The 144,179-nt window shown below is 44.5% G+C and overlaps 1 protein-coding gene across 2 annotated transcripts; it reads left to right on the top strand.

Moving 5' to 3' along the window:
- The first annotated feature begins 67,614 nt into the window (after positions 1-67,614).
- On the top strand, positions 67,615-106,490 carry LOC149340657 (uncharacterized). 2 transcript variants are annotated; one of them, XR_016283638.1, is made up of 3 exons: positions 67,615-68,884; positions 91,772-91,846; positions 106,248-106,490. XR_016283638.1 is itself a non-coding variant. In XM_089549485.1 (2 exons), exon 1 carries the CDS (start codon positions 67,676-67,678, stop codon positions 68,849-68,851), a length of 1,176 nt encoding a protein of 391 aa, XP_089405611.1. In that variant the 5' UTR covers positions 67,615-67,675; the 3' UTR covers positions 68,852-68,884; positions 71,384-72,447. The 2 variants fall into 2 exon arrangements, 1 of the variants encoding a protein (XP_089405611.1); XM_089549485.1 differs by lacking the exons at positions 91,772-91,846; positions 106,248-106,490 and adding an exon at positions 71,384-72,447.
- Positions 106,491-144,179: the final 37,689 nt, after the last annotated feature.

Genomic DNA, 144,179 nt, shown 5'->3' with positions numbered 1-144,179 from the left:
GTCCCACAGAATATCAGCGCTTCCGCGAGTATGTAATGGCACACAACTCGTGAAGATATGAAGACCAATTGGTTTCGTTTTCCGCAAAACACTAAAGATACTGGGGTTGCTGCGTAGGAATGAGAATGACCCGCAAAGTTTTCAGGACAAGAAGGGAACATTGCATCGTCAGCACACATTCCTTTGTTGTTGCATTAGCTGAGAGTTCAGGGAAATGACCAGAAACGCGTTGCAGAGGCAGGTCTTATTCATTGCCTGCCCATTTTTGATTAGTCATTTCAAAGGAGCCAGATTATGGACAATGGTCAAACAGCCACGTGAAGCAGAACAATGAAAGTGCAATACGTTGCGACCATAATTGAATCACAATGCAAGTAAGGCGACTGGAATGGCGACGACGGAAATGGAGTTGAAGAAACATTAAGCTAAAGAGGCGTATGAACCAACGATGGGTGCAGGCTGTAACGCGCTCAGGGGCAAACAAAGCCACCCATGAGCATGCGGAAAGGCTGGCAGCTAAGGTACTACCTACGATCTACTTTCTTTCAGTGTTGTAGGCACCGCGCAATAACCAGTGGGGCTGCCCTCTTGGGGTCCGTAATGCGACAATTCAGAAGCAGAGAGAAACAGAATTATCGTTTTTAAGTTCGCCATCCAATCTTGCGTTTCGTTTAGCAAGAACGCAAAGTATGTAGTTTTCTGTTCTTTTTTTTTTTCATTGGCATGATGACTGCACTTACTACGAAAGCATTTCAGAACCCAAGAAGTAAATGCTAAAACTTCTCGCGTTTAGACGTAAAGATTCGTCAGGATAGCGGCGAATCTCAAGTCTCCTCATACTCATAAAAAAAAAAAAATCGGTCTTTCCGTACCCACGTTCTAACAGGAGTCGCTTTCGAGAAGTCATAACTGGTGATCTACACTGCTGTGTGAAGTGTCTTGTGAGGCCGTGCTGTTTTCATTTCCTTTGCCAACTGTTCACACGATGCGATTTTATGCGTGGTTTATTTTTTTGTTTTCGTGCTTGCAGTAAGCTTCAAACAAAGTTATGGTACCTGCCAGTAAGGTTGCATACATTTTTGTTGATAAAGGTTACTTAGCGGTTGCGGAAAAGTTTGCTCTGCTCCATGTAAGAATTGCGGTTATGTCTCAAGAAGTCACCAAATACCACAAAAGCTGGTTTTGCTAAACTTGAATTGAGAATAGTGTTGGTCAAAAGTTCAGGAAAAGCTCCCAATGTGTAGTACGTCCCTAATAAAGGAGCAATTACTCATTGACATCCACCCAAGCCCAGCCACACGGCTAGAAAGGAAAGCTATATAGCTACGTCAGCAACTTCGTAGGTAAAAAGAATACTGCCGTCCTGTACTGCACTGTTATTATTTTCGCTTGTTTTACATCGGGATTGCGGAAAATAAGCCCGTACAGGGAAACACTCGTCTAGTCAAAATCCTCTTTTTTATTGCAATTTGATCACAACTTAAGTTTGCGCCTATTGCGAACATGAAGTCACTTGGGTGGAATAATCAAGAAAAGAAAATGTGGACAAAAATGGACAGCACGTGCCAAGACGAGTGGCAAATTAAATGTCTACCATCAAACCTTTTTCAGCTACTTTAAGGGCAGGCCGCAACGCTGAAGACTGCAAGTGATCGAAGAGGGATAGAGCGCTAAAAGCTGTCGCTGATAAACGAAACGCGGGCAGCATTACTAGCCATTTTATTCAGCTATTTTTCAGCAAACTGCTCCGTGAAATGGGCGATGAGTGAAACGTGTAACCCGCTTGGTTTGTGGCCAAAACTCTCCAGAAAAAAAAGTCAATTCTGGAAACCGCGTCTCTCACTTTGACGTCGCGCACAGCTCTTAAGTGAACGGTCCGAACGCTTACTATGCATCCAAGTTTATTTCATAAATGATCATGAGCTTTTTCATCCTCTGTAACTTCTCGATCAAAGACAGGCCTACTCCTCAACGTTTGTCTTTTAACAACGCTTCAATCTCCGTCAAGAAATTCCTGATGCCAGCATGTTTAGAAGCATTATAGTTACATTCAATCGGACCTTTTTTACATTCCAAGGTGATATAAACGCTTTTTCTGTGACTTTATGTGTTCCGCAATAAGGGGCGAAGCCTGAAATTTTCACTTATGCAGGAAATCCTTACCTGCTAAAGAGAAAGAAGCAGAAATAGAGCTTTATGCTCATCTACTCCTAACAGGAGCATTTTAAGCTGCCCAGCACATCTCTGTCACCGGTGCGGGAAAGGTAGAAATCTGACTTCACAGCGTACAGCAATCTTCCCAGTAAAAAAACAAAAAAACGATGTATCCTTGAATCCGCTCATCATCCGTGGCCTTTCCAAGATCCCTTAAGGACTAGGCTTCAATCCTGACATCCACGCTGCCGGTCCGGATGCCAACTCGGGCCATTAACGGCGACCGAACCATGTGATTAATTATGCGCAGCAATCCAGCGCAACGTGTGCTTTTCGCGAAGCTGGCATAATGACTTCCGTTTGAGCTGAGCAACTCCTTTGATTTTATTTCTTTGATCGTTGGCTGCAGGTCGACCGGATGCAGAGCGGCTTAGTGAACACGTGTCATCGTTTTCCTCGGATGACTAATTGGCCTGGAGGTACCCCTTTAAAACTGCACATGCCCGGCAAATGGATTAAAAGTCTACTGCGAAAGGCGCTTGTAGAGCAGCTGTGCTCTAATTTTTTTTCCTCGAAAGTGCTCCACTTTCTTTCATCTTCCACCACACTCGCGTCAAGTAATTAAATAACATTAAGTTCTGAGAGAGCATTTCACATCCTTCCTGACGCGAGCCATGGCTCATGCCAAGATTCAGAATAGTTTGGAAGCTGTGCAGCCAATTAGGCGGATTATTTCAATCGCTGAAAAAAAAAATGCTGCTGTCGAACACGGAAAAAAAGAAGCAAGGATGTCACATCATCTCCATTTTCTACCACTGCTACTTTTTCTGTGCGCTAAAGTTTTAAGCGATACGTACGGTATGTTTAGGAAATTTCACAACTTCTTTTAGCTGGCATCTATAAACCAAAACCAAATGGCACTGAAAAGAGGATGCTTGCGCCTTCCAAGAAAAAATTGCCTTTAAAACCATATTAGAGCAATTATGATCTGTATGCATTAACGCAATAACGAATGAGCATTTCTTGTAGAATAAACCGTTCAGGTTGTCTCGCTAATTCAGGGTTCGTCGACAGGGTTCTGACGTCACACGTTAAGCTGTGAAATTAAAATTCTTAAAACGCGAGCTGAACTGTGAACATCAGGTTGTAGCATGACTGAAATGCAAAGATGACACATGAGGATGTGCGTGTATCCTTAAAAGGAATGTGATGACACATAAGGATGTAATTAAATTGAATTCGCTGTAAACAAAATGCGGGTAATTAGCTGGGAATCGAACCCATGACTCCTGGGTTGCGATTCAGGCAGGTCACCCAAGGCCACTGAGCCAAGTTTGTTCGTCTTGGTTCAAGGGAGAACTTACCTGTCTTGTCGTGTATGACGTCTTCAAGTATGCCTGATGGCATATGCTAATTAGAGCGTGTATTGAAAAGGCACTAATTCAGAAAGTAGCAAATAACAATTAACGCTATGGTGCCATAAACTTAAGCCAGAGCTGAAGCGTCTCCCTAATCTTGTTTTACTCTTTTTTATGCGTTTATTTTGTTATATCGCTTTTCTTTCGTACTTACCTCTTTGTGCGCGCTTCTTCTACCAAGTTTTTAGTTTAACCCACTTCCTTCTTTAAACCAGGAGGGTTCAATAAAAATTAACAAAGGCTACACCAGTCTGCAGGCTGGCACCAGTAAAGTGCTGAAGGCCTATTTGTTTATTAATTTCTTACTTATAAGGCATACGGAGCAAAATAGACTATCACCTGCCTCCTAAAAGTTTCCGACTGATTTTTACCGTGTTATACATCTGTTACATTTGACTTTAGAGCCATAAAAATGTTGGGTTGACTGTCATCACTCAGTTTTTTTAGTCGGAGTATAAGCAAAACATTGGCCAATAAAATGGACTAATAGGTGGCCATGTAGATATAGCATATTTGAAAAGGTACCGCCCCTGCCAAAGCACTTAGGCAGCACATAATCCTACTAGGCACGACTCTCGTCACACGATATTTGAACGCGAATAGTTTTCTTTGCGACGTACGTACGGTACCTATATTCTCTCCTCGCACTGCCACACCAGGCCAAACGCTCTCTGTGATCTATACGCTATGGACACTCGCTAAAGCGGCGGCACCTTATAACTAGAATGGCAGCATGTCTCAGTTTGCATTTATGTCCGATAGGATCTTCTAACAAAACTGGTACATATGTGATGTCTGAAGTCTAAAAGCACGGGGGCATATTACCGGTCTCTAAAGCGTAGGCGATGTTGAGGAAACAGTCAAGAACGAGAACCAGATTCTTTGGCGGTTGGATTTGCCGAACATATGCGCAAGGCACATTCACATTTTAGTTACCTAACATTGTCAGGGGCAAGTTGCAAGTGCAGTGCACATTCGGAATCAAGGAAAATGCGAGCTCCGAACAGTCCACAAAATATGAGGTCATTTTTCAGCAGCTATACTTTTCTAGCAAATTCCGGAAATGAAGAGCAGCCTTTGTTCTTATGCATCCTTTCTGGCATTCTATGTTTCCTCTTTCACTTCTTTTGCGCAGAGCTTTAGGCTGTTCATTTTCGAACTCAAACTGAAAAGAACAACGCCGCATTCACTTTCAGACAGGGACAACTTTTTCTGTGAGAGAGATTCTTTTCTGGGTGCCCTATCTCAACTGTCAAAAGGCGAAAAGAAATTTGCTTCAATATATTTAGTAAAAAGATTCGTTTTAGGTTTCCCACCGTGTTCCAAAAGCAAGAACGTCACTGGTTCAGGGCTGCTTCTGTGCGTTCCGTACAAAAGGGCACAAACGATCTCAGAAAGCTGTCGACAAAAAGCGTTGATGGTCTTGGCAGTGCAGAACTCGTAGCTTTAAATTGAACTGTAGCCTTGTGTACGCATTGACACAGGGGCCCATGGTAGTGCTCTTAGGAGACGGGGCAAAATCATCCATGAGGCTATGTTGCGTGAGCGTAATTTTCAGCATAGGTACATAGGTATTATGTTTGAAGCAGACAAATGACTGCAGAAAAGATACTTAAAAAAACTGGAAGCTCAAAATTTGGCATTCAGGGTACGTCAGTTGAAGTCCGCGCGGTGAGAATGAGTGAATTCACCACTAATGTTAATGAGATACGAGCAGCACGATTCGAGATAACACTATTTTTTATATATGGAGGAGTAATTTCGAGAAACAGGTTGGAGATAAGAGGGATAAATTTTTATACACAGTTCCATGTGCAGGACACTAGAGTTTACTTTCATTGTGCACCGCATTGCATGCTCTCCTCCAAGACGTTTTAGCTGAAACTACGGGCACAGCAGCATTCAAAATGTTTCTATTTCATCTTGATGGTAGCTCGAAAGCACGTGCAGCTCTAAAACTATTCGTGCTAGTATTAATATATCTGGCAGAATATGCCTGCTTATAGAAGGCACAGAGCTTCATTTCATTCTTTATTTCAGTTGGTTGCTGATTTTCAAACCATCAACTTTGTACTTGATTGCAGCCACGCGATCACGAACAGCGATTGGTATAGTGAAAAGTAGCAAAAAAGTAGCAAAGTAGCAAAGTGTGATAACCTGCTATTTCGGTGTCTAATCAAAGCGCAGAGCGCAGACATATATGTATGTTGTGATGCCCACTGCAGCATCCCAAAAATAAGTTCTTTTGATGAAACTCGACAGAGAAAGTGTGCATGGTAGTAGAGATGGCTTGCTTTGAAACAACTCGTTTTCGGACATTCATGCATTCAGAGATTCTGTAAAGCGTGCTTCGTTGCAAACACGTGTTTAGTGCGGTAAAGCCAGTAGTAATTAACGCTGGCTCGAATAAGTGGTAATGGCGTAGAGTCCAGAATTCGAGCGCAACAAATACAGCACACAGAAAAGAGAACGACGGGACAGCGCATGTTCCATCTTTCCTATTTCTGTGTACTGTGTTTGCTGCGTAGAGATAGAGATAGCGCGAAAAATAAAATAATGGTGGGTGTCAGAAAGCGTTGAATAGAGTACCGAGTCTTTTGTTAAGATGTCTGTAATAATTCGGCGCGCCTCAAAAAGTCGAAAGGCGGAACACTCGTCGAGAGTAGTTGGAATGTGTGAGTGGTCTCAAAGGAAATAATTTGTTGACTGTCTTTTGCAGCAACATTTAGCAGAGGTGGACCATATTCTCTTGTTTGTAGTGCGCATCGGTGAAATCATTTGGTAACACTTCGAAATATTATCCATTTTGCGATTATGATCTCCTCGGTGTAGTAGGGTCATCCATGATGTAGACTGATCTGTCGCTAATGCATTCTTCGCCCTCTATCATGATGTAGTATGGTTCTAGAAGCTCACGGCCTACTTTTTCTTCCCTCTTGCCCAGAATCTTCACGCTCTCGAGGCTGGCTCACAACCTCTGCATGTAATACAATGAAGCGGCGCGGTGATTCATTTGAGCGGGCTTTCATATATGACGCCCGGGGCACATTTCCTGAAAGTTTGGGCATATTTTATTCTGCACAAAACATGGCTCAAACTTCTTGAATATTATTTTTATGCTCCTCCTTTTCATTCATAAATTGGAGCTCACCATATCTAATAGAAATACTGAGTTTTCGGTATTGACGCCTCACGGCGGCTGTCTCACCTTATGCTGCTAGTATTCAAACCTTGATTGTTAGGAAACTGTACTTACTGTTCCTGTAAAGCACGCACTTTTACAACCAGTGATTGTGCTCTAAAACCAGCAATGCGTAATAGCATGCTGTATATCTTTTTAGAACTTGGACTGCTTCGGAAAAAAACCTCTTGAATAGAAGAGCAAGCGCGGTGGTGGGTGTATAACATTGCTGTGACGTTAAATCTGGTCCCTTTTGCGCATTTTTGCGCAAGACGTGATCCCTTGGAATGCCAACGCTTTTGCCCCTTAGCCACCATAGGCCATGCATATAGAACTCCGGTGTTAGCATTGCCGCAGTCCATAGTAGAGCATTAGGTGGTAATGAAATTCCACCTTTTTAATGTGAGCAGTTTGACAACGGCGATTCTCGCTTCAAGATCACCGCAGTACAGAATGCTTTTTTGTACTCACAGAAATTTTCCTTTCTCCTGTACACACATACGCTCCGTACTCCATTAACAACCACTCGACAATAGTCTTTATTATGCCGAAAAACACTGAACGACGCTACGATAAGTAGAGAACCTGTGACTGGTGCTTAGGTCAGATGCAGTGTTGTACTTCTTGCTTTGTTTCTCGCTGTCGCTGAACCACACACGAGCCGATTCGAAAAGCTTGTTTTAGTTCCTACTTTAGGAAGCGAGTGGGGGTTCCTGAAGAAAGGCCTAGCTGCACAGAAAAGTGTTTTGGCTACCAGGAAAACAGGCAGTGCAGGCAATTAGAGTTAATTATTAAACAGCGGTGATATCCTAAATATCCTTTCGTTTTTTTTCTAATTTTGTCAGTTCTCTATATTTCAGGTTCGTCTCTATAGTACGTGCGAATCACTCATTCAAGATGAACTATCTTCATTAATATTAGTGCGAATATTGGTTTCCATCTAAGAGCGAATTTCACTTATACTACGCAGAGAAATGAGCGAGCTGGTGCGCCTTTAAGAGGTTCGTGTGATCCATTCTGGTAGACAGACTCTGAGTTGTCAAGTATTGCAACACCTTCCGTACTTTAGCACCCTACCCTTTTTTTTTTGATATCCTTCCTGCCGACTTTATTTTCGACTTCAATGCATGCAAACGATTATGTCCCACCCTCAACTACGCAATAATTTTGCCCTGTTTCATGTTGAAAAGAAAGAGAGAAAGGTGGTGGCTAGGTAAGCTTTCTGTTGTCTTTTCAACATAGCCTGTTCCTCGAAATGCAATGGCTCAAAATAAGTTTAGCACTCAAAGCAGGATACGGTTTCTACTGCCTAAGGAACGCAGAGTCTAAGTCGACTGCGTTTTTTTAAACCAGAGATTTAGCAACGTTAATGCACAATAGTTAGGACAAAGGGCTATTTTTCTTCTCACATGGTAAAATTTATGGGGAGATTCTTGCTCATATTTGCTCTTTCAATGGGCTTTGAGGTTACAAAGGATGTCTACCTTTCTCTGGTGCTTACTGAATTATTAAATGCGCAAGCAGTTATATTTCTCAATCAGTGTCCATTTTTCTCACATCCGGAATGGTCTAATTACCCTCCGTATCTTTCCTCTCTTCTCTCACTCTCTCTCTGTCTAATGTATTTCAAAAAAAAAAAGAAAATCACCTTGCTCGTCACCAGTGATCAAAACTGCCGATCGCGACTGTTCTCGCCTAACATATGTCATTTTTTTTTAATTTGTAGACATTCCCGTGAGTAGCCGCCGCGGTGGCTCAGCGGTTATGGTGCTCGGCTGCTGACCCAAAAGACGCGGGTTCGATCCCGGCCGCGGCGGCTAGAATTTCTTTGGAGGAGAAATTCTAGAGGCCCGTGCACTGTGCGATGTCAGTGCACGTTAAAGAACCCCAGGTGGTCGAAATTCCCGGAGCCCTCCACTACGGCGTCTCTCATAGCCTTAGTCGCTTTGGGTCGTTAAACCCCATAAACCAAACCATTCCCGTGAGCCATATCCTGAACGACTGCTAGTTTCAAGTTCAGGCATTTCTTTTGGCTTTCAAATAAAAGCTTTTAAGCTTAAGTTGAAGAAAAATACTTTCGAAGTGGACAAAAAGTTAGCCTCAGATCATGCTATTTGATATAGCTTTCTCCCGTCCATCATACGAACAATGTGAACTTGAGTGAGCCGCAAAATAGAACTCCCTTTGAGGCCTAGTTTTTATATTGCTTCGCTGCCCATTTCGTTGTCTGCTTTTGTTTTGTTTTTCTTTTCAATAAGGTGCCTAACTTAGTGCCGCTGATTAGTCAAAGCTGGCAGGTAAGGCATTTGAACACTGATGTAAGAAGTTTTCCATACTTTTTTGATGCAGATGCACCGGATTAAGTACGAAACTCCTCAGCGAACTTATGTGTTTCTCAACAATTTGCGCCTTTATCTTTGCGGCAGCTTCAAAACAGCTGTAGAAGATAGGAGTTCATTGCAATCAACAGCGTGCATAGTGAACTGAAAAATATTTTACTCTTTCGGGATCGCCGAAGAAGAAAATGAGAACAAAAACAAAACGAGCGGGAGGAGAAGAATGATAACCATGTGGTCTGTCCTGGGGCGAGTATTAGACCAAAAACATCCGTAAGGCGAACACTCCTCGCATTAATGCAAAAGCTAACACTCATGAAAAGTTAAACTCAATTTCCGCGCTTGACTCTACGTGCTGGGGCTTTCTTCGCCTTCTGCTGCGTCGACGTGACAGAGCCTGAACACCACACCCCCACCAAAACAAAAACGCCTCTTAAGCCGACTGTCGCGCAGATTGAAATTCAATACGTGCTCTCACAAAGCGCCTGGAGTCACGCCTAAAAGAGATTGGCCCTCTGGGAATCCTCCTATCTAAGTCCAGTGCGCGCTGCGTCCGTAGAGAGAGCTTTCAGCCCTTTTGTGAGGTTCACCATTGTTTTACTTTATCTTCCCAATGGAGGTTCCACCAAGAGCTGATGTGTTACTTTTCGTTCCTCGTTAGAGATGAGTGCCCACAAGAACCACAACCGAGAGGCTTCTTGGCTATAAATATAGCGTTAGCGTTTCGGAGGGTATTTACAGAGAAACAGCGGCGTTTGAGCAGTCCCATTCTATAGGCTATAGTCGGATACAACTTAAGTCTGCAGTGAAGCTCCGCCCATATTCGGGACGGCCGCACAGAATTCCTCCACGTCCAAAATTAGTCCGTTGTTAAAGCTTTCTTCTTTACCAAACAAGAAGCTAATCACAAGAAAATAAAGTTATGTCTAGAATTTTGATACTTAGCTTCTTTAATAAAATCACGCATTAAAAAACTGATTTCGTGTGCTGTTGAGGTTGGGCAGCGTACTAATGCAGGACGCCGCGGACCATGGCCCAGTGTTAATAACTGCTGTTGTTGTTTTTTTTGTAAGTTGTATCCTACTATAGAAAGACTTTTCTAGGCTAGAACAAGCAGCAATCTGTCGACCTGCATAGTAACAAGCATCAGACCAGTGAATAGAATGATGATTACGAGAAGAGGAATGGTTTAAAGTATTAAACAACCACAAGAGAAAAGTCACCACTGAAAAATATTTTAGAGAAGCTTCCTACTGACTGATGCTTTTCCTATTGTGCCAAACATTTTAAACTTTTATCCTGAAGGCGTTGTCTCCAAAATTGCCCATATCATATGATTAACAGCACCTTAATCCTTTTACTAGTTGAATGCTTTCACTGATGAACCGCTGCGAGGACATAGTGACAAAGGCGTTTCACTGCTGACCCCAAAGTTGCGAGTTCGAATTCAGTCCTCGGCCACCTCATTTCCGATAAAGGCGAGAAGCAAGACCGTCCAAGTGCTATACGATATTAGGCCCGTTAATGAGTCCCCATGCGGTCAGTTCAGTCCCAAGTCCTCAGCTATAGCGTCCCTCGTAGTCCATCGTTTATTTTAATGCGAAAGCATTATATGAGTCGCCGGCAACGAAACCCGATGTCCAGAATAAAGGACTTTCCAAAACCCACGTGACCAGGTACAAAACAAGAAAGTTTCTTGCGAAGATACGTGGATTCGAACCCAGAAGTCTCAGACTGCGAGGTGCGTACGCAATCGATAGGACCCAAAACGGCGTTGCTTCTTCGGGAAGAAATGTTAGGCATTGCCTTACGACTGCAACTAATTAGTAGCTGTGTAATTAGAAAGGAGGAGCAATAAAAAGGATGAAAAGCAAATTTAAAACAATGCTTTAGTATTCAAAACATGTAAGCAATATTTAGGGCCCTTCGTAATTTTTCGCTACGTTAGAACCCCCATACCTCATCACCCACTTAATCTCACTGAACGATGCACGAACAAGCACAGGAAATTAGGCGGGGAAGAAATTTTAACTTGTTTATTATTCGACAAGTGGTTACTGCGTTTGTAAACATGTACTATCGGAGACAAAAGTGCCCTGGATCGGCTGCTGCCAGCTTAAATGCGTCGCTGCGTCACCTGAGACGCCTAGTGGTTCCAGAGTATCGAGTACATTTCGGGTACCAAGGTCTGCTCGTCTAGAGGCGCCGGCTCTGACTACTTTGTGCTTGGCGCGAGAAGCAGTCGCACAGTGAGTCAAGTAGGAGCGATTCCCGGCATATGCCCCTATTAGGATGAAGACGAGCAAATTGCATAATATTTCACATGGCTGATACCTCAACAGTGGGTTACGGTGTACCTGACCTTTGTTTGCAGACCTTCATTGCCAGAAAGACAGGATAATTGCCCTTATTGCAAAAAGAAAGAAAAAACGCTTTTTTTTTTACTCACGAGTAACCTTTCTTCCATATTAGTACGTTCTGCGCATGGTTCTTGTCGTGTCCGGTCGCTGTGTTGAATGCAGCGAAAGACGCACACGGTACTTTAAGACTTCGTTTATTTAAAGCCGATGAGGGTGCGACCAGCGTCGACCGAGGCAGGAGCCGAACTGGCCGCCCGAAGAAAGGAGGGAGCGGAGAAGCGTCCACGGGAGGGAGTGGCTTCCCAAAACAGGAGGAGGATGCGGGGGGCACCATGGGGGGGCATCTGGCGACAGCGTGCGACGAGGGGCAAGTGGTCGTTAGGAGGAGGATGCGAGTGGTCGTTAGGAGGAGGATGCGAGTGGTCGTTAGGAGGAGGATGCGGGGGCGCACACACACAAAAGCAATAAGGGGACACAACACTTCCTTCCCCCTTAGAAAGTTGCCTGGTATCGTGCAGGGGGTCGGCGCTCACGCGTGGAGGCGCGCTGGCTTTGTGCGCTCGGGGGAGAAACACTTGTAGGCTGGCTGTTGTTCGCTGTGTCTCCTAGGTCTGTCCTGGGCGAAGTCTCTTCTTCCGGGAAGAGGTGCCAGGCTATGTGGGAAGATGGTGCACGTGTTCTCTCCGCTGGCGGACAGCTCTCAGACGGCGTCGTAAATCTACGCAGCTGGTTGAGATGTCGGCGTGCTACTGTGCCATGTATGTTGACGAGCCAAGAGCGCAGGCCTACGCGTCTGACAATTGTAGCTTCCTCCCAGCGTGGCTTTTTCAGAAACTGTCGGGCGAGGACGCGCTGCCCCTCATTAAGCGTGCCGCAGCGCGGAATTGCTTTTTCTTCCCGGAACGTCTCTGCCTTTGGCTCGGGGAGGATGGCTGTGAGCTGGGTTCGCATTTCACGCTCGAACATCATTTTCGAGGGGGTCTCGCCTGTTGTGCTCTGAACCGTCGTGTGCTGCTTGAAGAGAAAGCGCGCAAGGCGGCGCTGCAGCGAGCCTGTCTGATCTCTTTCAAGGGCGCGTTTTAGCTCGGCTACGTAGCGCTCGGCTTGTCCGTTTGTCGCTGGGTGGTAGGGGGCCGATGTAACTGATGAGATCCCGTTGTCGCGATAAAACTTGAGGATCTCCGCAGACACAAACGGTGTTCCGTTGTCCGACACTACCTTGCGCGGCAGGCCGAACGTTGCAAATAGTGATCGGAGGTTGTCAATGACTGCTGCCGAAGTCGTCTGTCCCATTTGCCTTATCTCAAGCCACTTTGTGTAGGCATCTACGACCACAAGGAAAGTGCAGCCCTCAATTGGTCCTGCAAAATCAATGTGCAGTGTGTGCCATGGTGTGTCTGGCTTTTCCCATTCTGGGACAGGAGCTTTCGGCGGGGCGCTCCGGCTGCTCTGGCAAGGCTTGCATTCTCGCACCACTGTTTCGATGTCGTTGTCAATGCCAGGCCACCACATGTAGCTTCTGGCACACTTTTTCATTGCAACGATGCCCCGATGTCCGGCGTGGATGAGAGACATAGCTTGTGCGCGTAGTTCTCTCGGCATCACAACTCGGGACCCAAATATGATGCAGCCGCGATGGGTGCTCAACTCTGTAGCTCGCCTGCGGTAAGCGTCGAAGTTGTCCCCTTTGAGTTTATGCACGTTGCCTTGTTGAACAGCTGTGTAAACTAGCCGGAGAGCTGCGCACTTCTGCGTAGATGCTGCAACTGTGCCTGCTGTAAGCGGAGGTTCTGGCAGTGCTTCGAACATCAGAACGTCTCCTGGTGGAAATGGTTCGTCAACAGTTGCGTCTAGTGGCAGACGGCTTAGCGCATCGGCGTTTTGATGTTTACTCCCATTGCGGTAGACCAGAGCGTAGTCGTACGCTGAGAGTTTGATGCACCAACGTGTCATTCGCGGAGACAAAGTTGGTGGCATAGGCCTTTGTGGTCCCAGAATGCCCAATAGCGGTCGGTGATCGGTTATAAAGGTCACCTTCCGGCCGGCAATGTACTGGTGAAAATGTGTCGCCGCGTAGACGATGGCTAGCCCTTCTTTGTCAAGTTGCGCGTAGTTGCGTTCTGCTTGCGACAACGTACGTGAGGCGAAGGCGATGGGAGCTTCCCTTCCTTGCTCGTCAGTTTGCGATAGAACCGCGCCGACTCCGTACGGTGATGCGTCGCAAGCCAAAAGCAGAGGCTTCCTTTCGTCGTAGTGGCGGAGGACTGTACATCTTCGAATCAGGTCTTTCAGGGCATCGAATGACCGCTGATGGCGTGGCGACCATGTCCATGTCACATCTTTCCGAAGGAGTTGGTATAAGTCGTTGGCCACGGTAGCTCTTTGTTCCAAGAACCGGTCGTAGAACGTCAAGAGTCCGAGAAAAGCCTGTAGCTCCTGCTTGTTTGTTGGAGCTCGTGCTTCTGTGATCGCTCGCACTTTGTCCTCGGTAGGGTGAATGCCTTCCGCATTAATTCGGTGTCCCAGAAATTGCACCTCTGGCACCGCAAAACAGCACTTCGATTTGCTTATGCACAAATTAGCGTTTGCTAGCCTTTCGAGAACGAGCTCTAGGCGCACTGCATGCTCTTCAGTGGAAGTGCCACTGATGATGACATCGTCAAGGTAGACACAAACTCCTGGGATGCCCTGAAGCACTGTCTCCATGAATTTTTGAAATATGGCCGGGGCTGCAGCTACGCCAAAAGGCAGTCGCTTGACTTTGTACAAGCCTTTCAGTGTGTTAATTGCCAATAATTCAGCAGTTGACTCGCTCACCTTCAGCTGCTGATACGCCTGGGTGAGGTCCAATGTGCTGAAGACTCTTGCGCCACGCAGTACACTGAATACTTCTTCAGGTGTCGGTAGCGGGTAAGAGGACGCTTTAGTCGCAAGATTGACGGTGCTCCGGTAGTCTCCGCAGAGGCGTATGGTTCCGTTCTTCTTGCGAACTACGACAAGTGGTGTGGCCCATTCTGAATGCTGCGTCGGCCTGGCCTTCGGCCGGCACCGGCCTGGCCTTCAGAAATTTGGGTTGCGCGTTGTCCAACAACTCCAGTGTGACCGGGGGCCCTTCGTTTCCTGGAATCTCTTCCGAGAATACTCTTTCGTATTTCTCTTGCAGTTGCTCAACCATGTTCTGGCTCGGCGTCTGGTGTATGCCGCATATCATCACGCCTAGTGGAGAAAACCAGTTTCTCCCTAGAAGGCTTGATCCTGTGCCCTTCACAACAAGCAGAGGTAGCGTATGGGTCTGGCCGTTGTAGTTAACCTGCACGTTGGCAGAGCCCAATAGTGGCAGATTCTGTCCTGACCACGTTCGCAGGTGCGTGTCGTCTTGTTGCAGGGCGGGTGCGTCAGATGGCCATGAAGTTCGGAACGTGTCCTCACTGATCAGAGTACAGGCTGCGCCGGAGTCCACCTCGAACTTAATCAGCTGGTGATGTACGCTTACTTCTGTAAAAATCTTCGGTCGCGTGCCGAGATTCATGGTGTTCAGGTCGTACAACACAGATGGTGTTGCTGATGTTGTTCCATGGAGATCAGATAGCGGCGTATTCTCTGAGGCGTTGACGCTGTGATTAGGCTGGGAAGGTGACTTTATCTTGGCAAGTCTCCGTTTCGTAATGCATGCTCTTTCGATATGCCCTCGCTTGTGGCAAAAATTACACGTGGCTGACTGGAATCGACATCCCTGGGGGTTGTGTTGGTCGTCACACCGCCAGCAGCGTTGTGCCTTTTTGACCGATTTTACAACAACAGAAGGCTTGCGCACCTGGTTGCTTGTCTGGTGTACCGGCTCGGTGTTCCGGCGAATCCCTCTCTGCTGGTGACCGGCGCTCTCCGCTCGAACGGCGATGTCGTAAGCTTTGCTGAATGTGAGGTCCTTCTCAGCGAACAGGCGCTGCTGCAGTGACTCGTCACTCAGTCCGCACACAAATCTGTCGCGTAACATCACGTCCAAGGGAAGCATGGTGGTGTTAGCAGGAGAAGCTGCGTCTCCCTCCTGCCCGGTAGCTGTTGTCGACAGCGTTCCAAAATTGCAGTCGGCAGCGAGCTTCTTGAGCGCGGCTACGTAGGCGCTCACAGCTTCTCCTCCCAGTTGATCTCGTCGTTGGAAGCGAGCCCGGCTGTAGACCTCGGATGGCCTTGGGTCGTAGTGCTTTTGCAGCGCTTTTACGATGTCGTCGTAAGACACTGCCGCTGGTGTGCTTGGCTGAATAAGGGCGCAGACAGTATCGTAGGTCTGCTCCCCGCACAGCGTCAGCAGGTTGGCCCTCTTCAAGGCTGGGTCTGTGATGTTGTTAGCTTCAAAGTAGAACTGAAGGCGTCCAACCCACGATGACCACGATGAGCCGTTGAACTCTGGTATCTGATTGGGAAACCCTCGCGTAGCCATGGCTTGTCAATAGCGTTGCGTAGCGCGGGTCGAATCCACTTTCTCGTCGCCACTGTCGTGTCCGGTCGCTGTGTTGAATGCAGCGAAAGACGCACACGGTACTTTAAGACTTCGTTTATTTAAAGCCGATGAGGGTGCGACCAGCGTCGACCGAGGCAGGAGCCGAACTGGCCGCCCGAAGAAAGGAGGGAGCGGAGAAGCGTCCACGGGAGGGAGTGGCTTCCCAAAACAGGAGGAGGATGCGGGGGCGCACCATGGGGGGGGCATCTGGCGACAGCGTGCGACGAGGGGCAAGTGGTCGTTAGGAGGAGGATGCGAGTGGTCGTTAGGAGGAGGGTGCGAGTGGTCGTTAGGAGGAGGATGCGGGGGCGCACACACACAAAAGCAATAAGGGGACACAACAGTTCTTCAGTACTGTAGAGACAGAAATTATTAAAATGTTTCGTCCGAGTGACCACGACGTGAGCGAAGTGTCTCGGTGACGTTAAAACATTCTGAACGCGCGCTTTAAGATGTTGGGGCCGTGTTTAGAAGGGGGTAAAACAGGTATGGAATTCAGCAGCCCTTTACTTGCTCAAATCGAAAGCCCTGTTTAATTATGCTGTCAACAGTAGTGCAGTTTATGCGGACGGGCAAGTGAAAAGCGCCGTTGGCAATTCCTTTCAGCATGCGACCCATCTTGTCGTTCTCATTCATGGCGACTTTGTGGCAAAGAGGAAATAAGTCGTGTATATTGCTACCTTGTGTTCTCAGGTGGCGCTGAAGTGTCTTCGAAGACGTTGAAGTGTCTCGCGCTAGCTGGCTGGCTGCTTGCTGTATTCTGCCGGTTAGCGACCTGTCGCCCTATTTTCCGTTACATATTTTGGTGGAGGTGCGGGGTACGACAGAAACACGGCCCTCCAGATAATCAATGATAGGTCGCAGGTCTGGGTCAGCTCGCTGTCGGGTGATTAGGTCTAAGTCGCTGACAACTCCAATAAAACCACTCTCGTCCTCTATGCTATCATCCGCTAACCCGACGGGTGCGCGAGAGAGTGCGTCAGCGTATTCGTGCGTCTGGCCAGATTTGTGCACAATGGTGTAGTCGAATTCTTGGAGGCGGAGGCTCCATCGGGCTAGGCGCCCCTATGGGTCGCGAAGATTGGCAAGCCAGCACAACGAATGGTGGTCGGTAACTGCTTTGAACGGGCGGCCGTAGAGGTACGGACGAAATTTCATGGTTGCCCACACAACCGCAAGGCATTCTTTTTCTGTGGTCGAATAGTTTGTTTCAGCGCGAGAAAGCGTGCGGCTTGTATACGCGATGACCCTTTCCACGCCACCTTGGTGTTGGACGAGTACGGCGCCGAGGCCGACGTTGCTCGCGTCGGTGTGGACTTCGGTTTCAGTCTCTTCATCAAAGTGCGCAAGAACAGGGGTTGTTAGCAGTCGTCTGCGCAGCTCGGCAAAAGCCTCCTGCTGCTCGGCAGCCCACACGAACTGTGTATCATTGCGCGTGAGGTGGTACAGGGGTGCGGCAATCTTTGAAAAGTCGGCGATGAAGCGGCGGTATTATGCGCACAGACCCAAGAAACGTTGCACACTTTTCTTTGTTGCAGGAACAGGAAAGTTGGCGACGGCAGCAGTTTTCTCGGGGTCGGGCTTAACGCCATCGGCACTCACGAGGTGACCGAGAAACTTCCACTCTTTGTACCCAAAGTGGCACTTCTCTGGCTTTAGCGTTAAGTCGGCATCAATCTTCTGGGCCCATTCCCTGTGTCATCGGCCGGTCATAAATGGGTCATAGTCGCGACCGACTATTTAACAAGGTATGCGGAAACTAAGGCGGTGCAGCGCGGTACGTCATCTGAGGTCGCCCAGTTTTTTATGCAACAAATCGTGCTGCGCCATGGCGCACCGTCCCACGTAATCACTGATCGAGGTACGGCGTTTACGGCACAGCTCATGCGCGACGTGTTCGAGCTCAGTCACACGAACCATCGCAAAATCACTGCCTATCACCCACAGACGAACGGGCTCACAGAGAGACTCAACAGAACGATCGCCGGCATGATCGCAATGTACATAGAATCGCAGCACAAAACCTGGGACGAGATTCTCTCGTACGTCACATACGCTTACAAAACGGCCACCCAGGAGACGACCCGATTTACACCATTTCGTCTGGTCTACGGACGTGACGTTCAGACGATGCTGGATGCAATGCTTCCATGCTGCACTGATGACCACCCACTCACGCCAGAGGCCGAGCAGTTCGCTCAGCGCGCCGAGGAAGCACATCAACTTGCCCGTATTCACATTCAGCGACAGCAGAGCACGGATGCGCGCCGCTACAACCTCAGTCATCGGCACGTCGAATACCATCCGGGTGACCAAGTTTGGGTGCGGACCCCGGTACGCCGCCCAGGCTTGTCTGAAAAACTGATGTGCCGTTACTTTGGACCGTACCGAGTTTTGCGCCGCGTCACCGAAGTGACCTACGAAGTTCTTCCTGACGGGACTGTGCAGCTTCAGCGTCGTCCACCCCGCTCTGAGGTACTGCACGTTGTCCGCATGAAACCCTACTTTACGCGGTAATGGATAGTACGCTCAGTGTTCCGCTAGTTTTCGCGTGGGACACCTTCGCCCACCTCCCTTGTACATTTTTATGTGCTTGTGCTGTTTTTTTTTTCTCTTTCCACTGCCAGTACTGCAACCCGGCTTTTATGTTTTTCTTTTTTTGGGAGGGGGAGTAATGCCACCTGGTGTTGTCAGGTGGCGCTGAAGTGTCTTCGAAGACGTTGAAGTGTCTCGCGCTGGCTGGCTGGCTGCTTGCTGTATTCTGCCGGTTAGCGACCTGTCGCCCTATTTTCCGTTACAATATAGTTCACATAACCTTCTGTCAGAGACTAGACGTAAGGTTCAAGCTTTCTTGTTTTGTTGCGAGCTTCCAATCATGACACCTTCCAAACAGTGACCTTAACTTGTTTTGCTGGGTTCCCAGCTTGGCAGTTCATTTCTCAGTTCTTCTTCGCCGGTGTCACGTCAAACTCTTGCCGTGACGTTGAGAGTAAAGATAACAACAGCAAGCAATAATGTAAGATCCTATGTGTTATAGGTGCTGACCAGGCGCTAGAAATCCACACTATAATTTCGTTTGCTTCCCTCCGTTAATACCCGAAATAGTTCTAACTTTTGATCCCCCTTTTAATTATTCTGTATTCAATATTTTTTGGTGATAAGGCTGTAGTAGACATTTGCTTCTAATTCTATTCATAGCAATAACGTGACCTTTCGAAAGAGTTCTACTTTTATAACACTGCAGACTCCACTAGCCCTAAATGCTAAGGAATACTTATAGTTTCTATGGCGATAGAAGGTTTTATCTTGCTTCTGTAAACCTCGAAGTATGCTCTGGAAAAGTGCAATACCACAAGAGAAGGCTGCAGCAGAGAGCCGAGGTCTGGCCATCTTCGCTCGTTGATCCCAATAATGAGAACGGGTGTGCCGAACGTGATCGCGTCGGTTGAGAGGCGGTAGAGTCGGGTAGTTTATTTCGCGCTGTTTTTCTTTCGATCTTTTGGGGCTTTTATTTTTGCTAGGCCACCTACATAACTCTCAAAGATCGCTCTAAAGAAGCTTCTTCGCTAGCTTGCAACCTTTATAGCCGAACCAGTAATACAGAGAAGGTATAGAGCAAAGTGCCTCCTAACTCCAAAAAAAAAAAAAACCGATTGCATGGGTAGCCTGCGTCCGCGATAAGAAGCTTACAAACCGTTTGGTCCTGTTGCACTTTTCTTGACTTCTGTATTTTTATTTACTTTTGTGAGTGGGTCCTTATATTCCTATATGGGTAATTTCTGACGACGTAAAATCAGAAATATGTTTTCGGTGCAAGGACGTCTAAAGAGCCAAGCAGTTCTTTTACCGATACCCAGCTATGTTGTCATCAAAACGTACTGCATGTAGCGGTTCCGGCTGCCGTATATCGCGAATAATGAACGCCAGTCTTCCGCAGATGCTTGACGTTGCGCATGCGCCGTGTGACCACGCTACAAGGAACATAATAGAGTGAAGAACGCAGGGAATAGGGCTATGGTGTTCTATACGGAACTGTCCTGATTTTGTCCGCAATTCAAACAGGTAACTCTGGAAAATTTTATTTGAAGAACATAACTTTTCTTCTGCCGTCTCAGCAGCACAGACGGTGTAACGACAAATGTCAATCACAGATGCTAGAGGCGCATGACTGGTACCAGACGCGGCAACTCGTAACCTTATTAGCGCGCAACAACCGCCCTGGTAGCGGGATGGAGTCAGATCACGTTCTTCATCGTTTAAATCTTATGTAACGCTTTAGAGTATCAAGTTATACAAATTGTAGTTGAGGCAAAAAAATGAATAAGAAAATTTGCCTCTCCCACACCACTAAACATCAACTTCACTTACAGTCCAAACGCTGTTGTCATCTCAAATATTCACCTACTGTATATTTCTTTTGTTTTTAAACACCGCCAGTAACACCTTTAACACTGCCATCAATTTCTGGGCGCCGTGTGCGTTCATGGTTGTCGACGCTAATTAATTTCAGCAAAAAAAAAAAAAACGAAAGCATGCAACGCCAGTGGTAGAATTTCGTTTTTTTGATCTTCTATGTCACCAATTGAAAACAAACAGAGAAAGCCTTTCCTCGAGCATAATTGTCTTGGCGACCTTCAAGCGCCTTCACCTTCTTAAACGCAATCATAGCTTGGGTTTTCTGGAGAACTTACAGTACACTGTCCAGTTATTTACAGTACGCTGTCTGCTCACTTTTGTCATTAATCTGAGAGTTCAGGAATCTGCGGTGCATGAATCGCAATGCCAAACATTTTGCGCTCATAAGCAAAACACTAGGCATGTCAAGGCGCGATGGGTAAAAATTTAGCTCCGCTTACATCGCAGTGTGTGCGGTATTGCGCTCAAAGGCAGAATTTCGAGTTATTTACCACTTCTCCTTTCAGGACATGGAGCTTCGGGGCACTGCAGAGACTATAAAAAAGATATACTAAACACTGGATTCACTTTAGTTCTTCATTCATAGTAGTGGGTGCTGTGTTTTAATGGACGACATACAACGCTGGTGACATCACACTATTGCGAAAACGACATCTTTCACAAGAAAACCATGGACGAACATGATGAAAGCTTTTCTTGACACTCTTTTATGGGCACTGCTGCACCGCCTCTACCGCGGGTAACACCTAAATTCTACGAAAAAAAGCTTTTACGAAGAGTGGGCCGAATATAAGGTTTAAGGCACATGCATTCGTACGTGTGGCTGTGCCGTTTTCTTCTCTACCACAAAATTCCTTCCAGACCCTTCTCTATCCTGCGAAATAGTCCCGAAAAAGAAGGCGCGCAGCCGCTTATCCCCAGCGCTTACGTCCGCAGCCATTCGGCAACGACGACTCTGCCGCTGAGCTTGATGGATGATGCGCACTGGTATGTGTATTTCCTGCTTGACCGAGGTCGACAAGCCACGGCTTCGCTGGAATCCCTTCAGTGCTTCGGGCACCGTTCTGTATCTCAGAGAAAGATGAAAATAGTGGTAGCGAATCCACCGGAGGTGGCTGGGAGCGTGACGGATAGATAGGAGACCCTTAAGGCGTGTCTGGATTGGAAGCGCGAAGCAACGCGAATGGCGGTGTTAAAGAGCACCAAGCGAAAAGCCGACACACGGCAGATAGCAGATCTCCAAAGTGGAGATAGTTGGTGCGGCTGCATGATGCGATAGCTGTACTGGCTCAAAGAAACAGGCTAAGCTGAAAAAAGGCTCCAGAAACGCTAAGGTGTAGCGCAACTTTCAGGTGAGGTTTCATTGCTTGGTGGCTTGCTTTTTTTTACACGTGGACAGAAAAGCTAAGGAAAAAAATAACGCATAAAAAAAAACAGAGAGCTGGAAGCAAGAGAAAACAAAGAAGAATATGTGAGTAAGCATGAATACAATGGCAAAATAGGCGGGGGAATGTTGCAATGTAATACAGGCGTTACGGACATTTGCATGTATTTCAAACGGTACTCGTGAACGTCTCCGTAACCTGCGACGCCCCTTCCAAGCACTCAATTCGGCTGTGACAAATATGCATGCAGTGCACGTACGTTTGTAAAATGGAGTTACACAGTGTACTTTCAACAACAAAAGTTGACATCCAAGAAAGTAAGAACTATGCAGACATACACAGGCAAATTCACAAATCAGCCACGAAATTCACAAATGTTCCATAGCCTTGTTGCACTGTCTTGCACCCATTGAAATTTCTAAGTTGTTTTGTCGGCAGAGTTGTTATTTTAACAGAGTGTTTGGGCTTTCCCAGTGTCTCCTCCATAATTTGCAGCTCATTCTGTGACTATGATTCCTCCAATATATATTGGAAAATGGGCTTTTCAATACTGAAAGATTATGTAAGACGACAGTGTGAAAAAAGTAGGTTGGAGATATATTACTGTTTGCTGAATCCCTTTAAATTTTAAATTGTAACCTACAATTTACAGTTATAAATTGCAATTTTATTGTAAGTTATCACAAGTTTTTACTGGGCAAGTCATTAAATTAACTGATATATTTTGCTTTGACGTTCATTCCTAATCATCCGCCAACACGACCTGCACAATCGAAGGACTATATTAGCAGCAGCGGACAGAATGCAGCCCGAGAAAAAAATGCGAGGACTGAGATAACTAAACAATACCTGAATATAGATTCAGGTTTTCTTACCTGCACTCACAACTGCACGCTACTTCACACAAAAACTGAGTGTGCCTTGGGGGAAACACGTGTGCCTTGCCTGCAGCATGTTGAACATTGATCGAAGCGGGCATACAGGAACGCAAGCTCAGACGCGATAGTGTGGATAGGTAAAAGAAAATGGTTTTCAGAGGGCTCCGACTGCACAGCAGCCAAGAGTAGCTATCTCTTCTTCTGTGTAGCTTCTGCTTTTCCTGTTCTCAAGGCACTCGCATTGGTAGGCTTAGAAGCGGTATAACAACCAGTGCTATTTGTTCGCTAAGCGAAAGGGGGTATGAGGAATATGACAAGTTTACGACAGCATGAAGATCCCACGCCATCCCTTTGAAAAGAGTCGAGCCTTCTGACACAGTATAATCGACGAAGGGGTGGTTGTCGCCCCGAGCGCCAAACGACCCCTTCCATTTCCCTTTGGCTCTGCGGCCGGCACTAAACCTTGTCCTTTCTTTTTGCAAAGAACCATATCCTCATATGCGCATGCCGAAATAAGGCGGCAACTCCAAAGACAGTTATACACAAAAAGTTATGAAAAGTTATACACAGTTAGACACAATTCGCGCTGGAATTGGGCCTGCTAGGCATGTGTTGCTATCAAATACTGCATCGTATTTACATAGGGCTTTGTAGTCATCGGAAATCGTCTTTTTAGATATATAGACTATGTGCCTAACAAGAACTACGTTGTGCTGCTCCTGAAAACGTTCTGTTACAGTGTGGGAACGTCCTGTTCTCGCATTCTCTCTTTCATTCTTTAGTGCCAGAACCAGAAAACCTACGCGACGACACTTGGTTGCTGAGTGGCCCAGAGTCGGCTGCCTGTATGTAAGCCGTAAATGTTAATTTGTTCTAGACATTTTGTTTTTAGTTACAACGAACACCAATGTGCCCTGTCGCGTTGTAGGAACAGGACGAATGGAAAGTCTTCCTCTCCTCCTCGTCTTCTCCTTCTTTAAGTTTCTTCACCTCCCTCCCCATGTACGGGATAGGGAATCAGGTGCTACGCCTGGTCCAGCTTCTAGCCAATAGTTTAATATTTTTATCTCTTGCACCAAAAAAATGCTAAGAAAAAAACTACAAAAAACAAAACCAAGTGATCATAACTGTAAACGCTCACACTGTGTTGAAATGGTAAACGTGGGTGACTATGAAACAAAAAAAAAAAAGAGATGATAAAGAGACTTTTCTCTTAAGATGGGTAGCATGTACTGACTTTTTTTTAGAATATTTTATATTCTCTTAAGCGTTTGTCGCCCTTCCGGTAGTAGGAGATGCAGAGAAGAGCGTAAGTATGCATCTCGAAAAGAAAAATGGACTCATTTGAATACTCTGAGGATGCTTACAAGGCAGTGCCCACGCCGATATCTACTGCTATGCCGATATATTTGCTACTGCGCCTGGCAGCAAACAAGCCAAGCGCAGTAGCAAATAAACACGAAAATCTAGTTGTAGTTAAGGCCACATGTATCCCATGACTACGTACGGCGCATTTATATAAATATTTAGTTGCTTATATGTTGAAATAATAATTGAATTGCCTTCATGAGTAACATTACCCGATGAATCTGTCGTTGTGGAATTAGATTTTTATTTACAGAGGCATTTTGTTTACAAAGGATTCTTATTTACAAAAAATTTTATTTACAAAGTGAATATCTAAAATGTCATGACGTGGCAAAGCGTCTATAATGAACATAGCTGAAATTAGTCGCAGTAACCACAGTTTGAGTGAGCCATGCCACTGCATGTAGATGCGCAATTTCTGCCGCCTTTACGCGCGCAGAAGCTTTAGTAGAAAAGTCCAAAATTTATTAGAGCTCTTCGCCGCTTCTGAAAGCCTACTATAGCGAATGTCAGTCTGTCGTCGCTGCTAGTGGTCAGGATTGCGACTCCTGCATATTTCAATTCACCAATATCTTCTCTTTGGTTCAAATGGAATGGACATGCTCCACGGATGGCTGCAGCATGTGAGTATGGCACATCTATGGCATCACGCCCATTTTTGAGGTCTGCTTACGTGACGAAATAATCGACGAAAAGAAAGTTGCACTTTTTTGCGCAGTTATAAAGTCTTGTACAGCTTTATGGTGATCTAGATCTCAGTCACGAAGAGCTTGTTGAGCCTGCGAGAATGAAAACTATGACCGGTATATGATCTCGCTTGGGCATATAATCATCGTTTTCTTGCGTACATTTTGATATTTAGTCATGACTGGACGAGAAAATATATCAGTTCCAGGAACTCATTAAGACAGACAACTCAAGCCACTTTTTTAAAATAATCGGTCAATTAATTAGTCTATATTTAAACCAAACAAAGTAACATATGCATCTTAACAACTTGTCTTATCTAGTAGCTAAAATACGCAAATGTAAGGGCTTGAGCAGATGAGAATAAGGTAAGAACATTGGATAAAATGATGACACATCAGAAATAAACAAGGTTTCAGACGGCAAATTCCTTGTTGTCGATGTAGATTCTCGATTTTTTGCATCCAACTTTGACAGAAACACAAGTTTTAGGACTTCGTCCGAATTACTTGAAACATCCAGCGTCAAAACGACTTTCGCTTTCAGACAGAGTTAACTACCGTACAGAACGAGCAACAACGTATTACAACGAAGGTCGCGTGTTGGGCTTTCCGAAGAACATATGGTTTGTTTTATTTCAACCAGCAGTTCACAGCCTACAATTTATGCCGGCACACAGTAAAGATGTTAAGTTGAGTTGAAATTCAAACCATTGTACTGTAATATCTATTGAACATGTAACTTAAACGAGGAGCGAACGCGAATTGGGGACGTTTTACCTGATGCCGAAATGGTACAAACGGAAAAGCGAATGCCACGCGTGCACAGGAGTCGCAATTAGTAGTATTTTTGGGAGCATCGGAGAGGGTACCAAGAGAAGAAGAGGTTTACTGGATGCACCTGAAACTCTGGTGCAGTATCAGGCTCTGGACATTAGCTCCGCCACAAAACTGACATATTTTGGGGTCTAAGCTGTTACCTCTTTTTCCAGTGAACTGCACTCGTATGGCGATGATGATGATTATTGCAATAATAGACCTATGAACGAATGATAAAAGCATAGTTCTAAAATCTGATGTGGTTATGATACGCGCCCTACGTGCCAGGGAGCTTGGCTTTGTGAGCCGCAACAATCAAATGACCCGCAAAATCCGTAACATGCTCTATTTTCTCGAACAGTTTTTATCCAGCTGCATCTACGGGTATACTCAATATCAACAATTTCTTGCGCCATTGTGGAAGCTACAGACCTCCTCAACCAATCAGGAGAGCGCACAGATCTTAAAGGTGTTCCTGGGTTCCTTGTTGTCAGCTTCTCGTCTGGTCGCAGTGCTTCTGAAATGCTGCAATTACACGTGTTTCTGAAAGCATTGTGAGTGGATATAGGGACTAAACAACGCTGTCCGCTGTTTACAAACTGCCAAACAACCTTATCCATAGAGTGACTCCGTTTTATTAAGATCATCTATCTGAAGCGCGCAGGGCCTACGCAGCACGGTTTTCGATCTCATATTGATGACGTTCGTGTCGGTAAAAAAGCAACGATCTAGTGTAGAAGTTGGAACGGTATTGTCGCCTTTGTTGCTGAATATTAGTTTTGGTGTCTTGCTATCGCAGAAATAAATGAAATGGATCACTGACGTGTTGAATATACTCTAAGAGACAAGACAAGGGCGAAGCGGGTCATGTAGCTCATGCTGCGCGGTGATTTCTTTTTTTTTTTTGGGGGGGGGGGGGGGAGGGGGGGGGGGGGCGTTGATTAAACACAATAGTAGAAACTTTTTACGATCTACGAATAGATTACCCCAACGCGCGTTAAAAGCGTGTAGCAAACACCACTGAGGTCGTCCGGTGTTTCCTCTTCACTCCCTAGTGGTCTTTTAGAGTTCTTGTCTTTTGCTTTGTTTCAAGGTTTATCGCTCGGAGCCACTGACAGAAAAAAAGAGAGGAAAGAGTATTCAAATTGTAGTTGCGTAGAAACACAAATAGCAAACCAACAGAACGCGGAGGAACAACAGCTGCGTTATGCAAATGTGGCTTTATTCAGCTCTAATCAGTCGAATTCTAACGCACCCCTTGCAAACAAATGCACCCGAAGTTCTGTCTTAGACGCAGAACAAAAAAAAAACATTTATGGAAGCCGCTAACAGAAAACCATTTTGTCTTCGTCGAGAAACTGCTAGAACAGTTCAATAAGTACTTTCTTCTGGGCGAGTTGGTTCATAATTTCCAAATGCCTTCTTCTTCTACTGTTTGCGCAAGGTTTTACCTTTGGAAATTATGCTAGAACAGATAAACAACGGTTTCCAAATGCTGCTCTTTATAAAGACATTAATTTCGCTCACATATTGACACGCCACGCTGTGCTTTCAGGGCAGCCATTACCGCCTCCTGATTCACAACCAAAACTCCAGCTAGTATTTTCTTGAACCAGTCACTCTGTCTTGAACGCCAACGGAATGCCGTTCTTCCCCATGTAAGCGAGACTCGCCGGATGATATCTGCCCATTAATTAACATTTGGTCCGCAGGGATAAAACTTCGCTTCCGATGCGCGTAGTTCGTATCTTACTAATTTGTGGCCGATGGCTAGGAAATGTTGTGGTAGTCGTCAGTTACCATTGCGACACAAAGTAAACATGGATGCTGCTTCCTTGTCACGCTTGTGAAATTTCCGAGACTCTTGGCAGTTATTTGTTCAGCAGATTTTGACATGTCTGCAATATTTAAGCTTATCTTACCGCAGTCCCGGGCCTGCAACAGAAGTGTTTCTCTTGCTTATCAAAATATTCTTGCGTCCTAGGTCCTGCCTCTAAAACTTTATTGCGACGAACCATGTCAACCAAAGTAACAGAAACACGCCTCGTTTCGCAATCGTTCGCCAAAGCGTATGTTCCCTTGTTTCAAGAAGCAAAATAATAACAAACCCCTTAAAGGGCTTCCAACTTCTTACTTGCTTTAGCGGCAAAGAAGTCACTTAAGCCTATTTCTAGACACATGGTACATAGTCTACGATGTTTAACCGACGAGTGCTGCTTCGAATGCAACTCCTTGCTTGAAACATATTTTTTTTCCTTTTTTCTTTTTTGCCGAGTATTCCTCTTTTCAGCTATCATCTCCTAGCTCGGCAAAGTTTTAGTACGTTAGTACACAGCAAGTTTCAGCCTGCTAAGCTCTTCTTTTGAGAGAATTTAAGGGCACTATGCTACGCTAAGCTTGCCTTCTCTTGCAATAGATTCCAAGAGAAGGCAAACGTAGCAGGGAGCGACAGAAAGTCAAGTGGGTGGATGAGGTTATGAAGTTTGCAAGGATAGGGTGGTCGCAGATGCACAGGACGGGATTAATTGGAGAGACATGGAAGAGACCTTGGCCCTGCAGTGGCTGCAGACAGACTGATGATGATCTTGACTTTGAAATTTACTGCGAATGAGCACTCATAGTTTTTGTCGGTACCCGCCGTCTCAGCAACGCAATAGCCGTCCCCTCCCATTACGCGTACAAGCTTGAAAATCTTTCACATTCGCATCTGTGTCACTGTTTTTTTGAAATTTCGTGGGGTGATACTCTCAGTGGAGATACTCTGAGTGGAGTGGTGATACTCTAAGTACTCGTTCAAAGCTAGGGTGCTTTTGCGCGACCACAACAATTTCTATTTTTGTCAGGTAATTATACCCTGAGGACGTATACATCACAGCGAAAAGAGAAAAAATATGAGGGGTTATTATTGTGTTCCTAATTGAGAATGTTAGGACGCGGTCCATTTACCGATATATTGCCTATTAACATACAGTTTCGCAATTACAATCCTTTTTCGCCATCTTCGAAGCAGAAGAATATTTCGCAGTTTTTTTTGTGTGTGTGGCTTCTTTTTTTCTTTAGGACATACAATATCACAATTACAAACCTTTTTCCGCAACCTTCGAAGCAGAAGAAATATATTTAGCATTTTTTGTGGCTTTGTTTTGTCTTCAGGAGGTTGGGACCAAATTTACCGTTCCAATCCAATCGCGCTAAATAAAGCAAAATCTTTGGAGGTACCTCACGCTCGGATTTAAAAACTATATGCGAAAAAGTCGATTCTACTGGATTGCAAAAACTGGGGCTGGTTTTGAAGATAGCGTGGAATGATAAAGGGGTAAATTTGCCGTTGGTGCTGCACTTTAATTCCTACAGAAGTGAGCTGTAGTGCAATACCTTTCTTTATTGTAGCTGTTGTTCATGTTACTGCAGTACGGATGCGCAACATAACAATACTTAGTTTTACAAGCAAGCGTTTTCTCAATGACGCTATTAGGCCGCTAAAATGTAAACCAATATGCTGCTATTTTATTTACGAGCACTATTATATATATATATATATATATATATATATATATATATATATATATATATGTACCTCATGTATTTATGGCGGTAAAATCATGCACAGAGCATAGCAAGTCAAGGAAAAATGGAAGAGTGAAACTAAACAGAGAGAATAAACAAGGGCCTTGACACCTACATTACTACAAATCAGTCTGGCTGCGCTCACGTTAAGTCCCAAAGTACCCAGCGTGTAAAACACGCAAATAAAGCAAGCCAGGAACTAAAAACATACGCTACAGTACCCAACACTGAGCACCACATCTCGGGGAGCTCAAAAAACTTGAAGTTCAATGGGCGAGTAATTCTGCCTCCTTACTGGTCGCTGTTTACATACTTGTGCACTACTTGATACAAGACACAAAAGCATTTAATGTTTTAGTGACTACCAGGATTATGAGAGTGAAGTAACGCAGGGAAGTTTCCTCTTCCCCCGCGGAATGCTGTTTGTTGTGATGCTCCTCAGAAGCGGCAATACTCTTCTGAATTTTATTGGTGCGCAGCTTACAGGAAACGGTTGCGCTGAGTGATGAGATGAAAAGTGGAATGTAGGATTCTAGTAAAAATTTGTTTTATCAAAACTCTTCTGAACACTCAGTGGGCGCTATTAAAGTGTTTTGCCAGTAAGGGGGCTGTTATAGTAAGACAATTGTGACCAGTTGGTGTATTTTAGTGTTTTAAGAAACACTGGCTGCAAACATTCAAAACTTGCCGTGTACACATTTGTGCCAACTCTTCCTGACGCGAGTTAGATACAGACAGCGGTGGTCGCATTTCAATGAAGGCGAAATGCTGGAGGCACGTGTACTGTGCGATGTCAGTGCACGTTAAAGAACCCCAGATGACCGAAATTTCCGGAGCCCTTCACTGCAGCGTCTCTCATAGCCTGAGTCGCTTTGGGGCGTTAAACCCCCGTAAACCACACAATTCTTATGACGTGAGAATTAAAGAAACAAGCTTAAAATATAGGAGCCTAAGAGCAGCAATGGGCAGCGCAAATTTGAGCTCACAGTAGTTTGCATTTCCGAAAACATTTTGCGTCGTGAGGTAACACGCGGAAATGCAGCATAGCAAAAATAGATTTCCTAGGTAAAGAAAATGTTGCGATAAGTTGCACGTTACCTGAGGTAATGCTGGCGGTTTTTCGTATTTCGAGAGGTTGTGCGGTTAGAAGCTAGTTTTTGTCAGGGCGCGTTTGGTACTGACAAGTTTTGGAACTGCTTAAACAGAAGCAGCGTGTCAAGCCAGCGTATGAAGAATTTAAATGATGCAAATACAAGCGAACTAACACTGTAATGTTAACGGCTTGATAGGATCGTAGGCGTGTCCTATATTACTGAAATGTTTTGCAGGAAAAAATAGAACAATAGAAAAACAAAAGAATAATACAGAAAGTTAAATTCTAGAGGCCCGTGTGCTGTGCGATGTCAGTGCTCGTTAAAGAACCCCAGGTGGTCGAAATTTCCGGAGCCCTTCACTACAGCGTCTCTCATAGCCTCAGTAGCTTTGGGACGTTAAACGCCATAAACCAAACTAAACCAATAATACAGAAAATTATGCAGTCGTACCCACTATTCTTTGACCAAGCCCGCTTCTCTAATGGTCCCTGCGTCAGCGGGGGGAACAATACGGTATCCTAAGGCACATAAACTGCCACAGCTAACTGATCGGAATGTGGTGTATTTCGAAGTTTTCTCTCTGAATGCCGGGCTGGTTATTTTTTCAGCGCAGCTAAGGTTATTTTTATTCTATGCGCTCTTTCCTTAGTATATAAATCGTTTAGAGGGCAATATCTGAAATATTGTACTGTTCGGTGAAAAATGAATGCCCAACGATTGATGATAGTGGCGTTTTCTAGAAGTTCTCATTGATGTCTGGTGAAATGTAACACAGCGTACTAATTTTTGCAAAAAAGATTCAAGCTTTCGGGAACCACGCTACAGCAGATGGCGCTGTTCTATAGAGAGATAGAGAGAGAACGCTTTATTCACAACGACATGAACCTTAGCGCAGGGGCTCAGCCAGGTGGCCGAGCCCCTTTGCGGGCCCTCCTACGCCGTGACCGCAGAGAAGGTCTTGGAGTCTCCTCCGCCAGGCGTAGGACGATACTTTGTACATCCGAATGTGGGCTATATGCGAGTCAAGCTGTCTGCTTTAATTACGCAGACGAACGTCTTTGGTGCACGGTGAACAAATTCCTTTTACCGGGCTCTGGACCAATTTTTTTCTACTTCACTTTTTATTCCGAGGGGATAGAGGTGGGCTGACTCTTTTGCACTTTTTTACGTCCTTTCTTTTATTTTAAATAGCACTCCATCGTTTTACCCATCCACTGTTTACAGTCACGGGCTCAAATGCGGGGAAGGAGCAAGTCGTCCATCGTTTACTTCGCATCGTGGCTTCGACACTTCCCTTCGCAACTTAACAGTCATGAAACTTGAAACCTCGCTCTTTGCATGGTGGTTTTATTCGGAGGAGGTTGCGCTGCCCTGCTGACCAGAAATGCAAATGCGAGTCTAGATGGGCCGCTGAGGCAAGGTTAATTTTCGGTCTAAGCACAATTTTAAGAACGGCTGTTTAAAGCTTCTGTGTAATAATATATATTTACTCATTTTTAAGCCAGTCACTTTTCCTTCCTATAGTTATTTTTATTGCTTCCCCTTTTTCTTACTTTTTCACATTGTCTTCGTTTTTTTCTCGTGTGTAATTTGAGCAGAAAATGACGTTAGTTTTTTTGCATTCTTAGAGTAATATAAGCATGTTATTAAAAAAATTTAAAAAAACACCTAATCTGAACCCACTTGAGGCACTTGGGTACTGCTTTTAAACTCATCTGTGCTGTATATAGCAAAAGCGCGAGTTGAGCTTCAAATTCCACCCGTACCCAGCCTGAAGAGATCGGAGCTGTCGAACCCAAAAGTTCCACGATAATATTCCGTTCCCATTCTGGCACATACGCTGTGAACTCCTTATGTGGAAAAAAAAGAGCAAACAGCGAACAAGACATCACAGTGTATGAGCCGGGAGTGCAGCCATAGTGTTTGCCGTCTGCTTCAATAATCAATTTCGTCTCGCTAGATGATCGGCTGGAGTTCGTTGTGCGTCAGCTTGGGTGGTAGTGAGAATCCTTCCAATTTTACGCTCTTTTTGCAACCTAGCACTTAAGCCTAGCACGATTCCTTCAAGAGAGAGCAAAAATATTCGCTAAAAAAAAAACAAACAAGATTAACGCTGAGAAGAAGATGGAAAGAGAAGTTTCTGGGGTGCGAGACAAGTGAATGTGAGTCTGATGGCTTCCACTTTCGAATGTCTTGTCTTCAGCTCAGCTTGTGGACTGCGCGAGTCAGCGCCTCGGAGATAGTGAAAGAACTGTTGACTGGAAGGGAATTCAATTTCGAGCTGAATTTTGAGGCGAAAAGAAAAATGACGTACCATAACAGGCAGCAAGAAGACCTAGGAAGAGGCGATACGCTACGGGCCACTTATGAACGTGAATGATTCCACTTAAAGGAGTAAAACAGAAGTCACTTCAGGCTAATGATATCTTTGGTGAATGCTATTACGACTAATAGATATGGCTCGTCCAAACACAGTACAGTAAAGGGTTCATGCAATGAATCGTCTTTTCTTGGGAGTCACTTGCAATGACTCCCAAGAAAAGACGATTCAAAAGACGACTTCTACGATGCAATGAATATTGCATCGGAGAAGTCGAAGGGAAAGGGAGTTCTTTAAGGTGTGAAACGCGTTTTCGGTTGACCCAAATTTAAGCACAATTGAACATTTTACCATTCTGCACCTTTTCAAGCGACAGAAGGATCTATGACCGTCTTGAATTGTAGACTGACATTTCATTGGCAAACATATTAAAAACGCAATTAAGAAACACATCTTACATGCAAATTCCTAAACTAATGGCAAACTTTTTTGTTGTTGAGACCTCTAGTACTGATAATCCACAATAATTATGATGAGACCTCTAGTATTGATAGTAGTATTGAGAATTTTTATATTGACACCCTTGTTCTAAGCACTAACACTTGTGCATGATTCATTGCTGCAAAAACTGCTCTTGCTAACAAGCAAGCCAAAATGAACTTTACTTGAATTTTAAGCGCACAAGGGTGCACATTATCACCGAAAAAAGAATAAAGGTTACTACTCAATGGCGAATGGTACTCACTGAAAGAAAAAGAAATGGTAGGATTTTAACGTAGTTAAGCCGAGTACGCGTGCGAAAGCATGTGTTTAGGCTCATGGACAGATGGTTTTGCTTTGCTGGGCATTCGGCACGCATGGCAACAGTATGGAGCTCCGGCTAATCTCCGATAGAAGTAAAGGTGATCTGATATGCCGACGGCGCAGATGGAAGTTGGTGAAGATCACTATGTGTAAATGCACAGCGCTAGTGTGTGTTGCAGTTTAACGTGAGACGCGATCGGCTGCGGCGATAGCATAGTGCCCTCGTGTTGTGGCCAGCGAAGCTGCTCTGTTAATGCCGCCGCGAATTTGAATCCCAGTTGTGACGATGTTTATTTTATTTATTTACTAAAGGTCAAGGCCAAGATCAAGGCGTCAGCTATGGCCCGGCTTTTGCATCTTTGCCTGTGAAGTAGAACTTTCGCTCCAAAACTAAACTTGCGTTCGGAAGAAGTGCTCAAAAAATGACCCCCGGAATTTCACAAAATGAGAACCGGAAGTCGAGCCCCTAAGCATATATAGCGTAGTAGTGGAATTATCCATACAACCTTTCCCTCGTGGTCGCGGGTCTCCTGATTATACCTCAGCTCCTTGCGGTGTCAGGACAAGCTTCGTATTGCATCAGCGGAGAGCTTTCATGGCTTGCAGAACATATCGTTCCTGCAGTCAGGCAGAAGAAACATTTTCGGCCATCACACTTGAGAAAGCATTGCTCTTCCTTTCAGCATTCATTTGTTGGCGAACGAGAAGAAGCCCTCACAAAGTTTGATTTAAAGCACATTAACGTAAGTTCCGTAAACAGTACTTTGGCTTTCGTTGAAGTGCATGTAGGCTTTAACGAGGAAGGAAACACACACGCGAGGCTAAATCATCAACCCGTGAAATTATGTGCACTGAATAGGTTGCACTTGGAAGAGGGGCGAATATTGTTTGCTCTTCACGTCGTGTCAGATCTGTGATAAGCACCAAACTAAGGCAGGTTTATTTAACTCCCTAATCTTCTGACACGTTTAGACCCTGCACAGGGCCTTGTTTACTTCTTCTCTATTTCCACTACCGTAACATATTTGGGAAAAGAAGAGAACGAATGCGTTAAACTGGAGAATCAAAACAGCACAGACTAAAAGGCTCTAGCAGACTCTTTCCAAACTTAAACTGCGTCCTGCGTGCGCTCTGCTACGCTCGAGAGCCACACGAACAGGCTGCAATCAAGCATGCAGTTCTGTCTTTGCATAAACAAGAAAAAGAAAACTGGCATCCACTGTGATGAGACTCATTGTGCCTCGGCATTTCACGCCGATCCTTCTCATCCACCTCGCTCTCCAGTCACCTCTCGCTCACAAAGCAAGCGAAAGCGGCGTCATTAGGCTGAGGGACGAATAAGTGGGATCGAAGCATTAGTAGGGTTTGGCCTGGATTTGCGTTAAATTGGTAGGCACAGCCGTTAGCTTGGCTTTTCAACACGAGTTTGGACCCCGGTTGGTGATTCCGACAGATGGAGGCACGCTTTCCTGACTAGTGGTGACTGCACGAGAATTATGGTGCAGCATCTGCCGGGCAGAGTTAAGCAGTTCTCGTTGTCAAACTTTTTTGAAGTTTTCTGCATCAGCATATAAAACAGGTCATCGTAATAGCTACGCGTATTTGCTATTTTTTTGCGACACACACCAGCTTGAACTGCAATACCACCAAGGCATTATTCGTTCAACGAAGCCTATCCAATTCCTCGGAGCGCCGCGCAATAGTGAAAGAGGGAACGACATAGAAGTGAGCGAAGTCAGAAGAATGAGTTTGCATCTGCACAGGAGAGTCGCGCTTAACGCGTTTTCAAAGAACTTCTTTCTCTTGCGATTTAATTCGAACTTGAGATCATGCTGATAGGATATCAAACGCTCACTGCCATTTCTAGAAAACCACCATAATATTTAAATGTATTTTATTTATTTATTCACGTTGCCTCACAGGCCCCAAGCATGGAGTATTGTGTGAGGGGGGGATTACATAAATAGGGGTAATAACAGGAGCATGAATAACATGATTGTATAATGCTGATTGACTGTTAGTACTCATTAGACAGTAAGAACATCATTACACAATGCCAACTGACTGTTAGTACTCACCATAAAACAATAAGAACATCATTACACAATGCCAACTGACTGTTAGTACTCACCATCAAACAATAAGAACATCATACAATAGTTATTGACGCGTCAGTAATTAGAAAAAATGGCTGTTATTTCGGTCCTAAAAGAAGCTGGATCACGAATATTGACGATGTGTTCCGGAAGACCATTCCAGTGAACAATAGCCTGCGGCAAAGCGGATGAATTGAATGCAACGGTTTTACCTGAAAGGCGTTTGAAGCTGAGATGGTTGTTTAAACGGCGTGAGGTGCGGTGAGGTTTGGGCAAGAGGGAGAGTCGAATGATTAGTGCTATATACTATCTTGTGAAATAAGCAGACTAGGGCAATTAATCTTCGTGATTGCAAGGTACAAAGAGAGAGCGATAATTTAATGTTTGTGACGCTTGAGTGACGGTCATAGTTTCTGGAGATGAAACGCGCAGCACGATTTTGGACTGATTCAAGGGAGTTAATTAAATAAGCCTGGTGAGGTGACCAAATGGATGATGCATACTCGAGTTGCGGACGAACAAATGTTTGATAGGCGAGCTTACGGGTAGTAGCAGGAGTTCCATGAAGATTCCGTTTTAGGTATCCTAAGGTCCGGGATGCTTTAGCTGTTATTTTCTGTATATGAGTGGACCAGGACAAGTTCTACAAATACAATTCTTGATGTTCTTTACTATTGCAGAGCTGCAGATAGTGTAACTTGGTCTCTAAATGCCATTTAGTTTAGGGCTCTTTTCTGCACCCTTTAGAATTAGAGACCATGAAGCCAATCATCAGTGGGCAGATTTCCCATTCTAATGACATTCTAACAGTCATCATTCAGTGGTGCATTGTAATAACGATAGACTTTTTTGTACGCTGCACTTACAAAACAATCTAAAGAGAAACGATAACGTGACGATAAAATAAAACAAAATAAAACGATAAAATAAAGAACTTACATACTTACCGCTAGTAATATATTTTTCTCATTCATATATTGCGTATAAGCTGTCACGTGGCCACCTGGGGGCCTGTGCGCCCCACGATACTCTTGCCGGCAACCTCCCGCGACGAATCAATAATTTAACTGTAATCTGACACGGAGATTAATTTCCTCGCAACCCAGTGGGCAGGTTGTGATGACGCCACATGGTCGCGGGAACTACGTGGCCCACCTAGGTGAAAGCCCTAGCCGCCGATGACGTCGACCTTCCTCCACGTTGTCCCATGCTTCTCCACCCCTGTTACGACTCTCTTTGCAGCGACACTGTACTCATCACATAAGCCCCTACTTTTCTTAACCGCAAGTGTAATCCATTGCTATACGCAGTACTCACTGTATCCGCTGGCCTCTCTCTGCTTCTGGCCTGTGACCCAATTTCCTACCCTACCGCTTAGCACCTTGGTGAATGTCTCGGCAGTATTGAACTCGTCGAGTCTGTGGTCTTCCGCGAGGAGAGTGACGGTACGCCGCATGCTCCACGACCGTGCTCAGCCCACCGTCTTCAGCGCCCGATCCGTCTTCAACCGACATATTTATTCGCTCCATCGGCGCCGATCTTCCTCCGCGGCCAACGGACGGAGCTCCTTACACTCCTTCATTACTTCCTTGTTCCAAACTTCAGCAGTCACCCATCGCATCGACAGTGGTGCTCACACTCCACTGCGCGAGCTCCCCTATAGTGTGTCTGCAACCGAGCGCCAGGATATTGAAGAGCAAGTTAACCAAATGCTTCAGAACGGCGTTATTCTGCCCAAAAGCAGTCCTTGGGCGTCACCTGTGGTGCCTGTGCAAAAGAAAGATGGCTCTATACGCTTGTGTGTGGATTATCTCCGCCTCGGTAGGACTACGCGCAAGAACGTCTACGCCCTTCTGCTCATAGATGGCGCTCTGGACTGTTTGCAGAGGGCCGAACTATTTCCGTCCCTCTATTTACGTTCTGGGTAGTGGCAAGTCGCCATGGAAGAAGCCGATCATCTCTAAACAGCTTTTGTTGGCCCCGACAGCTTGTATGAATTTACCTTGATGCCTTTCCGCCTAGGTATTTCGGCCTGTGTCTTTGATGCCTTTCGGCCTAGCGTCGCAAGGCATCTTCTCACCGTTCTGCTGAGCAGTTGCAGCCGCTACCACGCCCACCAGGTCCTTTCGGCTGCAACGGCATTGATTTCTAGAGACCGCTTCCGTACAGTGCGGCCGGCAACCGTTTGGCTATTATTACCGTTGACCATCTGAAGCGGTATGCCGAAACCACCGCCCTTCTGACTGTCACAGCGACAGACGTCGCCTCGTTCCTTTCCTTCATCATGGTGCACCTCGTGAGCCACTCACTGGCCCCGGCTGCGTATTCGTGTCGGATGTTGTCAAAGCCCTGCTCACCCAATTCAGCCGCATTCATCGAAGCACATTCGCCCTTCATCCGCAGACCAACGGCCTCACCGAGCGATTTAACCCCAACCTGGGGGTCATGCTCTATCCTCTGCATTTTATCCTCTTATTGTTACTTGGGGACTCCAGATTGTTTCAATTAAACAACAGCCCCACAATGGCTTCCATCACAGACCATGTGCGTTGTTACTTCATTGAAGCTAATACTATTTCCTATCATTTTATTCAGTTTGAGAATCAATTTTTTTGGTTATATTATTAAGAAGCATATTTATTTCAGGGAATGGTCACACCACGAGCTGAATATCATTCGTAAGTCATACCAACACACTCATCGTTTCCCCTGTCTTATCCGTTTTGCACCCATTTCATTTATAGTTTTTTCAATGCTCTCTTTGCCCGGCTGCAGTACCCTACGCCCCCTCTCTGCAATTTTTTTATTATTCAAAACGTTTTTCATATAAGAGCAGCGTTCCATACTTACTCTTTCTATCGCGTGCCCGAATATACGACAGTGCTTGCGATGCTGCTTTTAGTAGGAAAGATACGAGCAGAAAATGTTAGTTGCCGTATATCTCACAACATAGAAGGCAAAAAGCAGAAGGAGGAAACGCAGAAAAGTTGGGCTGTTGATGAGCTGACGCACTAAATGAAGCAGAAACGATAGCCCGAAAGCACCGAAGTACAGAAGTTGAGCTTTCTTTTTTTTTTCTAAAGGTTAAGTTTAGGCAACAAGAATTTAGGACTCCCTTATTGTCGCTAACGCTTTTGTTCCAAGCTTAATACGACGTAACGGGGGCTGCGCAAATTGACGCGTAGCAGTTTTTCCCCTTCGGGCGTTGCAAGGAAGAAAATAGGTGATTTACTCTGATTATCAACATCTTGTTCTTATACACATCTGTTCGTTTTTATTTTCTTCGAACTTTCGTGACGAACTAGCTTTCATTTACGACAAAATATAGAACGGTAGTTTCTCAGTGTTGTAAAACTCCCTGCTTGGTATTACGCAACCAAGAAATATGTTGCTCTCTCTGTACTTGCACAACAAGGAAGTTTCCCTATTATCCCCAGTAATAATCTCGTATTTCTTCATTAATAGCAATTTCGAAACTTCTGGCACCTGCACGATGCTGCGTTTGCTCTTTGAGGCTTTTTTTTTTTACACGGGAGAAATATACACGAACTTAAAAGCGATAGTAGGATTAATGAGAAAACTAGCGTCAAGCTTAACCGGATTATTCACAAAGCATACTGCAAGAAGAATGTAGTTTACAATACTTTGAACTTGGTCCTCTTCGAGAGAACACAATGTTTCGAAAATTGCTTTGAAGTTAAGAAGAAAACGCAGCCACTCAATTATGAACTAAATTCTTATCCTTTAATATAAGCAGTAAGAAAACAAAGAGCACCCTACACGAAAAAGCGTAGGATTGAGAGTTCAACTATGCCAAAAATAGAGAAAATATAGATCGCACAAAAAAAGAAAGCACCTGCAGGCGAAGAACCGTTGAAGTCAGAAACACTCACGCTTATTAAACCGGCAAAACTACTTGATAAGTCCAAAGTAGGCCGTGCACATTCTGCGGTTAGAGCGGTAAGCATCTGCCGGTAAAAAAAAAAAACAATGGATTGCTTAAAATACAAAATCGCCTGTACGTTGGCACGTTGAGGCTAGGCGACGAGGCTTCTGCCTCGTTTCTCGGACATGAAGAGTCTTCGGTCCGAGAAGCCGCTTTTATACAAAATACGTCAGCTTCTTTTTGTAAAGCTTATCGCCTTGCTCAAGACGAGGAATAAGGCACCAACGTAAAGCCATTAACGCGTGGACTGAATTATGAACATGGTAGATGAGAATGTCTAAAAAGCAGCTCGAGAATTTTTAAAAGCACTCTGCGAGGTGATTAGGCAAGTTGTATAAGAACATCCAGCGCCATACCAGATGCGACTTGTAATTCCCTAGTGACCAGCTAGATGGATGTTTAAATTATTGAACCTTCTCAGAAATGGAACTTTCAGAAAAATTCACCCACTTCTAGCAGGTCTACACACGTATATGCGGGAAAAAATGAGCCTGAAGAACTTTCAACCGCAGATCGAATCTTGTCGCTGTACAGGGCCAGTGCTGCCATCGCCGCTCCGTTGTTGAGTAAACAACATGTGAGCGACTAGCCTGTATTGTTCCGGCCGTCGTTTACAAACACCTCAAGCACTAGTGTTGAACGAACATTTGTAAAGTTCTGCGCTGCCAACACAGGCATGCTAACACAATGAAGTCGACAAGGCGAACATGTCTGCTAATGAACCAGCTCTGAGCACAAATTAGGCAAAAAAGGTTCGTTGGTTCTGCCATCAATGCTGTAAAGGTTCATTTTTTTTTTTCCTTGATATTCAATGAGTTTAGCGATTGCGCCGTACAACTAGACGAAGCACACCGGTAACCTCCCCCCCCCCCCCCTTTCCTCCCGCAAAGGGAAGCGCAGAAGAATCCTACTATGCTTACTGAAATATATACCAGAAAGTCCTACACTTAGTCGTTGCTCATTGCCACGAAAATGCATAGGCGACAAATTTTCACGCCACAATAAAGAGCGCAGTTTTGCTCAACTGTTTTGACCTTGAATTACTGTGTACCCGCCTAAGTTCATTGGCGAGTGGGTCCCCGCTCCGAAACTTAATATTATTACTTGATATGCTATGAACCACAGTGATATTTTCAGCAATACTCGAGATGATATCTTGAAGGATGTGTGCTGTTTTTAACTTTAAGAGCACAAGTAGCCTCTTTGTCCCCAATAAATATTACTGACGAAAAAAAAAGCGCATTGCAACAACACACTTTGGCACAATAGAGAGTGGCATGGCAAGTCGTCTATGTTTATGACGACCTCAATCCCCGGAGCGTATCCCTGAAGGCACAAGGAACGGCGTATCACCCTATCCTAACGCAAGAGGTAAGGGGACGTTTACTGCCGAAAAGGAAAGCCAGAATGTTAAGAAACAACTTGAAGTGCATGCATAACGATGAAAGTGGTACATTTCTTTCTTTCTCATTTGCCATGGGTGTGATTTCAGAGTTTAAGTATACGTTAAACTGCACCCCATTGCGTAAACATCACTGCATTTAATGCGGAGGTCTGGTCGATTTCTAGAGCATTCATTTTTAATGAATAATGGTGAGAAATACGGGACGTTCAGACAAGCGCACAGTAGCGCATACTGATTACGTTTGCGTTGTGTATCACCTGAACATCGACGCTTCTTCTTTTCTTTGTTGAGTTAAGGACGCTGCCAGTGCCGATGCGACAGGTTTTTAACCTACGCATATGAAGCCCATTTGAACTTGCAAAAAGCTGTGGCCAAAATCCCAAGCATTTAAATTTTAGGCAATAGCAGATGTTTTTAATGGTACGGTTACCAAACTACTAAGCATGAGTTCGCTCTTAAGCTCGAATAAATTTCAAAATAATGATGTATTCTATGCCCGATTGATGTGACCCGAGTAGCGAAAGCTTCCGAGCAAGAAAAAAAGAAAAAAATCTAATGCACCTAAGGTCTAGTCTTAAAAATTTGTTCAACGTTCGATGTTACAAGTTCATTGCTGATAATGAGAAAAGAATAAGTCTCCGAAGGAGCATTCAAATATAGCGGACTTTCTATAATAACCAGTTTTTTTTCCTGAACAGATACAAGAGCAGAAACGACAGAACGAGAGCAAATGTCAGGTGGTCATTTCCTTTTTTGCGTTTCGATAGCTTTCCAGTTTGCAGTCAGCATTATTAGTTGCTGTCATGCCTCATTTCTCGCTGCCGCCTTGTCACTAAGCCGATGCCCATTATGCGAAAGCCCTCTTTCACTGAATAGTGTACCAAGTATCTTTCTCAGTCCATTTTTGATAACGTAGGCTGAGTTTCGGTTCAGAGTACTAAAAGCTGAAGCAAAGTGAGCAATTGCCATAATGATATGCACCATACTGCACTGCTAGCAGCCATATACGCATCGTTACACTGTCGAGAGTAATACAGCACAATTTTTTGTTTTCTGGTTCTGCATTGCACCCTTGTATTTAGAGCACCTTTCCTGGTCCAAAAACCCCAAAAGAAAAACACTGATTTGAGCGCTGTTTTTAATATGCTAGCCAAGCGTGGATGAAAAACGAGCCGGTGAGCTCGGGGCTCCGACGTCGCTGGAAGTGGTGAAAGTCATTCCGCAATTTTAGCTACAAAAAAAAAAGATATGAGAGTAAAGGCAAGAATTCTGCAAAGTAAAAAGAACTGAAATGCGGGAAATGGAATATTAAGTACGCGGAAATCGATCTTCAATGATCTAATATGATCCGTTGACCACTTCAGTCCTTATATTGACCGAGGTTAAGATGGAGTGCGATCGAGAGATGGGGAGCTCACGAAATGATCGAAAAGATGTAAAGGAAACAGTAATAGGAAAGAGGTAGTCTACCGCGCCGTTCGGATGAATGGCATGGTGCACTGTACAACGCTGCAACGGTCAGCACATGCCAAAACATTCAAATGCAAAGAAGTGGGAGAAATAGCTATACGCACCGTCACCGCCTCTTTGAAACAAAAAATTGAACCTCACCACATATACAAATGCTTTGTTATAAAACATGCCGGTTTTATTATTATCTCTTGTATTCCTAGAATGCAACCTTCTAGCCATGCCCTAGCTTTCGTCTACTTCTGCGGTTCTGTTCCGTTAAAGATTTGGCACCGTGAAGAAAAGCCTCTCATTGGCACAGGCGGATTCTTAGTTCTGCCCTAATTAATTCCTCGTGCCATTCTAGAGCTATAAAATTTCGCAACCTTCAAAGGCATTCTTTTTCATATCGCGGATTCTAATGGCCCGGTTTTTTGTTTTCATTGTATTGTCTAGCAGCCTGTCTAGCTCCACATGAGGACCATTTTTTTAGTCGATTTTTTACGGTCGGTTGAAATGCGCTTCATCGTATACTAACGCCACAAAACAGATACCCTTGAGGTTTCGAGGTGGAGCTTTGTTATTTACAAATAATTACCTCTTTGTTTACTACTGCGCGTTGTAGAAATGTCCTGTTCAGGTGCACTTTTCCATGCAAAATCGGTTGAAAAACGGACCGATTTGCCGTAAACGAAGTGAAAGAAAGCACTTCCGATGTCTTCTCTTATGGCCGTAGAAGGGCTTAAAAGGACGACTGGCACGGAACTGGTGCACTTCTCAGGGTGAGGGTCCGTCGTGAGCGACGCCTTCAGTTCACGGGCGCTCTTTCTACGAAATAGCCTGCTTGAGAATGGCAAGCCGTAGCATTGAGGTCGATTATGTAATCCGAGGAAGAGCGTCCAACTGGTGAAGAGTGCTGACTCGCAATGATATATTGCTGCCACTGCGAGCGCCTTCGTCGTCTTCGTTACTTCATCATCAATATTGCTTTATTGAGACAGGTTACGACAAGAAGAGTGCAAGAAAGTGGTGTATTAAATCCTCGGTTGGCGATGTCATACACCATGAGATGCCAGTGATTGGCGCATCTATGCGATTTCATGAAAAGTAAAGGCGCACTGCATATCAGCTGTACTGCGGATAGACACATCAGAGCAACCACACGTGTGTGCAAAAGGGCATTGCGGACTAAGTTATGGGTGTTTGCAGTTAGTTCTCGGGATGGTGAAGCACCACTACTGAGTAAACGTTTTGCCCCTGAGAATAGTATCGACGGTCGAATGCAAATTTAAAAGGGACGGAAACAGTGGCAAAGCTTAGTGCTGAAATACTAGATTCGCCTGTTGAACTGGATATATTATTCTTCATTTCCAATGATAACAATAACTTGATTAGACGAAGCGAATCGCGTTGCCTGATTATTATTATCTACGACTGCCTAATGCGGTACTTGACTAAAAGACCGGAGCTCTAACAGAACAATAGGTGGCTATCTCAGTCGGTTCATCCAAAACATCTTGAGCTGCTGCGGAGGTGAGTAGCAATCACCTTTCTGCCAAAATAAGAGTTTCTTTAGTATAGCTCACTTTGATCGGCCCGCGTTAGATCTTTGCACGGGAATGAGTGCCCCATTACTTCCTGCTAATTGTTCCTAATCATTCGCAAAACTAGCTCGCCTTAATGCTCCGCCAAACTTATTTCCGCTCCAAGCATCGCCATCGAGAATTCCAGTGGCGTTAGAAAGTGTTATTTACTAGTTGGTCGCCTAATTACTACCTGAGCACGGAGCTTTTGCAAATAGAATCGTATCTAATGAAACACATTAGCATTAGACAGTGTATTAGCACGAACTTGTAATCGCTATCATTAAGCTGTCGTTGGAGATAGATATATATGTAACACTGACGTTCTGGCCTATCCCAGTCTTCGAAAACCCGCCATTTTCTATCCAATTGAATTAGCTTTTTAGATGAAACAATCGCAAAGGAAGCAACAGTGCTCTTATAACGTCTTGGAGCGCAGTTATATTAACAGGTAACGTGCATCACAAGCCATAGCCGATTAAAGTGAACAGCTTCTCTCAGCACTGATTAGTTGAAAGGGGCGAATAGAGGAGCTTTAATGTGCAGTACTAATGTAGTTGAAACTTAATTGAAAGCCCTGACATTGTTTTGTTTTGCCCTTTTATCTTGTCGGTAAGTTCAATAGCCCCTCGAGCGACTGCGATACATTAAAAAGAGAAGACTCATTTGAGCTAATAGCGTATTTTTTTCTACAAAAAATCGATTTCGAAAAGTCTCAATGTGTATGTTCCCCTTGTCAGGCTTTTTCTTTTTCTACACCTTTTCCGTACACAGTTTATGTTCGAGTGCATGTTTAGCGCCATTAAAACACCGACCACTTCGTCGGAGGAAAGAGTCGCTTGAGCCGAAATGCACGGTATTTATATATCTTTATGTATTGATTTGATCCCTCGTTCCCACTAGTTGATTTGCCTCGAAGGACGCGGATAACGAGGCCCTAACTCCGACGAGGAAAGGACTTTCCTGAAGGCTTGTTAAAAGAACGAACAAGCTTTTATATGTACAATATTTACAGATGTAAGAGAACGCATTTGCGCATCTGAATATCAACGAGGAGAGCATGGACAGAGGCCACACATCGCCCACCACACCATAACGAGTCGACCACTAGTCCAGACTCTTGCGTCAGCCGCAGTCCTCATTATATCCACGAGGCTCTCCAGTGTCCCTAGGTGCCCGTAGTAGCACTCCTGGACGCACAAAATGTGTGATGGAAATTTCCATCGTCTTCCTCGACAGGTGACCAATGCTGCGACGTCAGCGGGAGTTCGATTAACCGTTCCACCGGCGGTTGGCGCCTCATGGTGACGTAGGCCCGGTCATAACATATTCACACAGGGAGCCAAAAGCGTGCAGACAAGGAAGAAACAGTATCTTTTAAATTGGGCAGTAGACTTTGTGATGCTAAGAAGATGAACATATAATTTATCGGCCAGACTTTGTAAATGATGCCCGGGTCGTAAAAGCCGGCTAAACCGGTTAAGTTATTATACTGACTAGAAGCTTTATAATTTTAGCTCGGTTATTATTCAAGCATATTATAATGCATGAGTCTCGTTCAGGTATCTCAAGTTATTGCTGCAGTCTGGTATTGTGATGTAAACTATACAGAGCCTAATCACTGCCGTGAGTCTGTCGCTCAGATGGTTATGCCAGCTTTTGGGTGCTGAGCGAGAACCAGGTAATACCATACAGAATTTAACTGACTGTCTGATGTGGGCAGCCTTTTTGTGTGTCACGGGTAGCTCTTCCAGCGCACCACTTGAGGCAGGCTCGCTTAAGGTCGCAGAGCTGTGTTTAGAAAGCCCGCTGACTGTATGAAGCGCAAACCTCTAAATAAACAACTGCACATTTTCCTTTTGTAACCTGCCAGTATATGTGTATGGGACTGATTGTGACCTGTTGCATTCTTGCAGTGCAACCCCCCCCCCCCCCTTTCCTTCCCCCTTATGTAACGCCCTGCCACCCAGGGATCTTTAAGGGTCAATAAATGATGATGACGATGAGTAAATATAATCGTGCTGAAAGTAAACCGTGTGTATTGAAAATGATTCGCATGGCGCAGAGAACTAAATCTAACTTAGATTCTTTTAAAGGTACCTGTGCACAAACCTTAAAGCACTGATCATTTCCTACTGCATGTCAAGAAGAACTGCTCAAGCATCTGTGCTCCTGAAACTGCGTGAAAATATCAATCGTTTTGCCACCTTCATTAACAAAAGTCCTTGTACCATGGCTGTGCTCAGCCAAAGAGTTCCTTCCGTCATTCAGACTAATTGTCATCTTTAAACATCAATCAGCGGCGTCGAAACCGTATCTGTTCGGCCTGACTGAAACACGTAGCGAGTGATTAATGCTTCGATAATGCTATTCAGTAAAGGGAACATATATCACCATCAGCGACACGTTCCTTTATTTCTCATCTTTCCAAAGTCAAAAATTTAATAAGGAGCTCCTGCCTTGGCTAAGGGTAGCTAACAAAAAAAGATAGCAAAAAAAAGGATAAGTGACAGGAAAAAAGTTATCGCACTTCAAGTTCCTTCACGTCTGGATGGTTGCACTACCCCGTACTCTTTGGGCAGCACTCTTATTTTTGTCTTTTTTGCGTGATTTACCGGAGCTGAACCTATAAGTGAAATGGAAGACATTCCAGGAATGCAGGATGGCAAGGCACCAAAACTCCACCAGTCTACAAGGTAATCGCTCGTGCGAAGCAAATTAATACACCCGATTCGTATATCTCTCGCTTTCTCAGTGTGCCTATGCCTTTCTCACATCCTCCTTATCTGCCCGGTCTGCTGGGCTCGGTCTGCCGGCTCGGTTAGTCATCTACCGGGCCAATCAGCGATGGCAATATGCCTGCGGCTCGATCAGAATTCAATTAGACGTCATCGCTTAGTTTTTTTTTCCATCCTGCTTGCTACAGAACAGAACAGGAGCAGACCTGTCATTGATTTTATTCTGAAGTACACATATTTTCCACCTTTGTCCCTGACAATCACGACTCAAGCGAAGTTTAGAAACCTTCCTATCTGATAAAACTTCTAGTCCGACGGCTGACACAATTATCACTTTCTTGCCTGCAAAAAGCGCCTAGGAACGTTCATGTCCACCATTCCCCGTCTTCTGAAAATTTTTGTCCACGTCAGCAAAGGCTGGCATGGTTTGTAACGCGTAGCCTTAGGACAAACGCAGCAGTAAAATGGTAAATTCGGCTCTGCTTTCTTTTTTATGGAAACCTCATGCTCCGTTAGCCATTATTTTACACAAGAGCTCAGTTGGTTCATGTGTATTCCACACAAGTTTATTCTAGTCTCTTTTGTTGTGTGTTACCTGGTAGGTTCGGCACATTAGCCGATATCACCAGTTTGAACTTAGTGTATTTCCAAGCAAGATATTTTACTAGACTGCTCGGAGCTCTGTGTTATCTCTCGCGACTAAAATTATGGTCTAGAAAAAGATCTATTAAAACAAAATCCTAGGCCTATTTGCCTATACTATTTCAGCAAACTCATGCGACAAACAAAACCTTTTTAAACTGGTGGTCCAGCTGAGGCACCAGCCATTAATTGCTCAGTTTCACTTACATTCCCCTAACGACCACAGTCTCTGCAACACATTCATAATTTCTGGAAGAAAAAAATTTCTTTCTCTACGTGTTTACTTCTTGGCGTTAGGCGACAAAGTGCCGAAATTTGGGGGCTTAGTACACCCTTGCCATTTAAATATGCAATTACCGCACACCGTTACCTGAGCCCGTAACACGCACATTCCGCTTCAATGCAACTAGCCTTAAGCTAGGATAAAGTCCGCAAGGCCACCTAAAGAGGAAAATCAGCGAAACACGCATGCGCTAAGTCGGTGTGTCGTTGAGTAGCTAAAACTTGAGAGCTAGTCATTTGCGTGCTCCGGACGTATGTCGCGTAAAATTGCCAGCGATTAACACAGCGGTGTCGGCTGACAGGCTACCTTGTCGAAGCAATCTGCGAAAGTGCTCAGGCTGAGTCGGCCCCCATTACCATGACTGGGAGCCACTTTATACAGGTACTATATATTGCCTGCTCTGTTATCTTCGTAGCTGGCAGTGCGTAGACTGTCGATTTTGGCCAGAACCGGGTCGAGATTATTGTGAAGAAAAGCGATAACCTTAATTACAACCAATATCTTTAGCAAACAACCTTCAGTGACATGGAAAACAACTCTTGCTGTACCGGCGGTATACAATGGAAGCGGCCGTGCTTTGCCCACTTCGCCGATAATGCAAACACTAATACAGCACAGTTCTAGCAGGAGGTGCCATCTTACTTCCCTCTTTATACACTCCAATCAGCTGGTAGAGAGTGCTTTGGGGCAGTTGGTCCGCCACTAGCGAGCTGAGCTTAACTTTCGGGAGCCAATATATAGTACGGTCAGAAGATAGCCCCAGTGGGAAGAGAGTTCCAGGCAGCCCATCCTTGTCTAAGCTGGACGAGGTGTAGCAACGAAAGAAACGCTGTCACATCCTCTCTCAGGTCAACGGATCGAAACAAGAACCCCTTTAGCGCACATAGCCATCACTTGATGAAAGCAATAGACTTCCATGGAATGTGTAGCTTTAAGTAACGAATAAATACAAGGAGTGGATGGAAAAGCTATATTGCTGTCATACGTAACTGTCTGCTGCCGACTGCTATATCTGCTAGTGAACGAAAGGTTGCTTTTGAAGCAAAAAAAAAGAGAACGAGCTGGAGGTGTGTTCTCTTTGCAGAACAAGAATCCGCTGCGATGCCAGAAAACACATGTTGCAACAGGGTGTCAGCACGGAGGTTGAACACGCGGGCAAATCACTTTTCTCGGGAAGCCATATCGAGCAAGAGGAAATTTAATAACGAGAAAGTGGAAAATAATCTTCTTTCAAAAGCAACATCTGAGCCACGACAGCCTTAAGTTTCGAGTTACAAGCGCCGCCACATGTTCATTTAGGTTGTCAACTTCCGCGGAAAAATACTAAGAAGAAAACATTTCACGTGCGACAGGAGCCCTGAGCGGGTTAAATTACAAGCAGCCGTGCCTGTCACTGTGAACTAGACAGAAAAGCGGCGCAAGGACAACAGTCGCTTATGCCCCCTGATATACACAAGCCGCCGGAAAGTTTCTTTATTTTTCGCAGAATTTTTTTTCTGCAGTTAGATTGTTTCAAAGCACCTCGATCTTGTTCACCCTAACATGACTGCGGCGAATTGGAAGTCAAAATTATTTGGAGGTGTCAGTGACAACAGAGCAGGATGTTTAGTTCCAGTGAGTGAAACCAGCGAAAAAAGGCGCAGGGCTAGAAGACACACACAGAAATGAGCCTCAGTATAAAGCAGCCATTATTTTTGAGAGACTTTGAACTTCACACCACTGCTGCATCGTTATTAACTGCTCGGGTAATGTTTTTGTCGCTCCCATTAGAAAATCGCACTGGCACAGAATTACGTTTTATTGGACCCTTCAGCTGGCTTCCGGAAACACACTAATTTAAAAGGGAGAATAACCATACCATACCAGAACTATGTCGCACATACCATCCCAGAACTATGTCGCACCTATTAACGCTTTTTTTTTTCGGATAAATAGCGCATTCTACCCCATTTCATCAGGTGACAAGTTCGTTGTTCGAATTAGGTTATCTTAATAAAATTCACGGATGTCTTAACTGCGCTAAGTGCGTGTATTACTAGCTCTGGGCTCTGCGAGACCTTCTTCCGCGGGTGCGTGTTCAGTACGAGGTCATCTCATTGCCTCAGCTTATTTACTCCCCACGTGAACACCACTTTTCAGCCTGTCACAATGTCAAATGTCTTTAGTGCGGATTCTAGCTGCAACATCTAAAATGCGTCTTGCGATCGCTTGCGACTTCAGCGCTTCAAGTGGCTGTTTCTGCTCACAGTGTACCGTAATGTTCTGCATTGTTTGAAGTTAGCGGGAACAAAGGAGCGCATTGTAACGGGACTGCAAAGTGGAAGCTTATATGAGCAGTGCATGTATTTCACGCGTTTCTACGCTTCAGTCGTGAGCGCGTATTGTGTAACCTTCAGCTGCATCTTTACGCTGCAAATTATTCGCTGACCTTTGTAATGGAAATGCTGCAATACTTGTCTGACTTTTTCTACGGAGTAGACATAAAACACCTAACACAATTTTCTCGTATATTAGCGGCGTCTTTCTGACAAAAACACCATAACAATTTTCTAAGAAAAAAAACGGATTGCTCTTTACGCCGCAAATTATTCCCGGAACCTTGTAATAGAAGTGCTGCAATACTTTCCTGACTTTTTGTACGGAGTAGAGAAATGATACAGCACATTTTCATCATAGATTAGCTAGCGCCTTTTTGACAAATCAAACGTCAGAATCTTCAGAGAAAAATGACGGATGATTTAGCGTGGTATGTCCAAATGCTAAATAGAAGTGCTAGATGCTAACTAGAAGCGTTTCTGCTCGAGGCTTGGATTTTAAGATTAAGTAGGATTCAGACCAAGATTGGTTAAATCAGACCTAAGCTCTCGCTTAAGGATATGAAGCAATAGCACGAGTGGGTCAGCGGATTAACACCCTTTTATGCAGATTTGGTCATTCTATAAATTAAATTCATTGACCACTAGAAGTCACATACCACTTCTGGCGCAGTAGTACAGCAATTAAGCGTTTCATCACTGCCCTAGGGTGGTAGGGGCTGCCGGTAGAGCTTGTGAGACCCTCTGGCAAAACAAAAATCATTAATTGCACAACCACCTGCCGCGGTAGGCACTTCGCTCAGACTACAGTAGCCAAGCAGACAGTAGACGTGTAGCCAGAAAGACAGCTGGGAAATAGGTGAGGTGGGACAAGCGTTTGCGGGTAGGCAGGCTGGAAACGCTGATTGGTCAAAAAAATATGACGTCATACGCGTGACGTCATAGGTCACGTGATATTTAGTGACGTCATGTCCGGTTGGATACAGGCAGTTTTCCCTAGATTTTTCCCCGCCACCGCTCGTCAGCGGACGGGGCTGCTCGCGAGGAGCCGAGAGGCGAGGAGGCAGCGTGCACTGCAGCGTTGCCTGCTCGGCGTGTCCCCGTCATGTCTTTCGACCCGCCGCGGTGGCTCAGTGGCTATGGCGCTCGGCCGCTGATCCGAAAGACGCGGGTTCGATCCCGGTCGGGTTGGTCGAATTTCGATGGAGGCTAAATTCTAGAGGCCCGTGTACTGTGCGATGTCAGTGCACGTTAAAGAACCCCAGGTGGTCGAAATTTCCGAACCCCTTTCACTACGGCGTCCCTCATAGCCTGAGTCGTTTTGCGACGTTAAAACCCCAATAAACCATAAACCCATGTTCTTCAGAGCGCGCGCGAGATTAAAAAGCGCACCTGTCGCGCTGCGCTGTCACACTGCATGCCTGCTTCTGTGCATTTCTTGCGGACTCCTTTCAGTCATACTTAGCTTTACTATTGACCAAAAGGCTTTCTTAAACAGTTATTTCAAGTTTTATTGCTATGTATAAAGAATATGTTTGTAGCAGGTGCGTGAGCCCGAACAAAAGAAAACTGTTTTTATTCCCCTTCAGTATTCCTGCTTATCGAGACTTGAGCATTTATATGTTGCAGTACAACTTTTTTCAGGCATCACAACTGATGTTTCGATGTGTTTGGTACATATTCATCTTCAGACATTTCATGTCTGTTGGGTAAAAAAAAATATACGAAATAATACTTGACTGCATCAATTGTGACTGAGGTATAGCATCACGTATAGCATGCTCTTGAAATTCCTCTAGCTGCTGCACAGAAGTCTGTAATTGACTTCATTGTAGCTTCATACTTGCACCATTTAAACTCTGCACATAGCTCTTTTTTCACAAAAGGAAATGTGATTAGGTTTCTGAATAGAGCTGTACACGGGCCGCAATTTCGAACCCGCGCCCGGCCCGGGACCTAACCTACCGACAGGAAGCCCGGCCCGACACTGAAGGACCCTGAGCACGCTCGCGCTCGGCCCGACCTGCAAAGCGGCGACGACACAAAAAGAGAATTTCAGGAAAAGGAGTTTATTTCAATGGCATTCAAATTTTGACCTCGCATTCCAGATCACAGTTTGGGATTATACACAAAACACAACGCATAAAGGTATAGATTTATCACTCTAAATATGCAAGTTGTTCATTGATGATGGCTTGATCGAAACAAGAGCGGCACTCTTTCATTACGAATCCTGCGGCGCTGAAATTTTTGTCGCTGCTTGAATTGGTGGCCGCAACGGCTAATACTTTCATAGCAAGAATAGAAACGCTTGAAGTACGAAGGAGAATGACAGACGTGGTGTCGTAAGCCATGGATGGCGTGCCACGACAGGAAGACTTTTTGACTTGTCAGAGGATAAGCGAGCAAATAAGCGACAGGGCGGCGCTATCCTGCGAATGCCGATGTGGCCGCGACATCCCTGCTTCTACTATTCACGGGAAGGCACGGTGCTGTGTTCACTTCGCTGACAAGCAATTACGGCGAAACGCAGCAACCAGTACGAGCTGAGCCGTAGTGGAGGCGCCAGTGACATTCTTCTAATGCCATTCATGTGGAGGGGGCCACCCCTTCGCTCTCGCCCGCGACTATTGTCCGTCTCCCCGGCCGGAACGGGAGAGAGTAGCTCCTGCCGGGTAGGCGGACAAGAGAGAAGGCTGCCGGCTCTGCGGTACGCTGCGAGTGGCGAGTGGAAGAATTTAACCTTTTCCCGATGTGCTGCTGCAAGATAGACATCTCGCGCGACTCCGTGACCCCGCGACCTCGCGTGCGCCGTACGCAGCCCTGCCTCCGCTTCCCAGAACCTTCCTTTCTTCTTACAAGGCGCGCAAAACTGGTTGCGTTTCCCCAACGTTGGTACTTGCTAGAACCAAAAATGCGTTTCCAGCCCCAGCTAGCTTTTTTTTTTTTAGCGTTTGTACTATCCTCCCGTCCTTGTACATTCCCTCCTGGATGGTCTAGACACAAATCACTTCCTGCTGTGCATGCAAGACGCCCAGCGCACCACAGCCATATTCGCATTTCCACATATATGATACATGCTTTGCCCAACTTAGAGCCCTGGGTGTTTGGTTGTGAGTAACACCGTATGACGCGTAATGCATTACCATCAGGCAGAATTAAAATATGAGAAAATTCATCGCAAGATATATTTCCTTGTATTCTCCAAGTAAATTACTTCTATTCTAATCCTCCCTTCTGAAGTGACCAAAAGATAAAACGACTCAGCGTGTAAAAAGGTGAATGCAAAAATACACTAATTTTGTGCAAAATTCACAGGAAGTGCACTTAAATTGCCACAAGTGCATGACCAATTAAGGAAAAAAAAACAAGGGCAAAGGACGGAGACGCACAACAGGAACACAGGACGACGCTGTGTTTTGTGTTCCTGTATTCTCTGTTCCCAGTTCTGTGTCCCCGTCTTTTGCGCTGCTTTTCTTTCTACAATCGTGAACCAATTAACTCGCCCAGCTCTCCATTCTACTGGACCAATAAAGCATCAAGCTTCACAGTGCATTAGTGCTATATCTTACGCTACATATTTTCGAATTGTTTTTGCTGCAGAACAGGTATAAGAGGTCGGCATACACGTCTTTCATTTGCTTAGGAAGAAAGCAGCGCAGTCAAGAAAGTTACTCCCTCCTGCCAGTGAACATTTTAAAAATGCGGTTTTTTCAGCGCCAGTATAATATCTTTGCATGCTGATGGCATGTTGAAATTTTCGTTGATGCACGGTAATAATTATCTCATGAAGCCCTGGCTCTTGTGGCCCAGGACGAAGAGTACGATGATTTTTTTTTTGTTTATTTCATCCTTCGGGCAACATACAGATATTGCCCACGAGGCAAGACAAAAGGAGGTGCTGAACCTCCTGACTGGGTCTTGTCCTCGCCTGGGTACAGCAGCAGGAGCGGTATTGGATTATACAACAAAAAAAGGCTGTCTTTGCCATCACTTACACAACAGACGCATCATAAACAGTTCTTGTAAATATATACAGATAATAAAATAATAATACACACTAAATCATATACAAAAATGGTACAGAAATACAATACATTAGGGTTGTTCGAACCGACATAGCATTCCCTGCTGAAAAAAAGCTCTACGACGCAACAACCCCACAGACCATCCACCACAGAACACCACACAATCTGCACGACACACCGCATAATCCGTATGACATATCATACGAATTGTATGACATATCACACAGACTGTACGATATGCCACACAGACCGCACGACATCCCACGATGAACGATCTATGAGTCCATTGCATCATAGAACTCCCCCCCCCCCCAGCAGGGTTACATCAAACGGAACCAGAAGTAAGCATTTTGTCGTCTAGGACACAACGTTAGACAAAAAGAAAGACGAACAGATGCGTTTAAAACCCCTGCGCGTGGAACTATTTTTAGCTGCATCTATTACAAACGGATGAGAATTACACATCAACATGATTTGGTGCTCAATTGATTGTGTTCCATAGTTGGTGCGAGACCTATTTACAACAGAAGTCTGACGCAAGCTGTAACCAGTGGATCTATTTAGGTACGTGTTAAAAAAATTAATGTAATTTGTTTTTATTTCGTTATAAATAAACACACATATTTTGAGTTCATACATGGCAATATTTGAAGTGCATTTATGAACCAAGTTCTTATTGCTCTAACGTTCTCCTAAGCAAATAAAACTGAAAATTGTGATAATTTTGATAATGCTTTATGGAGCTAACACTACCAGGACGTGGTAAATAAACAAAAAATAAATTATTTGATAAAGGCCTGTACGCTGCACTTGTGCTGCTCATTTATTTCATGCTGTCCATTTTCTCAGTGCAGTGTCTTCTTTGATAGGCATATTTCTGGCTCATTACATACTCTGCTTCGGTTCACAATTCTTCTTTTAGCTATATTTCATCCACTTTCCTGCCATGATCTCTATTCAAACGTAATTTGTGTAATTTTGCTTTGTCCGGGCTCCTGCAATGTTCTAGTACATATGAATGATGTGAAGACCTGTTTCAAGCTGTTGCACTATAATTCACTCTAACCTCCTCGATCACGATCACCTAAGCCTTTCCTTATCTGTTGCCATACTTTTTATGGAAACACTTCAAAACAAAGCACCATGATCTATTTCAGTATTGTTTTATTTGCCGATCTAATTTTTTCGAAGATAACATGGAATACCAACTCCCCTTTAATGTCCCCGTTCTCGTCTCGAAGTCGCGAATTTTTAGATGTGCGCTCAGTATTCTCGTTAGTGCATTTGAGCTCACAAGGGACTAGAACAGCCAACGCGGCTAATACGCTAGATTTAATCCTGACAAATCGATCTGACATAGTCTCACCTATTACATACCTGCCAGGCATCAGCGACCACTTGCTAATGCACTCTGACATTAATCTAGCCACTCCGAACACTAACAAAAAGAAAAAAATAATAATACGAGACTACAACGGAGAAAATTATCAGGCGATAAATAATGAACTATTTTTTTTTATCGATGCTTTCCCATAGCTTTGGTGTCCGCAGCATTCAAACCAACTGGAGCATGTTCACAGCTATAGTCACCCAACTCACAGAACAATACACTCCTGAACGCACTGCCACCACCACTCAATAGCTCCCTGGTGTAATAATCACATTAAACGTTTATCTAACAAAAAGAAAGCCTCTACCGCATCGTAAAGTTCTCGCCAACTAGTGAGTGATCGGACTTCGTATTCAGCGGCTTCCAACATGTATGTTCAGGCGCTCAAAAGCGCTAAAAGCACTTCCACTCACATGTAACCACCAATGTCAAAAATTCTGGCGGGTCATTAATCCTTCCACCGACGATAGTTTTGCGTTATCTGACCCGTTAGGCGACCCCATCCCTTCCGACGTTTGGGTCGCGATTCTTAACCACGCAATCACTGACAACTTTACACCCATATCTGATGTATACATATGCCTACAACTCACCACTTATGTTTTCATGCCACCTATAACTGTTGCTCCTACTGGTGTGAATAAGCTTATTGATGGACTCAGTGTTCATTCCGCTCCGGGTTATGACTGCGTTACTTAAAAAGCACTGCAGCTTATTCGCCCATTATACTAACCAAACTTTTCCAGCATTGACCAGTCAACGCTGCTACTGAGTGGAAGATCGGAAAGGTGGTTACAGTCTACAAATCCGGCAGCAAAGCATCCCCTATTAATTATCGTCCCGTATCCCTTACCAATACTTGACCCAAAATGTTCAAACATATAATATTCACCAACCTTGTTAACTTCCTTTCATTGAACAACTTGTTTATGTCAGCGCAACATGGTTTTCGAAAACCTTATTCTTGCGAAACACAATTAATATAGTTTACAAATGCATTGCACTGTATTCTAGACCTACCATCACTAACTGACTGTATATTTCTGGATTTTTCGAAGGCTTTCGACGATGTATGTCACAACCTTTTGGATCACAAACTAAAACATCTGAATATTGACTGTAACTTATTGAAATGTATTGAATGTCTACTTAATCGCTCACAATTAGTTTTTGCTATCGGTTATAACACCTGTTTTACAGAGGTGTCTTCCGGAGTTCCACAAGGTTCAGTTCTTGGACCCTAGGTACTGTTCCTGATTTAACATTAATCATCCCCGCTCTCTTATGGATTCTCATATTCACCTATTCGCTGATGTTTGCGTCATTTTTAGAGAAATAACCAACACTAACAACCTTACATTACTTCAGTCAGTGGCGGTCACAGAGAGAGGTATTAGGGGGAGCGGACAGACTGCTGTATATAAAAAAAGAAAAAATAGAAACAGCGATTTTTTATTTTATTTGCACAAAAATTTTTTTGCGCTTTGTTATTGAAAAATAAATGGCGAAAGGTATAGACATTATACCATTACTGAATCTTTGAATGTTAACGTTTACGCGAGCAATATTCATTTCGATACCAGGGGAAACGAGTCGACGTCTGAGATATCCCGCCACAACATGTCCACTAAGGTCAAAGCACCTGCCCGGACATTTCACCAGTGGGGTTAGCGGCCTTCATTTCTCAGTTCTGGGAAGTGGCTTTGTTCCGCCCTCAGTCCCCTCCTTCAAGGCGGCTGGTCGGCGCTCCTTGTCAAGCCAGACAGGGATGGTCCCCTCGCTGGCGTCGCTGTGTCCCATGGTGGAATAAAGCCATGAATGGGTGGCTCCCTTCCCCCCCTCCCCCGCCGACGAGGTTGCTGGCCACCGCAACCGCAGGTGAATGGCACCGCCGTCGCCGCCGCGCCGGCGGCATGGCAAGACAACGGTGGCGGCAAGGCAGGAACACGATTCCTCGATAACTATCAACGTGTAGAACGTACAAAGCAGGGGACTACTTGACGAGACCGCCACTGACTTCAGTGAGAAGAATGGTGAATGCAGCTGTATATGAACAAATGCAAAGTCATGCGTGCATCTAGAAAAACTTCCGTCCCACCTCACTACTACATCGATAACATTTCTTTGAAATCAGCCTACTCATATAAGTGCATCGGCGTCCACATTACTTATTATCTTAACTGGTCTCTTCATACCGTGAAAATAATTGAAAATGCTAATCGCATGCTTTGCTACTTACGTCGCAACTTCTTTAACGTTCCTTCCAATTTGAAACTATTGCTTTATCAAACACTAATACGATAAAAACTGGAGATGCAACACGTGTATGGCACCCTGCTCATGACAACTTCATTAATTATCTTGAGCTGGTGCAAAATAACTCTGTGCGTTTAATCCTTGGTAACTACAACCGCACAGCGAGTATGACTACTATGAAGTCTAATATCTGCCTCCCATAACTGACATCGCGTAGAAAATTGTTTCGTATCACCCTGTTCAACAAGCTGTACCATCATCCCGCTCTTCGTGATCACCTCATCCCCCATACAATTTCTGTATCCCGCCGCATTGATCATGATCACAAAGTCGAAAGTATGTCATGCAACAGAAAATGCTGCTCGCAGTCATTCCTGCCGCGAACCTCATGCGACTGGAACCACCTTCCCGCAGAAGTTGCCGGCACTGAAAATTATGAGCAGTTCCGCGTAGCACTAGCTAACATTGTATATTCAGGCGCTGTTTAATATTCATGTAATCAACTCTATTTTTCTCTCAGTTTTCGCATATTTACCATCTCCCTGTGTAATGCCACTGGCCTTGAGGGGTAACATGAATAAATAAACAAACAGAGTAATATGCAAGCCGCTTACACAACATTCACTAATATTTCTTTCTTTCTGTAATAACGATTTGTAGACAGCCTAAAGACTCATATTTCACTGACGTGAAGGTTCATTTTTCACAGTCACAGTTCAATACTGTAGAGCGCAGGATAGCGCTTGTGCTGCATCGTTCTTCTTCTGTGTGTGTCATTGTAGGCGCTATTGTTTATTTTCTCAAGTACTATGCACCATGTACCCCAAACTGAAGTTCTTCTAAATCTTCTTTGATATTAGCAGTTGCAAATTCAAGCCTTCTGCAGGATTTGAAGGAGGCTCAAGGAGCCGAGGACTAATTTTATGCATATGTAAATGTAAACAGCTAATCTCTCTGTACTATTTTAACTAGCATTCTCTTTTTTGCTTTATGTGCTGTTTATATATTTCGTGCCATTGTGCTGAATGTCGTAATTTTTGTATGTATTATAGTGTAAATTGATACTGTATGTCTGCTGTCAAAGTGTTTTCTTTTTCTTCACTGTAATGCGCGATTGTAATGTTTATCTGTTATATTGTTTGGTGTACTTTCCATGTTCTTTTAAAGTACTAACTTGTTTTTCCTACGTTCAAAACTGTCATCTAATGGTCCCCTGGGCCTTGTCAAGCTGTGTGCACAGCTTTTAGCCCAGGGTGACCAAGATTTTTCTGGTAAATAAAGTGCATTGACTCATTTATTAATTCATTGATATGCAACTTACAAATGATTGGAAATGAGGGGAACATGTGCACAGGGCGGAAAGCGCGTGGTCTGCCAGGAAACACTGAGGTGGCCCCGAGAAGGGCCTTTAGTAAGGACGACATCCGTTTTGTGCCTCTTCACTAAGCAGCGACGACACTGCGTGCGCAGTCCTCGTTTTGCCCGAGCTGTCGAAGCAATCCTTGTTAAAAAAAACACGAGGGAACAAAGTCGTGCTGTGTATGCAGATGCGATCGCCTCGTGGTTCCATTCACGGCGAACAATCATCCGGCAAGCCCGGCTTTTTCGACGGATTCAGGAAACGACTGAAAATAACAAAAGTAAGGAGCGAAGAAAGGTGCACTGCTTACAGGTTAGAACACAAAAAAACAAAGCTAGGCGCTGCACTCGGGTAACCCATTCAACGAGGCGTGGCGTGAGCTTTAAATCCGATTTCGACAAGGCGTGAGAAGTCTCTAAAGAGGCAAAGGCACACTGCACTGGGTGAATGATATAGCTAGACTAAGCGCAAGTCATAACTTCTCTAAAGCCACACTGCACTCGTTTAACCCTGCAACGAGGCCTAGCGCGGGTTCTGATGTCTGGCACCGATTTCGACAAAGAGAGGGAACACGGCCGCGAGATTGGATGCCCGCAATCTTCCAGGAAGCAATGAAGCGGCCCTGAAAAGGGCCGTTTGGAGCAGCTCTTCAACGTCAACCTACAGCGGCGTGGCGGCGAGCAGTAGGCCCAGCGTCCGCGGCGAACAATGACATCGGCTTCCGAGAAGCATATCCAGGGAACGATGCTGCAAAAAAAAAAGGTTTCGTTACAAGCACCGAAATTTGGTGAGCCCTCAATGCACGAGAAAACTTGCGACAATGTAGTTCAGTCCTTACCTCGGGGTTGAGAATGCGCACGCCCGACAAGCGCGGCAGCGTAGCTGTCAAACGGCGGTCCTCAAAGCGCGCCTGATGCGGGTCCTTGTAGTGCCGCGGCAAAAACTTTAAATACGAGCACGACACTAGCCACGTGCTCCTGGCGAAACGGCGAAAGCCGCAAGCAAAAACTGCACAGAAATTTCAGCTGGCTGTCGCCGACGAGCGCACCACGCACGAACGCCATAGCTGCACACGCCTCGAAACGAGCGCGCGCGCCGAGGATCACGAAACGAATGCCCGCTCACCACGCACGCGCGGCGCGGCGGGTGCACCTAGCGATTCCCCAGGCGCTCTAGGGAGAGGTCGAGAAAGGCGCGCAGACGCCACGTCCGGTTGAGAACGAGGGCGAAGTCAAAAAACGTCACGGAGAAGCGCATCTCATCGACCAATCAGCGTTTCCAGCCTGCCTACCCACAAACGCTTCTGAGGTGGGACCCTTAGTGCCGGAGCACTCAAAATGTTTCCGTAGCGTGAAACGTCCATAAAGTGGTATCGTAACGGAACGGACATTTGAGCGTCCACAAGGGCCACATGCGTTCAGGTGTTTAGTAAAGCATTTTGCTGTCCTGAAGTGACATTTTACTGCATTAGGGGGTTTTTAAATGGCTTTTTCTAAGGCTTCCTTCGTAGCACAAGGGAACTTTTGTTTTAAACCTATGCAATACCTCTTCTAAAGGACTGCCTCTTTACATACTGTTCCTAGGGTTTGCCATCCTGACTGTGTTTCAATGTACAGATGGAAATATTTCGCACGCAGGAACCGTGGACGTAAAACCACTGTCTACAGATCTTCGTATCCTGACTCATGGCAGACTTCCATTAATCACCTTCACATTTCTCACTATTACTGTAGCCCCATGTGCCACTGTCTTCATTTCACCCTTTTTTTTATCGCTCAAATGTGCCACTCGGCTTAACAGGGTTACAGGTGCAGTTACAGGCTAATGTCGGCTATCAATGCCAACAACTCCAGATATTGGGGCCCATGGGCACTTCCTCCTGGCTTTTCACCTAACTCGCTATAAGTATAGCAACCATGGCGGTCCAAAAATGATTTTTCATTTTGACAACGCATGCTTATCTTCGTTTTATCCAGTCTGGTCTTGATCGTAATCAAGACCGGCCCAGTCTACTTATTCCATGGTCGCTTTGTGAAAGTGGGCAAGACTGATTACACATCTTAACAACAACAGCGCGTTCTGAACAGGGAGAAGAAAGATTGACAGAAAACACAGGCGCGATAAATAAGCACGTCATCACACAGATCGACGACTAAGACACCAGAAATTGCACCAGAGCAACCAAAATTACGGACATACATACGTCAAGGAGACTCTTAATAATCAGTCACCCTAGTCCGACATTGAATCTGGTTATCAAAGCTAATACTAAGTACCAGTTCAAGAAGGCTTTTTAGTAGCAAGTTTTCGAAGTAGGCTGATGTTTATAATAATTATGGTTATTGCATTCATAATGTTTAATGTAACAAAGACCACAAATTTCTCGAGGCAATCACAGAAGTTGTATTCTGATCCAGATAGGGCTGATAGGCTGTTAAGAAATGAATATTATTGCACGACACGGCCAGAACTTCTGCATCCTCGTTGTTTTCACAAAACTCGGGCAACTTGCACTAAGACTTTCTTTTTTTTTTCACGTAGGCAATAAGTGCACTGACTCTCTGAACCCCATGTGTTGACAAACGCTGATGTAATATTCAAGGTAAAAAGCGTCTAATTTAATTTTCAGCCATGTGTCTGAAAAAGCTGCGACATGGACGTTTTAAGAGAGCTTGTTCAAAAATGGGGCCAGTTTATCTTTCTTATGACATAGGATTCAGATTAATAAGTGAAAAGTGCAGAAATAATTTTTATCGGGCTTCTTCAATCCTGAAATTTGATTCTTGGAAGAGCATATCTCAAGGAAAAACATGGCGCTATTGACAAATGAACTGAAGAGCTTGGTTCGACAAAACGCAAGCCATCTAATCTCGTAATCTGATATTCTGAAGATCGCCCTCATAAGATATGCAAATAACACGATCACCTTCTTTTTTTGTGTGAGAAACTTTTCCCTTTTCTTGTTCACGTAAACTCAAAGCCGGACACTGCTGCCTTCATAAGAGCAAGCCTGTGTAGCTACTTGTTGTATGCAGTCAGATTTCCACAAAAGCTGTGGTAAGCATGTGTCTTTCTAAGCTCTTTAGCTTTAAACTACCAAAGCTCCTTTTTGTCGCTTCCAGCGATAAGTATCAAAACTGGAGGATTATTTTTTTTCGAAGCGAACCTGTTCATCTCATGAAGGTCGCTTTTCCTGAGACACTCAATACCAAGAACCCGCGATACATTAGTGGTGCGCGAGAGTCCCAGCCTATGGTCTGAATGAATACCAAGGGACTCAGCCAGTTCGTCTACCTTTGGCAGGAAAATTTCACCATCCTCTGCTTTAAGTCCAAGCAGTTCAGAATTCTTGTTTAATCGCCGCGGTGACACAGTTGTTATGGCACTTGGCTGCTCACCTGAAAGACGCTGGTTCAATACCGGCCAGGGCAGTCCGATTTCGATAGCGATGAAATTCTAGAAGCCCCTTTACTATGCGATGCGTGTGTACGTTAAGGAACCCCAGCGGTCCGAAGTTTCCGGAGCTCTTCAAAACGGCGTCCCTCATAGCCTGAGACGCTTTGGGATGTTACGGCCTAATAAACCATACAATTCTAGATTTTGGCATCGCCCCTATTGTTCAAGCTGATCTACCTGGAATTCTGGCTTTGTTTAACTTTCCAAAAGGACTACGTCAATGTCATTGTCTTCTCTTTAGGGCCTAATTATCCGAGTCCTGCTGCTTTTGGCTTGCCAGAGTTTCGTCATACTTCTAAAACATCATTTGTACAAATGTTTAAAGGGTTCGAATTGTTGTCTGCAGCCCTTCCAAGCAAAAAACTTGGGCTTTTAGCTCAGCCAACACAGCCAACTTGGCAACAGTATTATAAAACTCTCACAGTACAGTATAAGGCGCTGATAGAAGCAGTGGCTGCAGTGGCCGTGGAGTGTTAGTGGGTAGCATTAAGGGAGTGTTAGTATTAGGCAGTGGTTTAGTCATTAAAGTTTGCTTGGAATATATTCGTGCAGAGAATGGCGATATCGCATCCTTAATACTACATTAATCATTTCGGCTGAGAATATGTACATATGACATCTTTCTAACGCGCATTAATACGTGAAAGTTATAAGTTCTGTGTTCATTAAACAAGGAAACCTTTTTCCACGTTGCCTATCTAGCATATCGTTCCAGCAGCTTTCCTGAACTCACTAGGCCCATGTAAGGATTTAAATTAGTATCAATGATGTTCCCCTCCCTTCATGTAATTTCAAAAACACTCTTACAGTTGAATGTCTATGTTAGAGACTCAAGAGAATCGCTACTGCATGCATCGAGTTACATAGTGATGCCGCGGATATTAGCACACAATTATTGTTTTCTTTTGTGCTAAATGCAATACCTCCCCAACAATGTCAGTATTCTGCAGAAGTTGGGGTTGCTGGAGGCGCGCCTTGCTATCTTGTTACTGAACTCGTCCCTTCTTCAGGATTTGTGTTCATTACCGCGTCCACTGGAAGCGAAAAGCGTGCCTGCGTCTGTAAGCAGTGCTGGTATTAGGCGCGGATTTCACTGCTTCAAGAAAGTATGCAAAGATATGCTTTGCCAAAGAATGGCTACAGTTGTTCCTCTAAGCACGCGCCAGTCTTCAGAAGCACTTTGTTAGTAATGATTTGCAATAAGAAATTTTACGAAGGCAACGCATCCGAGGATATTATGAAAACAATTGTAGACACCGCATAAAACAAGAAACGAGGTTCTTCTATGTCAGGATAAATCTCTAAAAATGTACGAATAAGTGGGTTAAGCATTGAGAAGAATTCCTGGAATATTAAAAATCATCCGGATGGTATTCAATTTTCACTTTTTTTTTTTCGCAGAGACAAACAGGCACGGAAAACCTCTTTACTACGATGCCGGGAAAGAAGCGGAAGTAGAGTCTCGACGTAGGATTAATTAAGGCCTGTAATTAGCTCGCGATAGCGCTGGAAAATGAAATCATGCAGACTGGGTCGTCAGTTTCGTACTTTGTGTCTAGATATGAAAGTGAAGCGTTCACAGACTACTCTGTTTCCCCTTTAAGTTTGAGCATTCTTGGCCCCGCCTACCTTTTAGCGTTTTATTTTGGCGCTCAGGGCTTTTAAGGCTGAATGGAAAGGGATTGCTGGCAACCGCAGTGTATCTGCGTTGGCTATTGGCGCTTTTCCTCGGTCGCTTTATATATTTGTTTTGTTCTAGGTTTCTCCAAAACGGCACCCAGCATCTGTCACTGTTGCAGAGTACTGAGCGCTAAACTGCCGTTTACTCTTAAATGACTGAAACTATTGGACAGATAATACAGCGCTTCTTCGCGAAGAACCTTGCTCGCCTTACTCAACCTGTATATCATTTCACGACAATGGTAATTTCCTATATTATTTACTTGTGTTTGCAGTGTTTTGTTCTTTTTTGCAATTTCCCAATAAAATCGTCTTCGAGCTAGTTGATCGACGCATTTAGCACTTTGTTTCCTTTACGTGTTTTGTTTCAAGTGACTTCTATATGTTGAAGCAGAGCTATATGTTGAAGAAGACGCGCAACGTCCAGTAAAACCGAATAACTATTTAAATAAATGGCAATGATACGAAATAGTTAGAAAATGGAGAGATGCATAACAAGAAGAACTCCTGTTCAAGGCGCGCTCATAGTTCTGCGGTTTAATGTCGATATTCCTTGGAAATATAGAAATGAGGAGCACCACTTGGTCAAGGGCTAGGCGGCTTTCCATCATCCTTGGTGAACCAGCACAAAGAGGCAACAAACTGCAGTAGAATGAGGACGACGCTGACGAAAGTGCTGAACCTTCAACTTTTATTTTAGAAGAAACGGGCAATGTCTTCATAGAGTGCTCTCAGGACCCGTGACAGAGAAAGCTAGGAAAAAACCATTTTGGTAATAAAACTTACCAGCAGATACCAACAAAGGCATCAGAGCGTGACAAGTAGGAAAAACTTTTCTAGGCCGATAAAAGAGAGAGAGGCATCAGCAAGCAAAACTAAAGTTTTTTTTTCTTGACCATTCAAAGCAAAGGCACCTATGCTTGCGAAGGAGAACCGCCAAAGAAAAACAGGGCAAAACCCACGGTGATAAAATGAAAGGAGTGTTGACGAAACCTTGAGACGATAAAAGTTATTAAAAAAAAGGTAAATGGTGAGCAAGCAACACGGAAAAAGCTGAAATGAAAGTAAATGCAGTGAAGTTCAAAGCCATGAGTAACGTCAGGACGTAATTTCGTTCGTTCCACTCACGGTTGTTAATCATATGGGCCCAACAATGAGTACTGTTGAGCATGTGCGTTGTTTAATCATGTGGTCCCGCTTTCTGTGGTCCCTCGGAATCAGAGCTATGTCCTCAATGACCTCTGCTGCCTGCGCAGATGTTGCTCTTCGCCAACGACAAGTCCAGTCGGCAAACGCATTTCCGCTTCCACGTTCCTAAGTTTTTGGGTTGGGCTTTGTTTAACGGGTTTTTCCGATCCACTTCAAGTCAGCGCCCGCTGCTGCGCATTTACGCGGCTAACACAGTCTGCGTTTCATGCTGCAGAGGCACGCGTATATGCACATTTCCTTACCGGTCTTCAACAGCAGTACCCGCGCCTAACCCAGTGATACCTTGGAACGAGCGCCTGTTTCGCATATAGCAACAGGCTGTGTGCACAAGCAATGCTGAACCTTGGTAAGCAGATAACAACACTCATGAAAGAAAACGGCGCGCGTGGCACTGCATGGAGCTTAAATTTAAAAAAAAAACGATGTGTTCGCATTTCCAGCTACCCTTCAATGTGGACTGCCCACATACTCCTGCCTACGTGCCACTAGCGTCTTTAAACTTTTTTTTTGCCGAAGTCCCTGGACGGAGGACCGAGGCCCGCGCTCTCATGCCGGCTAAGTGGCGGCGCACCTTACTCAGCCACCGTAACTGAATAAAGAAGCTATGGCTGGAACGTGAGGGAGTAATAAAATGAACAGAAGGGATAAAGACAGCGGTGCTTGGGTGCATTTTTGCGTACTGAGAACGGTACCCATTGCGAAGTGCTCTAAACCAGAAATCCCTGTTTCTAAGGAAATGTTCAAGTTAGACTAGCATTATGACCAATGCACAGCATAATCATGCGAAACAAACTTCGTGTTTCTCTTTTATTGTTGAAGGTATTAAATGAGATTACAAAAAAATTGGGATCGAATATCACTTTATTTTGATATCTTCTATTAAACACTTCCGTAATTTAAAGCTCAAGGTTTAGAGGAATCACAGGTCGCAAGTTTGCAGGCCTAGCTGCGCGAAGCCACATGTGACGATCACTAGTGCGAAGGTCCTCATTAACACAGAATGTCCTTCATCGTAAAGAAATATTGAACAGCGTTTGCAAACGTACCAAAATATTGTGATCTCCGATACTCTGTTTCAAAATTAGACACGAATATCTCCATAATCTTTCGTTTCGGTTAGCAGTTAGGCCACATGTGGTAGTCCTCAGCAAATATATACATTGCACTTGTATGAATAACAAGAATATTTTCCATTTTTCACAGAATACAGCGTTCCTTCTATGGCAGAAGCTACTGTGAGATCCGTTTCCGGCCTGGTCTTCTCAAAACTTAAACTGGACGGGTTGTCGGCATTACCCAGAGATTGAGATGTGTTCAAGAGGACATTGGCGCAATCACTGAAATGAGCATAACCTGTGCCAACCTACTGAGCCGCACCTTAGTGAAAAAGAAAAAAACTTGACGGCTACAATGAAGCTTGAAACCTTAGTCATTAGGCCACGATTACACGGCAGATCATTTTTATCGAACATAACCGTAAGATAACCTTATCATGCATGGAAAGTAATCTTCTCCTTCAGCGTGTGTAATTGCGTGTGCGCGATAATATTTTTGTTCAACTCTTCCATAAATTATAGCGTCATCCTTCATGTCATGTGCAGATCATGCCTAGACCGCATAATGTTTTAGGCATCTTGTAGACGCTATCATAAAAATAAATTTAAGCAGTGCCTTACGTCTCTCCTTTCTTTAACTTAATTCTGTCACGCATATCTAGTTTCTAAAACCAACTCCTTACTGAAGTTGCCACAGTTGAAGGTCATTTATTGTATCTTGAAACAGTAGCTAATATTGAATAAAAAAAAAATTACGAGGAACTTTAGCGACTAAAGTGCTGAAAGGCGAAAGCCTGAGTGCTGCATTCTGTTACACGATTGTTCACTTCACATTTTGTTGGTGCATTAATTAACTGCCAATTAATGACGCTTAAGCTTCGCCTTTAGGAGTGGAACGCGACAGCGTGTTGTAGCGCTGCCACCGAGTACATTGAACGCCACCACCCGTTCGGCGCGATGCCTTGCCCTTTGAACGCAACGCTTTTTAAGGAAAGTAAATGGCGCAGTAATTCTCTGTCGTCTCGGTGGACACCTGAGCCGCACTGTACAGGAAGGGAGGAAGTGGAGTGAAAGAAGAAAGAGGGCCCGTAATGAAGAAAATGAAAATTGTATTTGAGGAAAGGAAATTATGCATTAACTGTCTCGCATATCTCAGTAGATCACTAGTCGAAAATTGTATTTGACGAAAGAAAGTTGCGCAGTAACTGTCTCACATATTTCGGTGGACACCCGTCAAAATTCGCGCGTAGTGACATCACGACAAGTTGGACCAATCTGTAACGCCTTGCGTGTCAGTAAATTGTTTTTTGAGCAAAGGAAATGTATCTCTCTCGCATATCTTGGTGCACACCTGAACCTCGCCGCCGTAACGGGAAGGGAGGAAGATGGGAGTGAACGAAGACACCGTATTCACTAGACGCACCTTTGTTCATTCCAAACCATCGAGCTGGCATAGCGGAGTGATTCTGCTTCTGGCTGCCCTGCTAGACGGACGCAGAAATGGCTCGCTCCGGGCGAGGTGTCGCAACGGCCTTTGTTGGTCGGGATGAATCGGTGTCTGGACCACCTCCTGGTTATCGCTTTCTGCTACCGTCACTGCCGGCTGACGAAGGTATGCGTTTGTGTGTTTTCTTGCACGGTGATACCTCGAAGCGTCCGTATCGAATAGAGGACTTTCGTCAACCATTAGAAGATGCCGGCGTCCTTAGGGATGTCAGCGGCATTGGCGCTTACCAGATGAGCCACCTCTGGCTCGTGAGGTTCCGCACCCAGGAGGCGAAGGACACTGTACTTGCGGCCGGGGGCCTGAGTGTGAAAGGCGGTTACTGTGCCATTATTGATCCCTGTCGAAAGGAGATCAAGGTGAAGATTCACTGGGTGCCATTTCACATACCCAGTGAGACCCTACGGAAGGCCCTGAGCGAGTTTGGGGAAGTGATGGAAATTCAGCATGAGAAATGGAGTGTTCCAGGATTTGAATCGGCAGAGTCGACAACACGTGTCGCTCGAATGGTGCTTAAAGAGGGAGTCACGGCGGAGGAGCTACCGCATCTTTTCAAATTCTACGGGGGCTCCGTCCTTGTGGTTGTGCCCGGTAGGGCGCCTGTTTGTCTCCGATGTCGCAGACGCGGGCATATCCGCCGCGACTGCCAGACGCCTCGCTGCACTAAGTGCCGAGCCTTTGGTCATGTCCGTGAGGACTGCATACGTACGTACGCCAGTGTGATAGGGGCGGCCTCAGAGGACTGTGATAATAAAGAGGATATCATGGACGTTGAGGAAGCTGAAACGGCGGCCCCTGATGACCGTCCAAAGAAGAGTGCGTCTGGGGAACAGGGAAGCGTCTCCAACGGAAACATGGAAACTTCGAGCAAGACGCCGAACAAACAACGAGCTTTGAGCAACGCGACTGAAACGCCGCCGATGAGTGACCAGGCGTCTGCCATGAACGCCGAAGCGGAGCCAGTCGAGGATGAAAGGGCATCACATGACACCTTCGGTCCGGCTAAGCGTGCCAAGACGGTGTTGCCGTCCCCTTCACAACCTTCCACCGAGGTCAGGTCGCAACGCCTTGAGCGCCAGTGGCTCAGACCCACCGGGGCCAAGGGGAAGTATGTGCCTGAGTGTCGTTCATCGTCCGCGTCTCCCGTGCGCAGCGCAAGGAGCGCTGATTAATCGCCCCTTCTCGGAGGGTAAGGCGTACGCCTGGTAAGGGACTTGTACCTTTTTGTGCTCAGGATTTTCATCATGGCTTGTCTTCCGTCAAATTTAAAATGCGGCACGTTAAACGTGCGTGGACTAGCAGCTAGACGTAAACAATGTCAGCTAAGGCGCCTGCTTTATGAGAAAGACCTGGACATTCTTGCAGTACAAGAAACAAAGGTAGAGAGTGCGAGCGCGACAGACGCTATGGTTGCGCAGTTCAAGCCGCGATATAACGTGCGTGCTAGTCATGCAGTGGGGACATCAGCGGGCTGTGTTCTGCTAATTAAGAACAGTCTTAATATCGAGGAACAAGCAGTGGTTTATTGCACGAGGGGAAGGTTTGTGCTCTGTGATCTGTTGTACGGGGAGGAATATTTGAGAGTTATCTGTGTGTATGCTCCTACGAAACCCCGTGAACGACTTTTGTTTTTCCAGGAACTATGTGCGTATCTGGAATGCAATAGACTTGTCATTCTTTTAGGGGATTTCAATTGTGTTCTCAGTGCAGATGACCGATCAGGCTCAACAGTCACCGAAAACGAAAGTGCTGTTTTCTTGAAAGAAAACATTGAAAAGTATTCACTTCAAGACGTAGCCCAGTTTGCAAAGGGCGGAATGAGGCGTCATTATACACATTTTCAAGGGTGTAGTCATGCTAGGCTAGATAGAGCTTACGTTTCCCTTGAGCTGGCGGCAATTTGCGATAACTACATCGTCGAACCGGTTACGTTTAGCGATCACTGTTGTGTCATATTCACCATTGGCAGGAATGTGACACCTCAAGCGAAATTCAGCTGGGACTTGTGGAAACTGAATGCAAAGTTACTAAAGGACGATTCGTTTGTTTTAGAAACAAAGAACGTGTTAGAAGAAGTTCGGTTGAATTATGGAAAAAGTTGGGCAGAAAAGTGGGAGGAATTCAAAATTGATGTCAAAATGAGGGCTATTGAAAGGTCCGTAGAAATCAAGCACGCTGAGAAAGCGAAACAGAAGAACCTAAAACAGATGTTGAAAGAATTAATTACAGAGGAAAATAGAGCTCCGGGACTATACAGTGACCTTATCAGCGAAGTTAAAGCAAAGCTTGAGGTTATCGATGCGACATTGTTTCAGGGAGCTGCAATTCGTGCACGAGCAGATCGCTTGCTGGCAGATGATATGCCCAGTAGGCGAAATTTGACGACAGAAAAAAGATACGCTAGAAGAAAAGATATCGTAGAAATTGAAAACAAAGGCATTCTGACAGACAATCCCAAGGCGATAAGGGAGGCTTTCAGTGAGCATTACCGTGATTTGTTCGCTTCCAAATCGGCAGATGTACAGGCCTTTCAGGATGAATTTTTAAGTCTATTACCCCGACTGACCAGTGAAGACACTGACATCCTGTCTGCCGACTTATCAACAGCGGAATTGGAATGCGCTATTGATGAGCTTCACTTGGGGAAATCGCCAGGTACTGACGGGATAACAGCAGAATTTTATAAGGCGTTCAAAAGTGAAACTGCTCTCATTTTGCAACGCGTTTATGAAGAGTCATTTAGAACTGGTATTTTACCACCGTCGTTTTCTCGTGCACATACAGTACTTATACCGAAAACTGACAATCCTGCTCAGCTTAAGCAAGTTACAGGTTATCGGCCGATAACGCTTACTAATGTTGATTATAAAATTTTTATGAAAGTATTAGCCAAACGTTTACAATCAGTTATGGACATCTTGGTTGGCCCCCACCAGACGTGTGGAATTCAAGGGCGGACCATCTTCACGAATGTTCATGTCACTCGGAGTATACTGGAATGCTGTGACGCTGACTTTAGGCGAGTCGCAATGTTGCAAATTGATTTAGAGAAGGCATTTGACCGTGTATGTCATGACATTCTTTTTAAAATCCTTGAACATGTCTGTGTTGGAGAAGTTATTTTAAAAGGGGTTAAAATGGCCTATAGCAACTGTACCACGAATCTGGTTGTTAACCGAGAGCTCACAGACAGAATTGCCGTTAGAGCATCCGTGCGGCAAGGCTGCCCAATGTCACCGCTACTTTTCGCTCTGTACCTGGAGCCACTTTGCCGAAATGTAATAAATAACAGCTGTATTCGTGGTTTCGAACTGGAAGCATGTGAAATTAAAGTATTGGCTTATGCCGATGATGTGGCAGTTTTCTGTAGTGACCACAGAAGCATAGAACATGCGATGTCGGTTGTTCGTAGATTTTGTGATGTAACCAATAGCGTTGTTAACCTGGACAAGTGTGCGGGCCTTTGGCATGGGAATTGGGCATCAGCGCCTTTGTTTCATGCAAGTGTAAAATGGTCACATGTTCCTTCCAAATACCTAGGTGTACCTCTTGACAAGTATCGAGATAACGATGACTTTTGGAAGGAGAAAATTCAAGAACTCTCCACGCGTGCACAGAAATGGTCAGGGAAGGAACTGTCTGTATTCACGCGCGCAAACATATGCAATGTATATCTGGTTTCAAAAGTGTGCTATTTGTTGCAGGTCCTTTCATGCTCTCGACTTAGCATTCAAAAGTTTCATCGTCTCTTCGCAGTTTTTGTTTGGCAGTCCTCATGGGAGAGGACTAAACGTGATAATTTATTTCTGCGTTTGAGAAAAGGGGGTCTTTCCTTGCCACACTTGTACCTGAGGCAAGTGGTGTCAAGATTTCTGTTTCTTCGAGATCAACGCGACCCTTTCCTGCGGACATTTATTCAAGTGAGGCTTTCTTCGGCTTTGCCAAACTATGTTATTTCCAGTGTGGACGGGATGAGATACAGTGCAAGTAGGTTTTTGAAAGAAGTGGTCTTTGCTTTCCGGTTTCTGAATGCGCGCTTCAGTTTGGAATATCTTTCTAATGTCACGCGTAAGAAATTGTTAAAAGATTTGCTCGACTCTGTCTTCCCGGAGCCAATCTATCGATCTATGTATAGTGGAGGCCAAGCAGGAAATGTTTTAAAAAGAGTACGAAAAATGTTGGTGCCAGCGGGTGTGAAGACGTTCTTCTTCAAGTTACACACTGGGACGTTGCCGGTTAAAACATGGATGGAGGAAAAGGGATTGTTTCTACCATGGGGTACTGACTGCTTGTTGTGTCGCAAACCAGAGTCAATAGAACACGTTTTTATTGATTGCTGGGATGCGCTGCTCTTTTGGGACGTGCTCCAGCGTACAATAAAGAAAGACTTACCCCTAACGCCGTATGGGATACGATTCCTGGACATAGAGCCGGATCTTTATAAATATGATGTAATTTTCCTGCTTGGCCTGCACAGTATTTGGCGAAGCAGGATGGCTGTACGACACTGTGATGAAGATGCGCGTTCTGTCCGCGATTACTTCAAAGAAAGCATATTTAAGCTACGTGAAGTGTACAAGGAGCTATGTTTTGGAGATGAAGTTATCGAGTTGATGGGAGAGTTGTGTTCCCTGAGACAGTTTTGATTTTCTCACGCGAGTGAAACACATGTCCGTTCTTGTTGTTTGAGTGTGCAGCGCAGAACATCTGTTTATGATCTGTTGTAATCTGTCAAAACAGGCAATAAAGACAAAAAAAAAAGCTGGCATAGCGGAGTGGTAGCGTGCTCGACTCGCACTCCGGAGACCGGGGTTCGATTCCCAAGCTCGGCCAATTTCTTACTCGGTTTTATTTATTTATCTGGTCTGACTAGGAAGGTTAATTGGACTAATTGGTTAAGTAAGCAATTAACTAACTCAAACTTACTTGGAGCATCACTATACGATCCCTTTAATTGGTTGCATGGTTAGTAGCCAAAGTACAATTGGCCCCGTCTGAAATTCGCGCACTGTGACGTTACCACCGTTTCGACCAACTGAAAAGCGTGACATTTCTTGTCGACAGCTCCTGCTTACAACGATGAGGCATTAAAGGCTTCCGCCTTAATAAACTTGTGCCATTTATTATTAAGGCGGAAGCCTTTAATGCCCCATCGTTGTAAGCAGGAGTTGTCGACAGAAAATGTCACGCTTTTCAATTGGTCGAAATGCTCGTGACGTCACAGTGCGCGAATTTCAAATGGGGCCAATTGTACTTTGGCTAGTAACCATGCAACCAATCAAAGGGATCGTATAGTGATGCTCCAACTAAGTGGTACTGAGTTTAGTTAATTGCTTAATTGATCAATTAGTCTAATTAAGATAGAGTAGAATGAAGAGGTCAGAAGAAAGTGGAAATGAAAAGACGCGCGTCGCAACGACAACAGCGTCCGCGGAAGGAAACGCTGCTGAAAAAAACAGATAAGTACGAAGCCGCGTTCGCTCCACCACCACGCACTTCCCCACTCAGTTCGACGTTGCTCGTTTCATATACGTTGTGTCGAACATCCTAGACAGTTCCAACATTTGACAGGTGAATGACAGAACACGATAGATAGAAATAAAATAATATAAATATGAAAAGCCTAATTAACCTTTCTAGTTAGACCGCATAAATCAATAAAACCGAGAACGAAATTGGTCGAGTTGGGGAATCGAACCAGGGTCTCCGGAGTGCGATACGAGCACGCTAGCCACTCCGTAATGCCAGCTGAATGGTTTTGGAATGAACAAAGGCGCGCCTAGCTAATACGGCGTCTTCGTTCACTCCCATCTTCCCCCTTTCCCTTACGGCGAGGTGCAGGTGTCCACCCAGATATGCGAGAGAGATACATTTCCTTTCCTCAAAAAATAAATTTACCGTCCAGCAAGGCGTACAGCCGAATTGGCGATGGCGTTCTGTGGACTCCCTGGCAGCGTTGCAAGACGCTGTCGCGTTCCACTCTTACAGGCGAAGCTTAGCATGTTAACCACACATCAGTAACACACGCAGACAGCCAATGGACGCGTCATTCGCTGGCAGCACTTGAATCATCATTCACAACCACATTCGTGGCAGAATGCTGTACTCAGGCTTTCGCCTTGCACCACTTTAGTCGCCAAAGTGACTCCTAACTTTTTAACTGCCTACCGTTACCTTCCGTTGCTATGTCTTAGTCACACTTTTTTGTAATGAGTCTGGTTTAGAGAGTTTAAGATAAAGTATTAAAAGTTTTAGGTAAGCCAGCTGCTGGGATGACTCACGAAAATGACTTCATGTGCACTGGTAACATCTTCGAATTCGGCAAACTAATGCGACTGAAAAATAACATATATCCCCAGATCACTTTCTGACAATTATCATGCGACGATTTGATATAATGAATACCAATATTGAATGCGATACGCTGATGGTACCCTTAATATTGTCACGTTGTAGTGACAGCAGTCCAGCGGTCAGGAAGACACCAGAAAGACTTGGAAACGAAGCTCTTTATTTGGGCTGACTTGCGCCCGCAAAAGAACTGAATCACTCGGTGGCGGCGTAAGCAACAAACGTGCTCGTCAATCTTCGCACTACGAATGTCCGGTGCTCGCGGCATCGCTCAATTTAAAGCCGGCAAGGAAACTTCCAGATAGCAGAAGAAGATCATCTACAGTAATCTGGAAAAACCTAGATGGAGCCTTTCATGGCTGCGATCAATCGAGATTAGACTGGTCGCTTCTCGCGTCACGAACAGAAACGATAACAGCGCTTTCCTGCAGCCTTGAGCGTGAACGAACAAACACTACAATGATACGTGGCATTACCCCCCTTCCAAAGAAGCATCGTCTCGATGCTTTATAATGAAATTAAACACGGAGAATGCTTCGAGAACTTAGAGTCCTTTAGCGTTCCTAATAATGTGTAAGGGCAGCGGTAAAAGCTTGAAGTCTGGCCGTGTCGTCGTCGTCGTCGTCGGTGTTGTCGTCGGTGTTGTCGTCGGTGTTGTCGTCGGTGTTGTCGTCGGTGTTGTCGTAGTTTTTGTCGTCGTATTTGTCATCGTAGTAGTAGTCGTCGTAGGGATCGTCGTCGTCGTAGGGATCGTCGTCGTCGTAGGGATCGTCGTCGTCGTAGGGATCGTCGTCGTCGTAGGGTAGTCGTCGTCGTAGGGTAGTCGTCGTCGTAGGGTAGTCGTCGTCGTAGGGTAGTCGTCGTCGTACGGGTCGTCGTTGTCGTAGGGGTCGTCGTTGTCGTAGGGGTCGTCGTTGTCGTAGGGTTTGTCGTTGCCGTAGGGTTTGTCGTCGCCGTAGGGGGCATGATCTTCTGTTTTCGTCGATGGAGGATCTTAGTTCTTGCGCTCAGAAGCAACCTCACCTCCAGAGGCTGCTTTATTCAGTTTAACCTTCGGGGGCTGGGGAAGCGTCCACGCAATGCGTAGCCTCGGCTAGGAGATACTTAGCGCGGTGACGATGGCGACGGAGAACGCGATAGGCGGCTCGGCGACGGCGATGAGTATCCTTCCCGACGCAAAAAAATCCTCGATTTCGGCTGGTCCCTGGCCGGGTCGGGGTCGTGGGGCGTCGTAAGGGAATCCTCGGATGCCCATTCTCCTGTATGGGCAGTACCGGAGAATGTGACCGGCTTCTCCGCAGTGGAAGCATTGTGAGCGGCGCTGGTCGGGTGTTCTCCACTCGACGGATTTCCTCGGTCGTGTACGACGCTCATAGGACGGGCGAGTTGGGGCGAGAGGGCGGCGCTCCAGCGCAGCTGGCTAAGGGCGATAGGGCTTGGGTCTCGTCGTCGAGGTACAGGACGGCGCACTGCTGCGGCGTAAGTCATGGCTGGAGGCTCCAGAGGCTGCGTGGTAGACTGGAGTCAGGTCTTCCGGCGAATAACTCAAAGGGCTGGCGTCACGACTTGCAGGGGTTGTCCGGTACCTGGAAGGCTACCCAGCACCTCCACCAGATGTCACGTTGTAGTGACAGCAGTCCAGCGGTCAGGAAGACACCAGAAAGACTTGGAAACGAAGCTCTTTATTTGGGCTGACTTGCGCCCGCAAAAGAACTGAATCACTCGGTGGCGGCGTAAGCAACAAGCGTGCTCGTCAATCTTCGCACTACGAATGTCCGGTGCTCGCGGCATCGCTCAATTTAAAGCCGGCAAGGAAACTTCCAGATAGCAGAAGAAGATCATCTACAGTAATCTGGAAAAACCTAGATGGAGCCTTTCATGGCTGCGATCAATCGAGATTAGACTGGTCGCTTCTCGCGTCACGAACAGAAACGATAACAGCGCTTTCCTGCAGCCTTGAGCGTGAACGAACAAACACTACAATGATACGTGGCAATATTATATTACCATATTGGAGCACATTTCACAAACCACAGGAATGTTATTAAAGTTGCATGCGAAAAACACTCTGTTTCAATATTTTTGTGTGTGTTCTTTCTTTCTTAAAATCATATTAATCCGCGCATCCAGAAAAAAAAAACTCAATCAACATTGTTACCTAGCCATTAACTGTGTAGCACTCGCAGCATTAATCATTTGCGAGCTGCGGTTCAATGTATGGCAAAACGCCCGGTAATCATAACTGCGTTCCATGACGCAATACTGGCCCTAAGAACATAGTCGGAGTGCGTATTATGGCTATGTATCAGACCGATACAAGGCGACAATTATGGACAGATAACCGAGCCGCTGCTTTCCTCAGGTAAATTAAACCGTGTGTCAACGGTCAGGGAGTTCAACAAATTCATTAGGAGAGTTCGAATGTTGTGTGAAATGACCTAAAAATGTTTGTAATTTCCCTGTGAAATATCTGTATACTGAAGATCTTGGGATTTTCAAGTGGTTATCGCGTAACGTGGAGCCTTTGTTGTACTATTTTGCCACAACCTATTCTATATTCACAGCGTAAGAATTCTACTGATGTCGCTTCTGAAGGAAAGACCTTGAAGCATGCAATCATTTTATTTCATATATGGTTTAATTACTGCGAAAAAATTTACGCAGGCACGCCTCGTTCTCCCCTGTCCACTCGAGCTGCCTTAAATGCGTTTCACTGAAATCATTGTGCTCCATACAAGTTCATGAATTTATTGCTGCCTGCCTTTCTCTCAGAAATTTTTCGACTGACCTGAGCCTGTAATAGCTTTCTCCACACCTCCCTGCTTTAGAAACCCACACCAGCGGGCCGTATCTACACCCTCCAGACGCATTGTCCCTCGAGGTCCTCGCCATTGCGCATGCCCTCCAGTCATTTGCCCGCCTTCCCTCTTTCCGAGAGTACACAGTCTATTCACACTCACAAGCCGCTATACACCACATACAGAAACGCACCCTGACCCCTTATCTCCAACAGGAGGTCGAACGAGCGGTCTCCGCATTGCAGCCTTCCATCGTTTTCCTCCGCTGTGTCCCTGGGCATTCAGGGATTGACGGCAATGAGCTGGCTCATCAGCTCGCCCGTGACACACTTTTCCGGGCACCGTTGATACCCTGGCCCAAGCCCTCGGAGGACGGTGGGGGACTCACCCTTCACCGCACCATAAAAGAGGTCTACCTTGAGCTCCGCCTCAACAAACGCCTTTACCCTCCCCCTCTTCCATCACTCACGGTGCCGGAGTCTCTCCTTCTTCGGCACATTCAAATGAACGCAGTTATCACCCCGTCCCGCCTCTTTCTCTATCGCTATCGATCGGACCCTTCCTGTCCCAACTGCCCCTGTATCTATGCGGACCTGGCCCATTGCCTCTTCTATTGCCCGGCTGCTCAGCAGTCGGGCTCCTTCCCCCCACCCTCTCTATCCATCACCACCTGGCTCGACTGACTTGGCACTGAAAGGGAAAAAGAACAGCGGCTTATGGTCGCCCAGGCGGTCGACATGCTCGGCCTATAAATTATGGTCGAATAAAAGTCTTTTACTACTACTACTACTAGCTTTCTCCCCCCGCAAAGGTAGGAAAGCGAGTTTTCGCAGATATAAATATTTGTTAGCTCTAAACAAACACTCACTAATCTGCATGTGTGCCCGCGTTCGAAGAGTACAGGCCGCATTGTTCCTACTTCGTGCCCTTCCTGCGCTAAGTGAAGAGAACTTAGGGGAGGCTGTATGGCTGCGGACTGCAAAGGGGACAGTGTTGCCTATTAGCTTATCTTAAGAGCACTTAAAGCCCAATAGCTTTATGCGTATTCAATGTAACACACTCAAGAAATTTGGTGATAATTAAGTACGTGCTTATCACAGCTGCAAATATTCACTGAAAAAGTGAATACTATCTGTCTTGATACTGCGCTGCCAGCAAGTCGCACATTTTTCTTTTGTAACATTACGGCCACGCTCGGTTCAACGCTAATTCGCAATTCCTCTATTGGTTGTTACCTCCTCCATATTGGGGGACTCCCGCAAGCACAACGGAGTAACTGCATTCATTCTACGAGTTGCTGACCAATCGACCTCGCCCTACCTTCTGGGAGCGACCCTGGTTAGACTAGTTGGCATAGCGGCTGCCCCAAACAGGCGGTGATCTCATGTTCGATCCCCGGACTAGTACGAATTTTTCCGCTACAAAGCATCTGCGAAAGTTGCGTAGCTTATCTCTGTAACCCAAATGCTGTATTCGGTTCGATGCTAATCAGAGTTACACCTTCACTTTGGCGCTGCCGAGTTCCTCAACGATTGGGAGCTTTAATTCTTTTGCCTCCCTCAAGAACCGAGAAAGAGTGGAAGCATCTACGACGACCGGAGCGCCATCCCTCCCCAGTGCATGTGCACACATTTTAACTCCTTTTTGACTTTGAGCGGGATCACCATAACTGCCATAATCAGTTCCGGATGACAAACGTATTCCAAACATTGAAAATAAAACTCCCTGGCATCTGTAGCCGTTCTAGTGCCTGTTTATTCTCCTTGGGTGAATTCTACAAGATTGATGCAATTCGTAAAGTAGAGGGCCGAAAGCTCTCGAAAAAAAGCTATCACCTCGGGGAAAATGTCTCCTGCATATATTTTCGCTATGAATTTAAATATTTCCCTCTGTCTAAGTATATCTTCTCGGCAGTTAATGAATTTCTACTTGTTGCTATAAAGTTTTAGGGCATGCTGTCCAGGGAACTAGCGCATTTCTTGTCTGTCCTGGTACCACCTTTGTAGATATTGACGTAAGGTTCCGTTTTCTTGCGCTTGGAAGACGTTCGAATAGGAACCAGCTGAACTTAGAGTGAGATAGGCAAGTGCAGATGGTCAGAATTAGAAACAGTGTGCGTGGACACGTTAGCCAGTGCAAACGTAATTGTACCCTAAATCTATAACTAAGGGAGAGTTAAATTCCGTGAAGCAGACGGGCGTCATTATACAACTAGCGCTGCATTACACGGATAACGTGGAAGCTGACCTTATTCCAGAATTCTAAGATAATCCGAGTAGCAACAAGAATCCGTGTATTTTTTTTTCTTGTACCGAGTGGGCTATTCAAATGAGTGAAACAAAAACAGGAAACAAGGATTTACCGACTGCTTCAAGGAATATCCTGCTCCATTGTGTTATTCCTGGCAAAGCATTGATAACAATACAAGCATCTTTACAGGCTGCAGAAATTAGGATTATTGCATGCACCACATAAAACTACAATATAATGTGCCGCAGCAATCATCTGTGATGTGCACATTCTGGAGGTAGTGTTAATAAAAGGCAGCAATGTCATTAAAATGGTGATACCCAGCATGTTTCCGTACAATCTGACGAAGGTGACGAAGGGGTAAAGTCACTGCATCACTGAAGAATGCCGCCAGCTATTGCCAGATGGAGACGCAACTAAAAATTCAGGGGGCACTTTGACTGTCTAATGTGCGTAGAGGCGAAAGCGTTTTCTGCACCACTTTCAGTGCTTCTGTGGCACTGGTGGCGTCACATGTAATTGAGTACTAATTACTAAGTGATGACAAATCTCTAATTAATGGTTAATTACTGATTAATGCCTGAATACTAATTAACTGCTAATTAAGTTTAAGCTTAAGCTTCGCCTTTAGGAGTGGAAAGCGACAGCGTGTTGTAGCGCTGCCAGGGAGTCCACGGAACGCCACCACCCGTTCGGCGCGATGCCTTGCCGTTTCAACGCAACGGTTTTTGCGGAAAGGAAATGGCGCAGTAAATCTCTGTCATCTCGGTGGACACCTGAACCGCACCGTAGAGGAACGGAGGAAGTGGGAGTGAAAGAAGAAAGACGAAGATGGCCCGTAATGAAGAAAATGAAAATTGTATTTGAGGAAAGAAAATTACGCAGTAACTGTCTCACATATCTCGGTGGACACCCGTCAAAATTCAGGGGGGGGGGGGGGGTGCACTTTTTTGACCTAAAGTGTGGTCACTGATGTGTGGTTACGATGTTAAGCTTCGCCTCTAAGAGTGGAACGCGAGAGCGTCTTGCAACGCTGCCAGGGAGTCCATAGAACGCCATCGCCCATTCGGTTCTATGCCTCGCTCGTCGGTAAATTGGGTTTTGAGGAAAGGAAATGTATTTCTCTCTCATATCTCGGTGGACACCGAAACCTCGCCGGAAGAGAAGGGAGGAGTATGGCAGTGAGCGAAGACACCGTATTCACTAGACGTGCCTTTGTTCATTCCAAGCCATCGAGCTGGCATGGCGGAGTCGATAGCATGCTCGTCTCGCACTCCGAAGACCGGGGTTCGATTCCCGAGCTCGACCAATTTCTTACTAGGTTTTATTTATTTATATGGCCTGACTAGAGAAGTTAATTAGGCTAATTGGGTAATTAAGCAATTAACTAAGCTCAGTCCCACTTACTTGGATCATCACTATAAGGTCCCTTCAATTGGTTGCATGGTTACTAGCCAAAGTACAATTGGCCCTGTTTGAAATTGGCGCACTGTGACGTCACGACCGTTTCGACCAACTGAAAAGCGTGACATTCTCTGTCGACAACTGCTGCTTACAACGATGAGACATTAAAGGCTTTCGCCTTAAAAGAGCAGCGAAAAGTAGCGGTGGCTCCTCCCATTGTAGGTGATTGTTCACGCATAACAGGCACCTTGTTCTCAGAAAGAAAGGGTTAGAAAAGAATTCTAAAAGCAAACGGTAGCAAAACCCACATTACTACTCCATAGAAAGTATAAAGTGAAACTGTCGATTCAGTTTCCGGCTTGACTCGAAGCGGCCACTGAGCCGTAATCAAAATTTTCCAAGAGAAGCCCATGTTCCCCCAAGTATCAAAACGTCTTTATCATTCATACTTTGATATTATGGTGAATCTGCTAACCTACACCGAGGAAAAGTTTGCTGCCGTAACCAAGACGTCAGAAGCTGTCGAAGGATTTAGCCGCACTGGCAAAGGTGCTCTTTCAGGCTTCTTATTCAACCGGTTCAACACTGCTTTGAAGACGCGTTTGACCGGAGGCACTGAAAAGCATGAATGGAATATACAGCTTCTGCTTACCCGTGTACGTAGGGATGACGCTTCTCAGCAGGCTAGCTGAGCTTGATAAATGGCGTTCTTAGCCACCCGGAGCTCCGGCGTTCATTGGCTTTTCTCATGATCCCTTCTCCTTGAGCTCTTCTGAAGCCGAGCCGCTTCCTACAACGGACATGAAAAAGAGAGCGATGCTGACGTGAACAGACTGTAGGGGCCCAGGACCAGGAACAAGATCTCCTGCAGAAGTCATTCCGGTAGTGCGTGCAAATCGATCCAGAAGTGAAGAAATATCACGAATATGCACGAAGTAGACCAAAACATATGCGCACGTATGCTCACGAACAGACAGACACTTGTATAAAGAGGCCACTTCGAAGTGTGTGATGAGAGGCTAGTTGGTAAGACATTCTGAACTAGACTAACAACTGGTTGTTAGTCTACGCTCGTCCTGTCTGCATCTTTTCTGTGTCCTGTCTCCTGCGCAGTTTTATGTCTTCAGAAAGCCACTTTGAATGCAGAATAATCTTCGCGGAGCTCGAAGTGTAACACCGGCGACTGCTACGCCAGGCGATGGTGTGCAAAAGAGCCCTTCTTTTTTTTTGTAGTTACCAAGGGCATACCTAGTTTGGTTTTGAGTATTCAGCTAGATGATTCCTATGAGTCAACTAAGGTCTCGTGATGAGTACTCATAATGAGGTTCGGGGTCTGCAATTTTTTTGTTGGAACTGCTTTTTAATGTTGGGATTTTTTGGATAACAATTTTGAGATAACAAAAGATAACGATTCCCGTTACCTTTCCGTATCCGAACAAGCTACTAATAGTAATTAAAACAGCTGCTAGAATTGGCTTATGCGCTAATATGTTGCCCAATTTTAATTGCGAAGAAATTAAACTGCGTTCGTAAATTCTTTTTTTTTTCTCATCAAAGGGGCTGCGGTCCCAAAACCGTTTGGAATAGCACTGAAAAAGAAACAGTGTCATGTTTTGGGTTGATACCACCCAGAATTTAAATGCGATATGAGAAATGTAAATTAGGTGATGAAAATTCTTAACACTGAACTAAACCATCCGTCATCAGGCGATGCTTATAGACTGATGTTATTAGCATTAGATCGGCAATGAATTAGCATTACTCTGAGGATTTCATTCATTACACATTGCCGGATTGTGCTTGCGATGTCAGTGCACGTTAAAGAACCCCAGGTGGTCGAAAGTTCCGGAGCCCTCCACTACGGCGTCTCTCATAGCCTTAGCCGCTTTGGGATGTTAAACCCCATAAACCAAACCAAACGAAACCAAATTATCAGCAAGCATTCAAAATTATCTTGCACGCAATTCAAGTGATTGCACATCTTTGAAAGGCTGCCAGACATTTAAAGTATTCTAGAACATGCTATTCGGGAATCTTGTAAGCCTTGATGCACGTTTGTTTTTTACACGAGTGCGAATCGTTGTGGAAGACGTGATGCAGAGGTAAGTTTCATTGGGTATCTCCTCCTGCCGATATACTGCAACAAAAATCTCGTAAGAGAGTTCAGCAGAGTTCCCTGATAAGAAAGCTTGCTTCCGGTACTGAATGGGGCATCATGTTGTCGTAGCTCGATATAGCGCATACACTCGGCTGACGGCCGCGCTTTTGTGTGGGTCCTCCCCTTAACTTGCGAACATATAATTTGTGGGAAAATATGGAAAGCATAGAGTTCAATTTACATGCGTATAAATTTTCAAGCTCAGCACAGTTATCGGGCATCTGTCAGATGAGAGCTTCCTTCTACTGTCATTTAAATTTATGCGCACTAGTAACGAGAAGCGAACGATAAACTGGCGTTCGTCTGTGCGTGCACACTGGAGCGAAGAGAAGTGGATGGGGGAGGAGGAGAAAGGGCCGTGACGTCACCAAGGAGAATGCGAAGAGCTCACAGATGCACACAGACGGAGTGGGAGGAGGAGTCAGAAAACAAGCAAAGAACTGAAAAATTTAGCATTCGAATTCGATTAGAAATTACAATTACAATTCAAAAAGTGAAATTGCAGTAGAAATAACTTCAACTGGAATTCAAAGTGTGCTTAAAACTGTAATTAGATTTCCAAATGTTGAAAATTGCAGTTGCAGTTAGAGTTGCTTTATCATCCAGTTATCACCGCTGTTGAGCTCTGTGCCATTTGAAGCGGAATTCATACGCCTGCACTCAGAGGGGGGCGGAAACGTCAACCCACGAAGATACGTCGACAGGACGGCTAGCATGGTTATTGGTTTTTGGGGGTTTAACGTCCCAAAGCGACTCGGGCTATGCGGGACGCCGTAGTGAAGGGCTCCGGAAATTTCTACCACCTGGGGTTCTTTAACGTGCACTGACATCGCCAGTACACGAGCCTCTAGAATTTCACTTCCGTCGAAATTCGACCGCCGCGGCCGGGATCAAACCGGCGTTTTCCGGGTCAGCAGTCGAGTGCCATAACCACTGAGCCACCGCGGCGGCTAAGAAAAGCGTCGTTCGAGCTCGTCTGCTCCCGCGTTTTGAATTTGTGGTTTGCTTTAAGTTACGGACTTGGACTTTTCACTAAAGTGCATGTAACTGAAGCCTCCTTCATGAATGTAGTGAGAAGCCGGGTCAGAGTAGCAGCGACTACGATTATGATAAAGAATGTTAAAGGGATATAAAATTAGGTTCAAGACAAAGCGTGTGACTGTGTGGAACAATTAAGCAGTTCCTCCGCATGATCAAATTTAAAAAAAACACTACTCGAGCAAAAATCGTGTTGAAAATTACAGCGCTTAGTCGAGATTATACTGTATTGGTGGCTAATGGCCGCGAATTCGCAATCCACCTCAGTCGTATTGATGAAAATTATGGGTGGTTCCATCTGTTACCTATCAAACTCAAAACCACTGCGTTTCTGCGGCTTATGCGCATGTGGCCAATTCTGGACTAGCACATTTTTTTTAACAAGAAGTCACTTATGAATACACTTTTTGCATATCGTAAGATTGCAACTTTATATTCTATATCACCTCAGATCCTTCCTTAGTCGCTTGTAGATTTAAGTTATGCATTATCGTAGATGCACTCTTTTGATATTAGGCAGTCTTAACTACTAGGCATCAGTATGTTCATAAGAGTACCTACAATATTACAGTTTCCTCACAATTATTCCTCACAATTTCCTCACAGTTAGCCATTTTCGCCCAGAGCAAGCAATGTGGCCTTTCCCGCTCTAAGTCTGCTAGTGATAAACGCTTCAGTGGTTGCCGAAGGGAGGGTTTTTTTTATACTTGAAAGCAAAACCTAAACGAACAGCGCTAGGAACAGGACGAAGGATGAACTGATAGACAGCTCTTGTGAAAGAAGAAAACTGCATCAAAATTGTTGCGGCATATTTTCACATGATGGATTTGTACGTGGGGAAAGTTACGTGAACGATGTAAACTGTCTCAGGCTGAGGGCCGCCGCGGTGGCTCAGTGGCTATGGTGCTCGGCTGCTGGCCCGAAAGACGCGGGTTCGATCCCGGCCGCGGCGGCTGAATTTCTTTGGAGGAGAAATTCGAGGCCCGTGTACTGTGCGATGTCAGTGCACGTTAAAGAACCCCAGGTGGTCGAAATTTCCGGAGCCCTCCACTACGGCATCTCTCATAGCCTTAGTCGCTTTGGGACGTTAAACCCCATAAACCAAACCAAACCATCAGGCTGAGAAATATAAATTAACATAAAATAACAGCGGCCTGCTAAGCGCTACGTAAGGTGCTCTACGACAACGCTTAGAACTGTGGTGACTATTCGCTCTTCGGATGGGATTCGTAACACGTTCTCCGTCGAGTAATTGATGCTGCCATCCGCACTATATAAATTAGATTTATCCAGGCCATTTATCCGCAAGAGATTACGTCCTCACTCTTTTGTACTATCGGCGTAGCACCTATAAAAAACGATTTATCAGCACGATTGTGTCGGCAGCCGCGCATCTCATGAATGAAGGCAAAAAAGCGCTTCCCTCGTAATGCACAGCAGCATCTATGCGCCTCACGTTCATAACTGTCTGGTTCATAGAGCAGCCCTCCGTGTTTCGTCTCGTACCCTTAGTTGCGTTATGCACGATGATCAAATTACGCCCGCAGCGTCTTACACGCCCACCCTCATGATTCGCGGTGAAGTGTGCTCGTACCTCAAACTTCGTTCCGCCGAAATGATGCCCTTAGAATGGCTAAAGATGGCTGGAGAAGATTGCTTTCGCAAAGCGCTCTCAGTAAAATCCAGGAAGTCAACTTTTCTGCTCCATGCTGAAGCAATAAGCCAGTGCGTGAAGACGTTCGAAACTTCTTTGCTAACTTTGCGGCACTTACTCTTTCGTCAAGTATTACGAGAACAATTTTTTTGTCTGTTGCAAGCAGAATAAGTGGAAGCATTTTCTTTACCACCTACGCTCTGCGCCTCTTCAGAATAAGGGGGCTGGGGATCATAACTGCAAGCTCCGTGGGAGGTGGCGGTATATTCCAGACAGGCTGGTCCATAAAGTGATATGGCTTGCGTAATGCGCCACCAGCAAGGGAGGACTAGTTTCTCAGTGAAATTATGCACCACTTTGAGTTATCTGGGGCATTTAGCAGAGGCGGTGTACGTAGGTTGAAAGTAAGAAAAAACCTTGAAAGTAAGAAAAGCCTTGCATTCAGACGAAAAGAACGAAGAGAAAGGATGTTAATGAGATAATCATTATCTGGCTACGACAATATGAAGGCAACTGGGGACAATAAGAAGAAAAACCGAGATATGGGAGGCTTGTTGGACTCAGCCACATGTGAGGCAATAATGAGCCATGCAGATAGCTACGCAGCTTGGTCAGAGATATATAACCAGCTGCCGGCTCAGTGACGACGCCTGGTTCGTCAGACATCCCAGTGCAATGAAAGGTATCATGTCCGCTCACCAAAAGTGAATTGAGGTCAAGAAAAAATAATACAGAGAACTATTGCTTCCAATTAATGGCCGATTAGGGGAGCTATTGTCTATCACGCTTAGTAATGAATGGTGGGGCATTCCGAAAAGGTCGTATGAAGCAGAGTCTCCTTTAGGGCTGCCTAAGTTTGAAAGTGAAGCCTCGGCCGCGCACATTTTTCGCTTCCTACATTACGCAGATTTTGTCTGTGTCCCTGTGTTTACTTTTTATTCTAAACTGTTATAAATATAAAAGAGCAGACAATATTCCGCTGCATGAAACATAAAATCCTATATTATTCGGGGGAGCTCCAAAAGGAGCAATTGATATCATTTTTGCATCCTTGTGGACAAAGATATTTTTGCAAACGAATTCTTTTCTGATTTGAGAAGCTGCAAATGTGAATAAAAATGCTTCATGGCTAATCCCCTACTTCGTGAGCCTCGTCCTCTTGCAAGCCTGCTTGCAGTAGCCCTAAAGCGTTGTTTCTAAGACCCTATGTGTTAATGGCACTCAAGTACGCTTTACCAGGGAGCAAGTCTGGACAACGCTGTTGTACGAGTTTGACAGTTTGCTGCAGCTCTCCTAGGCATACGACTCCCATCACGCCTTGGATCCCATGAGAAACTGTTTCCTGAAGTTCAAGAACATCCTAGAGCCATTATAAAGACCCACGACACGCCATATCAATAGCTACCGCTAACTTTCCACATCACTGTAAACAGTTGAACATGCGAAAAAGCTCGATATGCCGCCGCGGTCGGTCAGTGGCTGTGCTATGCTGCTGACCCGGCTTGTCCGTCTGGAAAACACAGTTAGGGAGGCGTCATAGACAAGCAACATTGTGCTGTGGTCTCCTTTGACATGGAGAAGGCATACGATGTCACTTAGAGGTTCGGCATACTCCGTGAACTAGCAGATCTAGGTATCTGGGGCAAGATGCTTAACTGCTTGAGAGACTTTCTAGCAGACCTTTCATTCCAAGCACGTCTAGGTACTACAGTATGAGCGACTTTCCTCCAGGAGAACAGTGTACCTCCGGGGTGCATTTTAAGTACTACACTTTTCATAGAAATAATAAACTCCCTAGCAAAAATAATCTTCAGCTAAATTATGTATTCCATGTATGTAAATAACCCGCAAAATTATATATACGTTCTCCACCCTATCAATATATAAGAGACAGATAAAAAACTGTAAATCAAGTGGCCGATTTGGCAGATACAAACGGATTCAAGTCCTTACAAAAATCACTAACTGTGCTGTTCTCGCTCAAAGGAGGCTTACATACCGACCGCACCTTATAGCTGAATGAAGTTGTGTTGCCAGTAAAACATAAAAAGAAGTTCCTGTGCATGACATTTGACAGAAGCTCACATTCCTACTTCACATAGAAAACTTAAAGCATCTCGAACCTTCAGCGTACTCAAGGTACTTTCATGAAAACGCTGGGGTTCCGATAGACTGTGCCTCTTGAAGATTTGTCGCTCTCCAGTGCGCTGCTGTTTAGGTTATCGATCCGTGGGTTATGGTTCAGCCAAGCCTTGATATTTGAAACGACTGGACCTAGTTCACAACTTATGCCTTTGTCTTCTCAACCGGAAAACACAGAACATCTTCCATAAATTTGCCTTTACGTATAAACAAATGAACACACCCTAGCAGACAGCAGAACGATTCTCACAAGCGCATACACAGTGAAAATAAGATCCCTACCGAAACATATTTGTTACATAATTGTTACAAGGTGCCCCTCCAGAACACTGTCCAACAATAAACCGCAATCAATCAGAACTCTGCTTCTCGCTTCAAGGATAGTTGCCAAAACCTGGAAGTACTGGACAGCCTTCCTAATGTTGCCTCAATGCTTGATCGACTGGTCCCATGGTACAGCGTTCCCACTGTACGTTACTTCACGTTAACACACTTCCAAAAAGAACATACCACACGAACACATATTACAGGAATACCGGGTGCTACAGAAAAAAAAAACGTGTGAACTATATAAAACTTTTACATTCGTGGCTCAAAAACAGCACAATATGTCGGAAGCATGGTTGTGCAAGGAAACTGGCAATAACTAGAAAGGCTGCCTAGCTGCGCATCCGTTTTTACTGCCTAATGTTATGAAGTTTCTGTAACTCTAGGTAGAATAATAAATAATAGTATTCAAAACCACATAATCTGCGCGGATATACTTCGCGTGCTCACGGCATTATATTGAAGAAATGCAGTCGAACCCTTAGTAGGAAACATAATACACAATATAGAAAAAGTCAGACCACAGGGACATATAACAAAATTCTGCTAGGTGCCGTGCCATGTTGGGATAGACGATAATGAAACAGGCGACTTATGTGCTCTCAAAAAGTCAAAAAATCAAGAAACTCAACATACCCTGTAGAGACTGCATGAAATTAATACCCAGTAATTTGAAGGTTAAATGACAGGAAACTTAAGCCAATGAAGTTAATAACAAACTGCATTTGGCAAAGCCCGTACTTGGTGAATGGAAAGCCTGTACTCACCAGGAACGTTCCGCAGAAGTTATTTTACACCATCCTCATATTGGACATGCACACCTTACACAAAGCTTCCTACTAACAAAAGAAGGCAAACCTATTTGGTAAAAATGCGAAGATGAAATTACAGAAAGTACGTCTTATTCTCATACACAAAACTTTAATCACTGATCAGAAAATATTTACTCATGCTACAAAGAACGCAGTCCTTTTCACCCAGCATTGATTTGAGGTGAAGATGCACTTATTGATATGTCAAGTGTTCGTAACTTTTTTAAGTAGATGTCCTTTTAAAAACTCTGAACTCTGGCCCTGCGCTTTGCTACATAGCGGCTGACTGACGAGTAGATCTAGACGAAAAACTGCGATGTGTGGAAAACTAAAAAAGAGTACCCTAGAGCTACACAGATATTAGGTCGCTCTCATATTCTCTACCACAATAAATATTAAGTAGAAATACATTCAGAGTTGTCGCTCAATCTCGCGTTTACTGGTGGCAACCCTTTTGTCAATATTGTTTTATTTTAAAGGCAGAAATCTTCACAAATAGTGTGTTCTGATATACTTTGGCGCGCTCCAGCACAATGATCCTACTGTGACAACCTTCAAATGATTATTAACTTTGGAGTGAAGTACATTTAACTCCAATAACTGATTTCAATCTTCCCAACAGTATAGGTCGTTGAGCGAAAAAAGAAATGATGATTGTGAATAATTAACGTCGCAAGAGTTGTGCGCACTGCGCTACCATCGGTGCGCGGGAAACACCCTGACATTCACCATTGTTCGAACTGACGGTGCTGAAGAAGCTCCAGTGTATGGAGACGAATACATAAAGTCGACAACAAGAGAAAACGAATCGGTGCTGGAAGGAAGTGATCATTAAAAAAAAGATTTCTTGGCGGAAATTTTACGCAGTTCGGGAATTTCACGCGGGCTGTAAAACGAATGCTCATGCCGAGGCTCGAACAGACCATAGGAAAAATACCAACCGGCAATGTATTCAGATGTGCGATATGATTGATGTGACCATATCTAGCTGTGTGCAGTACTTCTAGCTATTTAGTTACTTCATGTTTTTTAAGGTATATTATCATCGGTAGTCGCGTTCTTACAGATTCTCTTATTTCTAGTCTGAACATGTGATTGGAAGCAAATTCAGTAGGCCTCAAACTAAAAAAACAAATGCGTAAACAGCTGTAAAGATAGTTTAGGACGGCAGAAAAATTCTGACCTAAAGAAGAAGAAAAAAAACTTAAGCTTTAAATCTCGATAAGCTCGAGTTCGAAAAAACAACAGCACACAGATGACGGAATGGCCGCACATGCCCTTCCTCCGCCAACTCAAAAAAAAAAAAAAGCTTTTTGGAAGCACCCGGATCACAGCCTTGCTCTGACGGGCACAAGTTGTTCGCATGGAAGAATAGACACGCTCCAGCTGCCGGAAGGAACAAGATTGTAAAAAGCAAAAAAAAAAAACTATAAATTTTGCGTGAGAATAGATTTTTTAAAATTTTTTTAGTTTTGACGTCGCGCAGCAGAATGTTCGTGTACTCATTCTAGTGTATCGTTTGAATCTGCAGAGAGAACGTCTAAGCAAAAATGAAGGAAGGAGTTGGCTGTTTGAAACAATAGTCAGGGTATTTTATTCGAAACACCAGAAAGACCTAGTCACCGGAAGCGGGTTCGAACATTTTCATGTTATGTACTTTCGTTTTAGATTCAGTGATTTTTAAAAATCAGTACCCATCAACTCTTTTTTTGTTTTCGCCTGCTGCTTTTTTACCAGCATTTGTGGACCACGGAACCCCACGCAGTTACGTAGTCATGATTTTTTGTTTCTAGCGCTAAGGTCCAAACTGAAGTTTTGCACTGGGAAGGGGAAACGGAGTGCTGGACGGATTATCCACAAAGAGAGCGGCTCCAGGAGAGTTGAAGGGAGGGAGGGAGGGCGGGGGGCAGTGGGTATTTGATTTTAGGAGAGGCTGGAGTCTCTTCAGGCCACTCTTTTGCTGTATGCGGGAGCTAGGAACGACAACATCATCTGATAAATTGCTTTATTCCTTAACCCTATCGAGAGACTTAATTTCAGCTTTCTTATTCGGCTGGCTAGTCTTCTGAGCAAGCTGAACACTTGACCTAAGTTACACGCGGGCTTCTGCGCATGCGTCCTGGGCAGGTCAATTATCTTTTGTTTGTGTCGCATCGCTAATCAAAGGCAGCTAGCAAACTGGACCTGAACTCATATTTATTCGAGGCTTGTGTTACGGCACCACAGAGATAAGCAGAGTTTCCAGCAGCAGCTGTCAGCATTATAAGTTATAGCTGTTTGAGTGAACTTCTCCAGCTTAAACTTTGTAAGTATGGTGTTTCCTCACCGAGGACTACCACGTCCGCCTCCTGCCAAGAAATACTGTGGCTTAGAGACATGTAGGCTGTAAAGTAAACCCGCTTGATAATGTGTCAGGTACGGCCATGTTGCAAGCCAGGCAGTGGCCGCCAGACTCACAAGGACATGGTGTGTGACACTGTATGGCCATCGTTTTTTTTTACATTTTAAGCAATGCGGGGAGAACGATGTCAGAAAGTTTTTCGTTTTCACTTCATGGTCGCCAGAGTGATCCAATATCGCATATCCATTGTAAGAAGGCTTCAATATGTGGCTCTTCTGATGCTGACTAATTTTGCACTTAACTTGCTTCATTGAAGGGCAAGCATCCTAGAAAAGGAAGCAGCCCCGCGAGTTAGCGACGTTAACCAATCCTAATTTATCTTGTCCCTATGTGGAGGCAAAAGGAACCATGATGGTTACCGGATGATCTAGAGCATATCTATTTTCTTCTTCTGTCTCTGACGCATTTTAGTTTTACTTTAAATGATGAATTCTTATACCTTTCTTGCCTTCTGTCTCCTTCGTAATATTTTTGAGAGCCAAGATAGGACGTCGATTAGGTCCTGTGACTCGGCGAGTTAAGGGCTTCAAAGTAGTGGGTCGTTTCTCATTCACGCTCTTCTAGACTAGCGGCAAAGATGGTGATTTTTTTTTGTTTCGTCTCGCTTCTAATGGATGCTAAGACGGACCAAAAAAACTAGGCTTTGAGCGGAGAGGAAGGAACATATTTTTTTTTTGATAAATCTTATTTGAAGAATGAAGGGATTTCTCACTGCGCTACGGTCGAGGCTTGCTGAATACCATTACTTCCTTTGCAGATTTTACTGCACCTGCGAAGCACAGCCACCAATGTCTACTACAGCAGACGCAGCGGTGGTCATGAAAAAGGCTCGGTGAGTAGCTGGTTTGGCTCGTTTTGAGGTCGGAATGGCTTTCGTGCACTGGTCGTACTCATACTGCTCCATGTGTATAATTTGTTTTATATCCGCGGTAACTCATATGCTGCAATATCGTCGAATATATTTAGACAGTGTATAATATGCGCTGCGGGTGGGGTAACGCTCTGCTTTAATTAGCATCATGCGCCTTCAATTTATATTGTCGCATATTGCACCAGCTGCGCAAACTTGGATAATATTCTTTCAACATACAAAGCGAATAGTATTCACGCTATGTGAGCTCAGTGTTTCAGTACACATAAGCTGAAGTTTTAAAAATAATGCAGTGAATCGGCGAAGCTGACAACAACTATGCGGATTACTGTGTAGAAATGCTGTGCGGAAATCAGGTGGCGACAGGAACGCCAAAACCAACTGTAAATATTTGCCATTTCGTTCAACATAATAATATGTTATCATAGTGCCCAAACACAGCTTATAAAGGAAACAGAAAACAGAAACAACAAGAACATATTACATGAAATAGGAAGTACGGGATATGAAGGACAGGTTAGCAGAGGCCAGATTTGCTTTACTTTCTTTACTTGTATTCTGATTTTAGAGCAGAGCCGTCAGAGCATGTGGATAAAAATTTTTGCTAATTTACTTTACTGCACAACTAGAAATAAGTCGAATGAAATAATTTTTTCCTCTCAAGAGGTCATTATTATTTTAAAGGTTTCGAAAGAAACTTTCATTTTCCTATTTTTTAGACATTTTGTTTCGATCCTGTTTTTTTTTTCTCAGCAGGACAGCATTTTGTGCTTGTTAGAGATCTCATAAGGAAGATGTAGAGGGCTCTCTTTAGAAGCAAAGGTGATGGAGCGAAAAGGCGAAACAGAATGATTTATCTTGCCGCCATGGTAAGTAATCAAAAATGAAAACTTTCTCATTCAGGACAGTTCAGACCAATTGTTCAAGTTCGCGACCTGATGCTTTCTGAATGATCTAGGGAAACCCCATAACCAAACAGGTCAACGTGTTGCAAATATTATGCGTTTATATCAGTATGATCACAAATGCACCGTAATCGTTTTGCCACTTTATCACCGCTGTGATCTGAGGATAAAAAACAGCGCAAACGGGGACGAAGCAGAGAGAGGGACACGACGCTGACTAACAACCAAGTTTTATTGCACGTTCACAGGTTAAATACCACTCGTTCGTGCAAAAAAGGAAGGGAAAGAAAAAAAAGAGAAAGAGCGAAGGCGTGATAGACGAAAACCACGTGGCATGAGATTATGCATTCATACATAGATAGTCAATTTCGCTGTCGCGAAGTGAAATGGAAGGGATGCTGACGCACTCTTCACCATTTTGCCGAATGTTGATGGCTTCTTCAATTTCTCTCGTCCGTTGGTATGGGTAGGTAGATATGATTGTGGTGTTGCCAAGTTAGGGAGCACATTCATGCTCTCGGCAATGTCTTGCCAGTTCACTGCTGATGGCGCCTTTCAAAGATCTTTTATGCTCTTGCAGCCTTTCATTTAAACAGCGCCCTGTTTGGCCGATGTAGGTGTGCCCGCATGACAGTGAGGACGAGACAGCACGACCGCACGACAGCATAAAGAGGACGAGACAGCACGACAGCAACAGCACGTTGGCCAAATCATTGACGTTTTCAAAGAAGAACTAAAAGGACTAGAAATAACGAGCGAACTCCCAGAAAACAACGTTCTGCGATTCCTTGACTTGACGCTAACCTTTTTAGACAGTCATGTTTGTTGGCGGTACGGACCACGAAGCAAAAAGGGACTGCTTCCTTACACCTCAGCCCACTCCAAGATCATCAAACGGGGAATAGTGAAAGCAGCAATGAAAGCCGCATTGACTAGATCTTGCCACCATGAAGTACAAGCTAGTTTCGACGCCCAAATTTGTCGGCTGGAAGCAGCAGGTTACCCGACGCAGCTACTATCCAGTGTCGCAGAAGGAGTACTGCAAGAGCTTAAAGGCAGGAAAAAGATCAAGGCCACATCACAAGAAAGCAAGCCGTATGCAGTAATTCCATACATTCATGGCTTTTCACACAACCTCAAGAAGGTAGGCGAAAACGTTGGCGTAAAAGTGCTGATGTCAGCACCTAACAAGTTAAGGAGCATGTGTGCCAAGATAAATAGTGAGCGAACGGGAAGGAAGCAGTGCCAAAAGAAGCACAAGAACATGCACGTGAAATGCATTAAAAACGTCGTCTATCAGATACCACTGTCATGCGGGTACACCTACATCGGCTAAACAGGGCGCTGTTTAAATGAAAGGCTGCAAGAGCATAAAAGATCTTTGAAAGGCGCCATCAGCAGTGAACTGGCAAGAGATTGCCGAGAGCATGAATGTGCTCCTCGACTTGGCAACACCACAATCATATCTACCTACCCAGACCAACGGACGAGAGAAATTGAAGAAGCCATCAACATTCGGCAAAATGGTGAAGAGTGAGTCAGCATCCCTTCCATTTCACTTCGTGACAGCGAAATTGACTATCTATGTATGAATGCATAATCTCATGCCACGTGGTTTTCGTCTATCACGCCTTCCCTCTTTCTCTTTTTTTCTTTACCCTTCCTTTTTTGCACGAACGAGTGGTATTTAACCTGTGAACGTGCAATAAAACTTGGTTGTTAGTCAGCGTCGTGTCCCTCTCTCTGCTTCGTCCCCGTTTGCGCTGTTTTTTATCCTCAGATCATGCACCAACCAGCCCAAATTTCCACCCTTTTGAAGTACCGCTGTGAAGTTCACTGCTGTATGCTTCGATTTTCGTGCTTTTCTCCTGATGCATTATTTCTTGTAACCAAATCTGTTATAGCTTGTGTTTTATGCGCTACTTCTTGGTGGGAACAGCCGAAATAACAAAACGCAGACAACTCTTTTATGCGCTAACGTACACACAGGTCAGCATGAGCGACCTCTCAGGATCGGCCTAATTAGGACGTCTTTTTTTTTTTCGCATCACATAAAAATTTAATACCCTCTTCGCACTGGAAAGACCAATAATTGCTGGAAATAAAGCGCATACACATAGGAAGCACGCAATTGTAAGTTATAAAAATCGTTTTTAAGCCTCTGTTCGGTCATTTCTGCGCAAATATGTTTATTTAATTACCTCCTAGAACGAGCAACAATTTTGCTAATTTTTCTGTATTGAGTTCTCCTTTAGAAAGCAAGTCCCTCGACAAAATAATGAAATACAGAAAGAAGGTACTGTATTTGAAGGAGATTAAATCTGAAATTGCGAAAGAAAACCCTAGGCGCGCAAAAAAAAAAATGCAACAGGAAGACACCGAATAGTAATTTCGCGCTCGGTTATGCAGTGCCGCACAGAAAACAAATTTTTAGAATCATTTTAACCCGAAAGCGAGAAGAATGTAATGGGCACGCATACAGTGAAAAAAGGTTTTTCTTCAAAACTGCAAGTCTTCGGCAGCATTTAATTCGTGTGAGCCGCCGCTAGAGGATACGGAGACGAAGGGTAGTAGCCGCGTGTGCGGAGGCGCCAGCCCTTTGTTGGGAAACATTATCCGCCTCATTAGATTCGAGAACGGAGGCGAGACGCAGCCTGCAATTACGTGCGGACCCCCGTACGCAGCTCTTGTATTCTCTCTAGGCTCGCCTAAGTGATATCGATCGCAGGTGTGAATCGCTGTAGCGTCTGTGGGCTGCTTTCTTTGCGTCTGTGAGCGTGGTTACTGTCTGTGCCGTTTCCCTATTCGCTTAAAACCGCTTATCCCTGCGACCCTTCGCCAAAAAAACGCGTATCTTCTCTCCACACGCATTTGATGTCTTTTTATTGGTAACCTCACTAGGCTTTACAAGGAGTGGGCAGTGACAAATGTTGGAGACGTGCAACTTGTGATTCCTAAGAAGGTGTCAGTTCTCTCTGTTCTAGACGCTTTAAGTCTATTAGTTTCAATCAATTTATGAACATTATATTCCTCGCCACTTTAATCATACTCAGGGCTGCGTGTTGTATTTGAAACAAAGAGTGGTACCAGAGGCCATTGCTGTGTCTCGCCTTATCCATAATGCGAGGTAGGAGCGAAAAATTGCTAAGATTTGTGGGTAAAAGGAGATTATAAATAATTAAATATGAATACAATTTATGACAAAAATACCTCATTGTGAAAATAAGTCTAGATGGGCTTTTTTAATTAGCACAACCACACGCATGGGGATAGTTCGAATACTGGGGTTGGCTCTAGTAGAGCAGAAGTTTTTAATCTCCGGAACTACTTGAAGAATCTGGACGCGAAACGGTACCTTGTCTCAAACTCGCAGCTTTTATTTACCTGCCAACAGACGAGTGCGCGGAATTTTGGCGAATTTTTGTTTTTTAAACAACCGGGACGATTATCGATCATTTCTTTCGCCATCTCTTAAGGCATCTTGAAGGAACAGCAAGTTGCCTTAACAAGATAGCGCCTTCATACAACTATGCTGCCCAAAACTTCCCCTCCCTCGTCGAAGAAATCAGTGACGAAAGCGGATAATTTCCGTGGTTTTGTGTGGAGAGCTCCCCGGTAGTCAGCTACCTAAATAAGGCGGCAATGAACAATTTCTAAACCGAATTTCGTACAATCACAGCCTTTTAGCCAAGCTCTGAAGCACATTCGTTTTGGAGAAAAATGCTTAACTAAGCGTCTTGTCTGCCCTCACACTATTTCCTTCTTTTTGAGCGTCCCGTCATCTTTTGTTTTAATTTGTCCTTGATACGCAGAATATAGATACAAAGACAAGCGGATTAATTCGTCGGGAAACTGCGTTTCATTAATTTTATGCAATAAAAGCATCGCTTAATATCGCCATAAATTATTTTCCTTTGAATAAAGATACAGCAGTGCAGTGCATCTGTAAGAGCAGAAAAACAGCTTTTAAATCTTGAGAATGGAAACACCATTTATTGCTCCCAACAATTTTCCCCGATATTATCTGCTAAATGAAGATTAAATATCGGGTGCGCCAGAAAATCTTTATGTTAGGGCGACTACAGCAATGCTGGTCGGAAGTATAAACGTAATGACGCCATTATATTTGCCGGCTTGCGGCTTGGTATACCAAATCATGAGAGGCTGCTCTGGTTTCGTACGGGCAACTCTAGTTATAGTTGTAATAAGTAAAAAATTACATATCTTAGTAAACGCACGGACGGCAAAATTGTTTATTCGCTTCCGGTTGCATCGAAAAAAGCACAACTATATTTCTCATTTTTTTAAATCTCTATACCTCTTCATTATCAAAGATTTGGCGCCTTAATTTCTCGGTAACTTTTTCAGAATGACGTGTTTATTAGCAATAACTCTCAATTTCCGATGAAATGACATTAAGTAAGGAGCACAACGTAAGTGCCCTCCTGAAAAATGGCGCATAAATGACTGAACTATTTCACACTCAACATATTTCAAAATAAAACCAGTCGATAAATAGTCAGTTAGTGTCTAGGTTCTGAAAGTCGATATAATGGGCCGGAAGGAAACATTTTCCTCGTAACAGAGTTAGACAGTGTTGTGATTTCCGTTCTTTGGCAGAATGCGGCGACGGCATTTATGCCATCAAAATTAAGCAAGATATGCATAAGACTTGGAATTTATTTATTACAAAAGCTGCTGCCTGATCCCAGTGATGTCCTGACTTTGTTCAACTGCGGTATGTAGTGTGTGGTTTTTCGCCTGAATAATGGGTCGGAGTGCTGTAAGGGCGCAGGCCCAAGCAAGGCAGAGTTTTGCGATAAAATCTTTAATTCTGAGTAATTTTTCCTGACCACCGCCTCTAAACGGCAGAGATATTGACGCAAAAACTGTTGCCGAATCTGATGGTTAAGCTTAAAGGGAAGCTGATACGGTTTCTTGAGAATTCGAGGTTATTCAAGAATTCGAATCTATAAAGCTTCTAGATAAACCATGCTAAGTATTTTTTGACCTAGCATTTAAAATGGTGACATAATCGTCGATTAAAACTGCGACTATGTTTAGGCTTCTCTTCACTACGGTGGAGGAGTGCGAGGAAACTCGACAGTGACGCCATTGTTGCCGAAATTTCAGATGTCCGCTGCCTACGCCGGCATGCTGCTGTGCGTCGTCAGATGGCGCCAAACAGTGCATTTTGAGCTTCACCTTAGATGGCGTCGGTTTTCTTCCATGGAATAGCCGTTTCTTCGCTGGAAACGTAGTGCCGTCATACGTGACGTCATTATCGGGGCCTCTGCCCGTCGCTGTGCACTTCAAAGAAGCTTAACGCCGACGACGAATTTAGTCGGCAATTACGCCACCATTTCAAATACTAGAGCAAAACGATTTCGCAGGCTTCACTAGCACATTTCGCACATTCGGCAAACTTAAACTCATCAGATTCTAAAACCGCTTCAGTTTCCCTTTAAGAAGGAACTGCTGTAGAACCTACGGCCCTGAACTCTAAAACTTCCGCGCAAATTTCTAGCCACGTAGAGAAAAAGAAACTTGCCTCAGCGTTCTGACTAGTATTCCAATCAATGCGAGTATAATGGGAGCAACTCTCCCATCGACCAACCGAACGCTTTAAACAATTGTCAAGGAGGGTTTTCTGTCGGGCTAGTTGGTGCTTGTCATTCATGATTAAACTGCGCGAAAAAAACCCGGACAGAAACAGAAAACACTTATACACAGAGAGCGCAGTATGCGCTCTATGTGTGTACGTGTTTTCTGTCTCTGTCCATGTTTTTTTCGAGCAGTTTAATCATGAAAACATTTGTCAGTTACTGCTTTTTCTTTGTTTTACTGCTGGCCATCTCAGTTGTGAAATACGGAGTGCGCTGTAATAGCCCATTGTAGAATTGGTGTCAGTCATATTGATGAATTTGTTTACGAATCTTTATTGATGAGCGGAGAAAATTAGAGGAATATGTATAGGTAAAAACGCCAGACTACGAAACGAAGTGTAGCAGTGAACAAAGGTGTACCTTGTAATTGTCACTGGCGTCCGTATGCACTCTTCTTATGTCAGGATGTGGAGGGCAGAGGTGTAGCGTGCGCGGATGTTCGCAGTGCCGGGGCAGGTCCAGATGTGGTTACGCTGATCGACGTTAGATGTCAGCGGGCAAATTAGGGCAGACTATTTTTATTCGGCGCTATCGAATCCGGAAGAGTGGTGTGGCCGCTACCTCAGCTCACGCTTTGGGAGCGAGGGCATAGGAAGGGCGGTATAGGCTGAAGGTACCAGCCCGGGGAAACATCGGATCCTGCTCGCGCAAGAAAACCCTTCTCGCATGTTTAATGAGGGGGATGAGGGAGTCGGTATACGGAGAGGAGTAGGAGAACAGTGAGGGTGGTCTAAGATGGACGGGGCCACATCTTATCTTGGCAGCGTCCATGGACTTTCGGTTTGCCTCGCGCCAGCCGCCTCGTGAGCAGTTTAGTTTCACGTCCCTTGTGCATGATAGCCGCGGGGGTCCACTGAATATGAGCCGAGACCTTGCCGTTCCCCGGCAGGCAGTGACAGTGCTCTTAGATGCGGCCTACTAGTGAAGTCTCAGAAGAACGGGCGTTGAGCGACCTGATTCTTTCTTGATTCTCTGTAGAGGCGGACGTCGGTACATTATTGTGGGCAACTTCACCCACTTGCGACTAAGCTGATACGTTGATGACAGAGGGCGCCAGTTTTATTTCGCTAGTAGTTGTCGTCCCTAATAGCTTGCATTGTGACGTTAAACCCATAAACAAGCTAGTAGTTGTTTCCCAAGAGCACAAGAAGGGCCGACTATGGCTCTTACCTAGCGGTGAACAGCATGAATCATCAATATCGCGCACATATTTGGCCTTTCTTTCTGGTACATTCGCTCAGAATTTTGCGTGCTCGGGAGGAGTAGTGCTACAACCCTACGGAGAAACTTGATGAGTTTCAGTTAGGAAACAGTGGGGAAGTTTTTTACCCGGGCAGAAAAGGGTTTGACTATAGCGACACTGGCAGCTTTACGCAGGCGCAAAGGATGATGAGAAGGAGGTCGAACATGTCGCTAAGCTAAAGAAAAGCAGCCGAATACAGCAGCAGCTCAAGCTGCGGGAGCAAACTGGGATAACTGACGCCCTGCCCAGCTCCACGTACAGAAGCGGGCGTATGTGGTTGCACTTAAGCAACCAAGGACATTGGCAGAGAATCCTTCCATTCTTGCGCCTAACCTTCTAATATTGCAGGTAGTTAGCCGAGTTGGTTATTCATCTTGAAGCAGCCCCACTGTTAAAGGACGAAAACAGAAAAACTATGTAGGACAACCGGATACGCCCTGTTTACGTATCAATGAAAAATGTGCTGCACCGGTCTTATCAACATGAAGTATGCATACACCTGCTCTTGGTTTCAAAACATGAAAGCTAAGAAAAAGATGGTAGTCAAAATAAGCTGGGTTTGGTTTATTGGGGTTTAATGTCCCAAAGCGACTCAGGCTATGAGGGACGCCGTAGTGAAGGGCTCCGGAAATTTCGACCACCAAGGGTTCTTTAACGTGCAGTGACATCGTACAGTACACGGGCCTCTAGAATTTCGCCTTCATCGAACTTCAGCCGCCGAAGCAGGGATCGAACCCGGAATTTCGATGAAGTCAAAATAAGCATCGAAAACACAAAAGGAATAACTTAGAATGGTAAATGCAGGAACTTCACATCAGAGGCACTAATATTCACGCCTTTATTAAACGACCTCTCTCTCTCTCACCAAAATGCCTTATTCTTCGCGATAAGGCCTTCGCATCTGCATCTAAATTGATTGTTTCATTGATGCACTCTACCGCTACGTGGGTGAATGGGCACAGAAGGGGTTTGTGCCCCTAAAGCGCTGCGCTCAAGCTGAATGAATTCAAGTCTGCGGCCTCGGACGCAGCGATGCGAAGTGCTGCTTTTGAAAGAGGTGCTCTCCTCGTTTGCTGTTGCATGCTGCGCCGGAAGGCTGCTAAAGCTTCTCGAATGTATCATGTTTCGGTTTATTGACTTCTTTGAGACAGAAACAATCGGAAGTTTTCACTAGAATTGCCTTGGTGTTAAAATTTATGTGCCTAATTTCCTGGTCAACTGAGCTTAAACTAGGAGATCGTGGAAAGCATTAACATTTTTCACAGAAAAACACCATCACCTAGCCGGATGTTTCGGATTTCGTGGAGTGAATTTTGCGGATAAGAAAAGGTGCAACTAAGTGTGCTGTCGAGAGCTGTTGTACAACTGTTTGGAGTTTCTATACCAGCTAAGGCGGTCCAATCTGGCAGCCGTGAAAACTGAAATCAGCTGTTAATTCATCTGTTTGATTAACTTTAATATTGAGCCCAGTAGCTTACTTGCACACCAACGAGGCGCACAAATAGAAATCCATGAATGTTTTATTTATTTTTATGCATACAATGCTGTTGTTAAGAAAGGAAATGTGTTATTAAACTCTGCCAATCGAACGGTAGAGACACGTAAATTCTCCTTTGGAAACAGAAGCCACTTTCGTGAGTATTCCTTTTAATTCTTTTCAGTTATTGAAAGAAACCATTTCTTTGTATCCTCTCATCGTTCAATGCTGGCGTCAAAATAAGCGGGAGATGACAGCCTTTGAAAGTCCTTATCACATCGCTCCAGCAGCACTGTTGTTGTTCTTGAGAAGTCATCGAAAGAGACCTACCGAGCTTCATCTGTTGAATGCTGACGAGCTCATTTCCGGAAACCAGCAACAATCAAAATCAGGTCCGTGGAGCTTTTCGGTTCAACCGCAACTGCGTGTTCTTTTACGCTACTGTTTTTCAGTAGGTATAGGAGCTTAACATGCCTTCAGTGTACGGCCAGTTGAATAACATGTTGGAAGTAGAAAAGCTTTGCTTTCATTTTTTTTTCATTAAACACACGAAGAGCTCCGCCCATATGATATGCCGTAACGCCCGCTGAGCGCCGATGCAATAAAGGGAATCTGGACTGTACCTGTACGCTCTGAACAGGCGCCCCAGACCACGGGAAGTACTGTTGAGTCCTGCTCCAAAGGTTTTCGCATTTAATAGCAAGCAAGAACAGAGCACACACTTCAAAGTGAACGGCCGTTGTACGAATTACGCAAATCGAGTAAAACAACTATTTTTCAAAAATAAAATCGGGAAATATTCTGCGTATTTCCTGCATATCTTGCAGCGAGGGTAGTTACCTTCTCTGTCTCAAAGAAGTAGCAACATGAATAACTTTTGCCTGGTCAGAGCATCTCAAGAACAGAAGGCCAAAGCCGAAAACGTGCTGTTGACGCCTAGTGAGAATCTTATCTACTTAGAGCAAGCATGGCTCCTCCCTTCTTGCAAAGCGTGCTTTTGATCACTGGGTTATCCCGCAGCCTGAGGCACTTCGACTAGTTCTTCGTACACTTGCGCTCAAATTTCATTTCCTCTTTAATTTAGCGAGCACGCTTCGCTTAGCGGGTGGCATCGTGTGCATTGGTTTCCTTAAAGACAAGAAGTACGACTTATTTATTTTATTATTTACTGGCATATTGTAATATTGTTATTTTTACATTATTAGTAAATAACTAGCATAGCGCCGCAGTACAGTACTCATAAACTTTTTTCGCAATGTTTTCTTTCATTTTGTGCTTTCGCATAACTCGTAAACAAAAAAAGCCCCCAGCATCGCCCGTTCCAGCCACCGTAACCCAATGTCTCCCCCAAAGCCCATGCGGTGACTTTTCAGCAATCATTTCTCCTGCGCACAGCGTGGACAAGAATGAATTGCTCACCGAGGTTTCCATCATCATCCACGCACAAGCATTCAAGCGACTCATCCGAGACCTCTCTTGTAATTCTTATTTTTATCATCTTTGCATGAAACGCCGACTCCCTCACATAATGTCTCGTCTTGAAACCTTTGAGGAAGTAAGTATACCAACATACAATTACCGTTCTTGTAAAAATAAACAGTATGATACGACAAATTTTATGTAAAATTGAATATTCTCTCAGCACACAGGTCAGTGTCCAAACCCTCACCGCTTTTGAATGACAACAATCGACTTTTATGGTGTAACTGGAGTACTAAAATTTCAAAACAAGCCACTTTGGTAAGTAGCTAAGCTCGTAAAAATAGACCACAAGATATCCTTTCAGAGCCAGCTCGAGGTATGGAGTCCTTTCATAACGTAGACATTGTATCATGCTGAACTGAGAACTTTGACTGAAATCCGTGCCATGTCATGCGGTGAGTGTGCTTAGTACCTTAAGTTTTTACGACCTATAAACCATTCTAAACAAAAAAAACTCTTGTAACGTTGAAGATTGCTTTTTTGCAGAAAATTTGATAAGATCTTTCATGGCTCTCCTTACAAGGCTGCACGAAACACAGATTTTTTTTTTACTGTTTATTCCCTCCCTTCTGGCAAGACACAAGGGGCACACGCCATTTTTTCCTGCTGAGTGACATTCGCGGATGGGCTACTAAAGTTACGAAAATACGCAAAGAAAGGCAGCAAAATTCAAACAAACTCCGTCCAATGAGGCAATAAAATAGCGACAGCCCCAAAACACTTCCGGGCTGCTGTTAGCGGCGCTACCGGGTAATGGTCCGTAAAAGATTTCTCATCTTGGTTTGAAGTCGCAGCACCTCCTCTCGTCTCAGGCATCGTGTCAAGGACGCTCATTACTCGGGGATAGGAACCGTTGCAAATTCCTCTAGCATTCAACTGTTACTGCTTGCTCGTTTTTCTCGTGTCCGTGCAATACTGGCCAAAGAACGCGCAAGTTCCTACGATAGCATCTTTTCTTTCAAAACTTTTTCTTGAGGAAATTGCTCATCTCTCATAGTATGCAATAGCTCACTGCGCTCGCCGCTGTATGTTTATCGTTCAGTTTGATGCTCCACATTTTTTTGGTCATTTGACGCGCTTCGTATATCAAGCTGAATGGGTAAGAGGAGGGGCATGGAATAAAAAGTATTATGGCCCTTAGTGAACCTGAGATACTGGGTTATTATATATATATATATATATATATATATATATATATATATATATATATATATATATAGAAGAAGGGGTCACAACCTCCTGAGGAAGGACGGTCCTCCGTCCGAAACTGTCGGTATTAAATTAAGATAATTGCAAGGTTGTGACCCCTTCTTCTACAAGTCTTCCTGGCCCATTGAACGACAAGACCTCCTGCAACTACTATATATATATATATATATATATATATATAGGGGTTGGACACAGAACAGGCGAGCGAGAAACAAAAATAAGTAGATAGAAGTCAAAGAATTATGCAAGTTAAAACCAAAGAAATAAGCATGGATAGAAAAAAGGGGAGTGAGACCCGCACGAAAAAACAGTACATGTAAGCGGTAGGCAAAGACAATGTCCAGATGCGGCCTCTGCTTTGCTAAGCACCACAGGCTTGCCTATTGACAGGCGTGTTGAGCTGAGCTCAGCTCGACATAATGAGGATAGTCAGGAAACTGCTCCACCGTGGAAGGTGGCAGTTAAATCACTGATTGGTCTCTCGAGAAGAGCAACGTCGGCCGCTGAAGGCCCACGTTGTTAATTTTGTTTTTATGAATATTTGTGGTATTGCTCAATATTACTAATAGACAAACTATCTTGCCGCTGTGAAATAACTATTAATAGCTTGTCTGCTTTCTAATAAATCATATTTCAGCTATTAAATAGTTGCAGTAATTATTTACCACTGATCAATGGCACAAATAAAATATTTAGAAATATTCTCTCATGGTCCTTGATTTCATTAAGTCTTGGCTTCCTTCGTATGCTATTGTGAAGAAGTGCAGGATTCTTGAACAGTTTTAATTGTGGGGCAACTGTGAAATATTGTAAGGGCGTTATACGGACACATTGAAAGTAATGGTCTTATTGCGATGGGCAGCAAAATAATTCATTTCATGTTTGTCCTACGCTCCGATCCAGTAGGTAAGACTGCCATAAGAAAAAAATAGGGAACCGTTTTGACGCTAGCAAATACCTTAATAGCGAAAAAATGCACGCCTGCCAAGGGAAGATCTGCGGAAATTTTGATTGTTACAGTGGAATCTAACAACATACGAAATAATTCCGTGCATAAACTATTACCCCTTGAAACATGCTCTTGTGTATATAGACTTTATGTGTATGAAATGGCATCGCGAGAACTCTATGTCACAAGTTTTGTCCATCATAAAACTTTATGCCCGATCATTTACACTCCTAATGACAGTCTCCCCGGCAGATGAACTCTCCCTACTTCAGGCTTCATCACACTTTGCAGAGCAGCCATATCCCACTCACCATAAAACGGACGTTTTCACTTCGCTGGTTATCGTTACTTTTATTGCGTAACCGGCGTGTTTCTATTTGCCTATAACTGCATTCAGCTCCTTGAAATGGAAGAGCAAGATCAGCCTGCAGTCTTTTGCTTCATGATCAGAGCTTGAATATTTATCCTGCTCCGTGGTTACCAAGCGAGCCAGGAGCCCCCGGCGGCGTTTACGTTTTTACGGCTACAGTCCTCAGGTCCTGTGGTTGGACTGCGAAATGCTCGTTCCCTGGTAACTGAAGATTGGGGGATGGTTCTCCATGCTGGAAGCGCTTTCTCGGACAGCGGCACCTTTATTGCTGTCATCATCATCTCCACAGCTTCCGTCTTACTGCCTCACCCTGATCAAGAGTGCACCTTGAATGAATCATTACTAATTCTAGACGCACGCGTTCGCAATGCCAGCGTATGGGCTAATCTGAAGTGTTGGCACACGTGAGGGAGCAATGACCGCGTAAGCTACTTGACCTGGCGCCAGTGCGTTTTGCAACCCTGGGAAGATGAGCCGCTCAATAACTCCGTCTGGAACGGGCTCAACGACGTTAAGCTACTTAAGAACAAAAAGTATCTCGAAACGAAATAATAATATTGAGATAAGAAAGAAAATGAGATAAAAGTAATGCTACCACATTGCTTTACAACTGTCAGAGAAGTGAAGTATCCAGTCGTTCGCTTCGTCGTGCAAAAAGTGACAAAAAGATCCCCTGAGACGCAGAGAAGCGCGAGGAATCGAAGAAACCGAAATGCAGAACGGCGGCTGAAGACACGAGAGCACTGGAAACGATTCTACAAAATCGAAATATTGATACCACTACGTGACTTCAACCTCTCTTTTTTTTTTCATTTCCTCCTTTATCCATTCCCTTATGGCGCTGTCCAGGTGTCCACCGAGATGTGAGAAAGTTACTGCGCCATTCTTCTTTCCTCAAAAACCAATCTTAAATATTTTCAGTTTTCAAATATTTGTACGTCGCGGCAAGCCGAACAATACTACGGTATGATAGATAATAATCACAAGATTTAATACGGGCGAGTGCCCTGACAGGGGTATGTTCTACGCCACTGATCGCTGCGTCGTCTTCTATTCTGCAGGAATGCCCGATGCAACAGAGCGATCGTCCCGATCGTAAACAAGACATGATACGCACTGTGCAGCTCAGTACGTGGCAGTAAGTGTGGCAGGAAGGTTGAGGGAAGCAGATTAGGAAACGAAGGGCTTTTTGGAACGGCTACTCGGAAGCTTCAACTTAGCCCATGAAGTCTTCATTGGCACCAGGGCCGCCAAATTCCTACGGCGGAGGCCAATTCACCCACTGAACGTCAGAACCGGCGGGCGCTGTCTTCCCACCACTGTGGTGTCAGTGGGGTCTCAGGTGAGGTGCATGTGATCTCAAGACAATGGAGCCATCGTCGCCGCGTCGTGTTGGGTCAGGCAGGCTGAGGCAGTGCCGGAGGCGCGACCTATGAGCTCTTTTCCCACAACCACGGCAAAGAGCCAAAACTTGTGACCGGGATCATAATAACCGCAAATGCCTACGCGAAATGATATGTGGTGGGAAAAAGGAAAATAGCACGACATGGCAGATGGCGATTAGTGGATTTAATGGCCGGAGTGTCTTCCACGGACACTCCGTCCCGAGCCACTGCCAACATTGCCATATTCTAGTGCCTTATAAAATTTTCCCACCTGGAACCTGTACGTCTGCACGGGATCATATCTAGTGCAGGAAGAGAACTTTGTTCGAAAAGTAGTGAAAACTAGGCATTCTTGTTTCGTGCGCCCTCTTTCAAAACATTTTATATTGCTAGAATCATAATATAAACCTTGGTCGTCATTTTCCAAAGCCTAGTGATGGGAGGATGGGCGAAAATTCTTCGTGATGGGCCACCTGTTTGAAACTCTAAAGGACGTCAATGTAATGCAGTACTTTTCAGGCCGAAATGATATAAAATCATTGCTTCAATTCCTTGGAGAATATTTGTTGACTTCGGCTTACACATTGGTAAGAAACTAAAAAAGAGAAATGCACAGCGCACTTTTTACCACATTCTAATTTACATAAAGATCACTTCTTCAAACATTATAAAAACCACGACCAAAACAAAAAGTCCGATGTGTAGCTTTACGTTAAGACTACCATATAAAGCCTCTGCGCTGATCACCGTATGAGTCAGTGTAGGTGCTCTGAATGGCACCCTGGTTACCAAAAAATACCAAAACTGAAAGTACGAACGATTAAATAAGATACATGCAAGTGTTGGGTCACATCACTGCCAAACGCTGGTCACAGCGGGGGGTGTCGTGCAGGCCTTCCGCCAATGAAAGCGACAGTCAGAAAGTAATGGGCGACGCAGGAAAGACCACGAAAAGTCAAAATGACGTCAAAAAACAGTAACAAGACTTTTAGTCCGGCGTCTTTCTGAGCGACACGGCCTTCAAAAGAAAGAAAAAAGAACCAGAAACCGGGCAGACGAAAAAGTCCTTCCGGTGTTAAACAAGCAGAGCAGAGAGCGTTGAGCATTCCGGAGGAAGGCGCCTAATGGCGTCGTGTCCTTCCGTGGAAAGCATTTAGTGAAAGCCTACACTGGCCGCCTTCGGAAGCACGAAGGGTCCCTTGTTGGCGCCAGAGTGTTGGCATACGGGGAAACGAAGAGAAAAGCCCGAGAAATCCCGGGCAAGCACACCGCCTGCAATCAACGTATGGCTTCCAGGGACGAAAAAAAAAAATAAAAGCAAGACCAAACACTCTACTAAATGTTGCAGAAAGACGTCAACGAGCAAATTGGATAGCTGCCTGCAAATGCGGCAGCAGAGTAGAATGCAAGAAGCAGTCAAGACGAAATGGATGAGGCAAATAAGCAAACAGTGGCGCAGAAAGTTTTTCCTCGGTCAAGAAACGGGAAAAGGGCGCCTTCTCGGCGTCGTTTCACGTTCATGCAGGAAGTTCGCTTGGGTGTCTGTCCCTAGCGTTTGTTAGTAACTGCGTCTGCGCTCTGCACGATATGTGAAGATGGCTAAACAACAGGCAGAAGTTTTGAGTAAAAGAAAGCGAAGCGTGCCTGACGCGTACGACAAGGAAACAAATTGGCGCAACTTTAAGGAACGCGTCTGCTTTGTGGCGCATCAGATAACGCGTTTTTTTTTTTGCATGCCGTGAGGTATCATCTCCAGAATTATAAATTTTCGGCTGCGCTTACAAATAGAGAGAACCTGCACTCACAGGAGCCTTTTGAATATTAGGACGCTCATGGAAATAAAAGTCAGTTGCTTTAAGCTCTACAAACGCATTTTTTTTTATCTCCTTATCATAGAGGCCGCATAGTTTTAAATATCTCAATGGTGCAGCCAAAATTTAATAAATAAAGAGCACCAATAAATGAGTGTTTTTTTGTGGTTGCATTTTTCTAGACTGTACATCGAATGGGGTCGTCTTGATTTTCATTTTGGTTCGCTACCTAAAAATGGCAACTCGTGGTACAGTTTTCCACACACATGTCTGGAACGCTTAAACAGTCCACCATCAAGTACGCTTTTTTTCATCTGCGAGTGGCCAAGGCCTCTAAAGATGACCTTATCGTGCATGCGCATTCCCATCGACCTTATTTATCTCGTTACGTCTTTAAAAAAAAGTATTGGGCGCACCAGTGAGTAACAATTGTCGTAATTGCACCGCACAGCTCGCAGTTCGAGGGCTTTAAATAAGTGCGTGGACGACTGCACGTGTGTAGTGCATGAAGGCTACCTTTTTTCCTTGTGTATCCGATCGTCAGCGTCTATCTTCTCGCAAGTTTGCTTCCATTTTTTTCTCTCCAATAGTGTCTGGAAACGTTGGTGGCCGGAGAGTAGCTGCTGTCAGCCAAGTTGTCTCAAATAAATGTTTTCTGTCCTCTGTCGGCAGTTCAGTTTATTCTTTGAGCAGAAATGGTTTGAGTCTGTGTACTTATTCGTCCAGAATTGAAAACTTTTCAGGACGTTTTTCTCGTAGCTAAATGTTTTTGTTCCAGAAAATATGAGCAAGATGGGAGGATAATTGAACGTTATTCGAGTAAGCTTATTCATTATGTGTTTGAAATGAATAAAGAAAAGCACTTCACCATACTACGTATCATTGCCGCATAGAATGACCTCGCAGAAAAAAGTGCTCCACTTGTTTACAAAAACGGCGTACAGTCAAGCATAGTCTGTCTATTTTCTCATAAGCATGCACTGTATAATCATTTGTCACACTACGCATTAAATTCAGGCCGAAGAAAAGTTCCGAGGTGGGGCTGAATATTTTTTTTTCTTTGCAGCGATAGCATCAATACAGTTACTACTGAGCATATTTTGTGAACCTGAAAAAAATACATGACCGAAAATTTTGTCGTCTTGCATCAGCAACTGTGTGATTTTTTCGAGCATACCGACCTCAGGCAAAAAACATACCGGCTAAGGAGTGCACCTGGAAGAGTACGTGGTCACGGCGCACTTGGAGCATTGCTGTGCAGATGTTACGGTGATATTTTCGCACAGAGTGAGTTTGAATTTAATACCGCCCCTGCAGTTATAGCGTAACAGTAGCTTGGTTTGGGCTAGTTGGTAACAGTTCTTCGAAAACATAGCGCAAAAAGGACACGGACGACACAGAAGTGGACAGGACAGGTGCTATAGCGTAGTTGCATAGCGTTAGTTATAGCGTAGTTGCACCACCTGTTTGTAGAGTAACCACCGTCACCACTGATCGTCCGCAGTAGCGCGACAATCCCATGGGCACAGCCCGTGCACTGCGCCTCGCGTTAATTACGTCGCCAGCAGATGGGGAGATGGGTTCTGGAAGCGACGCTGCCAATCATTTTGAAACACCGCTCAAGAAAACCTCCTAAAAAAAAAAAACGGATGGAGCAACATCTTACACGCCTGAGTCGTATCAGGCGCTGAAGTTAATATAAGCCAGCTGGAATGCGCCAGATAGTCGTTTGTGAGAGGGCTGTGGATTCATCTGAAGCGGAGCGTCGTGCTCCGATGGTAGCGCTTGCGCGCAATGCCAGAGCCACAGATGTGCGGAGGGTCGGACAAGGGCCAAGCGCTCTAGGGACGCTGCCCGCAAATGTGCTGAACGAGAAGATGATCAAGTCCATGACGACACGTTTCAGGCACCCTAAAGCACTCGTCGTATTCCTCCCAAGGGCCAGCACCTTGGTCACCCAGTGATGCGTGGCACCGTGACTGAGGCAAATGCAACCGCTGCAAAAGATCAAGGTGTAGCGGGTAGTGCTGACCACCTCCATTATTGTTTAACGGTTTATTTTTTGTCCCCATTAGCATTTAAGGGTTTGAAGATGTGTACCTTTCGACGTTAAAAAAAAGAGGAGGCGGCAGTCGTTTTATACTCTCCTATACCTACGTACTTTAGTGCGCTAGCACCTGTCCGCCTCGGTAGCGAAAAATCTGTCCCGTCTTCGGCTGTAGCATCCACCTGCCACCTTCCACTTCTCAAGATCACCATGGTCACGTGACCTAGGTCGCCCACCTGCCTCCTAGGTTGCTCTCCAGAAACCACCTGCCAGAGCCAAGCTCGTGATCTTTCCCTCACAACGCCGATGCGGACAACACTGACACCAACTATTCTGGAAAACGGGGCATTTACCGCTCTCGCATTAAACTAAACTTTGGGAGAGTTACTCGACGAAGAGGGAGTGCAAATGAATTTCGCTGGTGCAAATCATCTAGGTCTCACCAGAATAGTAGTACTTACAGGAGATATCTTTAACAGAAGCTCATGCATTTACCGGGCTCGCGGCATTACTTTTGTATCCATTGAGCCTTCGTAATCTATAGGTTCGCTCCTCCTTGAATAAGTTAAAAACTCGATTCTTTTACCGAGTCGTTATATTGATAGCTCTTCGGATACTTATAAGTATGCGCACTTGGAAACAATTACGTGCTGCTGATCCACGGCAGTGTCACTTCGGCTGAAGCTTAAGTTTTAGCTCGCTTATGAACCATATAAATCCTTATAATCCGTATAATTGCTGATGCCCAGCCTTCCGGCGCGATGTCCATTTCTGTACTGTATCAGATGCAAATAACAGCCCATATAGCGGCATAAGTGCATTAATGAATCCTAGGACTCTGTGTTGGCCAAGACATGTTGAACTGAAGGAAGACGTATTTTAACTGACGTGTTTCACTGAATGTACTACTGCTGCCATTAAAATGCTGTATTACACAGACAAGATGCAAATCACCATCGACGTGACACTGCGTTGCTGTGAATAAATGCGTACAAATAGAGCATAATTAGACCAATAATAGCAGTTTCAGCTGCAGGTAGCTCTGAGCGCTAATGCATGCTCGCCGAGCTCACTAATTTACCGTTTACGTCCCGTACCAAGACACGTTTATATAAAAAGAAAACTTTTGACTTACTCTACCTAGTTTACCGGAAATAGCATCCTTCAAAACAGAGGTAATTTCTGATGCCAGATAGCACGAGAGTGGAAGACAATGGAAGAATTTTGTACTGTGAGGCAAACGAGATGTTTTCGACAGGGAGCGGGACCTCGTCTTTGTTTTGGTTAGAATCTAGAAAGGATCAAGACTAAACGTTGATAATAAAGCGACATGTTGGTCTATTGCGGCAAAGTGGTGGCTATTTTGGTTAGCCTACCTGAGTTATATTTTCTATCTTTATCACACGCACCTTACGATATAATTGTGCCTGAAGATGAGAACGGATATAAGTGGCAACTGTGCAAGCAAAGTACCAAGCTTAGAGTCTCAAAAAACTGACTGTCCATTTTGAATGCTCTCTCGCCAAAAGTTATTCATTGTAGGAGCAACCAGTCTTGAGCTCTGTTTTAGTTTAACTATGTTGCAACCATGGTCGGTCAGCTGCGTTTCCTGTTTGATCTTGGCATGGCTTTTATTTTGAAACGTAAGTGCATTTTTTTTTTCAGCGCATTCAAACATGCCGAACCTATGATGAGTGATTTTTTACAGAACCAGAATAGCAATCTCTTTCACCTGCCTAAAACCCCTTCCAATAAACCGGCTAAACTTAATATTTTGTAGACTCAATTAAAATGAAGCAATTTAGCATCATGTTCGAAACTGACTGTAGCGTTTTGTATTGCTATTCTTTAAAAGCTAATTATTATTCGTTGTTATAGTTGTACCACTCGTAACACAAGGCTGGAACGAATATGGTGCCACAGGAGACTGCATGACATCTGACTGCGCCTTGCCCTTCGTTTTTTGGTGTGTTAAATTTATCCAGGGCTATACTGATGGCGGTTCCTTTGCTTGCGTTGGAACAATCATTCCTTAGTTTTTTTTAGAGAAAGTTAGAATCGTGGTTTCAAATTACCAAACTTTCCTGCATCCTAAGTTTCAGTGAGTCCTCCGTCATTTGAAATGCCTACTGAGCAACGTTTGTATAATGCTGAGGACAACTTCATTCATATTATGTCCTAGGTGAAAATTGATTGAGTGGGTCTTTATTTTTAAAGTGACGATTAACCAGCAGCGAAACGCAAATTTGTAGCTAAGAATATGATATTTAAAATTTTCGTGCCACTAACTTCAAACTTGCGACTTTTACACCAAATAGAACTAGTTTCCTGTGTTTTGAAGCGGTTGGCGCGGAAGCCTAGTCTCTGGGCTCCGCCCCCTAAAGTCGGTGTCGACGCGAACATTTTGCTTGAAAAATTGGTCCGTGAAGTGACACCACTATTTTGCTTTTTGGTCTTTTAAAGGTTATGAAGTCAACGCGTTCTCAATGACAAGGGTCTCTTGGAGGCTAAAACGCGGTGGCACATCGATACAAGCCCAGATTATGTTTGTCCTCAGTGCTCCTTGCACAGTGGCACTATGCTTACCCTTTGGATGAAAACTAAAAAAAAATGCTCTGTAGAGACAGTTTCATTTCATAAGAAACAAAATCAAACTTGATCGATGAGTGCTGCTACTTGGCAAATGGGCTCTCGAAAGAAGCCACAGTGTTCCTAAACGTAGGTTCATGTTTCTTGAAGAACACTACATTGCTTCTCTTCCCTCCCGAGACTGCGTCTCACCTGTCGTTAAAGGAAGACCGAAATATAAGTGCAGCTAGACTTCTCAAACGCCTCCTAACCACATACCCCAGACCCGCAGAGCCGCTTTTCAAGCTTTCAGCTTCCAACCCACCTTTCTGTTTCGCACTTCGGAACCAGTCGTTAAGGGGTGTTATTACAACTTCCTCGGGGAAGTAACGCTTTCAGGGCAGTAATAACACCTCAAGTTATTTAGCAATGGTGGCAGTATGAAATTTAGCACGACGGTTCTGAGAAAAGAGGTCCAGCTCATTTCTTTTTTAGAGGCGCAACTTTAGCCCAGTCCCACGTGTGCAAGTGGCTATAACTTTGGTTACCAGTTGGTTAAATCCTCGGCATGCACCCTACGTTTGACTAGGCGCATTTCTCAGTTCGCAGTTTTCCGAGAAGCCGTAACTATCATATAAACACAACCGACTTGTTAATGAAAACTTAATCAGGCGTACAACAGATTTTGCGATGCGTGATTGTTCGGGGCGAAATTCATCCACGCGAGCACGCTAAGCGGGCGCGCACAAAAAAATTCATACTCACACCATTCCACTAGCTCAGTCTGAATACACCTGAGCCCTCAGCTGGTCTTTCTGGACTATAATGCCTCTGTCACCGTGCTTTCTCACGTCCGTCTGTTTATGGCGGCGGAGCTTCATCTTTTATTCCGCTTCGCGAGATTAGGCTTACATGGAGAAAATTAAACCGCACCCAGCGCCATGGCTCAAGTGCGCTGCTGTGGCTGTTATACCGTATGCACTCTATTGAATTGAAGTATGCAGTTCTACCGCATGAAGGAGCCAATCACTTTCCAAACTTTTAACCGCCTGGTTTTAGTGATGAGACACAGCTCTGCATCACAGCCGTCCTCTAAGCTCAGTTGGTAGAGACTGCACCTGTGACGCGGTGGTCCCGGATTTGAGTCCCGGACCAGGAGGAATTTTTGTTAAGTTTCTTAATTTCTGCGGAAGCTGCATATTTTTCCTTCGTAGGCGTAGGGCTGCGCTTGGATGCATGTGAGTGAGGGATTAGTCCCTTACTAAATAGTTTTACAAACCTGTCGCTATGGCAGTGCCCAGCTGAAATTTATGCTACCAAGGGTGGAACAGGAAAAAAAACGATACTGTTAGATATAACGCTACGGTTTGACAGATCTCGAAGCACACAAACTGCACTGCTTTCTTTTCCTCTCTACTACAAAGCAGATTAATAAGTAGTGAAGAGGTGAGACTATTTAATATTTCTACCTCGTAAGTTTTTTCAGTTGAAAGTGGCATGGCTAGAAGCGTAAGCGACAGGAAATAGTTAATTGAAATTGGTGTGCAAGAAAACGGCAACAGGCGGAGCTTTACGCCAGAAAAATACTGAATACCTGCATGATGGTGAGTTCAGAGCCAGTATGTAATATATTTTTTAAAAAATCATAGAAATCGACTGCCAACGAACAGCATTAAGTTGCTGCAGGTAAATTATTGATCCTTCTGAAATCAATCTGTTTTGTATTTCCTCAAGTCGAAATACCGAAGCAGTACGCAATCTCAAATACACTTCTTGAGTGGTATAGAATATCGATTCTCACCGCGCCGAGTTCTGACGCCCTCTTCATCCCGGAGGGAGAGATGCTTAGCTGAGATATGCGACGCTTTCCGTCGATGTATAACAGATATAACGTGACAGGAACATTCATATACCACAATTGTTGCGAGCTTTATTCGGTGGCTGAAGTTCCTTGCTGCCCTAAGCGTGAACGATGAAAATGAACTAGGGAAACTTTCATAGTTGAGCGACGCGCCAGCGTCTCATCCGTTTCCACTTAAAGCCCTGAGCAGTGCGAAAAACTGGAAAAACTTTCCCTAAGCCGGAAGGACAACCAGTGCACGGTTGTGGGCTGGTCCAGGCAACGCGTCGCACAGAAGCTGGGATGCATATTCCAGCTTCATATACTGCGGCATGATCGGCCACTTGCGCGACTTTCAAAGTAAATGAGCGGAGAGGGAGGGCCGCCGTTGAGCAAGGGACCTCACTTCTGGTTTTTGATTTTAGATTTCTTCTAGCTACACAGACACGTGGCTTCATAAGTGCTAGCTCCCCAAGTTCTCATGCATGAGAGAGGACAGTGGTGGCCGGGCAACTAAAGGAGCTAATGTCTTTACATCTGGGTCGTCCATCCGTGAGTAAAAGACAACCTACGAGGATACCCACTGGTTCTACGTCGAGGTGAGGAGAGTGCCATCCTAGAACCGCATCTGGCAGCGGCTTTCGGCTCGCGTCGTGCCGGAAAACAAGCCTGGTTTATCTGGGGTGTGTTAGGCGCTTGTCGGCCAACTAAGCGGAGTTCCATCCATCATCCTCATTGCTTACAGAGAGAGAGCAATGTAATCAACTTTCATTTCTCGCATTTCCAAGCGATTACTACCCGGATCAGCCTTGTGCGCTTCACTTTGATGGGTTCGGGTATTGTAATCAATTTATTTATTTATTTTCAGCGCTAAAGCCACTTACTAATTCTTTGCAGAACAAATATTAAAACCTTCTTATGCTGGAAATATGGGCACCACAATCGCAAAAATGACGAAGCTAGTCGTCGGTGCAAAATGATGATTTTTTGTGGCACGAGGGCATCTGTGGCCAAAGGGCGCCAAGGCACAAGGCTGTTTCTTACACTCAAGGTGGGGTGAAAGACCCATTTCCCAAGCATTTCACCCTAAAGAAGCCGAGCACCAGGCAGAGGAAAGCTTGTACCCGTTGTGTCATTGTTGGGTACACGTCGGCACTAGGGATCGAACCCGGCAACTCCAACAAGCGAGGCGGATACTCGAATGACTAGGCGACCACTGTGGTCTCGTTTGTGCGTCAGTGATAACAGATCGCTTTTTTGTTGTCCGACGCTTCAGTTTTTTCTAAGAACACAAAAACAGAGCAATGCACTTATAGCAACTACACAAGGTTTGTTCTTTTCTTTTAACTCCATGTTCAGAAATACCATCAAATTCAACTCAAACGCGAACACAAGCAATTAAAAATATTAGTAAGTCGAGAGGAGGTACAGTCGCGGCCTTTTAACACTCTGAAACAGAAACAGCGGTCTTTACGCCTTCGGTGCAAAAATTAATCGCTCCAGTATTCTTCCTCTTTAGTGTGATGTCATCCAGGCTCGTAGTTTCCCGTCCAGTTTTCTTGTTCGCGTTTAATTTGACGCTGATAGCCCGAACATGCAGTGAATATTGTCTCTGAGCTGTCTCAGCTCATTCGACATTCCAGCTAAAAGTTTTCAAGATTCCTCAGAACGCTAAAGCGCTCGTTTAGCAAGCAGAATATATTTTTTTCACACTTGAATTTAACCGCCGTCGCCGGGTCAGCACGTTCTCACGGCTTTTAGTGTTTAATGAAGAAAAATTACTCAAATGCAGATTCCCTCTGATTTCCCTCCAAATTTCTTCGCCTCCCATGTTTCGGGTGTTAACTGCGAAGTCGGAAGTACGGCGATGCACCTTGGGTTTTCATGTAGCGTTAATGGCATTGTACACAAACTTTACAGGAACCGTTTAACTTTTGCGACCAATTCCCATCCAGCACTCAGCCTTTCTATTCCTTTCGCTTTACTATTTCTTTCCTTGAACCCTTTTCTTCTTTGTTCTTCCTTGCTTTCCTTTTCATTCTTTTTCTGTTGTTTACCTTTTTAATTTTATTTTATTTTATATTTTCCTTTCTTTTTCCTTCGATCGTTTCTTTCCCTTTATTTCTGTCTCCGCTTCCTTTACGTCCCTTATTTCGTTTTTTTAAGTATATAACGCTACAACGCTACAACTCGTCCGCAGTGCCGTGATGGTCAGGACAGTGTCTGCGAAAGATAGCGGCTGCATGTGCCTTTCGCTCTGAAATTCGTTTTCCACCCAGACAGCGGATCCGCGTTAAAGCACGCGTTTCGGTGGTTTTACACATGGGCGGAGAGCGGCAAATCCCTAAAGAGTTCTGCAAACAAACGCTCCTTCACCCGCACACGCTGTTCCCTCATTTCGCCCAAATGATAAAAAAACGCTCTAATGCACATGAAGTTCACAACTTCATAAATATTTTTGGTGTAAGGTAATATTCTATTTTGATCTTCAACTTTACACAAGCGAGAAACGGTCGGATGCCGTAAGCCGCCTTGCACCGGATTACTACCCTGTCGCAGTGATTGCTTTTGGAGCTTTTCTGCGATCAATTTATTTACTTGATCCAAGACTTTGTTTTCCAAAGGTTGTTAACAAGCGGGCCTTAATGACACGTCTCTGAGCTCTTCAGTGCTTTTTCGCATAGTCACGTGACTTTTCTCTACAATTACCGCTTTTTTATTGACTGAATCATATTGTTTATTAAATGCCCTTATACGCACTTTGCACGAGGTAAATGTGGGGAGTCTCGTCCCATCGTTGTCACGGTGGCCGAGACGGGTGCTGGCTCGATCATCGCCGGCGTCTTTCCACTGTTATTCAATTTTAATGCTTTGTGCTGCTCTGCACGCTGTCGATAAGTTTTCAGGCTCATCGTTTGAGTCTTTTACTGTGTTTCCGTGCCACTTATGTGAAATGTGAAGATTTAAACTACCGCAGTTTCCGGCATGCAGTCCGCACGGTTTAACTTTTGCTGAAAAAAATTCTTGTTATATTTTACGTACTTGAAACTTAGCCCACTTCAGCGAGGTGGGCCACCGGGGCGTAAAATATTTCGCATGGACAGCTCTATTATTGGAAACTTGGGAACAGAGTAAGTGTTGGGAACTGCATGCCATATTCGACAATATTGAGAAAAAAAATGCTAAATAGTCGGCACCTATACATCGTTCACAAGCGCAAAATTAAACAAGAGCACCCCGCGGACTGCATACCGCAATTAACGCTACGTGCGTTTATCCGGCAAAAATATACTTCCTTCTGGTGGACGCTGATGTTTCTAAAGGCGTCGATATGCCTTTGCGTGAACTCCCTAAAAACACACGTGAACTAGCGAAGGCCTTAATACGCCGAAATACACGAAGGACAAGAGGCAAAGTTCTTTTTCTTTAAAAGGTGCATTCCACAAAGGAAAACATGTTGAGAAAATTATTTATTTGTATGCCTGTTTCGTTTTTATTTGCTGTAGATTTCTCACATTTGAGAATGGCAGTGGGGGGGAAGAGAGAACAGGGCACGGACATGAACGCACTAAGCTTCAATTACACGGGCGTTTTGGCAAGAAAGAATAGAACTTCTCTTTTTGAGCCATCAAACGTGGCTACTATACGTCGCACTCGTAAATAAAAAATTGATTATTGTATAATATTTCTCGAAATATTGAATTACTCCTAAGTGTAGTTTTGCGAGAGAAGGGGTTCTAATCAAAATTGATCACAATTTCATAATTCGTCTTCTTTTCCCGTCCCCGTCTTTGCGCTCTTAGGATAATGTAGTACCAAATCGCCCAAACTTGCACTTTGATAATGACCATAGTGAATGGTTCCCCGAAAATATTTTACTAGCGATTAAGATTATGGACGGTTCGGCTAGTGGGTGTTGCATTTTTTAAGATCAAGAATAAGCAGGTACGAGTAAGGACAAAAGGGAGTTTACACGAGCGCCCAATTACAAGTTGGAAATGAGCGGTTGTGATATCTGTGTCTCTCTGTGTCCTCGTTTCTGTGCACTCTCACATGGTTTGAAAAACTTGCTAACGATCAGTCAGTTCTGCCACATGAATACCCTGAAATGCGGCGTTCGACAAAAATAACTGCTTCATGTACTTTGCTTCGCAATCCTGTTGTCAGAATGCGCTTAAAACAAAAGTTAGGTAGAGCTCTATCATTCTATGAGAGTAATGGGTGACGCAGATTATTGCTTTCATTGAGGTTCCCTTCCAGGAATAAGTGTGATTCACATCCACATACTGCCGCAATAAAAAAAAAAATGTGAAGAGGCTGGCGCATTCGAGCTTTTGAGATTTGTCTAATTGACTGTCTGTATTTAACCACAGCTTGCGGCCTCTTTCAATACTGTGCACCGGGACAGGGCAAACCAAGTAATATTATGTACTGAAGTTTGTAGTTCTGTTGTTTATGTCTCCGAATATTACGATCTAAACATAAGTTGGTATTATATGCAGCTTGAATGATTGTTCCCGCTAAGATACCGACTTCTGAAGGTCTCTTTTTGTACCAGTTATATGATTGGCGCGCTTGAAATGCTTTGTTTTCTCGTCGTTATGTCCACGCGTTAAAGAAAATGAATGTTTTCCAGAAAGTTTCGCACCTCACGTTCAAAACATACGCTGAATATTAAGAAATTCGGGATGAAAATAGAAGAATGCCGGCAGTTGTAAAATTATTGGGACGTAAGCCTTTGAGTGGCTATCTTGAGGAGACATGGCTATGTGTGAAGATGAAGAAGGTTTTGCACCACGACGAAAACATGTGGAGATTGAAACTTTGTCACGACTTTGTGTTCCGAGCTTTTCTACAGTTGAACGCCAACCTAATCTTCACCGCGTCTTCCCGATTCCCCGAAAGCCCAAGTGCGTGTTAGCTTACATGAATTGAACACGCCGCCAGATAAAGAAACCGGCTGTTTTTATCATCCTCGAACTGTGGAAGGCGACTGGTGAGCCACTGGCGAAAAGGGATCAGGATCTAAATAAAAAAACCTGAAGATTTCAAGAAAGCTCAGCGTCAGTGTCACTCGTTTAAATCTTAGCTACTAAATACAAAGAGGCGGTTAAATGGATGCACTTTCTGCGAAGTTCGATAGAGGGATGATGATAGCGGAGGAGAAATGATGGAAATGAATGGTTTCGACGACGACCGAGAATCGGAACTGCCCTTTCTCCCCTCGCCGCGTTCGTATCCGCAGAGCGTAGGGCATGGGAACTCCCCACGAGTCAACCCATTCCCCCCAATGCCACTGTTCGGCTTGAAAGAATCCAGGGACGATTTCTCGCTGAAAGTTCATTCATTCGGAAAACGACGCTGGGCTGATGGCAAGTGACAGGGTCGCTGAATACGCGCAGTGCGCCGGTATCTTTTATACAGCAGTGGCGCTATAGGCATATGGGCTTGATTTCATTGGCGTACCCCTTCCGCACATCGCCGATGTAGAGGGCGTCTGAGGAAGCTTTCCTTTGTGCTCGGTTTCAGAGGGGGATTTTGGTGGTATATTGGCGTCCTAAATGAAAATTATATTGCGTCTTGCATGACCTGCTTTGTTAGTTGTTTTGATTAACAAGAAATAATTGCGTCGTGACGTCGTGGCCTAGGTGGTTCGTGCACTTCCTCCATATATCTCAAGGGCTCAATCAACCGTGTCTTTTTTAAGAGCAATAGGTGTCGTTTCATCCGGTCCGGGTGGAATTCAGATACAAACCGAAAGTTCATGCAACGGTTAAGTAACAAACTGTTTAGCTTAGTTTCTTTCTGCTATGATAAGGTGACTATCACGTACGCGCTTACAGCCACTGCTGTCCTTCAAAAGCACAAAATGGCCAATGTTTCATTTTAGAAACAATGTATTTCATCAACATTCATACAGTAGCCTCCAACCATTTGTTCTACTTTGCACAGGCACAGCATTAAGCGGAACACATTACAATCGCTCTCCTGGGTGCTCTAAATATCTGCACCCGTTGTTGTGAACCTTACCGTGCAGTGTTTTGGAAGATAAAAAAAGAAACGGTTTTCCGCCTAAGGTATGTTCCTGGAACTTTCCCCGTTCCCATAAGCTGTGAACACAACTTCATGATTCAATAAGAGCACAAACCACTCCTGTTTTGCGTACGTTCTGAATGAACAAGCACTTCTGCCCTGAAAATGCTGAATTTATGTGCAGTGAATTTATAATCAGCGCAGAGTCAAGGCTGTTTGTAGTGATAGATATGCAGAAAAAGGTTGGAGAAGGTTTTTCTTTTTATACGTGTCTATATCAATTGGTACAGCTTTGTTTGCCGCCACTGGCACAAGAGAGGGCTCTGGTCAGTGCAGCTTTGGTTTGCAACTGCTTCCAGCAGGCATAAAAGTATTTTGCTCGTCCAAATACCGGAATCAAACAGAGCGCCGACAAAAAAAAAGACATTTACACTGTGAGGAACACAAGTGTTTATCATGAGCTTATTTACACAGCGTAAGCCTAAATACCACTCACAAAGCACACGCATTGCAGTCATGGCAGTGATAACGAACAGCGCCTCTAGCAAAAGGAGGAAGATAGAGGGGCGAAACCTGGAAGTCGTCCTCGGCCGACAACAGCGACAAGGAGGTACCGGGGATGCCGTCAAGTAGTAGGACGCGAAAGTTGTTTAGAAGTAGGCTTTAAGACTGAACTGGAGTTTATAACTGGTGTTGCCTTCTGTTAAGGTTCTTTTACTTGGAGTTATAGAAACCGAAACTCCAACGTTGGATTACGATTAAAGCTATATCATGCTTTCAGTAATTAATGAGGACAAGACACAGAAGCGAACCGACTAATGAGCTCCACCGGTGCTCCATTCCTTTTACTTTTGCTACATCACTCCAGTTTCTCCAGCCGAGTTAAGGCTGCACTGGCTTGCGGAACATCACATTCGTCTTATCGCTTCCGCTGAGAGCGACAGCAGCGCGCTGCCCCAGTAAAGGAGAGAACATGTATGCAGGCGGTCTGTGCATTCGGACGCCGTTCTGCCCGTCAGAGTCACTTAAGCGAAAGGCTGAGCAAGGTTGTGCAACTCAGCCTCCACGGTCAGAACAAACTTTTGGGAGCAGTTCCTTGGGCGGCCCCTGCCATTTTATCCTCTAGGAAAGTGCTCGACAACATATCTGCAGTCAAACTTTTTGTCAGGAACTGGGCTCTCCGGTGACAATCTCTCTCCATTCTCGCACCGTGCAGGTAAGCGGATGCCCGATTTCGTGAACACACGTGCGGGTTTCAGCCTACATGAAGGAGTTTGTTTTCTGCTCAATGTCCAGCGTACGGGCGAGTGATCGGAGTTTAATTAGAGGTACAGGAATATTTTCCCGAGTGGTTCACTGTTCAATAAAATCTATTATGAGTACGCTGATACTGTAATAAATATAACAAACTGAAAAGAGCCCCGAGCAGCGGCAACTATCAGTTACAATACAGTAGCACGCCGTTTCTTCTTTATGAGCCTTCAGCTGTTGCGGTGTTTTAGACAATGGCATTAGACGTCACATTAAATACTTTTTCTTCTTGGATTTCTAAGAGGAGTGAGTAAGTGTTTAGCAAATAGCCCTCGCCAATAGCTCTCTTACTCAAGCGGTCTCTATCAGAACTCCGGCCCTGTGTGCCTCTTCTAGCTTGAGGCTTAAAAGGCTTAAAGTTCCATACGCAACGAACTAGTGAAATTTCCGTTCGAGGGTTCATTACTATAGAGTGAACTATCTATAGAGCGAACTATAGAGTGAAGAATCTTTTTTTCTGAAGACCATCTCCACCAATTCAGTGCTCACACGGACGAAGCCCCTGCAACCGCTTCTGAGCAGCACCGTCACCAATGGCACAAGGAACAATATGCGCATGTTTTTATCTGTTTCTGTGAATGTGATAAGCATACTGATTTTGCTGTGGCATTTATAAATGCTTCTTATAAACGCGTCAAGGTGTAACCTCTACATTTAATTATTTTGTAAAGAGGAACTGCGGAGTAAAAAATAATTTACACACAATCTGGGCAAGTCGAAATTTTTTTAGAGGATATACAGCACAGGCAAGTTCGCTTTAAAAACATATTCTCTGGTTATTGCATGCCTGTTGACATTTTGCGCTAGTGAACGCAGTGGCAGAGCTTTCGGAATGAAGGAAATGTGAAAAGCATTAAGGACATTTTGTTTAACCAGAGGAAACGAATTATTTTGCTGAATAGCGCGGACCATTAATCTTACAGAAGCGGTATGTGCTGCAACCTAAAAAGTGTGCCAAGAAGTAATCAGAGCTCATCTCCTTTCTTGAATGTCAATGTGCGTTAGATTGTAGCCGTCAATAAAGTATGCAGAAATGATGGATACTTAATAGAAGACTGGTTCTCAAGTAATACATACAGTTCTACTTGACAACACAGCGCATGCATCAAGACCGAAATCGGCATTTTTACCAGTCACAAAAGCGCACTATGTTTGGGCTTCTGTGCCGATATCAAATATCGTCATATAAATTTAAGTGAACAATTTAACAATGCCGCCTATCTGCGCTGTCTTAGCATATAGTTTTTGTCTCTCAGAAAGCAAAAAGAGATTCCACCAGTTAATTTGAAAATGCTCTGGTGTTAGTTTCTTTTGCAGAATGGTTGTGAACACGAGCACTTGCATTTTGGAATAATGCAAAGCCTCGAAAAGAAAGTTGATGCCTATATATACATGAAACGTTTATCACCCCTCCCTCGCGTCAAGAAGCAAGCCATTATGAGGCCACCCACCCCCTCACTGTCTTTATAATAGTCGGAGTACACCTATCGACGCAGACAACTTAATAACTTGAGCACACTGGGTAACGCGATAACGTTTTGACGAATGAGACTGGCATGTTTTCATGTTCATTTGTTCTTTACTATGTTCTATTACTCTTATGTTAGTTTTGTGCTATGTAAACTGCCGCGCCTCTTTTATGTATTTTTGCCCTTCCTGCTTGGACCCACCTTAGGGTATGCAGTATTCTGTAAATAAATAAATAAATAAATAAAAATTTCCTTTAGTTTTTTTCATGCCATCTATTGTTATCAGGACACGGGAGAGCATTTCGAGAGATGGGGTGTGGTTGTTGGAAGCATGCCTATTGGCCAATGTGGTCTATGTCGATATGGATCCTCTGCAACTAGAGATATGACATCACTATGCTCTCGATTACTACATATTACGCCATATATACGCCTCGAATCATGTGCAATACCGTGAGAGACAGAGTAAATGAGGAGAACAATGTGGTCTATCTCGATATGGATTCTGTGCTACTGAAGATTTGACGTCACTCTGCTTTCGGTTCCTACATATTACGTATATATACATCTTGAATCATACACAGTACCCTGAGCGACAGAAAAATGAGGAGAAAGGATAATGTCCCGAGCAATCCTTACTGCGGCTCTTTTCCATCAAGAAATCTCAGCAAGGCTTCGAAAAGCTTTCAGTTGTATGACTGTTACGCTGGCCGAACCCAGCAGCCCCAGAGGTCTTCTTTTAAGGAAGGAGGCTATAGTGCCTAAACACTGATCAAGAAATCAAGAAAGCAAAGCAATCCTTTTTTGCCATCCATACCGAGTGTTATGTCTGTATTTCATTTTATTTCTTGTTTCCTTAAATACCCAATTTGACATAGAAGTGAGGAGGGGTGGCGGGGGGCGAGAGAGGTTCGGTGAAAACAGGGTTCTTGTTCAATAAAGAACAGAACAAAGCATAGAAAATGTAATGAATTCAAAGGAGAAAGATGGAAATTCCGCAGTTGAACAAATTTTTCGTATACGAGGGTGAGCTGGAAAGTGAACTTAAAATTGCGATTAAATTATTAATAATGTCGCACGCAGTTCCTAATTGAATATACGTTACCTGCGTAAGGATGTAAAGTTCGTTTTTATCCATCAGCCCGAAGGGCAGCGTCACTACAATATAGAGTTGATGTCTCTCCGCTCAGAAGCTCCCACGTGAGAGAAACGCTCCTCATTTATTCGTATTTTGAATGATGAGGGCGAAAAATCAATTCACTGCCTGTGGATTCCTTCAGCACTCTTGAAATGTGCAGCAAGTGTAAAGCCAGAATTGAAAAGCTGGACGACCAAATTGAGCATGAACCACACAAAAAAAGTGGTCAAGCCCTGGAGCATCTACTTCAAGCAAGCTTGAGACAATGTTATCTTATCGCTTTCTCTCACAGGCATCTATTTTGCAGCGAAAAAATATTCAAGTTATTTTTTGCTACCCTTGCAATAATCATGGCCCTTGTAATAATCCAGCCTCATTCGTTACTGCACTCCTCCACGTTTTTTTCTCCCGGTATACTTTGGGCTGGGCTGGTGTCAGCTGCTTTTATTATTTGCAGTTAAATATATATTGCCAATCTATAACGTGTTCAAATCAACGACATGTGGACGCAGCAGTACCATTCCCGCTTGATAATTATAAGGTCTAGAGACATTTTATCCTCGTTTACAGTAGTGAGCGCTAAAATATATATATAAGAAACGGCGAATTTCTCTTAATAAAAGGCCGCCAGCAGTAGTGGGCAGCCTGTGTCCTCATATGTATATCAGCAATGTAATAAAGAAAGGCCTAGATTATGTTTTATTCAGAGGAACGGGGAAAAACGAACACTAACAAATAAAATATTCTAACAAAACAGCTGCCTTTCTTCTCGCGGTTCTAAGCTCTCAACGGACGCTCATCTAATACTTTACTAGGGAAACTGCCGAAACAAATACCCTCGGCGGAAATGACAGCAATCGATGTGTTCCATAGAATGATTAACAGTGCCTCTCAAGCCTTTGACAAGACGCGCCAACGCTGCCGTAATGAATGTCTGCTTCGAACACTCTACAAAGCGCGCTTTGAAAACGTTCACTGCGTTTTCACCTGATTTATCGCGTAGTTCACATTGTCTCCTTTCATGTGCCGGCAAATAATGGAGAATAATAGCCAAGAAGTGTTCTGAACGGCGAGGAGCTCGGCTGTTGCATAATGGGAAAGCTGGTTGATTTTATTTCCTTCAGGAAGCGAAAACAAAACTTTTTCTTAGAGGAATTTAGGCTTACAAAAGAGAGAGAAATGATCGATAAGTCTGTTGCTTCTGGGCTGCCCAGAAGCGAGCATTTATCGTTTTGTTGGCTGTTTGGAGCCTCGAAAGTCTCAAGAATACAGCATTTGAAAAGCTTTTGTCGTAGGAGCTCTTTATTTTGACGTCCCTGGCAGCCACACAATCGACATAATCCGGTCTTCCACCTGTGCCCTTTTGCATTGAACCAAGGCTCATTTGGAGTTGGAACGAAGGCTCTGCACTCTGTCCACATGATAGGACAGAGTGCATGTACAAGCACTTTTCCACATAGCTCCGGCGGTTGAATCCTGAAGCAAGGGAGTGTTGCAGGTTTGGTGATTTTGGTACTGACTCTCTGCAGCGTGATCACAAGGCTGCTGGCGTGAATATTTCCGCTGTGTAACGGTGTTGAGACGCAGAAAAATTCTGACTGCAGCCGTTCTGACTTTATTCCTGTAATAACCTGCACACAACTTGTTTGGCTATCTGTCTTGTTTCTACTTCGCGTCATTTCCTAGTTGCTTGTAAATTGTGCTTTCGCCCGCCATCTTTACAACCAAGCAATGTCTGAGGCGCAACTAGTTTTGCGCGCATGCCAAGCATTCGAAGATCTGTTTATGGACTCTACAGTTTGCTCACATTTAACGGTGCAGATTCCGCACCCTCGTGGTGCGGAAATGTTGCATTGAAAGCTGGAAGAGTAGCCCAGGTGCGATTTTGCGAGTATGTGAGAAGAGGTTTTGTTCAACGTGCGTGAGAAACAGTGGACTCGCGGCTAACTTTATGGTGATTTTCTGGGTCCGCTAACGAACAGTGGCTTGACTGTCACATTAGAAATTCTTTTTGGGCAAGTTGGTGCATATCGACATTGTAAAAAAGGTTAAGGTCAAGCAGACACAGACCACAAGAATGTGTGTGTGCCATGTTTGTCGTGGTCTGTGACACTTTACGCTAAAATGTTTTAAGGCGGAAGCCTTTAATGCCTCATCGTTGTAAGCAGCAGTTGTCGACAGAAATGTCACGCTTTTCAGTTGGTCGAAACGGTCGTGACCTCACAGTGAGCGAATTTCAAACGGGGCCAATTGTACCTTGGGTACTAACCATGCAACCAATTAAAGGGATCGTATAGTGATGCTCCAAGTAAGTTTGAGTGAGTTTAGTTAATTGCTTACTTAACCAATTAGTCTAATTAACCTTTCTAGTCAGACCAGATAAATAAATAAAACCCAGTAGGAAATTGGCCGAGCTTGGGAATCGAACCCCGTCTCCGGAGTGCGAGCCGAGCACGCTACCACTGCGCCATGCCAGCTCGATGGTTTGGAATGAACAAAGGTGCGTCTAGTGATACGGTGTCTTCGTTCACTCCCATCTTTCTCCCTTCCCGTTACGGCGAGGTTTAGGTGTCCACCGAGATATCAGAGTCAGATACATTTGCTTTCCTCAAAAACCAATTTACCGACGAGCAAGGCGTATTTGTCCGCCTTTCAGATTGGTCCAAATTGTCGTGACGTCACCGCGCGCGAATTTTGACAGGTGTCCACCGAAATATGTGAGGCAGTTACTGCGCAACTTCCTTTCCTCAAATACAATTTTCATTTTCTTCAATACGGCCCCTCTTTCTTCTTTCACTCAAACTTCCTCCCTTCCTGTACGGTGCAGCTCAGGTGTCCACCGAGATGACAGAGAATTACAGCCCCATTTCCTTTCCTCAAAAAGCGATGCGTTCAAAGGGCAACGCATCGCGCCGAACGGGTGGTGGCGTTCCTTCGACACCGTGGCAGCGCTACAACACGCTGTCGCGTTCCACTCCTAAAGGCGAAGCTTAAGCGTCATTAATTGGCAGTTAATTAATGCACCAACAAAATGTGCAGTGAACAATCGCGTAGCAGAATGCAGCACTCAGGCTTTCGCCTTTCACCACTTTAGCCGCTAAAGTTCCTCGTAATTTTTTCCAAGCAGCGCTGTATCTTTGCTTCTTTTTCTATTTCACGCCCTGGGTAAGGTGAGAAATGGTAACCTATGCCACCATGAGAAGATAAGGTAAACTCTAGATAAATACAAAAGAAAAAGCGAAGATATATAGTCAGTGGCTACGCTGTCTGAGTTTACCTAGTGCAGGCAGCTAATAGCTGCCATTTAGAAGGCTACTACAGAGGTCTTAGAATCTTAAATGGGTAGAATATGTTAAACTTGGAAAAAAACCTAGCGAAGTTTTTGGGCTAGCATCTGCAATGTTGATACAATCACGGATTAAAATCGCAATGGCCTTCAAGCTTCTCCGCACCGCACAGCACCAAGTGGGAGTACATGATACCGTAAGTAAGATCAATCACATCAAAATTTATTTTCAGTATCTCGCGTCCGCTGACCGGTTTTATGCTGAAGAGGAAGAAGCAAAAAGCCTAACAAAGGCTTGGAAATATAGCCAGCTATAACGTCGTCTACGGCACCGGTATGTTTCCAACGCACAAGCACTTGCTTTGAAGAAAGAAAACCAGGGCCACCAAAAGCAAATCCCGCCAAGCACTGGTTGGCAAAGTCCAACGACGCACGACACGGTGTGGTTGACGGCAGCGAAAATTTGAAATCTGGCCGTACGTGTCGTCATAGTAGGCTTTTCTACAGTCCTGCGATGCTGTGAGAAGCTCAAGGGTAGCTCAGAGAAAAAACAATGCCAGGCTATATCTACAGCCTAAATTGATCTGAATGCTTGAACATTATAGAATTCTCGAAAAGCGCTGCAGTTGGTATTTAGGCCGCATATTGAAACATCCCACTGCACATATACTGCGTACAGCGACGCCAAAATTTTGGTCACGAAACCCTCTCTAAAAGCTGAAAATTGGTACATGGGAACAACACTAGCCCGCTCTTCGACTTCGCAGAAACCGAAAACAATTAAAATTTTCACCCACTAAACGCTTCAAAATAATGCTCCATGTGCGCACAAATGTGCTCGTTTAGATTGCGCGCTGCCCGTCAGCTGTACGCGCTATTGCAAGGGCGACGTGTTCGAAAGGTTGCCGACCGGTCGATGCAATTATCTTCACCGGTGTAACAGCTACTGTCGCCTATGCTGTCTCTGCCGGTCATTTTCTGTAATTGTAAAATTAAGTCAGAGTTGCTCTTCCAGTGCTCAATCTGTCACCGATTTCGACTTTCAAGCTGCTGTGCTTTGTCGAATTCATAAAAGGCGAATTGTATCATAGATATATTAGTGAGCTGCGTGCTTTATGGTTAACAGATGCCTGTTAGGTAAATATATGGGTTCTAGCTACCGAATTTAAAGAAGGAATGTGTGCAATCGTCGTCAAGCATAGTCACTGTACGAAAAACAGAAAACTCGTGTTATCAAAGCGCTCATTAATATCTGCGTTGACAACTCACGACATTCGAGCATCGCTGTCTTCATTGCATTAAAGTGCATGCGCATGCTACCAGTACGGCATTGCTGTATAAGAGACATAAAATTGTTGGGTTAAACGCGCCGTCAATGCTTGCTAAAATTGAGCTGGCCCTTTTTGATATCAATTACAAATAAAGTGGTGTTACCACGGCTTGGCCTGCCTATTTAATGCTTTATGCATGCCATTGGGAAAGACGATCCCTTTTTTTCAGTTTCGACATTTGGCTTCGCTTGCTGGAGCATCAATCCCGCTTGATGGCACTTTTTGGGGAAGGACTGCTTATTGAGTGCTATTATAAAATTGCCGGCTGGAAAAAATTGCTAAACTTGAACGCAAAGGGACTAACCCTGCTTTGCACGGCCCTTGCGGGTCCGTCAAGCATATTTTTTGTTTCTGGAAGACAATTTGAATAAGTCAGACGGGTGGAGCTGGTGTGCCATCATACGATGTGATGCGACAAATCTATGCTAGTAGCATTTGGTGCACATTTTTCTTTCACATTGCGTGCCCTCTCTTTGCTTCTGTGAATTTGATTGTGACGTCATTTTTTTCTGTGTTTCGCTGCCTCATGGACTTCTTTTTGAAAAGATGCTTCTGGGGGATGAAGGTGGCTGGGCGTTGGGTGGCGGTTCTTTGCAGTTGTTTTAGGAGAGTGCCTATCTGTTTCTTCAAACAGAAATCTGGGTGGAAACTCTAAGATGAATATATAAATAAAAAATCGTTTCATTTCTGTCACGGTGGTTGTATTTCAAAGGAAGTGTAATAGAAAAAAATGGCCATCTGCTGTGTGGTGTACGTGCATGGTAAAGAACGCGAGGAGGTCCGTATACTAATCTGGAGCTCTCCACTACGGCGTTCGTCATAGCGCATTGGTGACATCGGAACGTTAAGCCTCACAGTTAACAATTTTCTTTTTTTTTCTTGTTTATTTTGTGCTGCATTAGACCCCGAGCGCAGGCAAGAAGTAGTTGCCCTGTATGCATTGTACGGGAAGTAAAATTTACAATCAAAAGCCGAAAGAAAGCTATGCACCCAACAGCATAAGTATTTTGCCTCAAGGCTATCCACATCCTATTGCTTTTTACTGTATTCTTTTTTACTGATGCGTAATATTTACGCAATGCCACTGAATATCATCCACTGTGCTGCGATGACAGGCAGGTCGAAACCGTTGAGAAACCTCTGAGATCTGAAGGAAGGTAGAACATGAAGCCGGTACAGAGCTTTTAACGTGGTACAGTTGTTTTCCGCTTTGAAGAACGCCTCTGCTCTTTAATAAAGCAAGCCGACGGCAGGACGGAGTGGAACGTGTTCCAGGACTGAGCAAAACTGTAGAAAAGACAAGAAGGTAAAAAAAGAGTGAATTCCTCATCATAGATTAGGAGGGTGAACATCCCTCCAGTTGGTCATTACGCAGAGGCTCTCAGTCTATCGGAAATAAAGGATAAAAAACCTCGCCTAGTTCGAGGAGTGCTCTTGACAGCCTCTAATGAGATTTGAATGCACTGTTGGCATGAGCGCTTTAGCATGCTCTTCAGAGCTGAAGGCACTGAAGCAGCTGGACGGAATTCAGCTTGACTTTGATGTTAATCGCCGGAGCTGCGGTGTTTGCATTCGATAATGCGGCGAATTTTGTCCTTTTCAGTTTCATTTAAGTCTGCCTCATACACTTCTTTTCGTTTTGGACCCTTATTTAAACCTCGGGAATGCGTTCGCAATGCATTTTGCGTCCCTTGAGGAATATATCCTACAATCACGTCTCTAGTCCAGCTCTACTGGGAAGTAACTTTCCTTTGAAGTTTATTGTGTCGGGCAAGAAATGACACACAAAGATGGTAATACAACTACACAAAGGCTCAGAAGCAGATGCCCGGTGAAGAAAAACTAATTCCCGTTAAACAAGCCGGCTGAATAAAGAAAACTGTACCTCTTCGATCTTGGTGCTCTTCTGTTTTCTAAGATCATCACGCTCACGCGATTACTCAAAATATGAATACTTAATTCCGGAGGTATGATCAGAGCGACGCTCGGAGTGTGTGTTACCTCAACAACATGGAGGTAAAAGAAGAACAAATTAAAAGTTCCCTCTTAGCAGAACCACCTATTTTCCGCTTTGAGGCCTGCGGCAAAGAAAAGCGTTAGTTGCCACTGATTTTACAATACTGCTAAATTAGTAACGAAAAGGGTTTAGCTTAAGTTAAGGACAACGCAGCGAGCTATGGAAAGAAAAATGATAGGTGTAATGTTAAGAGACCGTAAGCGAAGAAGTGGGGAAGGAAACAAACGCAGATTAATGGCATCCTAGTCGGAATCAAGGGAAAGAAATGTGCTTGGGCAGGGCATGTAATGCGAAGGCAATATAGCCTCTAGTCCTTGAGGGTAATGGAGTGGATTACAAGGGATGGCAAGCGTAGCAGGGGCGGCAGAAAGTTAGGCAGACGTATGAGATTAACAAGTTTGCGGGGATACAGTGGCCGCAGCTGGCAAAGGACAGGGTTAATTGGAGAAGAACGGAGGTGCCTTTGCGATGCAGTGGGCGCAGTCAGGCTGCTGCGGCTCCTGATTATGATAATGATGATGGCATTAGCATGCTTTGAAGTGCGTTTGCAGCCACCATTTCCGACGCTTGACTTGCTATTGGACATGCTCAATGAAACATTCTCGCACTTGAAATGTTTTAAAACTTTCTTCGCACAATTAAATTCAAATTTACACATCTTCCGCCAGCGTTACGCCACAAAGTCCTGTCGCCTGCTTCTTCAATGCACTAAACTTCTCAACAAGGGTGACGGATCGGGCTACCGAAGAGGCTGATTACAGACTTCAAAAACTTTTTCCGTCCTCAGGACAAATTTACAGTAATTAAAATTTCCACATTGCACACAACGAATTTCATATGTGCTATCTCACGTATTTTTTTTTTGAGGGCCTTCGTCCTTCATTTAGGTCTGGATCTCGGAAAAAAGTCACTTTTCCTGAACTTTGGAATTAATTTTCTTGAGAATTACGGTAATAATTTAAATTTATGTTTGTATCTTCGTCATCATCAGCGTAACTACGCCGACTGCTGTACACAGGCCTCACCCATATTTCTACAATTAACCCTGTCCTCTGCCTGCTGCCTCCACCATAAACCTCTTAATCTCATCTGCCCACCTAACATTCCGCCGCCTTCTGCTGCGCTTACCTCCTCTTGGTATACAGTCCGTTACCCTTAATGACCATCAGTTATCTCGGTCACGTGCCAAATGAACTTTTAAAGGAAATTAATTTGTTAAAACTTCATCCAGATAATTGCCAACTAGGCCAGTTAATTTTTTTTATTGAAAAGAATATGTGGTTGTCGCCTTTGCGGTCTGGGGCGTATCGCGTGGATTGACCCCTTGTATTCTTGGAGGCGCCAATATAATATGCTTGTAAATACAAGGGTGCTCCTCTGTTATCAGGGTGGCCTCAGACCTATACTGCCCCGCCGCGGTGGCTCAGCGGTTACGGCGCTCGGCTGCTGACCCGAAAGACGCGGGTTCGATCCCGGCCGCAGCGGCTGAATTTATTGAAGGCGAAATTCTAGAGGCCCGTGTGCTGTGCGATGTCAGTGCACGGTAAAGAACCGCAGGTGGTCGAAATTTCCGGAGCCCTTCACTACGGTGTCTCTCATAACCTCAGTTGCTTTTTGACGTTAAACCCCAATAAACCAAACCAAACCAATCAGACCTATACTAGTGAGGTCAACTCTCTCTTAAGGCCATTGTAAAAAGTAGAAGCCGTATAAAGGATTATCACAATTCCGCTGTCTGAACGTTAGTGACGGGGAGACAAAAATATGGCAAAATTAGGAAAGGAGACCGGACATGGGAGAAGTGAAGATGGAGCAGCATAATGTATTTCTTGCATTAATACGAGGCTATAGTGTGCACAAATTCGCCCAGGTTTCGATCTTGAGTGCAGAAGCAAGATCACGGGGTTTTCTTTTACCTGTCAATATGCCTCAAATTTCGAAAAAGAATTGCTCAGGCAATACCAACCCTGGACAAGACCGGCTGAAGTCGTTTTCTTTAGCCTTCTTAAGACAAAGGAATGGAAAGAGGTGCTCATTATTACACAAATGACGGAAGCCAAATGCTACCAAAACCAAGGAGCATAGGGAACGTATTTTTTCTTTCCTTTCCAGTTCCATCAATGGGAGACTAATAAAAGCAGAAGTAAAAACAACCACGTGCCGCCGGTGGGATCCGAACCAACGGCCTCCGAATTTCGCGTCCGGCGCTCTACTTACTGAGCTACGGTGACAGCTGTATAGTCTACAGCTTTCGGGGGTATTTATATGTGGAGTAAGCGAACCTTGAGAGTGTTCATCAGCGCCACCCTCGTCCATAGCGGTGAACGTAGTGCGTCCTGTATTACCGGGAAATGTCACGTAGGAACGTGGTCGAACGTGGTTGTCTTTTTCTTTTGCGTTTATTAATCTCCCATTTATGGAGCTGGAACGAAAAAATAAGTCACCCCCCGTGCTCTCTGGTTTCAGTGACTGTTGAATTCCGTCGTTCTTTATCATTCTAGTAGAGAAGGGAGGTTTTGCAGCCTGGAAAGGCTGAACCAACAAGTGTCATCGCTAGTACTTCAGAAAATGATTCGTATTTTAAATCACTACTCGCTGCAGTTTTGCAGCACTGACTGGCTTCCAAGGTTTCAACGGCGACTGCGGCAGCCATACTAGAGCGTTACAGCTGAAAGGATGCCTGTGAACAATTCTAGAAGCATTACGTGACGACGTATCGACGTTGATTTTGAGTGGTCCCCGCAGAGATAGGTGAGCGTTTATTGATATTTTTTTAATTTTCTTGTACTGTTGCATCGTTTCTTTCTTTCACAATAAAAGGCACAATAAAAAAAGAAACAAAGCTTTGAAACCACAACTTTTTTGCCAAAATAAAGTAATCCATAGGCTACAGGCAGTTCATAAATCGGCCTCTCCTCGTGAAAAAATTGCCATGAGCCGCGATACGGAAATGCATCGAAAGCGACTGTGGAAATCTCTTTTCGTTGGTTTCCTCAGCCGCATACTTTTCTAGATCTATTGCGTTTTCTAATCTTGATCCACTGCACCTTCATCGTTCACTCCGCCTGCTGGCCTCGCGCCATGTGAAAACCACTACACAGCGTTGTTTCCGTCTGTTTACACTTATATGTCTTCATTTGCTCAGCGCTCCTTATTTAAGCCGCCAGGCGTAATTAGGGCACACTCCGCTAGGTCTATTTTGTTTTTTTGTCTTTTTGTCATGTTGATGGCAGGGAGTTTTTCAGCGTCAGCGTATTTTACCGCAGCCACTCACTATTACTTCTCACCCTTATTTTTTGAGAAGCTGTCTGTAGTTTTTATAGAAGTGCTAACGGTACCGGAATATAAAAGTTTAGAGGTGCGAAAATTCTGTTTTCTCGGAGGATCAGTGCCCTTCAATTTGGTTGAGGTCTGGAATATGTGGATTGTTGATTAGTTGCATAATAAAGAACCTTCGGTTGGATCGTATTGGTAATAAGCTCGATCAAACAACGTCGATTCAAGAATAAACTGGCATAGTGCCGCAGGGACACTACCGTCAAGTGTTACAGTGTGCTAGAGGTTGATAGGTATCGTTCATAACGAACGTATGAGAGACGCTTGGCTTTGCGGCAATTAAGCATACTTTCAGAAAAGTAATATTAAGCCCGGGATAAAACTTTAGCAGGTTTCAGAAGCAGAATGGTCTTGAGAAAATTCAAGCCTTAAGGCATAATCAGTTGAATCTGCAGTCGCCTTTCAAGTAAAGGCCCGAAAAATTTTACGCAGCTGCTTTTTAACCCTTTATGGGATAACGGGACAGATGGGTCCCGCTTTTTACTCTCACGAAAAACCTCCGTACGCGGCAGCGGGTGAATTTCTGGGCAACGGTCTTGTGGCGCCATCTATCTTGAATCTTTGACAACGCTTGTGCCACTAAGTTTTAGGTTTTCCTGTAGATGGCACCACCAGCATTCAAAGCTGAACTTTTTCGTTTGTGAAGATTCATGCCGGAAAAATTGCTCCCGCTTGTTCGCGCCCAAAAAGATTTCTAGATGAATGGTAAGTTTTTCCTTTTCTGTCCTTCAAGGGAAATACTTGGTGCATGCCCTAAACGATTTATTAGGTAGTCAGAATCGCAGAGTGCCCGAAAAAGAGGTCTCTATGAGCGCCAGAGCCGGATTGACGGGATCGAAAACACTAAGCGAACGTGAAGGGCGCGCTCCAGGGGCATAATTTTTGCACACAGAATGCTGAAAGTATGCTACGACTAACAAAGTAAGCTGTCGATGTTGATAATTCTAAGTTTCGTATCGTTTACAAATTCGCAGGGGGCTCGCTTACGCGGGATGAAGCGCTGGCGCTCTACTTCAGTTTGCCTGACGAGTCTGAGACTATAGCGAAGACGAGGCACAAAGCAGCGAGGACGACTTTGTCCCTGAGCTAGCGCCGTCGGATTCGAGCTTTGAAGACGACGAAATCGAAGCTGGTCCATCAATGAGCAAGCGCCAACGGCGGTCTACTCCTTCAAAAAAAAGTTTCAGGAGGAAACGGAATGCGCTCCTGCTGGATCAAGGTGGAGAGAGTGAGCCAGAAGAGGAGGAGGTCGGCAGTGCATGGACTACAAATGAACCGCTAAATACAGTTCAAAGCCCAAAGACATGGGATTCTCAAACCTCCCCAAAGGCGCCAGCACGCGCAGTTGATGCATTCGCGCTCTATTTTGATGATGAGATGATTGAATTCATAGTTGAGCAGACGAACCTCTTCGGTGCAAAGAAGCACCCAAGGAAGTGGCAAGTTCTGACAAAAGAAGAGTTACGAGCATATTCTGGTGCACTGCTGTTGATGAGTGTGTGCCCAGGGCACCACCTGTATCAGTGCTGGAGCCGTGACCCTCTCTTTCATTGTGAAGAAATTTCAAAGCTGATGTCCTTGAAACGATTTCAGCAAATTATGAACTCGCTTTATGTGAATGACACAACGAAAGAAAAAAAGAGAGGAGAAGAGGGATATGACCGTCTGGCCAAGGTGCGCCCTCTTATTACAAAAAACGGTCGGAATTGCGGACGAAGTAAGGTTTGCAGGTAATGGGCACAACCCACGGAAAGTGCAAAACAGGCGAAGATGTAGGTGGTGTGCCACCTCCGGGAGTGAAACGCGCACGAAGTTTGTGTGTGGTGTGTGTAATGTACCCCTGTGTGCAACCTGCTTCGGCCCCTTCCACAAACAATGACAGAACTAACCACAGCTTGGTACTCGCGTGAGTCAATGGGACAGTGTTGTCCCACTTTTTCAAAAGGACAGCATGTGCCAATGGGACACATGCGTCCCACTTTTTTTGATTAAACTATTGCTGCTATTGTTCTGAAATTTCTTCCATAGCATTTCTGAAGATGCCTAGACCCGAAAAATGTGTAGTGTTTTTCTCTATGTTACGGAAATTATAGGTGAACCCACAAAGGGTTAATCAGGCAATGCAAGAAAAATATTTCCCAAAGCCATCCTTAAGAGAAGACAAAGTATTTTAAAAGACAAGGCTTTTAAAAGCCCCCTCTTAGCATATTCCTGCAAAATATTCATTTTTTCGAAACAATGTTCCTGTTCTTGCCCCACCGGTTTCATATAGGTTGTGAAGTGCAGCTACTGGCTCTATGCTTTGTCTGCAGAACAGCGTGGGTGAATGTTGGCTCTGCTCGGGACTTTTTGGTCGGAAACCTTCTTTACTGTTCAGCTGACTCCAGACTTTTGCCAAGTGTCCCTAACGCATTAGCAAAAATAAAACGTGCAGACTGGCAGTTTTTAGTACTTCATCCTTCGCACTATTTGAAGCTGTTTCCCAAAATGTTATTGTGTTCTACGAGACAAACTTTAGGGCACTCTTAGGCTACTTTGCTTGCCACCCTGTCTATGGTATAGGGCATCTTCATCACCTGTTCACAGAAAGGACGCCCATAAATCTCTGGGTAGTGAATTCGGCTCAAGTTTTTTTTATCATTACTGCAATATCTTTTATAAGCCATAAATAACAGCGTCTGCGCCATGGATGTATCGTGATGCCGAACACGTCGAGGCTAATACGCAAAGTCACGTTCTCCTGTTGGTACTTGCTTTCTTTACTTTTCTTTCGCTAATTTTTTATTTGCAACTGTGCATACTTCATCTGCACGTTCGCGACAGGAAGTGAGCTCATTCTTCACCCACGAACCCTGAGGCATTGGCGCAACGCTCGGCTTAGCCCGTAGGCAGCGATCCTGCTTGGAACTTCGCCGTACGTCTCCCTCCATTATGTCAATTTGACCAGCAGCTTTGAGCTCCTTAATGCGTTATTGACGGACTGCCTGCCAACAGCTTCCGACATGCAGCTTGCTGACGCCTTTATGGAACGCACAAGATGTGCTCTTTCGAAGAATGATCGGTGCACATAGATTGCTTTTGGTTCTTTTTGCTACGGACTTATAAACATGCATTATTTCTCAGATTTGCCTAGTTTTAGCACAACTGAACTAATCAGACTTCCTCTTTCCGTAGCGGAAACGCGCGAAGAATACTGCTGTCCCCAGCAGTACAAGGTTTTTGAAGGCTTCATCAATGCCTACACGTTATGATGAACTGAGAGAAGCCGAAAACGATATTCTAATAGAAATAAATGATACGCGTCAGGGGCTCGTACAGGAGAACGCAATTCTATCCGGTGTTTTCATAATGAGGTGAATTTACAGCGGCATGCTTTTGTCACATTTCACAGTTGTGAGCTTTTCTGACGCTAGGCCAATGTGTCTTTGTTTAAAGTAGCTGATATCTCAAGCACATAGAACTGTCACTTTCAGTTGTGTTCATAGTCGTAACCGAAAATGACTCAAGGTTATGGCGGCGACCGACTTTTACCACGGATCGGTCGTGCTTAAAAAGCGTGACAGGAAAATTTTAGCGCTTACATAGACACTGAGAAGAATAAAGAAGTGATGAAAAATGCATAAAATTCAAGCGGAGAAAATTGTAGCTCTTTCCAAAGTTCTGCAGGGAAAAAGCGTGGCAAATATTTCCTTCTGTACTTACAAAAAAAAAAATATGTTGTGCGCCAAGCATGGTACACACAAAGAGGACGGGGGAGAGGGGGGTTCCATTCTTCAGCACTCCTTCTCTTTCAAGCTTTAGTGGCAGCAGATCTCTCGCACATACGTCTGTACGTCCTCGGCTTTGGACAGGTGATATAAGAGAGAAGGAAACAAATATGATGTCTTTTGTAAGCCTAAAATAATAACTGCCTTCAGATGGAAATATTTTTACTTTCGCCAGACGACACGATGAAAAACATTCCCTGTCCAAGAAGGAGGAATGGCTAGCCACGAACAAAGCGCTCAACAAGCACCTCAATTTCAAACACAAGAAAAGTGGAATAGAGAAAAATTACCAGGCATTTGGCGATAAGCTGCGCCAGGCGTAGTGATGGTAGCTTCCAAAAAAAAGTAGCAGCGATAAAGGGAAATGGTTTTCCTTGGAAAACCATTTTATTGGAAAGGCAGGCTATTATCCCCGAGCAATTCATTTGTAATCTTAGCGTATAGAACATAGCCTTGGTCAAAGTTTTGCATGCCATATCACGTTCTTTTCAGCCATCTACTGGGCAATTTATGGCTCCCTTGGAGATATCTACACATTTTTAGAGAGGGACAGACACAAAGTGCCGAAAGCCAGCTGATGATGTCATTTGTTTCATTGGCCTTGCAGCAAGTTACAGTCGCGGGCACTGCGTGCAACCTTATTAATGCGAAAGCACTGCTATACTATGTCGGGGGGGTCGTGCCACCAAAGCGTGCCCGCTGCAGTTGTGACGTTCTCAGAAAAGGTAGCGTCAAACAAGTTGATGTAATCGAAAAAGTAGTATGATTAGTTAAATAGTCAGAGCCAGAAATTAAAAAAAAAACGTAGAAATAGCGCGGCGTTAAAGAGAGTGGGCGGGAAAACAGAAGTGGACGGTAACACAGTAGAAAATTCTGCAAAACCGCGAAATAAAAGTTTAAAATGGATTGAAAAGTGTTTGATGTATGAAAGCAATGAATTAAAAAAGTTTGATTGACGTGGAGTAATTGGGAAATTATTTACAAGCAAAAGTCAATGGTCGGTTGAATAGGCTGGACGGGTATACAGTAAGTGGGCGGGAATGAATCGTGGCGACCAATTTGAAAACTGAGAATGGGTTATTGAGATGAACTAAGGGTATAATAAGAGCAAATTGATAATTAATCAGTTAGTTAAGGCTTGGCCAATTCAAACAAGGAACAACAGCTAATGTAGTGATCGATCGATAATCAATTGGTTAATAAATGATCTGTGAATGAATCGATAATTGATCAATTCATCAATCAAAGAGAGGCAAATTGGGGCAAGGAGAATCAAAGAGAGGCAAAGTGGGGCTATCAGTGCCGAGGAGGCGTCAATGCTGTCGCATTCCTCAAATGCGGGATTTTAATGTGATTTTCAATTTTGTTCGTTCAGTCACTCGGCATTCCCTCTCGCGTATAGTGACGTCAAGGTTCACCTGCCCGATTTACTCTGAGTTCACCGAACTAAGTTGTTCAGAGAAGCAAGTAGTGCTTGAGGGCGACGCTGGCGTAACTAAGAATGTTGTAGTCTAGCCAGTCGACTGTGACGTCAAGGTGCACGTCAATGCTGGCGCCGTCAAGGATTAAAACTGCCTGCATAAAATCGTTTGTAATTAATTATTCAACCTCAGCTCCACCGCTTTCAGCCCACTTTCATCATCCTAGGCTTTTATGCCTCTTGTAAGTAAAAAGAACTTACAAAAGAACACTCTCAGTGCGCCTTTAAGATAAGGAGAGCCTTGACCTTCACCTTTCTAAGCTTTTTTCGTGTTTTCAAGGCCGCCAGTGACCACCTAACACCTAAAAAAGGAAATATAGGGCTAGAAAATTAAGCTATATCTTCTAAGTAGCAACTTAGCTCCTTACATCTCAGCTATATTTGGATGAACACCTATAGCATACATCTACTTGCTTTTTCTCAGGAACATATTGCATCACTACAAAGCGGAGGCGGGAATTTCGAAGTGCCGCATGGTAGAACAAGTCCAGTGAACATTAAATGAACACATCAATAAGACATGTTCTGTTAAGTTTTAGACATGAATGCGCACAAAGTTTGAGCGGGACAGACGCCACAGAATAATAATGTTCATGCATGCTATTCTGGCCCACTCAAGCAAAAATACATGCTAAAACCACTGCTGAAAAAAGGGTCCATCGTTCGGTCGTGACTTGGTTTGAAAGGTTTCCAAAATGTAATAAAAAATTAGCCAAGTAGCCAAGTTATTTTTATCACCATGAGGGCCCAGATGTAGCATATTTTGGTACAAGTAGCAAAACCTGGCCATCCAGGAAGTTTTTTTCCCCTGCACAAGGTGCGGTCAAAGACTCATGTGCCAAGCCTTTCACCTTAAAAATTCCTAGCGCCAGGTCGCGCGAAAGCTTGTACCCATAAGAAACCGGTATGTAACCGGCGACACTAGGGTCTAAACCCGCACCCCCAGCACACGAGGCGGATGCTCACACATTGAGGCCAATGCTGCGGTGCTTCGCTAATAGAACGTGTGACATGCAGTTCATTTTGCAGTGTGCGCTGTGTTCACGAAACGAAGGTGCACTTCGCTGTGCCGTCGCTTTTTCCTTGTCTTTGTTCTTGAATTCAGCGCTCAGTGCAAAAGCAAAGAAAACTAATTAGTCAGTTTGTTGCATGGAAATATGAAGATGCTTCATTCTTACGATGTTGCGGTCACATTTCCGAGGAAGAAAGAATCTTCGCCAAACACAATGTAACGCTTATAGAGATTAAAAACCTTGGACTCCTTTGTTAGTACTCTGTGATAAGCGTTCTTCGGCAGCGAATCGCTCTACCCCATGCGAACACTAATGAGTGCATTATAGTTGCCTGTCGCAAGCATGCGGCATGAATGAAACGTGACAAAATAGAGAAAACACAGAGCTGTCATATGCAGGCGTTATTCACTCTTTTTTATTTAAGCCAGTCATCAAGAAGAGTGGACACAATTGGTTGTTTTGTACCTGCAATCATTTGACTGACAATATTTTCGGATTTCAGCATCTCTCGTGTCCCCAGACATACGTAGCTTTTCTCAACATAACACGGCCCATTGAGGTTTCCACTTGACAGTGCAGTATGGCTTACTTTGCATGTTCAGTGTTACAAATGGCTTAAAGGTAAAAAATTCTTTCCTCGCTTATAAGCTTAGCACTCTACGTTGAATAGACAGCACAACTGAACGGCTCATAGGCACTTTTCATTGCGCTAGCGGTAATCCTTCCTTTGAAGTTTCGAAAAACTGGTCAAGCCTGATGTCACCAACGTCAAAGGATGCACTGAACAGGACACACAACCATCTTGGAGAAAGCACCCAGGTACAACTGAGCTATTAATTCTTTTTTCGCCTTCAGAATTTACCTATTGGGGACTCTCAGGTGGTAAACGGCCAACGGAGAAATCGCTTGGCACGCTTTGGGGCTTGCATCAGGAAGAATAGCTTCAAACACAGCATTCTAAATGCAAAGGACCAGCGTGTGAGACAATTGTTAAACTAGATTGCCTCTTCTCTTTAAAATATTCTCGGTTTAAGCACAAAAGACTTTTTTGACGATTTGGTATACCCGGATGCCCTGTGCTCAATGAATACAACATAGACGAGGAATAAATTGTCTGGTATTTTCAAGTTCCTGGTGGCAAGGGTAACTGCAGTCGTTTCTTGTGAGACTTCGTTAAGGAGGATAAGTTCTCTGCTGTATACCAGTTCAAATATCAGTGTATGTTAAAGTCCAGCGCTGAACTGTCCCAAAGAACACTGTACTCTTAGCTCATAGTTAGTTCTTGTCCCAGTATTTCAGATTCAATATATATTTATTTCTAGTTGTTTTTGTTTGCACCTTCAATAAACTGCCTGGCCTGTTTGTTCCCAATCAGGGCTATTCTACCCTCAGTGGCCAATTCTGTTTTCCTGAAGGAGCTGCCATAAGATCTGTACGAAACTTAGAATGGGCATTTTGCGTTAAGAAAAAGATGTAAACAAATCGTTTGGTGAGTCGAGCCAGTTGTCCTGCATCAAGAACGACACTGCACCTAATATTCAAGCTTTCAACATTTCGCAGCTCCCTCACAGTATTACATGCCCGGTTTTATTTTTTCTTTCCTGACTAGCTTAGCTGTAGGCGAGTCAATACGGACTGCCGTAGCCGTTCCTGCGTTTTGTTTTACCCGGACGTCTCCTGTTGACCTTCCCATTTCTACGATTGCGAAGAACAGGGTCCGATTGCTGGGTCCGGTCGTCCAAGACCAGCCCGAAGCGAGCTCAAATGCAGCAGGGTTTGCCTTGGCTAGGGAATGCAAACTTTACGGAGAGTTTACCCGTTTCGCAGTTCTCCATACGTGACTCGTATCGCCCGTTCGTATCGCACTGAGATTTCCGCACTTCGTTTCGCAAGATTCTTTCTGTTGCAACTGTCCTGCATTTTGCGCGCAGTGTTTTGTTTTGGTTTTTTCTTTATTTTCATTTTGTTATCACTGCTATACTCCCTCATCGCGTTACTTCTGAGGCTGTGTTGACGAAAAGAGAGCAGATTTATTTTCTGAGCATATACTGAACGGAAAAAAAGCCTGCAAGCCGGTCGAGTTTTGAAGCGCAGGGAAGAAACCTTGTATTGGCATTACGCCAAAGACCACCTTGCTGTCACTTCTACACCGTCTTGCTGAACAGGAACTTAATTAGTTCCTCCACATAAACATTCCACTAACGTGACCAATAATTACACATTAAAATCTACTCAAAAATTAAATCCGCTCAGAGTTCTATGTGTACGAGTAGCAGCGAAAGTTTTTCACACATATTGCACTGTTGAAAACTGAGGGCTGTTTTCACTGATATTGATTGTTAAAGTTTGTGCAGAAAACGAAAGTCAACATACTTATTGTATAGACTTAAAAGCTTAAACTAGCAGCGCAAAGAAAGTTAAAGAAAATCCGCCCCTCTTTCTACGCCAACGCTGCATACGTTACGAAATGTAGAGTCTAATTAAGGCATCTGGGGTCGGATTAAATATTCTCTTCACACGACGACACCAAATAGTTTTCGGTATTATTATAGGTATTCTGATACGTATTATGCCGCAATACTTCTTGAATTCATCTCGTAGATCATGTCGACGGGATCATAGATTAAAAGAGCAATGAATATGAAAAGTATCCTGTTTGGATATTCTAGCTTTAGAGAATGATGGTTAACCGAGAAAACTGAGCTCTTTAAGACAAACTGCTCGACATGCAATTCCCTTGTGCATTTGCCTTGATCTTGTGGATTCTTTTTTTTTAATTTTGGAAAGTTTTTATTGTAACCAATGTAGTAAAATGAAGATGGAAAATACAGAACGAGGTGCCAGAGGCAGAAGCTGATAGGGAAGACCTGTTGCTTGCACCGTCTAGTGTGGAACTGTGAGTAACAGACCATCGACACAACGTTAAAGAACGAGCTAAAGGAAGATATATCATTGGATATTTACATAAAACGCAGAAAAAGTAAACATGGAATATAAAGTGTCTACATTTTTGTATATAGAAAAGAAAAAAATGCGCTGGTTATATTAAATCTGTCGTAGTGTGCTGGATTCTTAAATGCAACTAGAGAGAGTGTTCTCCATCGATTAAACTCGACCATTAGTGTTATGTTTGACACAGTTTCTTGTTTGGTTAAGTAATA

The sequence above is a fragment of the Amblyomma mixtum genome, chromosome 6 (assembly GCF_055824585.1).
Source record: "Amblyomma mixtum isolate Tamu chromosome 6, ASM5582458v1, whole genome shotgun sequence".
NCBI classification, from domain to species: Eukaryota; Metazoa; Arthropoda; class Arachnida; order Ixodida; family Ixodidae; genus Amblyomma; species Amblyomma mixtum.
Note: the sequence above shows the minus strand (reverse complement) of the source record. Positions and strands in the feature narration are given on the sequence as shown.

Coding starts and splice junctions, on each gene's coding strand:
- LOC149340657 (XM_089549485.1), top strand. CDS start 67,676: ATGGCTCGCTCCGGGCGAGGTGTCGCAACGGCCTTTGTTGGTCGGGAT.